Raw genomic sequence first — 144,179 nt, forward strand, 5'->3', positions numbered from 1 at the left:
TACATAAGAACAAACCGCAACATAACCTTAAAATAAAATAATAAAAAAAAATGTTTAATAACTTTGATATATACACAAAAAAAATTGCCAAATTTATACAAGACGATGGGCATCATATCGGGAAACAGAATTGATAAGTGGACACCCATAGCAATCGAATGGCATACTAACTTATTTTAGAAAAACTTAAACGTAGGGGTTAGGCCCATTCAAACTTTGATGCCATGCAAACATTTTTTAAATTGGAAAAAATATTGCCACAATTATATAAAGCCTTGGGCATCACATCTGGGAACAGGCACGATTAGTGGACACCCATAGGAATCGAATGGCATATAAAAAATGTTTGGAAAAACTTGAACGTAGCCCATTCAAACTTTGATCTCATAACCCATTTTCATAAAAAATTTTAAATTAGAAAAAAAAATTGCCACAATTATATAAGGCGTTGAGCATCATATCTGGTAACAGGAACGATCAGTGGACACCCACAGGAATCGAATGGCATATAAAGAATGTTTGGAAAAACTTGAACGTAGGGAGCAGGCCCATTCAAACTTTGATGTCATAACCATTTTTCATGAAAAATTTAAAATTAGAAAAAAAATTGCCACAATTATACAAGGCGTTGGGCATCATATCTGGGAACAGGCACGATCAGTGGACACCCATAGAAATCGAATGGCATATAAAGAATGTTTGAAAAAACTTGAACGTAGGGAGTAGGCCCATTTAAACTTTGATGTCATAACCATTTTTCATAAAAAATTTTAAATTAGAAAAAAAAATTGCCACAATTATACAAGGCGTTCGGCATCATATCTGGGAACAGGCACGATCAGTGGACACCCATAGGAATCGAATGGCATATAAAGAATGTTTGGAAAAACTTGAACGTAGGGAGCAGGCCCATTCAAACTTTGATGTCATAACCATTTTTAATGAAAAATTTAAAATTAGAAAAAATATTTCCACAATTATATAAGGCGTTGAGTCACATCTGGGAACGGGATCGATAAGTCGACACTTGTAAGAACCGAATGGCATAGAAAGAATTTTTGGAAAAACTTGAACGTAGGGAGTAGGCTCATTCAAACTTTGATGTCATAACCATTTTTCATGAAAAATTTTAAATTAGAAAAAAAATTGCCACAATTATACAAGGCGTTGGGCATCATATCTGGGAACGGGAACGATAAGTGGACACTTGTAGGAATCGAATGGCATAGAAATAATTTTTCGAAAAACTTGAACGTAGAGAGTAGGCCCATTCAAACTTTGATGTCATAACCATTTTTCATGAAAAATTTTAAATTAGAAAAAAAATTGCCACAATTATACAAGGCGTTGGGCATCATATCTGGGAACGGGAACGATAAGTGGACACTTGTAGGAATCGAATGGCATAGAAAGAATTTTTGGAAAAACTTGAACGTAGGGAGTAGGCCCATTCAAACTTTGATGTCATAACCATTTTTCATGAAAATTTTTATGAAAAATTTTTGTCACCCATCTAACATTTTTTAGCCACAGCAGAAAAATGGCAATAATATTGGCTTAAACTTGTTTATATACTTTTTGGTTTGAAAAACACTTAAAATTACGAGTGTGACAAGACTAGTCAAATGCCGCTATTTCTTCTTTATTTCAAAAACTGATAAGTATAATTTTAAAAATTTTATTTTCAAATTGTATCAAATGAGTCATTGGTGCACCATTGTTCTTTTTAAGATCAAATTGTACCAAAAAAAAGTAAAATTGTACCAATTTTGCCATCCCCCTACGTTTACGTTTTTCCAACGTGGTACATTATACATTTGATATGTATAATGTACCAAGTACTTACATATGATTACTATTAATCTGAATACTTACTTGATTGTACATCTCTATCTTCATGTTTCTTGTAAAACACACATTGATAATTTTTCTTAAAAGATTGAATTTTAATACATGAATTAATCAAATTAATAAATGAATGCAACAGAAGTTATTATGCCATTCGATTCCTACAAGTGTCCACTTATCGTGCCCGTTCCCATATATGATGCCCAACGCCTTGTATAATTGTGGCAATTTATTTTCTAATTTAAAATTTTTTATGAAAAATGTTTATGACATCAAAGTTTGAATGGACCTACCCCCCACGTTCAAGTTGTTCCAAACATTCTTTATATGCCATTCGATTCCTACGAGTGTCCACTTATCGGGCCCGTTCCCAGATATGATGCCCAACGCCTCGTATAATTGTGGCAATTTTTTTTCTAATTTTAAATTTCTTATGAAATATGTTTATGACATCAAAGTTTGAATGGACCTACTCCCTACGATCAAGTTTTTCTAAACATTCTTTCTATGCTATTCGATTCCTATGAGTGTCCACTTATCGTGCCCGTTCCCAGATATGATGCCCAACGCCTTGTATAATTGTGGCAATATAATGTCTAATTTTAAATTTCTTATGAAATGTGTTTATGACATCAAAGTTTGAATGGACCTACTCCCTACGATCAAGTTTTTCTAAACATTCTTTCTATGCTATTCGATTCCTATGAGTGTCCACTTATCGTGCCCGTTCCCAGATATGATGCCCAACGCCTTGTATAATTGTGGCAATATAATGTCTAATTTTAAATTTTTATGAAAAATGTTTATGACATCAATGTTTGAATGGACCTACCCCCCAAGTTCAAGTTTTTCCAAACATTCTCTGTATGCCATTAGATTCCTACGGGAGTCCACTTATCATGCCCGTTCCCAGATATGATGCCCAACTCCTTGTATAATTGTGGCAATTTATTTTCTAATTTAAAATTTTTTATGAAAAATGTTTATGACATCAATGTTTGAATGGACCTACCCCCCAAGTTCAAGTTTTTCCAAACATTCTCTGTATTCTTACGGGTGTCCACTTATCGTGCCCGTTCCCAGATGTGATGCCCAACGTCTTGTATAATTGTGGCAATTTTTTTTTTTAATTTAAAATTTTTTATGAAAAATGTTTATGACATTGAAGTTTGAGTGGACCTACCCCCCAAGTTCAAGTTTTTCCAAACATTCTCTGTATGCCATTAGATTCCTACGGGTGTCCACTTATCGTGCCCCTTCCCAGATATGATGCCCAACGCCTTGTATAATTGTGGACATTTTTTTTCTAATTTAAAATTTTTTATGAAAAATGTTTATGACATCAAAGTTTCCAAACATTCTTTGTATGCCATTAGATTGCTATGAGTGTCCGCTTATCGTGCCCGTTCCCAGATATGACTTGTATAATTATGGCAATATATTTTCTAATTTTAAATTTTTCATGAAAAATTTGTTCATGACATCAATGTTTGAATGGACCTACCCCCCAAGTTCAAGTTTTTCCAAACATTCTCTGTATGCCATTAGATTCCTACAGGTGTCCACTTATCGTGCCCGTTCCCAGATATGATGCCCAACGCCTTGTATAATTGTGGTAATTTTTTTTCTAATTTAAAATTTTTCATGAAAAATGGTTATGACATCAAAGTTTGAATGGAACTATCCCCTAATTAAACGTTTTTCAAATAGTTAATGGCATTCGATTCCTACGACAGTCTATATCCCGTTTCTGTTTCCCGGTATGATGCCCATTGTCTTATATAAATTTGGCAATTTTTTTCTAAATTAATATTTCCATAGCCCTAAAATCTACTCATGAACATCCTATTTACATTCTTATTTAACGATGTGGTACGTATGTCTTGATTAGGGTTTTTATCCCGGGAATTCCCGGTACAAATTTCCCGGGAATTTTGAAAATTTTTCACTACCCGATTCCCGGGATTTTTAGTCGGGAATCCCGGGAATTAAAAACTGACGAAAATACATAGAAAATAAATTAGAACTCTGTTTTTTCACCAAAAAACAGTGAAAAGTCTTTTGCTTATATCTTGGCAATAATAGACCGCTTATTATTATTTATTATTATTATTTATTTATATGGTCAATTCACAAGGTCTCTTATCATGTCATATTGTCGTAATGTCCTAATATTTCACAATGGTTTTTATTGTTTTTGAAGCAAAAAATGTACTAAAATAATACTACTTTGTATGCTATGTTTATTGTGTTATCGTAGCCAACCAGCAGAGATCTGCGCCGAATGCCTGAGAGTCGGTTAAGCCGAGCTGCCGAGTCGTGAAATATTAGGACATTATGACAATATGACTGATAAGAGACCTTGTGAATTGACCAATAGAATTTATTTCTTATTGAATCATTCTAATTTTTTTAAATTTGTTCTTCAAATCCATAACAAAATAGCTTCAAAAATTTATTAAATGATTAAATTTTTCTTCAATTAAAATCTAGTACAAAAAGGTTTAAGACAATTTTTTCAATTAATATTGGAAATGATTTGATTTAACAAAAATTTAATCATTCGAAGTTTGAATAAATTCTGTTATTACTTTACTTTAAAATTAATTAATGTTTTTACTTTAAAATTAATTCAGTTTAAACAAAGGCTTTGGAATGAATCTAAAAAATTAAATATTAGGAAGGGATTTATGGAATGAAAGGCTGACAATTTTTAATTACGGATTAAGATTTTAGTGAATTAAGCTCAAATTTTATTAATTAATTCGAAGATCTGATATTTAATAATTATAACACTAAGTTTTTATATGAAATTTGGATATAATATTCCTAATTTACAGTAGCATTATATATTTCGGGAATAGCCGGGTACCCGGGAATGTAGAAAAAAAATTCCCGATTCCCGGGAATCAAAAAAGGTCGGGAAATTAAAAACCCTAGTCTTGATATAATTTTTGTAAATGCATTTAAAAATTTTTATTTGTCATTGTTTGTTTTTTTAGTTTATTTTAAGGTTATGTTGCGGTTTGTTAAAAACTTTCAAACCAACAAACTTTTACAATAACAAATATACAGAATTTTTGTAACCACTGCGGTTTGTTAAAAACCAACAAACTTTAACAATAACAAATATACAGAGTTTTATATTCACCACACAACAAATAAAGTTGTTGTGTACAACAACAACATACGTATTATCATCTGTTTCCGGTTTGAATTCTTTTACTTCCAGGTTGTTTTGTTCACGCCGATTAATAAATAAACAGAATTTTTTCTGCACTGCGGATTGTTAAAACCAAAGTAAATTAATAAAGTAGCGACTGTACTACAACATTTACAAAAACCACAAGCAGTTTTGTTTTTGGTTTAAGGTCTGAGCTGTCAAAGTTGCCTGTTGTTGTTTTTGCTTTTGGGCTTGTTGTATTTTTCGCCACAACAACCACAAGTGAAATGACAGTTCAGACCAAAGTAAAAAAAATAGTCAGCTGTTCTACTGAGTCTACTTTATTAATTTACTTTGGTTAAAACCATAGACTAACATAGACCCGAATCAGCTGTTTTTAATAATTAACAAAAGAAAATGCAAGGTGCATTTAATAAGGTGCCATCGGCAGCACAGCTGATTATAGAAATAGTACGCACAAATGTCAAACTACATATATAAAAAATATTCGCCCGTACGCCCGTATGTCAAACTCTATATATAAAAAATTAGTGAATTCGCCTGTATTTATTTCAATTCGCCACTGCTGCCACCTAGTTAAATACGCCTTGAGAAAATGTATAATAAACCACGGTAGATTTAAAAGAGGGATAAACATATAAATTTATCTTTCTATATCTCGTCTTACACACTCATCGATTTTTTACTTTATTTTATTTTTTCTCCCGCTCTAAGATCTGCCTTAATGGCGGAATTGGAAAAAATTTTAAAAAAAAAAATGTAAACAAAACCATACGGTTCGAAATTACTTGTTTGACAGCTGTCAATGGTCTCTTATCTGTAATAATCTGTGGTTAAAACAAACTAACTTTTACAATAACAAATATACTGAGAGTTATATTCACCACACAACATATAAAGTAGTTGTGTACCATGGCGTAATGATTATAAGGTGTATGCGTTACGGCAACAAATACAACAATACAAAAACAAATAACTTTTATAGTGTCAAAAACAACTGACATAATGTATACAAACTACAGCAAAAAAAAATTTTGACAAGATTGAAGTTGTAAACAAACTCGAGCAAAAAAATAATCAGCTGTTTGATTAATGTCACCTTGTATATCATTACACCATGTTGTGTACAATATGAACAACATACGTATAATCAGCTGTTTACGTTTGGTTTCTATTAATTCCAGTTAACTGTAAACAAAACAACCTGGATGTAAAGATAACAAAACGGAGACAACCGTTTATAGGTATGTTGTTGTTGTTTACACAACAACTTTATTGTGTGGTGAATATAATACTCTGTATATTTGTTATTGTAAAAGTTTGTTGGTTTGTAACAAACCCCAGTGGTGACAAAAATTCTTAAAATAAACTAAAAAATTAACAAACAATGACAAATAATATTTTTTAATTGCATTTACAAAAATTATGTCAAGAAATACGTACCATATAAACAATTTTTGGAAAAACAAGCGTAGGGGTCCATTAAAACTTTGTTGAAGTCAAAACCACTTTTCATTAAAAAATTTAATTTAGGAAAAAAATTGCCAAAAATTATATAAGGCAATGGGCATCATATCTGGAAACACGAATGATAAGTGGACAGTCTTAGGAATAGAATAGCATATAAACAATTTTTGGAAAAACTTAAACGTAGGGGATAAGTCCATTAAAACTTTGATGTCATGATTTTTTTTCAATTTAAAATTTTTCATGAAAAATGGTTATGACATCAAAGCTTGAATGGGACTACTCTCTACGTTCAAGTTTTTCCAAATATTATTTATATGCCATTCGATTTCTATGAGTGTCCAATTATCGTGCCCGTTCTCAGATATGATGCCCGACGCCTTGTATAATTGTGGCAATTTTTTTTATAATTTAAAATTTTTCATGACATTAATGTTTGAATGGACCTACCCCCCACGTTCAAGTTTTTCCAAAAATTCTTTCTATGCCATTCGGTTCCTATAAATGTCCACTTATCGATCCCGTTCCCAGATGTGATGCCCAACGCCTTATATAATTGTGGAAATATTTTTTCTAGTTTTAAATTTTTCATGAAAAATGGTTATGACATCAAAGTTTGAATGGGCCTGCTCCCTACGTTCAAGTTTTTCCAAAAATTCTTTCTATGCCATTCGATTCCTACAAGTGTCCGCTTATCGTGCCCGTTCCCAGATATGATGCCCGTCATGCCAGATATGATAACCATTTTTCATGAAAAATTTTAAATTAGAAAAAAAATTGCCACAATTATACAAGGCGTTGGGAATCATATCTGGGAACGGGCACGATAAGTGGACACTTATAGGAATCGAATGGCATATAAAGAATGATTGGAAAGACTTGAACGTAGGGAGTAGGCCTATTTAAACTTTTTTGGAAAAACTTGAACTTAGGGAGTAGGCCCATTCAAACTTTGATGTTATAACAATTTTTCATAAAAAATTTTAAATTAGAAAAAAATTGCCTTTTATAATTGTGGCAATTTTTTTCTAATTTAAAATTTTTTATGAAAAATTGTTATAACATCAAAGTTTGAATGGGCCTACTCCCTAAGTTCAAGTTTTTCCAAAAAAGTTTAAATAGGCCTACTCCCTACGTTTAAGTTTTTCTAAATTAGTATGTCATTCGATTGCTATGGGTGTCCACTTATCAATTCTGTTTCCCGATATGATGCCCATCGTCTTGTATAAATTTGGCAATTTTTTTTGTGTATATATCAAAGTTATTAAAATTTTTTTTTTATTATTTTATTTTAAGGTTATGTTGCGGTTTGTTCATATATAACAAACTTCATTTTGACATTTTAACAAAGTATTACAATAATAAATTTTATTTTTTGTATTCTCTACACCAAAACAAATAATATGGTGTGTACAACATCTACAGCAACAAAAAATAATCAGCTGTTTATGGTTTGTTTTCTCCGTGTTGTTTTGTTCACGGGCGTTACTTCTAGGTTGTTTTGTTCACGCCGATTGAAATAATCATATTACAAATTTCCAGATTGATTAATTTACCAAGAATTACTAAAATAATGTTGAATGACTGTGAAAATCGTTGGAAAAAGGTTAGTTAAAAATATTTTTTGGTAAATTGTGAATTAGTAAAAGGATCAAATGTACCTATGTACCTATTTGTTTTTGAAGTTTTGTACAGGAAGGTGATTTTTGGAACTAAAAATTTAAGCTTGAGAAATTGGTCGAAGTCTTCCCTTGCGAACTGATTCAAATGAGAAAAGCTGGAAAAAGTAATGAAACTAAATTTCAAGAATTTTTAACACATACATATTTTGTACTACTTGGCTTATATCAAGTTAATACTATATTGAGGTATAAATTCCAGAATCTTAGGATACAATTGTAGCTAAGTTTTAGAAAATATATGAACCATCATTGTGACAGTCCAATAATATTAATAGGTACTAATACATTCATATTAATACTAATAGCTCAGATTTTTACAGATAAGAATCAGCTGTTTTTTTTATGAATATGGCAACCAAAATACAACCTATAAATAAATGTCAAAATGGTGGTGATTTGAAAAGAGGGACAAATATATAATAATGTTTGTTTGTCCCTCTTTTCAAAATACATAACTATTTATTTATGTTCAATATTTCAAATTCTTTTGTCAAAAAATAAAATATTAATTTCTGAAAAACAAAATTTAAAAGTTAAAATGCAAAATATTTTTGAAGAAACAGACAAAAATTCAATTAGCTATTTCTGCTGGGAAGAACTTTCTGCAGCATCAAGCCAATAGCAACTTCAGAAAATTTTATGTGTATTTTGAAGTCGGCTCTAGAGCAGATGGATTTACCGCAAATGTTGCAGATTCTAACGAATACAAGTGTTAAATTATTAACACTTACAATTTACCACATTTCTAGCAGGGAAACTTTTTTCCTCTTCTGACAAATGTGTTAATTTGTGAATAAGTAAACTGTAAGCATCTTTAAATGAATTGCCACATTTATCACAACAAGGCTTCCGGGCAACTTCATTAGCCCGATGTTCTCGCATTACGTGCCACATTCAGCACATTTCAAGCACAAAGTATACAGAGGTGTCAAATTTGACAGTTCAAAAACACTAAAATCAGCTTTTTTGAAATTGTTTCGATAGAAAGAGAAAACAAATTTGCGGTTTAATACAGACAGTACGTTAAAACAAACAACTATATAAATAAGCACAAAACCAAACCAGTTGAAATCGTTTCGAGCGAAAGAGACATATATTTTTTTGCCGTGTCGCCTCTGTATACTTTGTGTTTTAAGTGCTGATATTATTTTATTTACGGCCATTTTCACAATGTACGATTATTTCATTTTAACCCGAAAATTAACTAACTGTCGGTTTGTTTAACGGGGACCATTTAACCAACGGTTACCGATTTACGTTTCACCATCATTTGATTACTTAACCAAAGCATTCAGTAGAAAGTATGGCAATAATGCATACATTTGTTTACGAAAAATAGTGTAATGAAAGATTGAAATATAAAAAATTGTCTAAAAGACGGCATAAAAAATAATAATTTGTGTTTTCTTAGTGGTATAATAAAAAATTTACTTTTCTTCGCTTTACACTTTTAAAAATTATAAATATTACAAAAATATAAATGTTTTTCCATGTTCTTTTATTATATTTCTTACAATTAAGATGCTAACCGGCGAAATTTATTCGGTTATATTTAACAGCAACTTTGTTGTTAAATAGTGTCAGTTAAGAATTAATCGTACATTGTGAAATTCATATTAGCCTAACTTGCGGTTAAAGTTCACGTTAACTTTTAATCGTACATTGTGAAAATGGCCGTTACACAAATTATTCTGATATTTGAATTTCAATGTTTATTTTTGTTTTTTTACAATCATATGTGTATGTATATATGTAGATGGTCTTTCACACTCATTACTTATAGAGAAAATGCTATTTTCTTTCTCGCTTTGTAAATCACGACTATAATGAAATTGTTTTAAACATCAAAATAACCATACGGTTCGATATTACTTATTTGGCACCTATCATTAGTTGCATATCTGTATAATCTGTGACTAATAGTAAATATTACAGAGTATAACAAATTATTTATGATTACAAAACATACTTAACCTTTATGTCACAAAGTATACAGAGGCGTCAAATCTGACAGTTCAAAAACACTAAAATCAGCTTTTTTTGAAATTGTTTCGATAGAAAGAGAAAACAAATTTGCGGTTTAATACAGATAGTGCGTTAAAACAAACAACTATATAAATAAGCACAAAACCAAACCAATTGAAATTGTTTCGAGCGAAAGAGACAAATATATTTTTTTTGCCGTGTCGCCTCTGTATACTTTGTGGTTATGTGCTCGGGATTGTAAAATTACGTTGGCGGTCGGAAGTCTACATTTGTAGCAAATATGTATTTGTATGGAAAACTATGTCAACATATGAAAAAAACACTAGTACGCACTACCGAGAGTCATTTCAATAGCCAGAGGAGTTGGAGCATGGCCTAATACCCTTGGATTTTCAGAGTGGTGTTTAATTGGTGGCATAAAGAGCTGTTCTGCAAGGCTTCACTGGTCCTTTCGTCGTTTGTCTGTTTGGTCCTTGTTTTCCAAATATATAACGAACACGTCTGGAGCCCTTATATCTAGCAAGTTAAAACACATTTCCAAAGACCATCACAAAGTTTTGCCATTAGTTGAATACGCGAAAGCATTTTGTCCAACCCATCGAAGCCTCCTTTGGCTGCGTTGTAGTAAAGGATATATTGTAGCTTGTTTTTCTTGGCACAGATTATGGTTCTTCCGCTGTTTTCCCAAAGGTAGACCAGATGTAGGAGAGAGTGTCGTGCAAGACTAGCATTTGAGCTCATTCCTGTATAAATATCGCTGTTGAGAGGATAGAATGGCTTTGCATCGCATGCGAACCAGACTTTTATGGCATACTTTGCTTGAATGGGATATACTGCATAAATCTTGTTCTTCTCGATGGCTGATATTACAGGCGAAGATTGTTGTTCATTAGAGCCCATAATGCAGAAATTGGTGCAGCCTTAACCAGTAGAGCAGCTCTAGTATGCTCATATCGACATTACGGTAATAACAGACTGCTTTCGTATTTCAAAATACGTCTGTATCTTCATCGTTTTATTTATAAACGTCTGCCCAAAATAAAATCCCAATGAATGTTCTCAATTCAATATTTGTCACCTTATTCCACAGCCACTCCTTTACGGTGCGGTTTTTTTCATTCCACTTTTGAAACGTCTTCATTGCTTTTGCAGTCAACATCAAATCAAATGTTGGTTGCACGAGATGGGCCAACAGTACTACGAAACACATTATGAACACCGATTCGAATTGCTTGATTAGGTAGATTGGAAAGCCTGATAGCATTGTATTTTGAACCAACGCGCCTAAATACTAAAAGACATGTTCGATATGCCGAATTCCAAAAAAGTTGAGTTGAGTAAAAGAGTGATGTGAATTTCCATACATTTTATATGGTGTCTACATTTGTAGACTACCGACCAGGAGATGGTAATTTTTAAAAGTAGGGTCTGAGTGGAGCTGTAAATTATTTTTTTAACATGTTAGTGCTCAAAAATACTTAGAATTGATTTTTAGGAAGCTACTGAAAATTTTGGACCCTGTTGTTGTGGAAATTTTTTTTGTATTCAACTTTTTCTGCAAAAATGCTACAAATGTAGACTACCGAGGTTAAACTGAAAACTATGGCCCCCAGCCAAAAAAGATATATAGTAACGGCCGTATTCATAAAAATTAAAATTGTATCCATAAACGTGTTTTACCTTAAAATACCTATTTCAAATGTTGTTTTAAATAAACGAATTTTAAAATAGCTTCGACCCTATTTTAAACCTATTTTAAAGTGTTCTTTTTACATTTTACAGTCAGCGTCTAAAGAAAGTGTACAACTTGTTTTTACATTTAAAACATTTTATTTACATATTAAAAAACAATTGTTTCTCCAGTTCTAGTATATTTAACAAAACATTTAATTGTTCTCTTGCAATATATAAACAAAAAACTAAACTATTTCAACTGCAACAAAAACAGTAACAACAAAACCAAAAATACTCCATTTTTAACGCGTCAGAAAAAAGTGTACACACTTTTCGTCACGTGAAATCTCCTCTATAATAGGAAGAAGCCATAATACTGTAAAAAAAATTATAGACAAAGAAAAAAATTTAGAATTTTAGAAGATCAGCAACGTGCCGGAACACCGGAACACCGGAACACCAAACGTGAGAGCAGTGAAGAAAGTATTCACAGTAAGTGCAGTAAAATTATGCGAAGAATTAACAGATTCGTCTGGAGTGAGAGTTAGTAACAGTACGGTTCGCCGAGCGCTACACCCAATGCTCTATATGGTGGAGTTCCGAGAGAATAACCCCACATTTCCAAACGAAATAAAGAGCGACTTCGAGAATTCGCAAACAGGTATAAAAACCAAGAAAATTGTTTTGGAATAATGTGCTGTTTACGGACGAAAGCAAGTTTGAGATTTTCCGGAGTAAAATTTGGAGAAGCAAAAATCAAGAGTTCGACCAAAAAATGTACTATCCACCGTAAAGCATGGTGGTGGTTAGGTGATGGTGTGGGGGTGTATGGCGGCAAGTGGCATGATAAAACTCATATTTATTGATAGTTGGATGAGCAAAACCGATTACCTAAACATTCTTATAGAAAATATGGAACCCATCATTAGAAAATTAAATCTAGACCGAATCTGGATCTTCCAACAGGACAACGATCCGAAGCATACTTCTTAACTTGTTAAAGAATGGTTGTTGTATCATACACCGAAACAACTGGAACACCCCCACATAGACTTGCCAACCGTCCCGTTTTCGACGGGACAGACCAGTTTTAGAGTCGAATGTCCCGTGTCCCGGCGATACTCTGAAAGGGACGCCATTTGCCCCGTTTAAAAAAAACAACTTTTTCATTAATTACCACAAAAAATATAAAAAAATCAAAAATTGGAAATACCGATAAACAAGGATGCTTTATTTTCTGAAATATAGTATTTTCTAAAAACTGAATATCACTATTTAACAAAATACATAGGTACTTAGTGCATTAACTTCTATGAGTTTCAATAAACTCATTAGTAAACATTATTTAACTTTCATGAAAAATAAATGGCACGATACTCGCTCTAGGATGCTTGTACCTTTAGTTAAAGGTGAGTTGTTGGTCCATTGAAATGGACTGAGTTTGTTGAATTTATTACTTCAAATAGTAATAAAAAAGCTGATAAAAGCGATTAAAAATGTAAAATAGTAAGGGTGATATTAGGGCAAAATTTTAAGACTTCCACAATTATAGTTCTCCAGATATTCGAAAATAACTATTTACTCCTGTATAAAGTTCAAAGACTTTCACAGTAATAGTTCTCCAGATTTCACACAATTAAAATTAATGTGTTATTGTTGATTTTAATAAATAAAATAGGATAATAACACTGCTTCAAAATAACACTTTTTGTCAGAACTTGAAAAGCGACCTAATGGAGGTTGTATGCCTAGGTGAGGAAATGCTAAAACCGTTTTCAAAGATTTTGAACACCCTCAAAATTTTGAGTTATTTTGAAACAAGTGTTTTAGGGTAGGTAGTACTTCAATACCTCTAACTCAGACATTTTAAAACCGATTTCAAAATTTTAAAAAATAATCTAAGAAATTGTTTAAGTTATTAAAAAAGTTAAATTTTGTATTTTATTTTTTTTTCGTAATTTTTCAAATTCAACAATAGTTATTTTAATTTTTTTCTATGAAAATCAAATTTTTTTGCACAGTGCTTTAAAGACTGATTTATATAGACAATTACTTATTAAAATCGGTTTATATATTTGCAAAAGTTATTAAACTTTTTCGAAAAAAGTTATTTTTACATTTATATGCGCTGGGGGAGAAAATACTCAAAAAGGTATTAATGAAAAGTTGAATAACTTTTACAGTTTTCATCCGATTTGAAAAATTAAAACCATGTTTTATTAAGAACTTTTCTTTATACATTGATATAAATTTTTATAAGCTCTCACTTATAACTTACAAATGTATCAATAAATGCATGTCATTTTGAAGTGTAATAAGTTTTCTTTCCCAAAATGTTAAAAAAAATAAAAATTGAACAAAAACTGACTGAGTTACAGATCGATAAGTTGAAAAACATCACTGTAAACGGTTTTTTCAGAATAACTTCTGAATTTGAAGGTGTTTCTGAAATTTGTTGACACAATTTGTAATGTACAGCAAGTCCTATAACCCACGCTAGGTCATTTTCCATGTTTTTTCCATCGTTCTCTGATCATTTAGTGGTGTCCCGTTTTGGAAATTTCAAAAGGTGGCAAGTCTACCCCTACAGTCACCGAACATTAATCCCATTGAACATCTGTGGGAGCATTTTGACAGACAGATCAGAAAATGAAATATTACCAGCAATGACTCTCTACACGAAATCCTGCAGGAAGAGTGGTTCAAAATCCCAACATAGGTGATATCAAAATTGGTAGAAACAATGCCAAGGAGGCTTGAAACTGTTTTAAAACCCAAAAGATGTCAAATAAAATACTAAACACATTTTTCTTCTAATTTCCCTAAACTGTACACTTTCTTTTGACGCGTTAAAAATGGAGTATTTTTGGTTTTGTTGTTACTGTTTTTGTTGCAGTTGAACTAGTTTAGTTTTTTGTTTATATATTGAAAGAGAACAATTAAATGTTTTGTTAAATATACTAGAACTGGAGAAAAAATAGTTTTTTAATATGTAAATAAAATGTTTTAAATGTAAAAACAAGTTGTACACTTTCTTTAGACGCTGACTGTATCTTAAAAAAAAGGAATTTTAAAGATAAATGTTTATAAATTTGCAATAATAGATGATAATATTGCAATTGCTAAGCATGATTTTGACTCCGCTGAGGAATAATTACCATTAATAAAATGTATGATTTTATTAGATATTCCTCCGGCAGTGAGCTACATGAGGTTCACAAGTTAATTTTATAGACATTTTTGTCATTTACTGTTAACCTGTAACGACATGTAGTAATTAAATGTGTAAACATCGTGGAAGAAGGTCCACACAATCTAATATACTCCCTCCGGCATTAAAATTAAGAGTTTTCTCATTGAAAAACATTAGATTTTGTTACAATTTAACAAAATGACAATAAAACTAAATTAATAAAACAAATCATAAAATAGTGATGTTTATTTAACCCATTTTTCGCCGCATCAAGTTCCCGCTGACCGATTTTCCTAAAATTTTATATTGGACCTATTTTTATGCTAATTAAGAAAATTCCAAACTTTGAAGACAGTGGTTATTCCAGTTTTTTAGAAAATGGGTGGTAATTATAATCACCATCGGCGGAATATGTATACAAAATATTTCGAACTTCTTATACATAAATGGAGTGTGAATGCCGTATTGTATCACGTGTGTTTGTTTTTTCTTGGTTCCCCTGTTTTTACTTCCTGCATGTCTGTATTCTCGTTGCGATTTCCCTCTAACTTTTCCAATTCTGCACAAAGGACTGTGCAACTTCCAGACAATTCCAACAGCTGAGTATACAGCATTAGGAAAAGAGGCCAGCAAGTAGTTGGATATTACATTGTCAAAATACGCAAAATATCATATTTGAAGCTTCACAATTTCCAGAAAACTCAGGATCACGCGAGCTTCAATTCCAATTTCTATGCCATACAGTTCCTGAGAACCAGCATAAGGCATGCAGCAAAACATAAATCCATCTAATGAAGGCAGAATCCCACAATTTTAAGCCGAAACAAATGGGCTTATTTCTAATATTCATTTGGCTAGAATGTCTTCCAAAATATGGCACCATTTATTCGTCAATTGACAAATGCTCATTAAAAACTCCTAATTGGACTTATTTTTGCAAAGCAGTCATTTTAGTCCAACCTATTATTAGTACTGATATGCAGAAAATTTTCATCCACCGAAATTCAAAAATTGTCAAGGCTTTTGGCACTATTGGAACACAGATTTAGCAACTAACTCCAATAGTTTTAAATATCAAAAATTCAATGAAACGTTGCAACCATTGAACTGTGCACATACTGTCCAAACCGTTATTTTGTTTTGCTTACTCATTCGTATTCATCAGTATAAGTTCCATAATTTCTTCATCAAAAAATAAGTGAAACAGCTCCAAAGGCTACTATCCATGATCTGTTCAAATAAACCGTTATCATTGCAATAACGTACATAAGTTGATTCTGCTTGGTAACAAAAATATATGTAAACGCATGTTCATAAACCACACTAAAAAGCATACGTTTTTCGCCAATGGTAATTATAATCACCACAATAGGTGTGTTCGCGTACTTTCCAGTAAAAACTATCCAGTAACTTTATTTTTGAGAGTAAAAATAAATTACTCTCAATCTGAAAAGTAACAAAAAAAGTACGCGAACAACAATTTGTAAAAATAAGTTGTATTTTATTATAAACTAGCTGAACCCGGTCCGCGTTGCTGGCCCTTAGAAAACATCTGTTTTATATTGCATCTCGAATTTAATATACAGTTTCGGACAAAGTCGGTGATTCAATGAATTCAAAAATTCAGTAGGATAATCGACGGCTTGTTCTTCGTTCATTACTGTGTCAATCTATTTGTATTTTATTGTTTTGATAGGCAGTTTCAATTGTATTTGCTTATTGATCTTGTTAACATCATTATTTGTTGGTGCCAAAATTGCATGTTCCCACAGACAATCCGAATTGTTGTAGTTCGTTGTAAGACTTGGGAATACTTTGTTGACAACGTCTTGAATATTCATTTGCATTTGGCATAAGTCCGGAAAAGAAATGTCATTTGTGGAGGGATCAATTGGAATTTTTCGTATCGTCATTGGGAATCGTGAGCAATGATCCAAAACTGTGGTACATTTGGCCTTGAACTTTAAAGGTGGGCATGAAGCCGACATCATTTGAAAGCATGTGTTGTACTTTTGGATAATTTGAAGGAAGTGTTTGGAAATAGGATTGGCGCCAGAAATGTAACTTAGTAGCAACTCAGACGGCTCCATAACTGGTGGCAGAATAACTTTACCGTTCGAACAGCACATTCCCAAAGAATTCCTTAAGCCTATAGTACACGGAATGTAAAAAGCCACATGTGCATGTGACTCTGACGTCACGACAATGTTCAACATTTTGGTTACATTTTTTAAATGAGTCGTAGTGGCTACATGCGGTAAAATTTTGATAGTACACGAAATGTATTTTTGTCCCAAAATCCAAATGTTACACATGTTGCCGAAGGAGACACATTTGCATATGTAGCACATGAATAAACATGTGAATGGCTACATGTATGTTACTAGTACACGGCATGTAGCACATGTACGTATTTCACGTGTGAGCATTTGAGAAAGCCACATGTGTATGTGGCTTTCTAGTACACGGCATGTTACCAGTCATCACAATTTTCTGTCTGTGACATTTGATTTTAAAAAATAATTATTAAGTACATATTTATTAAAATGTCGAAGAGAAAGTGGGCTGCTATTGTTATTTTGGCCATGCATATTTTAAACGAAATAGACGATGGCGAATATCGCAAAGACGAAAACACGAAGCGGATGCGTGTTGTGTGGACGAAAAAATGGTTGAAAAAACGCGATACGGATAGGTATTGCGCCAAATTGATGTACGAATTACGTGCTGAAGAACCTCATCTATATCGCGGATTCGTGCATTTGATTATTTGCTGCAATTAGTGACGCCATACATCAGAAAAAAGGACACTAACATGCGATTGAGCATTTCACCAGCAAATCGGTTGACATTGACGCTGCGCTACCTGGCAACAGGCGAAAATTTCACTTCTTTGCAGTACATTTTCCGAAATTTGGTGAGTCCTGGCGAATGGCGATCAGAAGGCCTGATTGAACATACATGGTTTCCTATCCAAAACCACAGATATTGCACAGATGATGCAAAAGAAATTCAAAGAGAATTTGCCACCTATTTCGTCGATGAAGGCGACGTTGCATGGCAATATGATCGCATATGAAATGTAAAACAAATAAAAATTAATAAAACGCTTCATCCTGCAAATTTAACGTTTGTTTTATTTTGGTTTTGTCCATCTCAATTAAATGTTATTATTTTAATAAGTAAAATTAATTAAAAGTCATATTTCTGTTATTGTAGAGCAGTTGTATAGCTCCTTATCGTTATTGCCAATCAATGAAGCTTCTGATGGCCGCAACGGGATAGGCCGAGCTAAGGCGCTTGCATTTTCCTCACTAATAATATTCGCTTGCTCGACAATCAATGTATTGAAACATTCCACGGAAACGTCTCGTCAATTTTGACTAACAAATCGAACCTGAGAGAGTGGTGTTGCTTCCTGACTTGTTTCCATAAAATCCATCATCAAGCGTGATATTTTATAGCGCAAAGTTCGTGCTGTTGTCTCCGAAAGTGTTCGCAATTCTGCCAAGAGATTGTCGCAGAAGGTTGAATTTGTATCAGGTGAATGCAACGCGGCCGCGGCACTGTTAAGAATCGAAAGTGCCAGCGAACTAGAAGAGCCAGCAGATGGTAAAGGTGAGGGCGATGGCGTAGGCGTAGGCGTTATCGATCTTGAACGTTTACGTCGGTTGCCAACTAATGGTGGTGATGGTACCGAGCACTCCTCTACAATCGAATGATTAATAGCATCAGATTCCTGCAATCAACATTCAGTTAAGTTTTTAAATTTGAAAAATAGGATGATTGTATATAAAATATACCAATTGCAGCGTTGAAGTTGAAGTAGTTGAATGTTGTACATTATTGTTATGATAATGGGTTAATGTTTACAATCATTTATAACTCTGTTATTAAATGAACTAAACATAGCTTAAGTGTTATAGCATTTTCCAACATTATACATTAAGTTTAGTACATGAAAATACATACTTCAATTATATGATACACACACATAAAGGATCATTAATAAAGAGACATTGAAATTAACACATGGTGTCAGGTTTTAAAGGTTAGAAACCCTCGTGTTTAATATTGATTAAAAATCAATTAAACCAAAAAAAAAATATATAAGTCAGTGTTTTTATAATGACAAATGAGGCAGATAAAAAAGCTGCAGAAATAAATGAAAAAATGTCAATAGTTACATCAATATCGCCGCTGAACATCAATGCTCCAAATTTAAGCATAGAGTGGAAAAATTGGATCCAGAATTTCAAGATATTTCTGAGAGCATCAGCACTGGATACACAGCCGGACGCACGCAAAGTAGCGTTGCTGTTACATCATTTAGGACCATCAATCATGCAAATTGTAAGTTCTTTTAATGTGGATATAGACGTTATATTGTACAGTGCGTTGTGGGACAAGTTGGACACCTATTTTGTTCCAAAGAAAAACACTGCCATGGAGCGCCACATGTTTTTCACAAGAAAACAGTTGCTTGGAGAAACCATCTTGCAATATGCCACACAATTGCAAAATATGAGCATGACATGCGAATTTGAGTCACTGCGAGAAGGCTTAGTAAAAGATATTTTTATCTGTGGCTTATCACAAAATTATCTTAAAATAAAAGAAAAATTGTTGACCGATGGAAATATTAACTTGGAAAAAGCTCTTCAAATTGCACAGAGCATGGATGCTGCCAGAGAAAATGCTACTGCGATAGAGCAAGTATCTAATACCAACAACAATAATGCAAATATTTGCGCATTAAAAAAATACAACAATAAATCTTCCAAATACAAAAAATCTAACAACAAGATTCAACAACAACAAAAATGTGGACAAATACATCAAAATAAATGTCCAGCTGAAGGAATGAAGTGCCATTTGTGCGGCAAGATCAATCACTTTGCTAAAATGTGCTTTAGCAAAAATCACCACCACCACTACAACAACAAAAAGAACAACAAATATGTAAAGGACGTTGAAAATAATGAGGAGGAAGAAAATCTTTTTATTGATACTGTTAGAAACATCACAGGCGCTACACCTCGTGATTGGAATGTTGACGCCGAAATTAACAAGAAGATGGTAATGTTCCAGGTGGACACCGGGGCGCAAGCCAATCTGCTATCGGAGAGAACATTAACAGCCGTATTTATAAGCAAAATTTAGCATGGATTTAACATACAAGTTATTTATAATGTATTTCTTATCCACTCGCTAAACGCATGTTAACGAACGATCAAAGACTTGCTAAAGGTACGGTCACACACAACTAATCTTTGACGTTTATCGTCAAATATTTCATTGCCTGAATCTGACCACAAATAAAATTTAGAGCAAACAACAAAACAGATGATTTTAGTCAAACAAAATTATTTGTCGGCAAACAAAATATTTTCTTAATGTGAACAAAGTGTGACCACTAGCTACATAAATACCTAAAAAATATATAATTTGATCTTGCAAATATTTTTAAGGTTAAAACACTTATTTCGAATTGTAAAGTAATCATTTTATTAGAGATTTATTGAATTTTGTTATCATATATTGAATTTAATTTTTCACTTTTTGTTTGACCAAACTGCTGCGAAAAAGAATCAGTAAATATATTTGCCGTGTGGTCACACTATATCAAATACTTTCATAAAATAATTGTTTGATCAAATAGAAAAAAACTGAAAATTATTTGCTCAGCATGGCGGAAAAATAAGAGGAGATTATTTAAATATTTTTCGTACTAAATTAAAGACACAAATTCACTATTTTTTTTTAAACATAAATAGATATTCAATATTTCTTGAATATTTGTTATTTAAATTATTTTCACTAAATAATTGCATCAATAAATGAAGTCTTCTTCTTCACATAAAAGTCATTCAGCCTAGGATGACATACTGGGAGAAAAACTAATTGAAGACATGAAGTCTATGTTGCGATTTTTGCAATTTTATGCGATTTATATTTTTATACGTTTAACATAGTCTGTAGTGCGATTCACTAACTTTTAATGAACCGACAATCGTAATGTTTATCGACATAAATAATCGCTTGCAGTAACGATAGTGTGATTCAGTAATTTATTTTTAACGATTGTTTAAGATATGACATCTCTGTCTACAAAATATCAAAATAAGCGAAAAGTAGAAAACCATTATTTGACACAAAATGAAATAATTAACCAGTGGTGTAGTGAGTACAACGTTGACTAGCAATCGGAAGGTTGTTGGTTCGACACTTGGCTGCGACTTACTTTTTTTTATTTATTCTTTTTAGTAAATACATAATTTTATAAATAATTCTACTAGCAAAATAACTTATTTCAGTCCAAAATGTAAAGGATTACTTTTGGGACATCGGGAACAAAAATAAGTACTTCTTCCAGGTGAATAATTAGTAGTATAATCTTCAAATTTCCCTATTTTTCAGCTTATTTTTTATATTTTATTGTAAATATTAATAAGTTAAGTAAATAAAATTGTGTTTCCATTATTTTTACGATAGTTCCAGCTACAAAAGATGAAGATGACGAAGAAAAAATTGCAAATACACTTTATCGATTAAATAAACACAACTTAAATTATTGTCGCTAACATAACGAAAAAAAAAACTGCTTTAAGTAACAGCTGACTTCAACCGACAGCGAATGTCGATAAAAATGTTACTGAATAGCTTATTCGATAAATGTTCGCTATATTTATTTTAACGATACGATTATCGTTATAAAAGTTAGTGAATCGCACTACTGATGTTTGATTATTTTTTATTTATACATGGAGTTTGTCTATTTTCAAAATTTAAAATTGCTCATATGTACATATGGAATATTAACTGAAATTTCATACAGATTGAATTTAAAATCAAAGAAAATTTTTCATACATACATAAATAGTATGAGTTGATTGTAATTAAAAAATAATTTTAAACAGTATGATCTGTTTAATTTTTTTTTACTGCAGAAGAAGAATATGTCTAATAGCATTTTTCACTTTTCTGATTTTAGTATCATACAAAAATTTTTATTATAAATTTTTAGATAATGCGATTGAATTGGAATTAATTAAAAAAATTATGTAAAAAAGGTAAACATTTCCATAAAATTTAACAATATTTGTGAACATGTTCTTATTCTGAATGAAAAAAGTTTGGAAAAAGTCGTGTTCGATTAATAATATGTATTAAAAAACCAATAAGCATTTTTACTGGAATTCAAGTTGATAGCAAGTGTAATTCAAGCCTTGAGTTATAGTCAAGCAATTGAATTACAGTTGTATTACACTTTATTTCAATAGCATTCTCCAGTAAAAAGGAAACATAAATTCAAGCCATATGTTTTTTGTTTGAAAAATATTTAATATTTCAAATATTTTTCAAGTATAAAACATGATTACATTTCCATTCAATTTCAATTATGAATTGTGATAGTAATATAATTTAATAAATAAAGATTTAATAATTATATTATTAAATTGTTCAATCTTGTGTTCTTTTCGCGATTTGTTTTCATTATTTAGCGATTTAATTTAAGATATAGCAACACTACTTTTGCGATAACACATGATGCAACAGCTGTTATTTGACGCTGTTTGATCTTGCAAATGAATTGCAAGATCAAATAAAAAAATACCCAAAATGCAGGAAAATATTTGTTGTTTAGTGGTCACACATTGGTCACATTACAAGAATGTTTTCATATTGGCAAATAAATTTGTTTGACCAAATTCAGCTGTTTTCTTGTTTGCAGTGCAAAAATATTTTGTGTTCAAACTAGAAACATAAAATATTTGACGCTTAAATAAAAGTACTGAAATTTCATAATTCTTTCAAATGTAAAGCAAAATCTGGTAATATTTTACTTTCTAGAAATGTCTTTTTTATTGATGAAAGAAATTAAAGTTGTTTTGCAGCTTTATTTAATAATTATTTAGAACAAATATTACCATAAATGTGACCACAAGTCAAATATATTTTCCCCTTTGTGTGTTTGATAGTATTTCGGTGTAGTTTGATTAAACAAATATGGCAAATAAATATGTACAGTGTGAACACAAAATCAACCCATGAATTATTTGATGTAGTTTTGATCAAACACATGAAACATCTTGTGTCAAATAATTTGCGTAGTCTGACCCTACCTTAAGTCTTTAATCAACAGCTGTTTTGTGTCAAAGTTAATTTGTAAATAAACATATTATAAAAGTTTTGTGTGGGAAAAAATTAAATTATTTAAAAATGATGCAAACTCTTGGCCAATTAGACAATTTAGAGTTCTTAAGAGGTGAAATCCAACGTCCTGGCCCCAATTTGCGGATCGTTTTACAATTTTTGTTTCTTGTTTTTCCATATTTTGTACTTCTTGAAACATTTCAAAATTTGAGGGAAACAAGTTAAATATAAATGTCAAGAAATACATCAGAGTTGATTTTTTTAATTTTTTTTTTAAATAGTTGGCAATACATCACACTTTTCAGAGTTGATTTTCATATAAATTATTGACAGACAAAAGTGCATTATAAATAAACTCTTTGGTAACTTTCTGCCAAGGCGAATTTATACAAGGTGGAGTCAGTCAAACAGCTGATAATTTTTTTTTTCGCTTTTTGGTTCTAACAGTTGTCAAAGCTAGTTTTTATATTTAAATATCTACATATTCTAATCGTATTAACAGAATATTTATTTTTTAAATAAATAAGTAAAGCCCTCACTATAGAATTATCTACACTAAATTAAGTTTTAATACTTATTTGTTTAATTTTTCATTTTTGTTTTTTGACGTTTGTTAAGACCAATTGTTGTATTTGTAGAACTGATAGCACCTTGTATGAATTCGCCTTGCTTTCTGCTAAGCTTAATCGGTCTGCTAGTTAGCAGATCGTTGTGTGCGATGTATACACAGTGGCTAATTTTTCGTTATAGATACGGCCGTAAGTATTTTGAAAATTAACAAAATTGATAATAATAGTTGTAATAATATACTAACCTTTAGTGGAGAAAAACTTCCAGTTATAGGAAAAGTTGATTTAAATATTAATTGTAACGAAACAAATTGTTTAACAACTTTTTACATATTGAATATGGAATGTAGAAACGTAATTGGTTTAGATTTAGCTATAAAATTAAATTTAATCAAAACGGTTAATGCTATAAATATAGATGAGGTTTTTGAAAAGTACGACGAAGTTTTTAATGGTCTTGGTAAATTGAAAAAAGAATGTAGTTTAAAAACAAGTAAGAAAGTATGGTCGGTCAAGCCCGACCATGTAATACCCTACACTAAGTAAAAGAGCAAAAAAAATTTTTCTTTTAAAATTTCAATAATTTATATTTTTGAGTGATTTTCGGAAGTGTGCCTTATATGGGGGCTATGACCAATTATGAACCGATCATCATGAAATTAGGTCGTGTGATTTATGTCTATATTAAAGTTAACTATGTTGAATTTTGTGTGTTTACCAACATTTTTAAGCGATTTATGCACGTTAAAGTGATTTTCGGAAGCGGGTCTATATGGGAGCTATGACTAATTATGGACCGATCGTAACAAAATTTGGCGACATGAATTTTGTGTATATAAAACTTATTTGGAGCGGAATTTGTGGAGATACATATATAAATTAAACATTTGTGACCGATAAAGTCCAATTTCGGGAGGACATTTGTATGGGGGCTAGGTGAAATAGTTGACCGATTTCAGCCAGTTTCAATAGGCTTGGTCCTTGAGCCGAAAAAATAATATGTACCAAATTTGATCGAAATATCTTCAAAATTGCGACCTGTACTCTGCGCACAAGGTTTACATGGACAGCCAGCCAACCAGACGGACGGACGGACTGACGGACGGACATCGCTTAATCGTCTCAGAAAGTGATTCTAAGTCGATCGGTATACTTTAAGGTGGGTGTTAGACTAATATTTTTGGGCGTTACAAATATCTGCACAAACGCATAATACCCTCCCCACTATGGTGGTGTAGGGTATAATAATAGAAAATAGAGAACCTATAGTGGAAGCACCTCGCCGAGTCCCATTGGGTCTTTTAGAGCCTTTAAAAAGGGAATTAACTAGAATGGAAGAATTAAAAGTTATTGTGAAAGAAAATGAACCTACTGAATGGGTAAATTCCATAGTTTTGGTAACTAAGCCCAATGGTAGTCTACGTCTGTGCCTTGATCCAAGGAACTTGAATAAAGTTATAGTTAGACCGAGGTTCAGTTTTCCTAATATTGATGAGTGTAAGTCTCGATTAACAGACTCAAAATTTTTTAGTAGCCTTGATGCTAATTCAGGATTTTGGATGATTCCATTAGATGAAGCATCATCAAAGCTGTGTACTTTTAATACCCCTATGGGTCGATATAGGTTTTTGCGTTTACCATTCGGCATTAACGCTGCCCCAGAAATATTTCACTCGGAAAAGGTGAGATTATTCGGAGATATATAGCCGTTGGTAACTTTATTTGAAAGACCACTTTATAAGATTCCAGCTCGCTTGCAAAGATTTATGCTGCGTCTATTAACATACAACATAAAAATAATTTATAAGCCTGGAAAATATCTCTATATTGCCGACACTCTTTCGAGAGCTCTACTTAAGGAACATACTCTATTAGATATGAATAAAGAAATTGATTTGCATTGTAACTTCATCATGTCTCAAAATAGTTTATCTGACATTGCGGTCGAGAAAGTAAGAAAGGCCACAGAAATGGATGAAGTTTTTCAAAATTTAAGGGAATGTATAAAAACTGGATGGTCTACTGATAAGAAAAAAGTAAATCCAATTTTATTACCATATTTTCATATAAGAAATGAAATATCACAATTAAATGGTATTTTACTAATGAATAATCGAATTCTAATACCTAAAAGTCTTAGAAAGGAAATGTTGTCATACTTGCATGAAGGACACATGGGTATACAACGCTGTCAAAACTTGGCAAGAGAATCTATTTTCTGGCCAAATATAAATCATGATATAAAAGTAATACCATTACCAAATTGTGAAATTTGTAAAAAATATCAAAAATGTAATTCAAAAGAGGAACTGTTACCTCAGGAAATTGCAACAATACCATGGTACAAAATAGGTTGTGATCTCTTTGAATTTAACAAAACTATGTATTTGTTAGTAGTAGATTATTATTCTAAATACGTAGAAATTGAATACTCAAATCTATTTATGCCAGGCATGGAATACCAGCGATTTTTATTTCCGATAATGGACCCCCTTTCAATTCGAAGGAATTTTTGTAAAAATTGGGAAATAGAACACATTACTTCAAGTCCCTATCTGTCTAGGTCGAATGGCTTAGCAGAGAGTACAGTAAATACAGTCAAGAAAATGTTGTGCAAAAGCCTTGAAGATTCGTCTGATCCTTATACGGCTCTATTACAGTATAGAACAACTCGTAAATTAGATTTCCCAAGTCCGTCAGAATTATTAATGGGTAGAGTACTGAGAACTAAATTACCATACCTATTAGAAAACTTAAAACAAAAATTAATAAATACAAAAGACATCACCAGGCAAATAGATAATCGAAAGAAAATAATGATGAAAAATTACAACAAAACGACAAAGAATCTAAAACCGGTAGATGTTGGTCAAAAGGTAATGTTTCAAAGAACACCAACATCATCTATATGGTATAAGGGTACTGTAATACAGCATTGCAAAGAACCTAGATCATTTATAATTCAGGACCAAGAAGGTGCAACCTATTGAAGAAATAGACAACATATTAAAAATGAATTTGAAAATGTTAATGAAAATTTAAACAAAAATGTTAATGAAAATATGTTTAGAAATCTAAATGAAAATGTTAATGAAAATTTAAACAAAACTGTTCATGAAAACTTAAATGAAAATGTTACTAAAAATTTAAATCAAAATGTTACTAATAATTTAAATGAAAATGGAAATGAAAATATTGTAAACAAATATGTAACTAAAAGTGGCAGAGTTAGCAAACTGCCAATAAGATATCAATAATAAATTAAACAAAGGGAGATGTTATGATAATGGGTTAATGTTTACAATCATTTATAACTCTGTTATTAAATGAACTAAACATAGCTTAAGTGTTATAGCATTTTCCAACACTATACATTAAGTTTAGTACATGAAAATACATACTTCAATTATATGATACACACACATAAAGGATCATTAATAAAGAGACATTGAAATTAACACAATTATTGTCTTCCAGAAACATCATTGCCTTGAAAAAACTTCCATGTGACGGTATGCACCTCATTTGCTCCTTGTCCCGATTTTTTTCCTTAATTTTGCCAAATTGACCATGTAAGTAGTGCGCAGCGACGACCATTTCACTTTTGCCTCACTAACATCCACACCATCAACTCCTAGATTATCCACGACACTTCGCCATCCATCTAGTTTCGTCAGTTTGTATTCTGGTGAAGCGAAATCCCAGATGCCACGGTGCTGCTCTACAGACGCAATTAAACGATTGATTTCATCGTCGGTCCATATGTGCCTAATTTTTCTCTCGCCTGCGGTTGATTTTCTTTGTCGACGAGACTTCAATTGCGAAGGCACGCCGTTGGAGTCGGTGTCGTCGACAATAAGAATATCTTCAATCATAATTTTATTAAAACAAATTAAATCAAACAAATTTATTCAATACAAAAATTAATCAAAATTCAAATGTTGATAGCTACATGCGGTGGCAGATGTTATATCAAAAATTCTCGCTTTTACATATTTTGTGACACCTACATGCGCATGTAAAAATATTTAAAATAACAAAATTCACATGTAACAGGGTAGTACACGGCATGTGAATAAGGCACATGTGTGCATGTGGATTATAAGATACATGTGGTACACATGCAAATGTATACTGCATGTGGGTGTCCCAAAAAGTGAAAGTACACGGCATGTAGCTAATGTAGCTTCACGATGACGTCAAAATTACGTCAGAGCCGCATGCACATGTGGCTTTTTACATTCCATGTACTATAGGCTTTAGTGAACTTCAAAATGCTGCAATGTAAGTAATGTTTGTTCATTGCGCCAATCAGTACATCCTTGTTATTCCTGTAGTCATCATACTTTTGTAATAAAATCCCGGCAACTTTCAACGATTCTTTCTCTTGATCGAGCCATTCGGGAGCGAAAAACTATATGCTGTTGAGGTGTTTCTGCAGCACTCGATGAAGATGCACTGCGACGCATTTGCTGAAGCCGTGATTATCGTTCTCTTCCCGTTTCTGCGACTCTAGACATAGATGCCCTTTCGAAAACAAATTTTATTTGAATAAAACCGTTATTTTTTATTAAAAGTGATATGCGGAGAGTTATTCAAAATATTATTTTTTTAATAGATTTCATATGGAAATTTTTTAATCATGCACCTAATTTGCAAGAGTAAACAAAATTGTTTATCATCAATTGATAATATAAAATAACTTCTATAGTACCGGACATGTGTTGAAATGTATTCCTTTTTTCTTTTACACCAAATCATTAATTTTTAGAATGATGTTAAGCAACAAAATGAAAATTGTCATTGTTTGAACGTTGGAAATAAAAAAAATTATTTATGTATATGTGTTACAGTGTTACCCGCTATGCTTTTCTGAAGATTCCGTGTAAATTTTATAAAAATCGGTCCAGCCGTTGAGTCCATATGGAACATACAAACACACATCTGTTTATATATGTATATAATGGCATTAACGGTATAATGTAAAAATTAGATTTGTACACACCTCTCCGCCCACAGACCGTATATCAAAAATCTGACTTTACAGTGTTACCCGACAGGCTATTCTGAAGATTCCCTGAAAATTTCATCAAAATCGGTGGAGCCGTTTTTGAGTTCATTCGGAACATACATACACACATACATACCCACATACAAACATCCATTTTTATATATATAGATAGAAGATAGATGGCATTAACGGTATAATGTAAAAATTAGATTTTTACACACCTCTCCGCCCACAGACCGTATATCAAAAATCTGACTTTACAGTGTTACCCGCCTGGCTATTCTGAAGATTCCCTGAAAAATTCGTCAAAATCTGTGGAGCCGTTTTTGAGTTCATTCGGAACATACATACACACATACAAACATCCATTTTTATATATATAGATAAAAAACTTTTTATTTATCAGTTATGAATAGTAAAAGTGATGGTAATTATAATCACCGGTCGGCGAAAAATGGGTTAATCACAGAATATTCTTCATTCGAATACTTTTAATAATAATTGAAAAAAATATATCGCACTCGTTCAACAATACTGTATTAACTCAAAATTTTAAAATTTTCAGTAGAGGGCAAAAACTGTTTGTGATTACATTTTACGACAATTTGAAAATCCGAATACATCATAGTAAACAAATTTCATTTGAAGATATATTTACATTGTTTTTCTTTAAAATTTTTGCAATTATTGCCAAATAAAAAAATTTTTTGAGTTACTACCATATTTCTGGAATTTCTCGATATTTTTTTGTATTATTTTATCAACAAAATAGTATCAACTCAAAATACAACCTAATTTAAATAAAACAATGTATTTCTGTTTAAATTTTTGTGTTAACTCAATATAATACCTTTTTGTTGATACAAGGTAGTCCCTAATTATCACGAAAATGGTCTCAAATGTGGTTTTCAAGATGAAAGAGTAATCGGAATACGTTGAAATTTTTACAGTAGATAGATATTGATGTTGTTAGTTGATTTCTTGCAAAAAGTGAATTTTTAAAAATTTTGAGTTAATTCAGTATTGTTGAACGAGTACGATATAAAAATGTTTGTATATTAATACATTTTAGCTCAATATAAATAGGAACGGTTTTTATTCGCTGATTGTGCAAGTTTAATCTGTAATTTCAGATTTTATTTACTGAAAAAAAATAGTACGAGCGCTTTATTATTTAATATTCATTGTTTTGCTGCACTATGATATAGTGTTACCATCACAGAATTTTTTTTAAAAAAAAACATTAAAATACTGTTTACTTAAAATGCTGATTATGAATATGAATTTATATCAAAGCTATTTTAGGCCTATAATGTGTTTTAACTAAATTGTATTTTAAACTTTAAAATTGATTTTTTATGAATATGGGGGTAAATATAAGCTATTCAGAAACAAAGGGTCATTGTTAGCGAAAAAAACTGTATAAGTCAATTCAAAAGAAATAATTATTTTATTTATGAAAATAAACATTTTAACCAGAGACATAACTGTTATAAGAAATATCTAAAAAAATTTAGCCATAACTGTTATATTGTAGAAATAAATTTTTGTTTCTTTAAATAATAGTTATTCTCAATGAAAATAAGTTTTGCTTTTCAATAAGTGTTATTCATAATAAATATTTTTTTTCGTTGCTCATAACTTTTATTTCTGATTTTTATGTTTTTACGTTGCCTTATAAGAGTTATTCATAATAAATATTTTTTTACGTTACTCATAACTTTTATTTTCGATTTATATTTTTTTACTTTGCCTAATAAGAGTTATTTATAATGAATATTTTTTTTCGTTACTCATAACTTTTATTTTCGATTTAACTTCACCTGAAGTATCTCCACTTCAACCAATATCCGATTTTCTGATTGACGAATCGACGAATCTAAATACGTCATCGTTGTTCGGAACATCGAGAACTTGAAGTGGATTTATCTTCAGAAGATGACAATACATCGCGAGAGTTATTAGCAGTTATAGCTGAAATAGAGAGCTTTAAACCAATGAGACTGGGCGTAGAAGCCGATTTGTTGCAATATTAGGAAGAGAAAAAGGATACTTTTGCAATTTTTAAATAAATTGGTTCATATTGTCTATGCACTGCCGGCTAAACGGCTTTCTATTGAAAGAGCATTTTCTGCTTTGCGTATTTTGTTGACTGAGAATAGGTGCAACTTGGGGGACAATGCGTTTGCTAAAACATTGATTGTGAAACAAAATTCATCATAATTAAAAAACACACAATAAAAAACATCAATCTCATACCAAGCTTATTTTTTGCGACTTTAAAGGTTAAATTCAATGTATGTACTAATAAAATGCAACCAAGGTGGCGAAAGAAACTTCTTTTGAGTTATGAGCAACGAAAAAAATATATTCTTTAGAATAACTCTTATTAGGCAACTTAAAAACATACAAATTGAAAAAAAAAGTTATGAGCAACGTAAAAAAATATAAATCGAAAATAAAAGTTATGAGCAACTTAAAAAAATATATATTATGAATAACACTTATTAGGCAACGTAAAAAAATATAAATCGAAAATAAAAGTTATGAGCAACGAAAAAAAATATTTATTATGAATAACTCTTATTTGAAAACGTAAAAATTATTCATTGATTTATGCCTAACTCTTTCAGTCTCAAAAAATTTAATAACAGTTATTTTTGGTCTCTGATTTTAACAAATAGTATGCAAAAAAAAGTTTTTTCTAATAACATTACTTGAATCGGCAAAATTTCTTAAATTTCTTGGCAGTCTATTCCAAAGACTCTTACTAGGAATGAACGTTCAAAAAAAGGAGTAGAAATACGATTTTATAGATTTTTGCAGAAAAATAAAAACAACTAAATTTTTTGCGCTCAACACAATCGGACAAAGTAAAATAGATATTCCAAATTGTGCATATCCTTTGTTGTTTAGAATGGCCTGTAATCGCTTTATAATCGATTTTACCAAGTTTTGGCACACTTCCGACTCTGTTGAGATCCATGCTTCAAGTAAGGTCTTTTCTAGCTGAACTAAAGTGTTAAATTTTATTTGATCAATCTCCTAGTTAATTTCTCCCAAAGATGCTCAATTACGTTAAAGTCTGAGCTCTGTGCAGGCGTTTCTATATGTTTGGGATCGTTGTCTTGAAAAAAGTCAAAGTTGTTTGCGATACCCTGAGACCCAACAAAGTATATAGCATATTATTGATCCTTATGAAATTCTAGTCGATTGAGGTATGTCCGTCTATCTGTCTGTGTAAAACACTCTCACCAAAATGTTTATAATTTTTCTAAGCAGTTTGGCATTGAAAATCAAATCGAATTGATAGAACCAGGGTAATGGATCAAAATGTAAGACAACCTCCAAAATTTTTTTTAATTTTTAGATGTTTTTTGTGACTTTGGGTAAATTCATTGCTGATAATACTATTCTCTCACTATTTATATGATAAAACTAGATGACCCGGCAAACTTTGCTCTGCCATACAAATTATTTCTAGTGAATATTTTGGTTGTTAAATAAAAATAACAAAAGTATTCTAAAAGCTAGTTTCTGGGATAAAGATAATCTACATTCTTCGTTTAAACCTAAATTAAACTAAAAATTGTGTTTCTCACTTATTGTTTATATGCTATATAATCTAGGTTTAACTTAGCATCATTGATGAGTTAAACCAAAGTATAAAATACCAAAGCACAAAAAGATGAAAAATAAAATAAACAATTCAGCACAGCAGCTCTTTGTTTTGATTTGCTTTATTAACATCAATATAATTTTTAATATACATTTTATATACTTTAATGTCACTTTTTCTTTTACAAAGTTAAAATTTACAAAAAAAAGCTATGTTGCTTTTTCTTATAAAATTTAAAGTATTGCCATATTTATATGAAACATTTTGAGGAATAAGCATGTGATTTGACTGAAAAGTATAGCAATGCTAACAAAATTAATCCACTAGTGAAAAACACAATCATTGGTTAAATTCCAGCAAAATATGTTTCTGGTTTAATATAACAGCGTGTTAAGCTACGTTTAACTGACAAGTAAGAAACTAGCTCTAAGTGAATTCTAAGTACATATTATATATTTTTGATGACAAATGAAGAAAAATACAAAAAAAAATTTTTGGCAAAAAATATTAAAACAAACAAGTAAGAGAGCTATATTCGGCTGTGCCGAATCTTGTATACCCTTCACCAAATTATACTTCAAAATAAAAATTTTAAATTTTTTTAGGTAAACAAAAGTTGTTTTTTCATTTTTTGGAAAAACAAATTTTTTGAATAGTTTTTTTTTTGTTTTTTTAATTTTTTTTGTTTTTTCAATTTTCAAACGTATGGTAGGCCCAACTTACTATTGTAGGCCCAACTTACTATGGTCTTATATACGACATTGCAAAGGTCTTTGAAATACCTATCATTAGATATCCATATTGTCTATATTAATGACTTAGTAATCCAGATATAGGTAAAAAAAATAGGTCAGGTTTTTTTTATATCTCAGCAATTTTTCTCGATTTTAAATAGCAATCGATCTGGAAGAATTCCGGAGATATTGATGTATGAATCGTGTATGTAAGTTATTTGGGGGCTTCGGAAAGTTGATTTCAACAGACAGACGACATGGCTTAATCGACTCCGCTACTTATAAGGATCCAGAATATACAGCTGTTGACAACTAATTAGAAAAGCTCTTTTTATATTAGTGATTAATGAGAACTATTAAACAAATTGGAAATTCACCGTTATTTTTCTTTTCAATGCAATTGTATTTTATTTATTTCTCTTCTCTTTATTAAGTGCATTCAGTTTTGTTGTTTTTTATTTAAAATTTCGTTATTATTTTTTAAACTTGTTTAATTCATACTTAGTAGAATTCAAACAAAGCGAGACAAGTAATTAGAAACGCGGAATAATTAATTAAAATCTTTTTAGTAATGTTCTATTTCCAAAAAAGTATTTTGTTTTTTGGTATATATTCTTTTAAATTTAATATTTAAAAAACTAAAACTATTATTTTTAAGATTTATGATGGTAAAAGGCAAGACCAGCGCTACTGCTCAACGGAGCTCAATTTTTGAGCTTCGCAAAGCTGGGAAATCATATAAAGGAATAGTAATACAGCTCAAATGTTCCAAAAAAATGGTTTTTAATGCTTTGCAGCATCTTAACAAATATGACACTATATCTAACGTTCCACGAAGTAAGAAGCCCAGAAAAACATCAGCCCTCATCGACCGAATGATAAGGCGAATTTCTAAAGCCGAACCAAAAAAGTCGTCCACTGTGATTCAACTTGAAATTATAGAAAAACTGAAGATCACAATATCTAAACGCACCATTTCACGTCGCACAGTGGTATGAGAAAAAAAAGATGGAAATAAATCTGTAACTTCTAAACCCTTAGTCCGGTTTGAATGAAATTTTACATTCGTATAGAGGAAGTGTAGTCGAGTTTAATTTTTGAACTTGGACCTCATGAGCCCACCAGGAGCTGGACCAGGGGTCCCCAAAGTAGGACACCTCGGGTATGTTCAATTTTAAAAATGATCCTATTTCTTCGTTTGTGTTCCTATTTCAAAAACATTACACATATAGAATCTACTTGCCGAGCACTACATAAAACTTCCTCGTAACTATCAATTATCTCTTATAGCTTAGGAGATATTCGCATTTGAAAATTAAATTTTCAACATTTTTACCCACCCTACTCCAGTTTATTGATGACCGCGGTTTCAAATATTTCCCGATTTTCGATTAACAATAGATGTATATGGGGCATTTCATGTCAAGTGAACCAACTTTTGAAATCGATGTCTTCCGATCGGGATGAAATTTGCACCAAGGTTAGCTCTATTGGATAGTAACTCAGACACAATTTTTCAACAACATCGGTCGAAAGCTCTCTGAGTTATAGGGGGTAAAATTTTGACAATTTGGTCAAACAGGGGTTTTTTCTTATCCATGTAACTTATTACCTATTGTTCTTAGCAAAATGTGTCCCAAATAGTATAGATAGCTATTTCTTCGATCTTTCGAAAAAAAATATTTAAAAAAAAAAATAAAAAATTTTTAATATTTTTTTTCCGAAATCAAAAACTTTTTTGACTTTTTTTTAAAATGGGTCCTTTTTTTTTTTTTTTTTTTTTTTTCTTAAAATAAAGTTTAGATATTTTCCTTGAACACCTACTTGGTCGCTTAGTGGGATGCGAGTGGGATATCTATCAAAATAAATATTTTGTAACTCAAAACATAAAATTTTTGACTTTTTTTGCAAAATCAAAAACTTTGTTGACTTTTTTTTTTCAAAATGGACCCTTTTTAATCTTTTTTTTTAGGTCAAACAAAAGCTTAGATATTATCCTTGAAGACCCTTTTGGTCGCTTAGTGGGATGCGAGTGGGATATCTATCAAAATAAATATTTTTAACTCAAGACTTACAATTTTTGACTTTTTTTTTTGCAAATACGATTTTTTTTCCAAATGGGCCCTTTTTTTAAATTTTTTTTTGTAGTCAAAAGAAAGCTTAGGTCCATTCCTTTAAGATATTTTTAGTCCCTTAGTGGGATGCGAGTGGGATATCTATCAAAATAAATATTTTGTAACGCAAGACATACAATTTTTTAATTTTTTTTTGCAAAATCAAAATTTTTTTCCATTTTTAAAAAAAAGTCCCATATTGGAAAAAAATTTCGATTTTGCAAAAAAAAATTAAAAAATTGTTACAAAATATTTATTTTGATAGATATCCCACTCGCATCCCACTAAGGGACTAAAAATATCTTAAAGGAATGGACCTAGGCTTTCTTTTGAGCAAAAAAAAAAATTAAAAAAGGGCCCATATTGGAAAAAAATTTTGATTTTGCAAAAAAAAATTAAAAAATTGTATGTCTTGCGTTACAAAATATTTATTTTGATAGATATCCCACTCGCATCCCACTAAGGGACTAAAAATATCTTAAAGGAATGGACCTAAGCTTTCTTTTGACTACAAAAAAAATTTTAAAAAAAGAGCCCATTTGGAAAAAAAATCGTATTTGCAAACAAAAAAGTCAAAAATTGTAAGTCTTGAGTTAAAAAATATTTATTTTGATAGATATCCCACTCGCATCCCACTAAGCGACCAAAAGGGTCTTCAAGGATAATATCTAAGCTTTTGTTTGACCTAAAAAAAAAGATTAAAAAAGGGTCCATTTTGAAAAAAAAAAGTCAACAAAGTTTTTGATTTTGCAAAAAAAGTCAAAAATTTTATGTTTTGAGTTACAAAATATTTATTTTGATAGATATCCCACTCGCATCCCACTAAGCGACCAAGTAGGTGTTCAAGGAAAATATCTAAACTTTATTTTAAGAAAAAAAAAAAAAAGGACGCATTTTAAAAAAAAGTCAAAAAAGTTTTTGATTTCGGAAAAAAAATATTAAAAATATTTTATTTTTTTTTTTAAATATTTTTTTTCGAAAGATCGAAGAAATAGCTATCTATACTATTTGGGACACATTTTGCTAAGAACAATAGGTAATAAGTTACATGGATAAGAAAAAACCCCTGTTTGACCAAATTGTCAAAATTTTACCCCCTATAACTCAGAGAGTTCTCGACCGATGTTGTTGAAAAATTGTGTCTGAGTTACTATCCAATAGAGCTAACCTTGGTGCAAATTTCATCCCGATCGGAAGACATCGATTTCAAAAGTTGGTTCACTTGACATGAAATGCCCCATATATCAAATAAAAAAGAATTTTTTAAAAATTATGACTGAATCCAAAGTTACATGCATTTGAATTTAAAAATTTTAAAAAGGCGATTTTTCGCTATTTTTTTTGGGAAAAAAGTACTTTTAATCTTTTTAAGTTATCTAAAAAATTTCTAAGAGGATGTATAATGAATTTGTACTGTTTGAAAAGCTAACTTTACACCAAATATATTAAAAATGAAAAAAAATTCTGATTTTTCATACCTAGGGGACCAGGTCCATTCAAAAAAACGTTTATTTTTTATGTAAAATTCAACTTTAGGGCAAAAATTCTCAAATCGCATAGTCGATATCAAAATATAGTAACCGATTTTAAATGGCCCAATATGTTCCTAATTATTTTGTAAAGGGTTCCGATAACCCCGCCTCTAGTATGGATATTATAGGCAAAAAACTAAAAAATCCCATTTTTGGGATTTTTCAAGACTTTTTTGAAAATTGCGGAATACTTGATAACAAATATCAATATTTTGCCATTTTAAATAGAAAATCTACATAACTGTGTAATTTCATTAAAAAATATTCATAAATAAAAATTTAATTTCAATTTGAAAAATTTTTATCTATGCAAAAACTCAATAAAAAGCATTTTTTGTCATATTTTTCAAAAAATTATTCCATGAATTTTTTAATTGTCAAAAGTTATATAAATTTTTGAAAAGTAGAAAAAATCCTCTATCCATTGATATATAACATGTCTACCTTAAGCTAACTTTACACCAAATATATTAAAAATGAAAAAAAAATTCTGATTTTTCATACCTAGGGGACCAGGTGTTTAGTATCACTGGTGGACAATTTCCTCTTCTAAGTGAAAACGTTACGTGCTTGCTTTTAATTCCGTTCACTTGTATTCTCCAATTTTTTAACCACGTCTCCACGTGCCTGAGATAATTATCAAGGTTTCTAGATGCTACATTTAAGTCCACATGAGAACTAAGAATTGCAGTGTCATCTGCAAAGGTGGAAATGGTTAATTCTTAGGACTCGGGCAAGTCTGAGGTGTATAATAAGTACAGGGTTGGTCCTAGAACATTTTCCTGAGGTACACCAGCATTGATCGCATAGTCACTTGTCACATAATCACCGCATTTTATCCTAAACAAGCGATCCGATAGGTAAGACTCTAGTATTTTGTGAGTACTAGAAGGCAGTAGGCATTTAATCTTGTGTATCAGACCTTTATGCCAAATATTGTCAAAAGCCTGGGCAACATCTAGAAATATTGCCGAACAGTACTTTTTTAGTTCGAAAGATTAACTTGCTCAATTGTTCCGTGATGTTTACGGAATCCGAATTGATGATCTGGGATAATGTTTTGACTATTTAAGTATGTTAAAATTTTCCCTTGGATTATTCTCTCAAATAGTTTAGACAAGCAAGGCAATAAGCTAATAGGTCTGTAGGATGATGCCAATGTCAAATCCTTTCCTGGCTTGGGTATCATTATAATTTGGGAGATTTTCCAATCATTCGGAAATATTCCTAGAAGATCGCATTGAATAATACTGTGAGCACAATAATTGCCACATCTGGTAGGTTTCCAATCACGGAAGGTGTAATTAAATCATAACCTGGAGACTTTCTTAGTTTAAGATTGTCCTTTATGATCCTCTGAACATTTTCTATACTATCATTGATTAGTTCGGAGTCTGTTCCTATCCGAACAGGTAAATCCCCCAATACAAAATTATTTGATGGGGGTTTGGTTGGAGCACATTACTTAAGTGTTCAGCGAAAACTACGGCTTTATCCTTTGCACTACGTGCCTAGGAACCATCAGATTTTCTTATCGGACTTTGACCCTCTACCGGTGACTTAATATTCTTAGCTGCCTTCCAAAGGGAGAAGTTTGTGTGCTTAGTACTGGTTAAACTTTCAATTCACACTGAAGGGCTCTTTTTAATTGCTTGCTTGCAATGGACAGCCTCTGCTTAGCAGCAGGGGATCTGTTGTGTTGCCAATCTCTTCTACATCTTTTCGAGGAGGAGTCTATTAATTTCTGCATTAGAAATACACATTTTAGGATTAGGAGGAATTTGACACTTAGAGTGATCCAAGGCCGAAAAGATTAGAGACTTGAAGTCTCTGATACAATCATTGATATCTTCCTCACACTGTATGTTACATTCAGTGTGGATGTGGCTGATGATGTAGTTTCTATATTTCAACCAATCAGTCTTGAATAATGAAGCTTCCGTATGAGACGATTGATATTGGCCGTAATAGTGTAGTATAACGGGAGAATGATCAGAAGATAGTTCATATGATATTTCTGCAGTAATAGAGTTTCTGTTTATATTCCTTGATATGGCAAAATCTATTAGATCAGGTATTTTCCTAGGATCAGAAGGCCAATAAGTGGGCTGACCCGGTGATATAAAATCTAAGCAATTTTTTCGATCAACTAGAGTCCTGTACAGCTGTCTACCTTTGGGATTCATTAATCTGGAACCCCAATATGTATGCTTAGCGTTGTAGTCACCACAAGGAAACGATCTCCTAGTGTATTAAAAAAATCTTCAAAGTGTTCCTTAATCACAAAAAATCGTGGGGGGCAATATATTGAGCTTAGAGTCAAATCTCCAACTCCACATTCTAAGCAAATGGATGTTGCTTGCAAATAGTTTTTGGAAAATTTTTCTAGGGTATGTTTTATCCTATTTCTAATTAACCACCGTGTGCCTTACCATCAGGATGATTCGTGGGATGAAATATAAAACCTGGAATATGAAATTTATATTTATTTGTTAAATGAGTCTCCGAGATTAACAATACATCTATATTGTTTTCGTTGATAAAGTGTGACACCTCAGCTTTGTGCTGGTTTAATCCATTTGCGTTCCAGAAACAAATTTTTAAAAAACTCATTTTCTTGTTAAGAGTATTTGTATCATTTGGTTGTGGGCTCTCAAAAGCTCTTGTATGGTATTTTGCATGGATGTCATGAAATTAGACATGTTTTGGTTAAGTGAGGTTATGTTACTTGCAAGAGTATTTAATAAATTTTCTAACCCTCCCGAATTTTGGGGGAAACTAGGTTGTTTACTATCAGATTTTAAAATACTTGCATATGAGACGGTTCCAAACTGAACTGGAACCTCTTTATTATTTTTATTTGGAGTGGGAACTCCAGAAATAGGCGGATAGGAACTGCAGTTCAGATTTACTGGTTCAACTATTTCGCCTCTTAATCCCTTTTTTCTATCTCTTAATCTTTTCAACAATACTTTGTAAACTGGGCACCCGCGATAGTTAGCAGAGTTATCGCCGCCACAGTTTCCGCATTTTCTAATGAGTCCTTTTCCGATTTTCGATTAACAATAGATGTATATATCAAATAAAAAAGAATTGTTTTTACATGCATTTGAATTTAAAAAATTTTTAAAAGGCGATTTTTCGCTATTTTTTTTTGGGAAAAAAGTACTTTTAATCTTTTTAAGTTATCTAAAAAATTTCTAAGAGGATGTATAATGAATTTGTACTGTTTGAAAAGCTAACTTTACACCAAATATATTAAAAATGAAAAAAAAATTCTGATTTTTCATACCTAGGGGACCAGGTCCATTCAAAAAAACGTTTATTTTTTATGTAAAATTCAACTTTAGGGCAAAAATTCTCAAATCGCATAGTCGATATCAAAATATAGTAACCGATTTTAAATGGCCCAATATGTTCCTAATTATTTTGTAAAGGGTTCCGATAACCCCGCCTCTAGTATGGATATTATAGGCAAAAAACTAAAAAATCCCATTTTTGGGATTTTTCAAGACTTTTTTGAAAATTGCGGAATACTTGATAACAAATATCAATATTTTGCCATTTTAAATAGAAAATCTACATAACTGTGTAATTTCATTAAAAAATATTCATAAATAAAAATTTAATTTCAATTTGAAAAATTTTTATCTATGCAAAAACTCAATAAAAAGCATTTTTTGTCATATTTTTCAAAAAATTATTCCATGAATTTTTTAATTGTCAAAAGTTATATAAATTTTTGAAAAGTAGAAAAAATCCTCTATCCATTGATATATAACATGTCTACCTTATGTTTTTTATGTGGCAAATAAATTAGAGAAAACTTTACAACTCGCTTGGAATTAACCTAGATTTTCTATTTAAAATGGAAAAATAAAATCAAATTTTGAAATTTGATACAAATTTTTCAAATTGAAATTAAATTTTTATTTTTTTTAATGAAATTACACAGTTATGTAGATTTTTATACCCTTCACCATGAGTGGCAAGGTTATATATAAGTTTGTCATTCCGTTTGTAATTTCTACATTTTTCATTTGCGACCCCATAAAGTATATAAATTCTGGATCGTTATAGATAGCGGAGTCGATATAGCCATGTCCGTCTGCCCGTCTGTGTGTTGAAATCAACTTTCCAAATCCCCTAAATAACTTACAAACATGATTGATACATCAAAATCTCCGGAATTCTATACGTTTATTATAATATTATTCCTGCCTTTAATTTCTATGCCTTACAATATGTAAATAAATCTTAAAACTAAACAATTATTGTTCTCTCAATGGAGAATCATATTTGAAAAATTAGATGAGTGGTAAATCAGCTCTACGCAGCCTTGAACTGTCTTGAGTTACTGTAAGTAGCCTTGCGAGCGGGTTCGGATGATGATGTAATTTTGATAAATAAGCTTCACGATTTTATCTGAATTCATCCTTGACCAATGGTACATCTAAGTCTCTGTGGATGTTCTCGTTTCTTATGTACCATGGAGCTCCCCATGGAGAAGCTTTTAGTTTCATGTGGAGCCGCTTGGCTTCTATGTGCCGACGCCAAGTAAGACGTCTATCTAAATGAATGCCAAGGTATGTAACGTGGTCAGACTGTGGGATGTTCACACTGTTTAGTATCACTGGTGGACAATTTCCTCTTCTAAGTGAAAACGTTACGTGCTTGCTTTTAATTCCGTTCACTTGTATTCTCCAATTTTTTAACCACGTCTCCACGTGCCTGAGATAATTATCAAGGTTTCTAGATGCTACATTTAAGTCCACATGAGAACTAAGAATTGCAGTGTCATCTGCAAAGGTGGAAATGGTTAATTCTTAGGACTCGGGCAAGTCTGAGGTGTATAATAAGTACAGGGTTGGTCCTAGAACATTTTCCTGAGGTACACCAGCATTGATCGCATAGTCACTTGTCACATAATCACCGCATTTTATCCTAAACAAGCGATCCGATAGGTAAGACTCTAGTATTTTGTGAGTACTAGAAGGCAGTAGGCATTTAATCTTGTGTATCAGACCTTTATGCCAAATATTGTCAAAAGCCTGGGCAACATCTAGAAATATTGCCGAACAGTACTTTTTTAGTTCGAAAGATTAACTTGCTCAATTGTTCCGTGATGTTTACGGAATCCGAATTGATGATCTGGGATAATGTTTTGACTATTTAAGTATGTTAAAATTTTCCCTTGGATTATTCTCTCAAATAGTTTAGACAAGCAAGGCAATAAGCTAATAGGTCTGTAGGATGATGCCAATGTCAAATCCTTTCCTGGCTTGGGTATCATTATAATTTGGGAGATTTTCCAATCATTCGGAAATATTCCTAGAAGATCGCATTGAATAATACTGTGAGCACAATAATTGCCACATCTGGTAGGTTTCCAATCACGGAAGGTGTAATTAAATCATAACCTGGAGACTTTCTTAGTTTAAGATTGTCCTTTATGATCCTCTGAACATTTTCTATACTATCATTGATTAGTTCGGAGTCTGTTCCTATCCGAACAGGTAAATCCCCCAATACAAAATTATTTGATGGGGGTTTGGTTGGAGCACATTACTTAAGTGTTCAGCGAAAACTACGGCTTTATCCTTTGCACTACGTGCCTAGGAACCATCAGATTTTCTTATCGGACTTTGACCCTCTACCGGTGACTTAATATTCTTAGCTGCCTTCCAAAGGGAGAAGTTTGTGTGCTTAGTACTGGTTAAACTTTCAATTCACACTGAAGGGCTCTTTTTAATTGCTTGCTTGCAATGGACAGCCTCTGCTTAGCAGCAGGGGATCTGTTGTGTTGCCAATCTCTTCTACATCTTTTCGAGGAGGAGTCTATTAATTTCTGCATTAGAAATACACATTTTAGGATTAGGAGGAATTTGACACTTAGAGTGATCCAAGGCCGAAAAGATTAGAGACTTGAAGTCTCTGATACAATCATTGATATCTTCCTCACACTGTATGTTACATTCAGTGTGGATGTGGCTGATGATGTAGTTTCTATATTTCAACCAATCAGTCTTGAATAATGAAGCTTCCGTATGAGACGATTGATATTGGCCGTAATAGTGTAGTATAACGGGAGAATGATCAGAAGATAGTTCATATGATATTTCTGCAGTAATAGAGTTTCTGTTTATATTCCTTGATATGGCAAAATCTATTAGATCAGGTATTTTCCTAGGATCAGAAGGCCAATAAGTGGGCTGACCCGGTGATATAAAATCTAAGCAATTTTTTCGATCAACTAGAGTCCTGTACAGCTGTCTACCTTTGGGATTCATTAATCTGGAACCCCAATATGTATGCTTAGCGTTGTAGTCACCACAAGGAAACGATCTCCTAGTGTATTAAAAAAATCTTCAAAGTGTTCCTTAATCACAAAAAATCGTGGGGGGCAATATATTGAGCTTAGAGTCAAATCTCCAACTCCACATTCTAAGCAAATGGATGTTGCTTGCAAATAGTTTTTGGAAAATTTTTCTAGGGTATAATGTTTTATCCTATTTCTAATTAACCACCGTGTGCCTTACCATCAGGATGATTCGTGGGATGAAATATAAAACCTGGAATATGAAATTTATATTTATTTGTTAAATGAGTCTCCGAGATTAACAATACATCTATATTGTTTTCGTTGATAAAGTGTGACACCTCAGCTTTGTGCTGGTTTAATCCATTTGCGTTCCAGAAACAAATTTTTAAAAAACTCATTTTCTTGTTAAGAGTATTTGTATCATTTGGTTGTGGGCTCTCAAAAGCTCTTGTATGGTATTTTGCATGGATGTCATGAAATTAGATATGTTTTGGTTAAGTGAGGTTATGTTACTTGCAAGAGTATTTAATAAATTTTCTAACCCTCCCGAATTTTGGGGGAAACTAGGTTGTTTACTATCAGATTTTAAAATACTTGCATATGAGACGGTTCCAAACTGAACTGGAACCTCTTTATTATTTTTATTTGGAGTGGGAACTCCAGAAATAGGCGGATAGGAACTGCAGTTCAGATTTACTGGTTCAACTATTTCGCCTCTTAATCCCTTTTTTCTATCTCTTAATCTTTTCACCAATACTTTGTAAACTGGGCACCCGCGATAGTTAGCAGAGTTATCGCCGCCACAGTTTCCGCATTTTCTAATGAGACCTTTCTTTATAATATCACATTCTGTTGAAGAATGCAGGTCTCCGCATGCAACACATACAGTTCGTAAAGTGCAGTAGTTGTTCGTGTGTCCAAATTCCTGACAATTTCCGCATTGTACAGGATTATTACGTTTGATAGGTTCCTCAACTGTTACCCTGCGATTTAACAAATACCGTAGGGAGTATATTGGATGGACTTCATTACCTTTTAATTTTCTGTCATCAGGCTCCTACTTAACTTAGTGGTTGGGGAATTTTATCTCTATTGAAGATATTGACCACAATTCGTATACTATAGCCTAATTCATCCAAGGCCGCCTTGATTTCGTTTGGCTCTATACTGGACTCTATACCCTTAATTACCACTATCAAGCCTTTACTGCTTTTCAGCTGATAGGTGTAAAATTTTTTCTTGTTATTATTTAGGTATTGAGAGACTTTTCTGTAATCGTCATTAGTGTATATAACGATTTTTGTTTCTTGCACACCTCTTCGTATGGGAACAATGTGGAAATTATTTTTACCAATAAGTTCAATAAGTTTTCTCACTAATTCATTCGAACTTGGTTCGCGAAGGAATATTGGAGGTGGTTTAAATGATTTTCGGCTAGAACCATCATTACGGACCTGATCGTTATTTCCATCTTCACTTAAGAGCGCATAACGATTTTTTAACAAGGGATTGTCGTTGGTCTTTTGTTTCTTTAATGAACTTTCCACCTTTTGAGAGCTTAAATTTATTTTATTTATACTTAAATATCTAAGCATACCTGGTGTTTTTGATTTAACCTTATCGCCTACAATTTTTGGTATAGCACCCTTTGATGTACCATTGTTGCTACTCACGCTTCCCAGAGGGTTAAACACTTTAGAGCTCTCACTAGAATTTATTTCTTGTGGTTTATTTAACGCTTGTGTATGCTTGTTAGTTGTTGTTGTTTTAGGTATGGGCATTGTTGTTGCTTGAGCTGTGATTTTATTTGTGTTTTCTTTTATGCTATTTTCTACACAAATATTGATTGGTGATGTTAGTTGTATATTGTTAGTATTATTTGATGGTAGAGTGGGGGAACAAGAGCGAGCTCTCTCACTAGGTTTAGCGGTTAAATAGTTTTTGTTATAATTTATGTCACTTATATTTGTTTTCATACTCTCCCCGCTGAGAAATATATAGGCATTTCTACCATTCAAACTGAGCCTTGTCTCATCTTGAGAACTCATATGCTCTATTAATTCAAACTGTTATAATATATAACAGAACAATAATAACACAAACAAAAACACTTGTTAATTTCTTTGTTGCAATTTTTATTTTAAATGTTTTATAGTTATTGTTTTATCAATTTTCTATGTTTTATACACAAATAAAAACTTAATCTTTTTAATTAAAGGCGTCCATGCGCAAGTAAATTTGTTTTTTTTTGCGTAAACTAAATGTAATTATTCACAAATCAGAACGGAGCGGATTCAAAACACGTCTGTCTCTCGTGAGATGTTACACTGAATATGAATATGTACATATATAATAGCATAATAAAAAGAAAACAAAAGTTTATGAATTAAACACATTCAAGACAACAGGCTACACGACTACACGAACACAAATTCTGCTGGTTACAGTTGTAGTCGTGTGGCAGCTACTGAATTATTTTAAAGACGACAGCTACAAAGAAAACAGCTGATTTATAATTCAGTGGTGCCACTTTAATAAAAAACAAGAGTGATATATTCGGCTGTGCCGAATCTTATATACCCTTCACCAAATTATACCTTAAAATTTTAAATATTTTTAGGTAAACAAAATTGAATTTTTTAATTTTTTGGAAAAAATTTTTTTTCGATTGTTATTTTAAATTTTAAAATTTTTTTTTTTAAATTTTAAAAAAATTTTTTTTAAAATTTTAAAAATTTTCCAACTTACTATGGTCTTATATACGTTGCAAATGTCTTTGAAATATCTATCATTAGATATCCATATTGTCTATATTAATGCCTTAGTAATCCAGATATAGGTCAAAAATAGGTCAAAAATCGAGGTTGTCTTGGTTTTTTCCTCATATCTCAGCCATTTGTGGACCGATTTTGCTGATTTTAAATAGCAAAATTCTCGAAAGCATGTCTGACAGAATTATTGAAGATTTGGATCCCGAAGTTATCTGGGGTCTTCAGAAAATTGATTTCAACAGACAGACAGACGGACATGGCTTAATCGACTCCGCTATCTATAAGGATCCAGAATATATATACTTTATAGGGTCGGAAATGAAAAATGTAGAAATTACAAACGGAATGACAAACTTATATATAACCTTCTCACGAAGGTGAAGGGTATAATAACCGTACAAAATTCCAAAGTAATTAAGATTGAAACAATTATTTTGAGGAAAAATATATATATGGTTATAATTAATTATGTACCTGTTATTAATTTATTTCAATATGGAAACTTCTCTTAATTAAGTAAAAAAAATATATTTTTTAAGCACTAATTTGATCTACATTTTTTTATTATATTAGCAACACTGTTTTGTAGTTGACAAAAATAGAAATTAGCCTAATTCGGCTACATCGGCATGAGTAGTCGTGTGGCCGTGTAGCTGTGCTGTCGTCAAAATAATCGTCTTCATATAAACGTGTGCATTTTATTTTTGACAGATTGAAGTTGGTAGCCTGCTGTCTTGAATGTGTTTAATGCATTACTTGTGTGTATATTCACCAATCTATTTTGTTTCTTTGTAAATCTTATTCTCTAACAAAATAGAGAGAGTTGTTTATAATGAGTTCTCATATGAGCAACTCTATCATACGTAAACAGCACAAACACCCAACAACAACATTCTACATTGTAGAATGTTGTTGTTGGGTAGAATCTACAATGTGGAATGAAATGAGAATTACAAATCAGACACACGCGTGCATAATTTGTATGTATTTGAGTGCGTTTGGTTTATTACAAGGCGAATTTATACAAGGTGGAGACAGTCAAACAGCTGATAATTTTTTTTTCGCTTTACGTTAAACGGTTGTTGTTCCTGCTAAGTAGGTGATTGGTCTGCTGTAGTGGGTCCAAGGATACATGTAGGATGTTACCATAAGATCCAGCCTATTGTTATTTTTGCCTTGTGGCAGTTTCGTTAATCGGTTGTTGTTCCAACTAAGTAGTTGATTGGTGTGATGTAGCTGGTCTAGGATAATGGTGCAGCCATCTGTCGTTGCCTAGAAACAACGCCCTCTGTGTATTTGGTGTAGTGGTGGTGGGGAACCTTGCTAATTTAATTCTTTGATTCCTACCTGTTTCCCAGGGGGTGGCGGGCTGCCTGATCTTTATCATGATGTTATCCTCTTTTCCAAGGGGAGGGGTGGTTAGGGGTCTTCTTGGTGGATCATGATGAAAATTTTTCGTCCTCTGCCAGGGATCGAACCTGGGGTGCTTGGTTTTGTAGGCAAGTACTTTAACCACTACACCATGCCGCCATTCACATAATTCATTAGTTTCCTTCTAAAGGCATAAGGCGAAAATGAGAAACATCTTAGATCCCTAGGTAGTGTACTCCATATTCTTGATAATCTTATCTGAAATGATCTATCAAATATTGCGGAATGAAGAAGTGGATATAAAAATTGAGGGTTCCTATCAGGATTTATCAAATGAAAGTTGTCTACTATATAATCAGGGAAACCGTTTACCAAAACCTTGTAAAAAAATATTAACCCTTTCAGACATTTTGTCCAATATATTGGACATTTGGATTTTTCCTTTTAAAGTCATGTAGCGTTGACGCAATTAGATATATTTTTACAGTTAATAGCGTTATCAAAAGAGTGTTTTCTAGATTGCATATACAGTTACGAACAAGAAAATATCAGTACCACTAGGAATTTTTTTTGAAACGGCGAACAACGTCTTTAAAAATTTTAAACTTAAAATTTTGTTTATACCCATAATCGGTCAAGCCTGTAAATTTTTTGTGAGGTAATGTTTTAACTTCGGAAATAAAGGCTCTTATATATAACAGTATGTATTTTTTTATTAATATTGAAATACCAGTGCCGGATTATTCAATTAATTTTTAAAAATTTTTTTTAAAGAAGTCAAATATTTTTTAACATTAAAGTACAATTTAGTTAAATTTGTATTTTTATATGTTAAATAAAATTGTAGTTTTAATGTTAAATAGTTCTTTTTATATAATTCCTGTTTTAGTGGGTCGCGTAATACATATCACCATCGCATAGAGAAAATTAATTTTAAAGTTAAAAAAATAATGAAAATCTTTTCCATATATTCAACTTTATATCAAACGCTATTGAATAGAAAGAAAAAAATAGAAAATAGGAACTGCAAACGGAAAACTGCACCTCAGGACGATCGAAATATCGCCAGAATCATCAAATGCAATCCATTTAATCTGTCGAGCAAATAAAATACGAATGAAATTTAGAAGTTATTGATATGACAGTAAGGAGATGATTTCTAGATGCAAACTTCACAGAACGAAGTCCAAGGAAAAAGCCACTATTAACAAAAATACATAGTGATACTCGTTTGGAGTACGCTGAATGCCGACTGGTTTGCAAGCAAATATCGCAATATTTTGTGAACTGGCGCGTCTAAACTGGCTTTATTTGGGAGTTCAGGCTGTAGTCAATATAATCGACGTCTCTTCTGTATGTCAAACACAGTACACTGTGAAAAAAGTTTAAATAATTTAAAATTTCGTGGTACTGCTATTATCTTGTTCGCAACTGTATATCGTATATGTATATATTGAATATTAGTACTATGTGGATTTTTTTGAATTTTTTTTTATTGTTGCAATTTGTTCCTTTACTGGTGCACAAAAGCATTTTTCGATTTCTTAATTGGTTCAGGATTTAATAAAGCACCTATGTGATTTTCATATACTAAATGCTTCAACAAAAAGTCCTATGTGTTTCTTATCATATAGGTTTTTTTTGTTCTAATCACTATAAATACATTTAGTTTGTACTGGTAATTATAACGTCAAAAAGAGTAATTGAACGCGAGTCTCCGAGTGTAATTATAGATCTAATATTATTTTCTTAAGAGATTTAATCCATCTCTAATTTATCAAATTTTAAAATATAACTTTTTGCCGAGGAAATGCTGATTTTAAACGAAAAAATTGGTGATTTTGAAGCAAATCTAGATAATGATGAAAACTATATTAATGAAAAGGAAATAGCCATTATCAAAATGTCCCTAGAAGTGCTGGTTGTAACGATGGATATGCAAAGTGTTTTATTTCTCCAAAACTTTTAGTTTGGGAACAATATTACAAAACAAAGCTTGCAGTTCACAACTTTACTTTCTATGTTAAAAATGCCAAAGATGTTTTTTTGTATGTGTGTTATGAAGGAGATGGAGGCGTAACGGCAAATAAGTTGTATTATACAATTTTTAAAAGATTATTGTTTAAAATTTAAAAATGTAATACTCATATCTGATGGTTGCAGTTACCAAAATAAAAACAAGGTTTTATGCAGCGCCTTAGCAAATATGTATATCTTCATCCACAGGCCTTGAAATTCAACAATTAATTTTAGAAAAAGGCCTTACTATGATGGAAGTGGATAGTGTACATTCAACTTTGGAAAAAGTTTTTCAGTCCCCTATATATTACCCGAGTGACTATCAGGTATGTCACAGAATTCCATTCCGATCGAAAGTGGAATGTATTCCGCATTTTGCTTCTTTAGAAAAAGTAAAACGAACATTTCTTTCGGAATGAAACCACTTTCAGTTTTCAAGGTGGAATTGATATTTTAATGAATTTTAACCGAACAAAATGAAACACAAATTGAACTTTTAAGAAAATAAAATAGTTTTTAATAACCTTACACATTTTTTTAATCACCTTATTGTTCTTTTGTTTAAAATTTTCATATTTTGTCTTCAATAAATAGAAAATAACATTTGAACAAATGTATGTTTTAAACAAAGTTACCACTTAATTTTTCGTGCAAAACCACTTTTTTATTAGAACAAATCTTTTGAGTTTAAAAAAAAATTAGCACATTGGCAACGCTAAGTGAAAATAAAACATAAAAACATATGATATTCAAAATGTAAGTAGTATTATTAAAAATTTGTAATACAAATTTATTTTGATATTATTTATTTATTTTAACAAGGGGAAAACACAGAAATCAACAACAAGAAAAAATTTGTGTAGATTTCATGGAGGCCCACCAAGATATCGCTAGAGGCTTCGTGAAAGGAGATCGTGTGGCTAAAGAAGCATTATGGGCAGATTTGGCGGTGCAATTAAATTCCTGTGGGCCACCATCAAAAGATTTAAATGGTTGGAAGAAAACGTGGGCAGACTGGAAAGTCTACATTAAAACTAAGATGACCCATAATAAAAAAGAGAATCAAAAAACTGGTGGTGGTCAATACAATAAATATGTATTATCTGATGTAGAGGAAACTGTGGTCAGATTGACCGGAATTTATGTAAGTGTTGACGGCTTTGTTGGCTCAAAGGATTTTGCGGAATCCACTTTAAACTCGGTACTCAACAACGACTCCGAAAAAGAAAATTCAGAAAGTGAGCTAGACACAAATCCCTCAACTTCTAAAACTGCTAAAACCCCAAATAGAGTTGAAAAACAATCAACATCAAAGAGACGAATTTGTCGAACTCCATCGCCGGCACCAAAACGGAATAGACCACATACACCCTCAAAGCAGGACTTAAATAGTTTGTTGGTAGAGGAAAATAATCATTTAAAAACGATTACAAACTTGAGGAAAAGCACCTCGAAGAAATAAAAATACAAAATCTAAAATTTGATAGACTTTGTAATATTTTGGAAACGCAATCTAAAGCTAGACAATTAAATGACATTGAAACACAAAAAAAATTACAAGAAAAAAATGAACTTAAATTAAAATTAATAGAAATTGAAACATTGAAGCTTTCAATTGAAAGAGAAAGGGCCAAGCATTTCTAATATATATATATGGGGCATTTCACGTCAAGTGAACCAACTTTTGAAATCGATGTCTTCCGATCGCGATGAAATGTTAGTTCTATTGGATAGTAATTCGGACACCATTTTTCAACAAGATCGGTCAAGAACTCTCTGAGTTATAGGAGGTCAAAATTTGACATTTTGGCCAAACAGGTGTTTTTTTTATCCATATAACTTATTACCTATTGTTCTTAGCAAAATGTGTCCCAAATAGTTTAGATAGCTATTTATGCAATCTTTCGAAAAAAAAATTAAAAAAATTTAATAAAATATTTTTGATTTTTTTTTTTAAATCAAAAATATTTTTGACTTTTTTTTTCAAAATGGGCCCTTTTTATTTTTTTTAAGAAAGCTTAGGTCTTTTCCTATATGGTCGCTTAGTGGGATGCGAGTGGGATATCTATCAAAAAAAATATTTTGTAACTCAAGATTTAAAATTTTTGAATTTTTTTGCAAAATCAAAAACTTTGTTGACTTTTTTTAAAAAAATGGACCCATTTTTTAATTTTTTTTTTGCTCAGAAGAAAGCTTATGTGTTTTCCTTTAACACCCTTTTTGTCGCTTAGTGGGATGCGAGTGGGATATCTATAAAAAAAATGTTTTGTAACTCAAGACATACAATTTTTTACTTTTTTTTGAAAAATCAAAAACCTTTTTGAATTTTTTTTCCAAAATGGACTCTTTTTTTATTAATTTTTTTTTCTCAAAAGAAAGCTTAGGTCTTTTCCTTTAAAACCTTTTTGGTCGCTTAGTGGGATGCGAGTGGGATATCTATCAAAATAAATGTTTTGTAACTCAAGACAAAGGTTTTTAAATTTGCACTATTTTAATTTTTTTCATATTTGTGTGTAAACCTTAAAAATTAAACTTACGCAGAGAAACTAGACACATTAGCCTTTCCGATGGTATGTAACATACCCAACTAAAATTTCATAGCCTCGATACTGTAATACCCATAATATGTTAACCTCAGGAATAAAAATCACTTTTTTTCTATGGTAATGTTGAATAATTTAATTTTGTTATTTATTTGTAATAATAATTAATTTAATATATAATAATAATAATACACCCTCAAAGCAGGACTTAAATAGTTTGTTGGTAGAGGAAAATAATCATTTAAAAACGATTACAAACTTGATGGAAAAGCACCTCGAAGAAATAAAAATACAAAATCTAAAATTTGATAGACTTTGTAATATTTTGGAAACGCAATCTATAGCTAGACAATTAAATGACATTGAAACACAAAAAAAAATACAAGAAAAAATGAACTTAAATTAAAATTAATAGAAATTGAAACATTGAAGCTTTCAATTGAAAGAGAAAGGGCCAAGCATTTCTAATATATATATATGGGGCATTTCACGTCAAGTGAACCAACTTTTGAAATCGATGTCTTCCGATCGCGATGAAATGTTAGTTCTATTGGATAGTAATTCGGACACCATTTTTCAACAAGATCGGTCAAGAACTCTCTGAGTTATAGGAGGTCAAAATTTGACATTTTGGCCAAACAGGTGTTTTTTTATCCATATAACTTATTACCTATTGTTCTTAGCAAAATGTGTCCCAAATAGTTTAGATAGCTATTTATGCAATCTTTCGAAAAAAAAATTAAAAAAATTTAATAAAATATTTTTGATTTTTTTTTTTAAATCAAAAATATTTTTGACTTTTTTTTTCAAAATGGGCCCTTTTTATTTTTTTTAAGAAAGCTTAGGTCTTTTCCTAAGCGACCTATATGGTCGCTTAGTGGGATGCGAGTGGGATATCTATCAAAAAAAATATTTTGTAACTCAAGATTTAAAATTTTTGAATTTTTTTGCAAAATCAAAAACTTTGTTGACTTTTTTTAGAAAAATGGGCCCATTTTTTAATTTTTTTTTTTGCTCAGAAGAAAGCTTATGTGTTTTCCTTTAACACCCTTTTTGTCGCTTAGTGGGATGCGAGTGGGATATCTATAAAAAAAATGTTTTGTAACTCAAGACATACAATTTTTTACTTTTTTTTGAAAAATCAAAATCCTTTTTGAATTTTTTTCCAAAATGGACTCTTTTTTTATTAATTTTTTTTTCTCAAAAGAAAGCTTAGGTCTTTTCCTTTAAAACCTTTTTGGTCGCTTAGTGGGATGCGAGTGGGATATCTATCAAAATAAATGTTTTGTAACTCAAGACAAAGGTTTTTAAATTTGCACTATTTTAATTTTTTTCATATTTGTGTGTAAACCTTAAAAATTAAACGTACGCAGAGAAACTAGACACATTAGCCTTTCCGATGGTATGTAACATACCCAACTAAAATTTCATAGCCTCGATACTGTAATACCCATAATATGTTAACCTCAGGAATAAAAATCACTTTTTTTCTATGGTAATGTTGAATAATTTAATTTTGTTATTTATTTGTAATAATAATTAATTTAATATATAATAATAATAATAATAATAAAAAGATGAATAATTTAGTAAAATTTAATCTTAATCACAATAGATCAATTTATATAATAACTATTTTTACACTTAATTTATGAAGTTTTTAAATTTTCAAATATCCATACTTTTATCCTCCTTATTTGTCACCTTTATTAGCTGCTTTTTTTTGTCAATCCTTTCTTGGCGTTATTAGATTCAGCTACTGATTTCGCTGCTGGCTTCTTTTTTGGCTTTGGAAAGAAATCGCATTGAGTAGATGCAGAAAACTTTTTTAATTTGAGTCTTCCATCGACAAGCGGTATGAAAGCATGGTATTGAGCAGTGCCATCGATTGTTACCGCAGCATCGAATCTGCTCTTTAGTGTTTTCAATGTTTCCTCATGATCCTCTTTGCTACTAAAAACTATTTTAGTTTCTTTACAATAATTCTTTGCCCAATGGAATAAAGCAGTCGAATCTAAGATGCGATCTTGATGAGATCACTGGAGGCTATACTTCGCTGCATTTCTTTTGAGGTTTGCTCCAATACCATCACATGCTCCTTTACCATGAGCAGTAGGATGAAAATGCCACTCAGCTGGCATTCCAAAATCTTTTTCATGAGCTGTAAGAAGCGAAGCTACTTTTGTTTTTAAAATGTTGACGAGCTCCGTCCGAAACGTAGTATACTTTTTCTACTGTAAATTTTGATTTTAGATAATTTAGTATTATCTTCTGGTACTCATAAACTGCAACGGTGTCATGTTTTAAATCGTCGGATATGATTGCCATACTTTTGTGTTCCAGGTTTTCTTCTTTCATGTAGTAAATAACTACTGTGAATATAGTTGCTTGGTCGTTATTGAAGTGGAATGCTTGTATGGAATCCTGAAGAACATATTTATAGTTCTCTGAGAAATCAAATGAAATAATGAATTCACCAGACTTCAAATGTGTTTTCAAGTCCTTGAAGAATGACCACTGCTCTTTGACTAAAAAGTCATGGGTTCTCAAATTTAGCAATCCTCTACACAGTTCTTCCACAAAATCATCCACATTTAAAATTATGGTTTTCAGTGTGCATCTTTCAGTCTGAAACCAAGATTCAAATTTTAACTCCTCAATACATTCTCGATCAAAAGAGTTGATTAAATTTTCTTTGATGGATGTGGTTTCCGGGCAATTCGAACATTCACCTAAGTGGCAAGAAGTTGTAGCATTAGGGCACATAGTCAATTTAAGGCAATCGCGGTAATGGTGTAAATCTTCTGATGAATCATCTTTTAAGTAATTTAAGTTGATTTCCTTCAACATCAATTTAACATTTTCATGGTAAATACAAACACATACTGTGTGAGTTCCGCTGCTTCCTGCCAAAACGCAATGTTTTGGCCTCAGTTGTGTAAATTTTGTGAATCCAATTTTGACATCCTCGTATTCAGATTGAAATGTTGCGAATAATTCATTCAGGTTACAGAGAACCATTCTCTTCTGCATTTGAACTTTCTTGCCATCGATTCGTACAGACATCCAGTCTTTCATCCCTGGCATCAGGCGACTCATATCATCTCGCTGATAAAACTGAGTTATTAGAGATTTAGTATCGCACTCCAAAGTTTTTCCCTTCTTTTTGTTTGGGAGTGTGAGAATCCCATGCTCAGCAACCAATTGTTTAGCAATTCTTGCTTTTCGTTGAGACGTTCCAAACTCAGTCATTGTTTTTGCAGAACTCCATGTTCTTGGAGCAAGCGTGAGAAGTTGAATTCTTTCAGCTTCACTCTGTGACGTTTTGTATTTCTCTTTTATTTGTTCAAGAACTTCTACTGCATCCTTATGGTATTGGTTTCGACACTCATTCGTTGAATTTGAAAAGTTAGAATAACCATCATCATCAACAGTTCTGTCTTCATTCTCGGAATTACTTTTGTCTTCATCTGGAATAACTTCATCGCAAGGCTCATTACTATTCAAATTCGGTAATTCGTTCAACTTTCCGAGCTCTTTCCTGCATGATCCACAAATTTTCAATCGTTTTGACAGCGTAGGGAATTTTTTTAATAAGCCGTCGGAAATATTTCGCATATCTGATGATCTGTGCTTCATTTTGTTAAAGGGATTAAAACAAAAAGACGAATAAATTTCATTTTCAACCTTAGCCTTTTTAGAAGTCGTAGACATTTTGAATTTTGTAAGTATTTTCCGTATGTCTTCAGAATGACAATAAATAGTACGTTTTAATGAATGAGTCTAAAATCTTTTATTAGGGTCAATATTAGGCTTACATACTAAAGTACCTAGTTTAACCAAATGTTACAAATAATAATAAAAATAAACCACCATATAAATAACCTACCTGTCAACTTCTACCTCTCCACCCACTTCTTAAAGTCAAATGTCATAAAATAATAAATAAACTGGTACTTCGGAGAAGGGCCATAAAATATTTCCACTTGATTCCAAAAATTTGTTTCTGGGGCACCTGATATTTTAACAATGAAAATCACGTGCGCTGAAAACTACCTCTAGGATTGACTAAAAAAAAAGCAAGATACAAAACTCAGACAAATTTTGGGGGTGGAAAATTAATAGCGGTCGGCCTCATATTGCACCCCTCCAGTGGCTATTATCGGTCAGTTGTTGTGGTTTTTATTTTTAAGGTTTTACAAACACTTACACACAAATATGAAAAAAATCAATTTAAAAACATTTGTCTTGAGTTACAAAACATTTATTTTGATAGATAATCCCACTCGCATCCCACTAAGCGACCAAAAAGGTTTTAAAGGAAAAGACCTAAGCTTTCTTTTGAGAAAAAAAAATTAATAAAAAAAGAGTCCATTTTGGAAAAAAAAAGTCAAAAAGGTTTTTGATTTTTCAAAAAAAAGTAAAAAATTTTATGTCTTGAGTTACAAAACATCCAAAACATTGTCGCATCCCACTAAGCGACAAAAAGGGTGTTAAAGGAAAACACATAAGCTTTCTTCTGAGCAAAAAAAAAAAAATTAAAAAATGTGTCCATTTTTTTAAAAAAAGTCAACAAAGTTTTTGATTTTGCAAAAAAATTCAAAAATTTTAAATCTTGAGTTACAAAATATTTTTTTTGATAGATATCCCACTCGCATCCCACTAAGCGACCATATAGGTCGCTTAGGAAAAGACCTAAGCTTTCTTAAAAAAAATAAAAAGGGCCCATTTTGAAAAAAAAGTCAAAAATATTTTTGATTTAAAAAAAAAAAAATCAAAAATATTTTATTAAATTTTTTTAATTTTTTTTTTCGAAAGATTGCATAAATAGCTATCTAAACTATTTGGGACACATTTTGCTAAGAACAATAGGTAATAAGTTATATGGATAAAAAAAAACACCTGTTTGGCCAAAATGTCAAATTTTGACCTCCTATAACTCAGAGAGTTCTTGACCGATCTTATTGAAAAATGGTCCAATAGAACTAACATTGGTGCAAATTTCATCGCGATCGGAAGACATCGATTTCAAAAGTTGGTTCACTTGACGTGAAATGCCCCATATATATAACCTATATTTTTATCTGATCTCTAAAGAATTTGTAGTACAAACATGATAATTTTTAATGTTTTATTCAAATTATTATTTATTTAAGCCTTACCAAATGAAGTTCCTTTTTAAGTATAATTTTTTAGATAATGCTATCTATTTTTTATTTTATTTTCATTTAAGTATTTAAAAGTACAAATATTTTAATTAATGTAACCTATTTTTTAATAGAAAATTAAAAAATGAATTATTTATCTTTATGTATTAAATTTATGTAAATTTTGTTTAATAAATTTATTACAAATTTAAAATGTTATTTTGAAATTGAATAAGTTGTGCTGAGATATTGTCCCTTAGGCATTTGGCAATGTTGAACATATTTCTTTGTGAAAAATCTGCTACCTCATCCACATCATTGTAATCAACATTCTCCTCCCACACTAAATCTTCATCGCATTCTACGTTGTACTCCCTGCATATATTATGTAGTGCACAGCAAACATTAATAATTTGTACTACTTTTTGTGGAGTGTATAACAAAGTACCCATCAAACACCTAAATCGACTTTTTAAAACTCCAATTGTACGTTCTACAATGTTGCGACCACTAGCGTGCTTATTATTAAATTTATGTTCTGCCGTTCCAGCTACAACATCTTTATATGGACTGAGTAAAAATGGCTCCAATCCATAGCCTGAATCACCTAGTAGCAATGAATTCGTATCTCCATTTAAATAATTGTATAAAAAGAAGTCCCTTGCTCTACTCAATTTCCAAATAAAAGAGTCATTGCAAGACCCAGGTCTGCGAGCATCCACGGCACGCACTTTCATATTGTAGTCACATATCTAAAATAAAATACGTTCGTGATTAAAAATAAGATATGTCACAAAAACTATCAAATACTTTTACTTACAATCATAGCATTTACACTAAATGTTCCTTTTCTATTAAAGAAAAGAGATTCGTCTTCACAAGGCTTGTTCAGCTTGACGTGAGTACCATCAATACACCCTACTACGCCAGGTATTTGGCATTTTTGGAAAAAATAAGCCTTTGAATTGAGTTTTTCTTCCGTTGTCATTTCTATTTTTATCCATTGCGGGCAAATTATATTTTCTGCTGCATTTATAACCCTCCACATGAACGTAGAAACAGTACTTCTTCCTAAGCTTATGTCCACGTCTTTGGCTATAATTAAATGTTGAACTTGTTAATAATAATACATTGAATTGGTAAATAGAAATAATTACTAAAACCTTACCTATAACGCCTTGAAAAGCTCCGGTGGCTAAAAATCGCAGAGTGGTAGACAGTTGTATTATTGGTGGTACTGTCGAGCTTTTTAGGTGAGGGCTTAGTTTGTCTAGTACCATTATAAAAGCATCCTTATTGATACGGTAATAGCTAACAAAACTAAAATGAGTTTTAAAACAAATTTATGCATCCATACATGTGTTTTTATATTTACTTACACTGCAGATGGATATGACAAAGGATTCGAGGCATCTCAATGTCCGCCGATGTAAGTTTTCAACTGATTGTTGACTTCTTTCCTCCATTACTGCAATTATAGATATACCCGGCATTTCAATCACTATCACTTTATCTGTACTTTTTATTATTATTTTTTGATTTTAATTTAAATTATTTTGCCGGCTAAATATTTGTTTCTTCTTCACTTATAACTTTAAACATATGTTTTTGTTTTGATTTGTATAACGTTGCCATATTAAAAACCGATAAGACAGAGATGTTTAAGCTTTTGGGAATAAACAAAATCGAACGGAATCTGAAGAAGCAAAAACAAAATCGATCGGAATGGTAACTACGGAATTGAAATCATTCCGAACGAAATGTGTGACAGGCCTGTATGTAAGTCGCATGGCACTAGCCAGGTCATCGCAACCATACAAAATAAATTATTTGAATTTTAAATTATTTTAAAATTATGAAGATGTTCCAGGGAATTTCTCTTCAATTAGAGCAGGAAAAAAACCTGGGGAAGCAACAGTAACTGATATTCGCGATCTTCTTTTTAAAGACATGTAGTAAAGTTTAAAATACGTCACTCAAATAAATGGGAAATTTTACAACAAAAGAGAGCAAAGAAAAACAAAGTTGTTGAAGTCAAGCCTTTATATAGTAAACTTTTAAAAATTGATGAATCTAAATATTCTAGTCTACAATCACTTAAAAAATGTATGCATAAGGATTATCATTCATTTATGATAACCTTTCTTACTAGCTTATTTTATTTATCTTATATATTTTGTTTATTGTTATCGTAAACTAATCGTTTAACTGATCATTATAATTTTTAATTAATTTGTTATTGTTATCATAAACTAATCGTTTAATTAATCATTATCTTCGTTGTAAATAATTATAATAAAATCTGATCTTTAAAATTAGTTAATATTTTTTATAAATATCGCTATGTAAAAAATTTGTTACATTGTTATACCAAGCTAAATATACCACAATTTTTATACCAAAACCTTAATATTCTAGCCTACATATGTATGTAGGTAAAAATATTTAAATATTTTTACTTTTTTTGAATAACTCGAATATGCGTTAACATTTTTTATCTTTTTGGATATACACACAAAGTACATTCGCAAATGAGTCCACGGAAAGAATTATTTTTTATAAATAACGCGATATAAAAAAATATATGTAAATTAAACAGTTTTTTTGCTTTTCTGAAAACTTTATTAAAACCCACAGTACTAATATTCAAAACAGGGATATGTGATTTAAACATCTAATTTTTAATTGGTTTTTGTTAAATTCAGTTATTTTCATAAGTACGTTAGCGTTCTATAAGTATGTGTTAGACATAGTAATATTCGGTGCTTTTTTAAAATGATAATTACATTATTTTAAACCAGCGAAATGCAATGAGCTCTCAAATGAGCTCTCTTGTTTTTATTTTCACATGTACGCAAGCACACACATTGTATAAAAACAGTCAGTCTCGCATGAGCATTGATAGAAGCAGGTTGTGTTACGCTTTTATGCTTGTTTATTTCATTATTTCAGCTAGTTGTTTTTGTTTTTGCCAGAGAATAATTCTCAACTCATACAACTACAATATCTAAAAACTGTAGTGGTGTGAGTTTGCATTTCGCTGTTTTAAACTCCAAAAAACGTGTAAGTATTAATTGAGTATTAGTTTAGATATTTGTGTATTAATAGCAATTAATTACATTAATTTTTTAAAATTTATTTTTGAGATATATGGCACGCATGTGTAACGATTTACCTGTAAGTTGACTTCACATTCTTAATTAGCAGCTTCAAATTAGCTTACACTGAAATTTTCAGTTTTCTATCTCAAATAATTCTATTTAATGTCTGAAAGGGTTAATAACCTTATATCTACATAATTATAATGAAATTAACATCGAAGAAATCTGTCCACAAAGGGAGTGACGTATTCCCAAATGAAAAACAAATCTCACGATTCTGTTGAAAATTAGTTTAAATTTAGCAAATTCACGACCGTACCAGAAAATAGTTCTATACAATACAAAATATGTGGCATTAAAAAAGCATTAGCGACACACATTCTAATAGAAAATGGAAAATATATATCAAGTGAATATAACCTTTTCAATACAAAGGATATACTGGAAGAAATACTGTTAATATGAGCTTTAAAATTTAAGTGATCATCAATCAAGACACCGAGACATTTCATACTATTTACAAATTCAATACATGTGCCATCAAGTGTAGTCTCCATATCATCAGTTCGGAAACCAAATCTCATTAATTTAGTCTTTCTTGAATTAAGTTTAAATCCATTTTCAGAAGACTAAGTTAAAACTCTATAAATAATGTAATTAACTCCTTCCTTTAAGACATCAGAAAACTATGTCTGCATAGTAAAGAAATTGAATTGCATAAACAAAAGGCCTACAATTCAGATCATTTCCTATCTTCAGAAGGTCATTCAAGTACAACATAACAAACCCTTGGGGTACAACACTTACTACACGAAGTGTTGTGGAATTGGAGTCTCCAATCGAGACATACTGGCTTCTACCACATAAATAAGAATATATGAGCTTACAAGCCAAAAACGAAAAATCAAAATGCCGCAATAATTTTATAACAAGTCTTGAATGTATAACCCTCTCAAACGCTTTCGATAAATCAAGAGAGATAAGAACAACATTCTTGCCTTTATCTACAAAATTTTGTATTGAATCCGTTAAACCAACAAGAAGTGCACTGGAACTATAGCCACAACAATGAATTACCATCAAGATGAAGCAACATTTGATCCATAAAAATGTGTTCAATATATTTAGACAGATATTGGACGCAAATTATTAAAAGAAACAGAATCACCTTTTCTTAGAGGAACTACTCTAGCCATTTTCCATTCTTCGGGAAATACCGATGTAGTAATGATTGTGTTAACTAAATGAAGTATATGGGAAGAAAGTAATGGAAAATAATTTTTAAGAATTCAATGACCTGAGGACTTAATTTTTCCAAAAGCTATATACAGATCCTCAAGATCCACACAATGAAATGAAAATGCTCCTACAGTGTTATTATTTAAGGAGTCAAGTGAGAAAGCTACATCTTCATTTTGACATGAAACAAAATTAATGAATATTTTGTTTCATGTCACTAGGATTTACGGTAATGAGATTATCTAGAGTCTCGACATTCCCACGACAGCCGGTTCTACGCACCGGAATGACCCGAGTTCATTCGGCCAAGGGCTGTTAACCCAGCAACAACTAAAACTATACAATTTTTAATTTCGGAGCTGCACCTTCCGGCATTGCTGCTCCGTATTTTACTGGTCCATGCCGGAGTTGAAAAAAATCCCGGACCATGGTTCTGCACGGTTTGCCAGAACCGACTGCATCACATGTCAACACAATTAAGGTGTTTGGGCTGGTGTCACCTCAGGAATTGTTCCGGACTTACCCATGAAAGGGAGTGGTCGGAGAATTACGTTGCCCCATGCTGCCAGCGAACTAGTTCATCGGCGTCTTCGGCAACATCGTCATCATCTTACGCCACATCTCCACCCTCCCCATCGCAATCACAAGAAAAGCAGCAAGTACAACAACAGCAGCAGCAACAACCATCGCCGCTCACACCAATGATTGCAGTCCGTAGACATGGGGTGATATCCATATTGCAGTTCAACTGCAATGGCCTCCAAGGGAAGATTTCCGAGATAAGACCGCATCAGAGGCAACGGTGGAGGCATCGCATTTGTCGTACACAATATCGTGCAGTATATAGCTCTTTCTCTCGATCTGAATTCTAGAGACCAATATCTTGAAGTTCAGGGTATTGTGGTCAGATCAGGAGATAAGGAGTTTGAGCTCTATAATGTCTACATTCCGCCAGTAGCCAGTTGTCCAACAGGCTACGACATTAGGACCCTACTAGATGGTGATACACGTTTGGTTCTAGGGGACTTCAACGCTCATCACCAGCTCTGGCACTCAAATCTTGGGGAAGACCAGAGAGGAGCGTTGCTGGCGGAACAGATTGACGAATCCACCTTCTGCACACTAAATGATGACGCCCCCACACGGATTATGGGTAATTGCGCTAGTTCGCACAACCTGGCATGCATTTATTTCTCTAGGTTCAGGCCATTTACCCATAATCGTTTGTCTGAACAGACCCAACGATTTCAACGTCTCTGAACGCCGAACTTACATCAATTAAAATAAAGCAGACTGGCACGGCTTCAGAGATCTACCGATTCCCTCCAACGTACACAAAGACCCCTTTCACACTGAGGACAAGCGAAACAAATGGTTGGATCATTTGAAGAACTGCAACCTAAGTTCTGGAGTTGGCAAGTTGTTGTCTATAGTTCGGTCTCTCTCCAACCCGACAAAGAAGGATGATAGGGTCGCAATTAAGTTTGCAGACATATCCGACCCTAAACGGTGCGCGCGTGCTTTTTGCCGGCAATTTATTGAGCACTACGAGAGAGACAAGGCGAAAAGAAGTATTGTCCGCAAACTACATGATCTTCCAGTTTCGAACACACCACAACTTTACACGCCAACTGAAGTTGCCTTCAAAGACAATTGGACCTGATGGGATATCCATGCTGATGCTAAAACACCTAGGCGAGCGGGGAGTCGAGTACCTGACAATGGTTTTTAACCTGTCGGTGAGGAGCTTAACCATACCCGGTCGAGTGATCCCATTGCTAAAACCTGTGAAATTCGCGAGTGAGGGACAATCGTACAGGCCGATTTCCCTCCTGTCACCTATAGCGAAGACACTCGAAGCTCTTCTCCTCCCCCAGCTGACCCGTCAACTACCAGCAGCTCGTCACCAGCATGAATTCCGTAACATGCACAGCACCACCACAGCATTATCAGCAAAGGCCTTGTGAACGGACTATCCTACTGGCACTTGACCTGTCGAAAGCATTCGACACTGTCAGTCACGCCACACTCTTCCAGGACATCGTGCAGTCCACAATGCCCAACAACACGAAGAGTGGCAGGAGTCCCTAAGGGCGGGTCCTGTTGCCACTCCTGTTTAACTTCTACCTCTCTAAACTCCCAGTTCCACCACAGGGTGTGGAGGTTATCACCTATGTGGACGACTGCACCATCTTGGCGACAGGTCACAACGTTGATGAGCTTTGCGGTTTGGTAAATGGTTATCTCAGCGAAATCCACAATTTCTTTACTGCACTTAACCTGCAGCTATCACCAACGAAGTCATCGGCTACACTCTTCCCCACCTGGACAAAGGAGGTAAAACTCAACTTAGGCATCATGGTCGACGGCGCGCCTGGACCTGATCCCGTCGGTATCAAAAATTATAAATGTTTTTTACATTTAAAATATTTGGCGTAAAGTTAGCTTTTCAAAAAGTACAAATTCATTATACATCCTCTTAGACATTTTTTAGATAACTTAAAAAGAATAAAAGTACTTTTTTACCAAAAAATTGCGAAAAATCGCCTTTTTTAATTTTTTTAAATTCAAATGAATATAACTTTGGATTCAGCCATGATTTTTAAACACTTCTTTCTTTATTTGATATATAGATCTATTGTTAATTCTATAAAAGAAAAATGGATAAAATCGGGGAATATTTGGAACCGCGGTCACCAAAAAACGAATAGGGTGGGTAAAAATGTTGAAAATTAAATTTTCAAATGCGAATATCTCCTAAGCTATAAGAGATAATTGATAGCTGATAGGTTTTATGTAGTGCTCGACGAGGAGATTCTTCATTTTTTTTTTAAATCGTAACAAACGAAGAAATAGGATCATTTTAAAAATTGAACATACCCGAGGTGTCTTACTTTTGGAACCCCTGGTCCCGCTCCTGGTGGGCTCATGAGGTCCAAATTCAAAACTTAAATTCGACTTCACTACCTCTTTGCGCATGTGAAATTTCATTCAAATCGGCGTAAGGGTTTAAAAGTTACAGATTTATTTCCATCTTTTTTTATTCTCATACCACTGTGCGGCGTACAAATTCCGACAGTGAACCACCCGAAAATCTTGGGGGTCACTTTTGACAGGCTTTTTACCTCCTCCGCACACGCCACTGCAATCACGCATATACTGCGAAATAGGCACAAGGTCCTCAAGGCACTAGCCGGCAGCACTTGGGTTATGTACAAAGAAACATTGCTAGCAACCTACATGAAGATGGGGCGGTCAGTGGTCAACTATGCTGCTCCAGTGTGGTCGCCTTCGTTGAGTGATACCCAGTGGAGAAATATTCAAAGCTGTCAAAACGCAGCCTTAAGGACCGTCACAGGCTGCCTTCAAATTACCTCCGAACACCACCTTTACGAGGAAACCAAGGTTCTACCGGTCAAGGAACACAACGTCATGTTGATGCAACAGTTCCTTCATTTATGAAAAAGTTCTACCGCGTAAAACAAGAGTCGTTCTGGCACAACTAAGATCAGGATGGAGCAACAGGCTAATGCCTTCTGGTCCCTCATAGACCGTGCCGTCCTCAACTTATGCCCAGCATGTGGACAGGGTCCCCATGATACCCTCCACATTTTCAACTGTCCAGCCAGCCCTACCCTACCCAGCAGAAGTAGCACAATTCCTTGGACTTGATCTTGCAGAACCCCCAGATTAAATATTGTAAAATTGTTGAAGCTGCTACAACAACAACATCTCGAGTCTCTAAACAACCATTATTGCTTAAGAAATTCCACATTTTCTGCGGACCAAAATTCCGAAACATAGTTGAATAGGCAAACTCCTTAGCTACTTTAATTACTTTCTTAGCTCGATTTCTATATTCACAATATATTGTCCAATTTCCATAATTCCTATTCCGGAGATAATATTTATAGGCTATATCCCGTAACGAGATATGATATAATATATTAAGCGACTTAAACCAATTATCAGTTTTAAAACAAATCTTACGCCGCACAGTGGCTCATTTTCGTTTTTCATCGGCCAAAACTCTGTAACTTTTGAACCGATAGAGAATTTCGAAATTTTTTTTGATGGACAGATATCTTTTTGAATTTTTCTCCAGTTTTAATTTCATTAAAATCGGTTCAGCAGTTGTTGAGAAATTTAAAGCTAAAGTTGAACTTTTAACAACACAAATATCTGTTGAATTTTGTGTTGTTACCAACATTTTTAAGAGATTTATGCTCGTTAAAGTGATTTTTGGAAGCGAGCATTATATGGGAGCTATGACTAATTATGTCATAAAATTAGGAGCAAAATTTATGTAGATACCTACAGTTTGTCAAAAAATTCTTTGCACATAGAGAAAAAATAACAAAATTTCAAAGATAACATTGATTACTAATATAAATAATCAACTTCTTTATTATTTTCAACACATTTTTTATAAACATATGTTTATTAATATAATAGATAACAAAAAAAATCAATTTCAATGAAACCATTCATATTTATAATAAAAAAGGACAAAAAAAATCAATTTTTATACTGTCAAATAAATGTTTGCACATTCGATAAAATATTAAGTTTGTGATACATTTCCAGGGTTTTAGCTGCTAATATATTGTGTGTCCAACTTGATCATCAATTACGGCTGCCCATTGAGTTAATTAGCTTAGGGATATCATATTCCAAGGGTATTTTGTCCCACTCTTCTTTAATTTATTCGTTTTGATTCTTTGGCGATATTTTTCCCACTTTTTTCTTTAAATGTACCCACAAATTTTCGATATGGTTAATATCAGGACTTCGGGCAGGGGTATCAATAACTTTTGTACAGTTATATAGTAACGACGACCAAATAAATAAGAGTTATGTTTGGGATCATTGTCTAGTAATATTTGTATTAAAACTTGTTTGAATTTAACGGGTCAACAAAACCGAAATTTCAGAATGATAGCGGTTAAATCGGTTTTTAAAGCATCAATATAAACTTATTTCGTCAATATTTTATCCAAAATCCTGATTACCCCTACTCCCTTACTGGATATACAACCCCATACCATAACTGAAAGCTTTCCAAACTTAACTCTAGGAATTAAATTTATGTTTTCTAGAGCTGTCAGAGGTTTTCGCCAAACTTTTTGGATTCCATCATGACAGTACAACATTATTTTTGTCTCATCAGAAAAAATTTAGTCGTCCCAGCACTCTGGAGGGAGTGGAATATGCTCTATAGAAAATCTTAATCGTTTCTCAATATTTTTGATTTAGAGCAGGGGTTTTTTCCTAGCCATTCCTGAAGAATAATTGTGTTTTAGTAGCACATTTCGGAGTGTTTCATGTGATACTCTTAGCCCATAATCATTTTCCACTTGCAAATTTTCCATTATAATAATTAAAATACAAAAAGTGTAATCTTTTTCGAAATGCTATTTCCTGCCATTATTTTTATTTAAATATAAAGTCACTTGTAGAACTTAAAAAAAATATTTTTTAACTAAACGCTATGCAACCTCTTTCAAATGCGATAACATTCATAAAAAAGCCTATTTGCTCAAAATTCGAGTATATTTAACCAATTTTTTGTTTTCTTCACTCAGTATGCAAAGATTTTTTTGACACCATTCATATTGAAAAAACATATATTTTTGTTGTTGGTGTTGTAACGCGTTTGTCAATTTTAAATATGTTGGTGGGGTCAGATAGTCGTAAGAGGTCCAATAACGGAATGTGTGAAAAAAACATAAATGTTATGAATTTATTCTTGGAATTCTTAAATGAAAATAAAATTTTAAAAATTTGTTTACTGTGCAAAGATATTTTTGACAAACTGTATATAAATTAACCATTTACGACCGATAAAGTATAATTTCGGGAGAACATTTGTATGGGTGCTAGGTGAAATAATGGACCGATTTCAGTCAGTTTCAGTAGGCTTCGTTCTCGAGCCGAAAAAAATTATGTACCAAATTTTATCGCAATATCTTCAAAATTGCGACTTGTACTTTGCTCCAGTCATATGAACATGTTAAATAAAAATAGAAAACAAATTTGGGAATAATTTCATTCAAATGAAAAAAGTTTTCAACAAACAGGTCAACAAGTATATATGGACTAAAAGAGGACACTTTGGCCTTTCTCCTGGTAGTAAAATTTGTTTAACCCCTTTTGACCCTAAGCACTTTTATTCCACTGAAATTCAAATTTGACTAAATTATAGTACCTGAGAAAAAAATTAATAACACATCCGGTATAAACGGTGCAGTGACAAATCATACCAGTTCTTAAAGACTTTATCCTACCAACATAACAAAAAAAATCATCCAATTGTCGATAATAGTTTGCGAGTAATGATAATTTACTTCTGATCAAAAATCACATTTTTTATAAAATGACATAAAATATTTGACTTTAACAGCATGCCACGCACACAATTGACCATATTTTTATCTAATAATAATATTGTAATGACCAATCTTTAAATGTCCCACAAAGTTTAAAAGTTTAGTACGAAGCATAGAGTTGTTACTACATACTGGACCCCCAAATTAACAAAAGAATCCATAATAAATATATATGTATAAGAAAAATGCTAATAACTATATTTATTCTTAACTAGTTGACCGCCCCGGCTTCGCCCGGTAGCATTTACTAATGTTAGTTCGTCAAGTTTCACCAACCCTGCCTGTTCTTATTTATTTGCAAATAAAATATCTAAATTTGTACTGCATACTTTAGGGTCTTTTTTATTACAGTTGACTGGACTCAAAAAAGCCGGTTTTAGCCGTAATTTCTTAATTTTTTTTGTCTTTACAAACCATCTCCTGAAAATTTCGAATCGAATAAAAAAAAATCAGCCAAATCGCTCCAGCAGTTCTCACGTGATGGCATTACATACATGGACCATTTCATTTTTATATATATAGATGAATTTCATATTTTATCAAAGTTTTATAAAGCAATATTTTCATAAAAAAAGAGAAAAAAATTACACAGGGCGAAAAAATTTAGAAGCTCTACACAATTTTGATGTATTGTGGTTCCAGTAGTACAAATATGGTCCAAATTTTAAATTCTATGGAGATATTTTTTTTAATTTATTTTCAACAACTACTTAAATTTTTTTTTTTTTTTTGGAAAATTATGAATTTTACATAATTAATGATTACTTAAAAACGGTTAATGTCATAAATAATGTGGTGCCAGCCCCACTAAAATTCCGGTTTTCTGCCGTGAGGACGACGGTCAAAGGTCTTAAGGCTGGAAAATCACTTGGTATAGATAAAATTACTACCACGATGATAAGTAATCTTCCCAACTCAGCACTGAGAATTATTTTGTTTATATTTAACTCAATACTACGTATTGGATATTTCCCATCCTCATGGAAAATATCTGATATAGTTATGATACCGAAACCGGGAAGAGATGTCACTCAAGTGACATCATACCGTCCCATTAGCCTATTGTCAATATTCTCAAAACTTTTTGAAAAGTTGCTACTTGAGAGACTTATAGTGCACCTTGACGAAAATTGCATTATTCCTGACCATCAATTTGGTTTCAGAAGGAAACATAGTACTATCGAACAGGTACATCGGATAACTACACTTATTCGGAAAACATTCGAGAGCAAGCAGTATTGTTCCGCATTATTTATTGACACATCTCAAGCCTTCGATAAAGTCTGGCACGATGGAATAATACACAAAATTTCTAGATTACTACCTGCGATGGAATAATACACACAATTTCTAGATTACTACCTGCGAACGTACATAAACTGCTTAAAAATTAAATACAAGAAAGATCTTTCCAAATCAGATCAAAGGATGTGATCTCAACACGTCGAAAAATATCCGCTGGTGTACCACAGGGAGGTATTCTAGGGCTGTTTCTATATATTTTATATACTGCAGATATGCCTACGAGCGCACTAACTCACACATCTACATTTGCGGATGATACCGATTTTTTAAGTACACATGAAAACCCCGTAATCGCTTCTGAACAACTCCAGTCTCACATCGGCGATTTGGAAAAATGGCTGGACAAATGGAAAATTAAGGTCAATGCAACAAAATGTATTCACGTTACATTTACTTTAAGACGAGAAAGTTGCCCTTCCATACAGATAAATAATATCAAAATCCTAGAACAGAGCCATGTGCGATATCTCGATATCCATCTTGATCGCCGTTTAACATGGTCCCACCATATTGAAGCCAAGGTTACGCAAATAAAATTAAAGTCAGTCCAACTGTACTGGTTAATCGGCCCACGGTCTGCTCTAGACTTGGAATACAAAGTGCTTTTGTACAAAACAATTATAAAACCGATATGGCTATACGGCATTCAGCTATGGGGAACAGCCTCCTCATCTAACTTTGAAAAATTGCAAAGAAATCAGTCAGCACTGTTAAGGACAATAACAGGTGCCCCATGGTACATTCGCAATAGTACTATCCATAGGGATCTCAATGTCCCCATAATACGCGAGGAGATCAAACTCTCCAGTCTAAAATACATTTCAAAACTAATGGATCATCCAAACCCCCTCGCCAGGGAATTGCTGTCATTTGAGGGTCATAGACGACTGAGGCGATTGGAAACACTGGATCTGGCCAGATAATCAATAACAACTTTAGTTTAGGTTAAGATTTGAATACTTATTTGGAAATTTCTAAAAAGAAAGATTAAGAATAAGATGCTGGGGGCTACAGCATTCTTCTGCCAATATTGGAATTTATCGGATACTGAGTTAGAAAAAATACTCGAAAGTACAGAAAGTGATGAAAAATTTCAAGATTACAGTTTTGGTGGCTCTGTAAAGGATCATATATAATCCTACTCTAAATCCACGGAAAATGAAGAAGATGAATCTAGCTTTATATACTGCTTTAAAATTTGTAGTTTTTAGTAGTCAGGAATGGTTAATCTATCTTCTATATATATAAAAATGAAGTAGTCCATGTATGTAATGGCATCACGTGAGAACGGCTGGAGTGATTTGGCTGATTTTTTTGGAGAAACTTGAAGAACTAACATTAGTAAATGCTAACTAGTATTAAATAACTATAGATATACAAAAGTGCTAAGTCCATTTTATTTTGTAAAAATTTCAAAATTATTATCTCAGTCAAATGGAATTGAGTATAAATATGTTACTAAATATAAAGTACTTGTTTTGATTATTGGTTTATTCATTAAATTTCAACCTATGAAATGTAAATCAATTTATTAATTAGATATTCAATAATTTTGAAATTTATTATCACCTCGACTTTCTGATATGAAACAGAAAATTTTACAAGTCCCAAAAGAGGACCTATAAGTTGCAAACGCACTTCTTAGCTGTGATTATTTGTCATTATAAATCATACCAAATAATTAATAAAACTCCATTATCAGATTTCAAAAATATTTCAAATCATGGATTTTAGAACGTTTTTGTCTCCTGTAATATTTATGAAAAGGACTTTGAACACTAAACTAACAAAATGATTAATAAAATAAATTTGTAAGAACAAAACACTCTAATGAAGTCAAATTTATTGAAAGAAGGTATGTACATCAAATTCAATTTAACGTTTGGTAAAATCATCACAAAGTTTATAATGAATCATTATTAAGATTTAGCTTAACTTCTATATTTAATTATGTGCATTTTATTCAGAAAATTAATTTCTATCCCTATTTTGTTCAAATATACATTTTTGAATTACCAACAAATATATTAGTAATAAAATAAAAATTCAATACTAAGTCAAAAGTTATGTGGATTTAAATTAAAAATATTTTAAAAAGTAGTTTTTTCACAAATTTTTTCGAAAAAGTACTTACATTAATGTTTAGTTATACAGAAAATAAAAACAAATTAAATAAATAAAATATTTTTCTCAAAGATAACATTTTGGGAAGAACTATAAAATAATATCTAAACTTTTATATTTGAGAGTTCCAGAGTCTTCCGAATTAGACCTATTTTTTGTGTAAATTTCAAGTTTATACCAAATTTACTCTTATCACGGCTTTTAAAAAATGAAAACCATTCTTGTATGACCCAATATGTTCTTAAATATCTTACAATCAAGAAAGTCAAAAATATAAAAATAACATTTTTTGGATTTTTGAAAAGTTTTTTGGGAATTGTGGGATTCTCAATAACAATTCACAAATTTCTTTCACACTTTTGCATTTAGACCAAAAATGTATGTATAAGTTTCAAATTTCTATAAAAACGATTCATAAACAAAACTTTTATTATATTTTAAAAATTAAAATTTTATAAAAAATCCGTGTTCTCCGATTTTTGGTAATGCAGTAATCGGCAATGCAGTGCACAAAAATATATTACAAAACGGCAAGATTCTGTAAATTTTCATGGGCGATATAGCAAATATTCATGGCCTGGGAAAAGCCAAAAAAGGAAGATGGTGATATTCAGTGTCACAGATGTCAACGCTGGCGTCATATCTCACGAATCTGCAATTCTGCATATAAATGCGTAAAATGTGACCAAGACCACGCACCTGGTGATTGCCAACGATCTCGAGAAGACTCCACAGATCCTTACTGTTCAAACTGTGAAAAGGCTGGTCATCCTGCTAATTGGAGAGGTTGCCCAACATACAAAAAATATCAGGCAGCAAGACAAAAAAAGATGGCAAAAGTAGTGGAAGAAAAGCCCATTGCGAAAGATAATGTTAATAGGGCACTGAACACGTCAATGCGTACACCAGGGAAAACATTTGCTAATCTCTTTTTGCGTCAACAAAAACCGTCGGTAATTGAGGACTTTTTAAAGCTAGCCAATTATTTTCTAGATCCAAGAAATGCAAGAAATTAATATCTTCCTAAAGGAATTTAAAAATATGTCAAAGTCTGAGGCCAAATCATAATTTTTGCGTCTCCTTAACAAAGTAAGATCTCAATATGGACCATAGATCCTTAAATATTTTATCATTCAATGTGCGATCTCTGATTAAAAAAAGCAGACAAATTGATTTATGCAATACATTACATCATAATAACATCGACATTGGATTCATTCAGGAAGACATAAATCAATAAAAATTGAGGGTTACAACTTTATTTATGACAATTCTCACATTGGAGTAGCGGTGGTAATTAAAAACTCTATACAACACAACAGATTTTCCATAAATAATATTGGAATAAATAGTTCATTTATACAAATTAACTCCTCATACAATAACACACGTAAAAGATATATACTAGACTCTATTTATATTCCATACGGTTCTTCAAACCTGTTTAGGTTTTGATGGGTTAATCCTTGGTGGTGATCTTAATTCAAAGTGCTCATCATAGGGTGACGTGACAGATAATATCAATGGAAAAGTTCTAAAAAATTGGTTAGAAGATAATTCATTAGAGGTTGTTCGCATCTGCGATTCTAAAATCAAGAAATTGATGTACTAATCAGAGAGCTTAATACTACATTTACCGCAATTCACGAAGTTCACTCTCAGAAAATTATAATTAAGAACGGGAAATCGCCACTCTTGAAGAGAACCAAAAAACTCTTCAAATTAAAATATCAATGGCGAAAAGATTTAAAAAACATATTTCATCGCTATGGAAACAGACTCAGCAGTGAGTACAAAATATTGTCTAAACAAATTCAACTTCTTAAAATAATTATCAAAGAATCTGTTGGAATAGAACAAGCTCAAAAAATTAATAACAAATTGCAATTGGGAGAAGAAAAATACCTTTTTGTCGACAACTACGACATAATGACAATGTCATAACAAACCCAGCTGAGATTGCAGTTAATTTCCAGCAATTCTATTCCTAAATTTTTCGCCAAACAACACCAGAACGGCCGGTGGATGATCTTGACTCTCAACTTGTATGGATGTAATTCCAAATCACATTTTCTCGTTTGATGACAGGTTTGACGCACTTTCAAATCCTGATGCATACCATTTTACTGACACTTAAAATTAGAAACATAATTCAAAATATCAATACCAAAAAATCATGTGGATTAGATGGGATCTCAAACTACATCATTAAAAAGTTTCCCGATAAGACAATTCAATTACTCACCTGTATTATGAATCACTGCATCAACATTGGTTATTTTCCCTCCAATTGGAAGTCAGCGATAATAATTCCAATAAAAAAAGCAATAGTGAGGTTTTATCCGATTTTCGTCCAATATCATTGCTCTCTAATATAGGGAAAATATTTGAACATGTCCTGAAAGATAAAATTGAAAAAGAATTTATCATAAACCCTATATCAAACTTCCAATTTGGGTTTAAAAAATTCCACTCCACACAGCACGCACTTTTAAAGTTTCACAGTGACATATAACTTGAGAAATCAAATTTGCACGGTAGCGATATCCTTGGATATAGAAAAAGGATTTGATTCCGTCTGTCATAGTGGAATTATGTATAAATTAATAGGATTAAGAATTGATCCCTACATGATTAAATTGATCAAGAGTTTCCTGTCTGATCGAAAATTCTCCGTACATATTCAGAGTACATCTTCATCAATGGGAGATGTAAATAGTAGTGTACCCCAAGAAAGTGTCCTTGCACCATACCTGTTCAACCTTTTTCTTAACGATTTCCCGCACAACACTCAAAATTCTACAGCAATTTTATATGCAGATGATTGCTTAATTTATGCCCACAGCGCATCACCATATCAAGCGCTTATAACGCAAAGGCCGACTTCATAAACGCACTAATGCAAAGCAATTTCAAGGCAAAGCAATACTTTCTGACTTTCATGAAAGCATAAATGTTTTGTAAAGAATCTTAAATAAAAACAGTTCACAAATTTGACAGATCCTGCGCATGGACAAGCATTGCCATACAATAATGAACTTGCGACATTGCCAAAACAAAATCTATTGCGTTTATGAACACTATACATTGCAGTGTTGCTTTGCAAAATGCGTTTATGAAGTCAGCCAAAAGCTCACCTCATGTTGATAAATGATTTCTATAAAACATGGGGAATGAAAATCAACGCAAGCAAATCAGGCCATTTGTATTAGGAATCCTTCCGGAAAATGTCATCGCTCAGTGGTACCTCAAAGTAAAATGTTACGGATCGCCCTTGATGGGGTCGAGATTCCATTTAAATCTAGCATCAAGTATCTAGGCATCTCCTTTAACAAGATGTTACAATTTAACACGCATGCACGTTGCACACTACAAAAAGCAAAACAAATAACCGGGATGTTTTCATTCTTATTTAATAACAAACACTTACCTCAAACAACCAAGCTGCTTCTCTACAAGGTGACTATAAGATCAGTCTTGCTATGTGGTTCTCCAATCTGGTTCACTATTTCACCAATAGTGGCAAAGGAACTGGAAATATTTGAAAGAAGAATTTAGCGGAAGTGTATCAATAAACACTATGTAAGTACCACTAGGAAATACTCCAATACTTACATTTATGCCATCTCAAATGTCCGACCCTTCTGTAAAAATGCTCTTCGTCTTCAAAAGCTGTTTGTTGAAAAACTTGCCATACATGAAAACATCCTAATGAATGAAATATATGAATTAGAAAACAATTTATCTTGGTCAGGTTCAGCTTACCTCTCCCCAGTAGGTATTATAAATGAAGACTTTGATAATGACCCTGATCATCAGATGTTGCCACAAATCTACACCAAATCTGCTCTGGTTCTCATAGGGCCTGAAAGAAATTGAAAGAGAAGAAAAAATTATTAATAAATTAAATTACATTTTACTAAGTAGTAAAATTAAGAATGAATTATAGATTATATATGTATGTATATATATTATGTAAATAATATGTTATTATTAAGTTCACTAAATGTACCTGAACTGTCGTTTTTATAGACCAATTTTTATAAAATTTTACAAGTCAGTGATATTTATATACATATATTCATTCCTCATATGTATTCACGCAAAATGAACTCTGTTAGACATATTTTTTTAACGGTTTCTTGTTTGTTAATTTATTTTAAGTGTTATTTATGTATTTTGAAAGACTATCATGCTCTGTCCGTAAACGATTAAGGGCTTGAGCAAACCTTGTTCTTCATTCATTTTATGTTATTTTACATATATATTCTTTAAAAATGTAGCAAGTAGCGTTTTTTCATAAAACATCGTGTAATAGAATAAGACAATAATAGTTCTGTTATTTATATATACATGTTATCATTTAGGTAAGTACAGCACATGTTATCGAAAGAAAAAAAGACTCAATAAATATTTACTTACTGTAAATTTTCAGATTGTTGTTGAATTTGAATCCATAAATAATCCATACGAAAAGTATTGAGAGAGATTTGTCACAAAAATATGAGGGTATATAACGTATTACCTCATCTTGTTTAAAATTATATAATATTAGCGCATTCAAGATATAAGATTTGATGCACAATTTGACTTCATAATTTAAGCTATTAATATTATTTTATATATCTTGTAACATAACTTTAACATTATTACTCGGAATGTAAAAAGCCACATGCGCATGCGGTTCTGACGTAATTTTGACGTCATCATGAAGAAACAATTGCTACATGCCGTGTACTTTCACTGTTTGGGACATTCACATGCAGTATACATTTGCATGTGTACCACATGTAGCTTAGAATCCCCATGCACACATGTGCCTTTTTCACATGCCGTATACTACCTTGTTACATATAAATTTTCACATTTTAAATATTTTTACATACTCATGTAGGTGTCACAAAATATGTAAAAGCAAGAATTTTTGATACAACATTTGCCGCATGTATCGATATATTTTTGTTTGTATTGAATAAATTTGTTTGGCATTTGGTTTGTTTAATTTTTACGTTTATTTTGTTTTTATAAAAATATGAACAAAGAATATTCTTATTGAAAATCTACTGCATTCGAGAGAAAAATTATGCACATATGTATGGGCCGACGATGAAATCAATCGTTTAATTGCGTCTGTAGAGCAGCATCGTGGGCTCTGGGGATTTGCTTCACTAGAATACAAGCTGATGAAACTAGACGGATGGCGAAGTGTCGTGGATGAGCTAGGAGTTGATGGCGCGGATGTAAAGGAGGAAAAAATTATCAACGCTGCGCACCACTTACGTGGTCAATTTGGCAAAATTAAGGGGGGAAAACGGGACAAGGAGCAAATGTATTGCGTTTTTTCATCCAAATTTTCGTCCAAACACCACGCATCAGCTTCGCCTTTGCCATGTTCGCCATCGTCTTCTTCGTCTAAAATATGCATGGCCAAAATAGCAATAGCAGCCCACTTTCTCTTCGACATTTTAATCAATACTACAGAAAATTGTGATGACTGTTAGCATGCCGTGTAATAGAAAGGCACAAACATATGTGGCTTTCTCACATGCCCACACGTGAAGAACGTACATGTGTCACATGCCGTGTACTAGTAACAGACATGTAGCCATTCACATGTTTACTTATGTGCTACATTTGCAAATGTGTCTCCTTCGGCCACATGTACCACATTTGGATTTTGGGACAAAAATACATTTCGTGTACTATCAAAATTTTACCGCATGTAGCCACTACGACTCATTTAAAAAATGTAACCATCATGGTGAACATTCTCCTGACGTCAGAGTCACTTGCACATGTAGCTTTTTACATTCCGTGTTTTACATTTTTACATTCCGTGTACATAAAATTTAAGTAAAAATTGTGAATTTAGACCTATTTTAAAAAGCATTTTTTTCAATTTGTGGCAAAAAGTTGGTACTAATATTTTCACAGCATTTTTAACAACACTATATACTAAGAAAAAACGAAATAAAAAAATTTTCGATTTTATACAATTTTTTAAAATTCCAACAAACTTTTATAATTTTTGAATTTAAAAAAAAATGTATTTTTTTGAGCGATGAAAAATAATAAATTTTAGTCGAAATTTTTAATAAAAATTTTATTACTACCGAATTTTGAAAATACTAAAGATCTCAAAAAACAAAAATATAAACTCGTTTTTAAAAAATTTAATTTTTAAAAATTATTTTCTAAGCAATTCAATTAATTTTTTATTCTTAAATTTGCCTGACTTTAGCGACCTCTGGTAAAGTATATGAGACTCAAATAAAACCAATTCATACAAATTTAGTTGAGTTGTGTTGTTAGCTATCGATCAATTTATATTTTATCAAATTTTGAGACCAAAACTTTTTATTTTGATTTTTGTCTATGAGACAAAGCATCGTGCGCCTGGTGCCCCGCTTGACAGAAAAAAGTGTAAATTTCGTTCAGTGTAATTAGTGAGAGACTCGTTCTGTTTATCGAACAGAGTGTATTTTTATACCCTTCACCTTCGTGAGAAGGGTAGGTTAGGTTCCATGGGTAGCCACTCTTCAAGCAGCTCACTTGCGTCCATTAAGAAAACTGATCCCATTGTGATACCCAAGGGGAACTTTTGGCCAGTTCGTCTGCTATACAATTACCCTGATTTCCATCGTGACCAGGGACCCATATAAGCGTTATCCTAGAATGTCTCGCTATCTTATTAAGGGATACCCGGCATTCCTCGGTTAACCTAGATGTCGTGAAGACACCCGCTATTCCGTTAACGGCAGCCTTGCTGTCAGTAAATATACATATATCACCAGATATTCGATAAAACTTCAGCCAGTTGGATGCACGTTTAATGGCCGTAACTTCCGCTTGGAGAGCCGTACAGAAGTTAGATAGCCTGAAGTAGGATTTAATCCCATAGTTATCAATGAAGAAACCACCACCGACCCTGCAGCCCCTTTTTGAGCCATCAGTGTATATCCTTATGACATTGTCAGGGGGTAAGAGTCCGCGCTGCCATAAATCCCTATTCGGAATCAAAATATGGAACTGCCTATCGATAAAAGGTTTTGCGATGCAGTAATCGACATTACTATGTAAGTGCCCATAATAATTCAGTATCTTAGAGTGCCCATAGTCTTTTCCAGACCACGAACATCCAGCCTTCAGTCTCACAGCAGAGTTGAGAGCCATTTGTATCACCATCAAATCAACTGGTAACCAGTTTAGGATAGTAAAAAGTGCCTTAGAGGGGGTAGTCCTTATAGCGCCTGTAATCAGTATCGCGATAGTCCTAAGAACTCGTTTCACAGCCTTCCGGTGAGTAGCATTATCCAATGCATGCCACCACACCACCACTCCATATAACAAGATGGGTTTAACAACTGCTTTGAAGATCCAATTGATACCCTTCGGCATACTACCCCAGTTTGTACCAATTGCCCTTTTACAGGAATAAATGGCCACATATGCCTTGTTAATCCTGTTTTGAATGTTCAAATTCCAGGATAGCCTTTTATCTAGAATAATGCCAAGGTACTTTGCATTATCTCTGATCTCGAGACTGATTCCATTCAGTCTAGGTGGTCTAAAGTCATCCATCTTATACCTCCTAGTGAAGAGAACCAATTCCGTTTTCTGTGGGTTCACACCAAGTCCACTCCAAATACTCCACTCACTCAGTGTACTTAATGCTGATTCCATACAACTAGATATTGTATCTAGAAATTTACCAGATATAAAAACTGCAACATCATCAGCATATGCGACTGCCTTGATCCTTCTGCTGTCCATCCTGACCAGCAGGGTATTCATAGCCAGGTTCCACAGAAGTGGAAATAATACACCACCCTGCGGGGTTCCACGATTGGCCACTTTTGAAACACTTGTACCACCTAGGGTAGCACATATGACTCTATAACCGAGTATCGTTCCGACTAACCGGCGAACACCAATATCAATCCCCAGTTCTTCCATCGCAGATAGGATGACGTCAGGGCTGACATTGTTAAAAGCTCCTTCAATATCAAGGAAGGCAACAAGTGAATACTCCTTATGTGATAGCGACTCTTCAATGGAGCCAACTAACGAGTGTAGAGCTGTTTCCACAGATCTGCCCTAGGTGTAGGCATGTTGGGATTTAGAGATGAGTTCATTCGGAATGGTCATTCTCAGGTATACATCAATCACCCTTTCTAGGGTTTTCAGCAAAAAGGATGCGAGACTAATTGGTCTGTAGTCCTTTGGTTTAGTATGAGTCGCCTTACCTCCTTTAGGAATGAAGACTACTCAACACCTCGTGCACCATGTAGGGATATAGGTCCATATCATACACGCTGTGAATATATTAGTGAGCCATGGTACAACTATTTCTTCGTTCTTCTGAAGATCTGCAGGAATAATGCCACCCGGCCCAGGAGATTTAAACGGGTCGAAGCTTTTGATTGCCCACTGGATTCTTTCCCTGTTCATCGGAACAGAGTTATCACACGGAGCGACAGAATCGGTAGCCCTAGTCACAGTCGCATCATCGACTGGGAGGCAGCCTGGAAAATGAGTGTCCAGAAGGACCTCAAGTGTTTCCTTACTATTCAGAGTCCATCTACCACAGGGTTTCTGGATAAGATTTTACGTAATCGGTTAGTCTCAGAGGATCCTTCCACGCCGCTACAGAAGTCCCTCCAGGCTTTCCTTTTCGCGTTCCTCGTAAGGTTCTTAAAGTGATTCACAGAGGACTTATATGACGGCCAGTTACCCAGTCTCTTTGCCTCGTTGAACAGTTTACGACACGTCCTTCTGGCGTGTCCAATCTCAGGATTCCACCAGGGAGGTTTATTCCTACCCCTGCGGATGTTCGGCTTGCAGGCCAAATTAGTAGCTGATTGGAACGCTTCTGTAAGTGTCTCAACTGCTACCTCAATATCTTCCCTACTTTCAATGGGGGGCGGGTTTGATAAAGACCGGGAGAGTATATTACACTGTATCTCCCAATTGGTCTTTCTCCTATTTAGAATGATGTTATCACTCCTATACGTTACACTAATATTGAAATCAATATATTGGTGATCAGAAAAAGAGCAGTCTTCAGAGACAGCCCAATTATTAATCATGCTGTGGTGCTCAGCACTCACAAGTGTTAAGTCAAGAACCTCCCTTCTATTCGAAACAATGAAGGTAGGTTCTGAACCTCTATTTACTACTTCCAAACTACTATTAAGTATGAAACTGAAAAGACTCATCTCTTGTGTTGGTGTCGCTGCTACCCCATATAATGTGGTGCGAGTTAGCGTCAGCACAGATGACCAAAGGTATCCTGGACTCATTCGCCTTTTTCACAATACTACGGACAGCATCGTTTGGCGGATGCTCTCCGTGATCATGCGCCATATAGCTGGATATCAACCATAACAAACAGCCTTCATTAGTTTCCCATGAGACTGCTACTGTATCTTCATTGCTGTAATCAGACAAAATGAAGATATTCAAAGAGCTTTTAGCCAGTATACAGGATCTAATTTTACCTGCGCCTTTAGCGTAGTAGAGCTTATAGCCCTTCAAACATAGTCCACGGATACGATCCTGATGGATCCAAGGTTCCTGGACCATGACTAGCTCCTCCCCGTTCTTAGCAATTCGGAGGAGCAGTGCAGCGGATGCTGCTTTAGAGTGGTGAAGGTTTATCTGTGTCACTCTCACCATGCACCATGGTCAGAGTTCAGGAGGTCGTCTTCGTCCACCGCCTCATCCATCCGTTCAAAGAAGGTACCAACTAGTTCGGAAACTGAGTTGGTATCTTCAATGTTGGTTGGATCGACGGCTTCATTGCAATCCATGCTTTCTTCCGAGAGCATGGGCTTAACATCACCTGAGGATGTATCGCTTTTGTTGTCGCTACGGTAGACACGTAGGACGATCGTACCAAATCCATAGTAGACCTTCCCTTGTGCCTTCCTTAGCGGCCCCAAAGAGTCCTTATTCAGGACAACGATCGCCTTTCTTGAAGACCCCTCAGCGTCCGTAACCTTAACAACTTTCCAATCTTGAGTTGGAAGCTGTGGGTTACAGCACTGAAGGATCTCCAAGATCTCCTCCGGGCTAGATGGCTCAGCTGGTATTTTAGCTATGGATCTAGGCTTTCGGGGTATCTCACTCACAGATACCACGTCAAGCCTAGACCCCGGCCAAACCTCACCCAGTGATGCGACGGCAGTCTTTAGTAGCAACGCTGAGCGTTCATCTACGCAAGACATAAGTTTTAAGTGGCCCTGGTACCAACCAGCATCATCGCATTGTGGAGGAGTGCCTGGGTTCTCTTTGAGAACTTTCCAAAACACCCCTACCAGTTTTTGCTTCATCATATCCCAATTCAATTGCACTCCGGTCGATAACCGCCCTGACAAGATTGTCTTTAACAATCTCGCTAAAGGACTTAGCTAACGACCTTTGTGTCGCTTTGGGCTTTTTAGGTCCCGGTTGCTGGCTCTTGGCCGCTGAATCCTCCACTGAACGTTGCCGTTTAGGCCCCGCTGGTAATTCAGCAGAAGGAGGAGCGGTCTAGAGACTAGCAATATGGGCTTTCGCCCAGGAGAGCGAAGCTTGTTGCTCCTTAGTGAGTTCCTCAGCTTTTTTACAGCCGAGTGCCTCAATGAAACGATAAGCGGAACGCCTAGTGGTAGCAGCCCTTCTAGCAGGGTTTTTATGCCTGGGATTCGATTCGGAGCCGAAGTTGGCCAGGGGTGATGCGTCTTCAGGACAAGAGGATTCCTTCACTAGACCTGATCGCACAATTGGCATGTGGGATGCATCTGCAAGGGGCGACTTAGTCGCTTCCCCCTTAGAGGCACCCGAGACAGGGGGTTTAGCCGCCTTGGCGACTTTGGCTTTAGCGGCTTTGGAGGTACTAGGAGAGAAATCCAGAGGTACCTCGCCACTTAGGTCACTACCACCTATTGTATCAAATTTTTTACATTCAGCCAACCTTGGTGTACCAGATCGACCTCCTGCGACACCAGTAGCATGCAGGCTAGTCTGACTCGGTGTGACCACCTGACTAGCCTAGGTTGCAGTAGCATTCGACTCACCACAGCCCGAAACCTTCGCTGTGGGAGAAGGGTCCCCGGAGATTATAAAGCCCCCGACCGGGTACATGGGGCATAATTTGCGACCTTCCATTGTGTCTTATACGACAATTTGTTGGTGCATTTTATACCTGCTGCCAGGTATTGAGACACTGCCGCCCCTCTGGGGAAACAGACTCAGACCACCAGCCGCCCAATATGGGAAACAGACGCTGGTGGATTTCGGACGGACATTAAAAAGAGCCCTAACGGACCAACCGGACCAACCAACAGAACCACCCCTCAGTGAGGGGAAAATGGTTAGATGGAAACGTCTGATAGCCGCCCCAAATGAGAACAGACGCTATCAGGGGAGGGTAGTTCTTACTATCATGCTCAACGCGTGCCCTTCTGGAATGGGAGACCCTACCAGAGACAGCCAACTCTAGTTAAACTGTCCCCTCCAGCATGGCCAGCACGAATCATCGCACTTAAGCCTCTACATCGCGTCAAGATGACTACCCATCGTAGAGGAAGGGTATATATGTATATAAGTTTGTCATTCCGTTTGTAATTTCCACAATATAATTTTTCGACCCTATCTATCTATCTATCTATATATATAAAAATGGATGTTTGTATGTGGGTATGTATGTATGTGTGTATGTATGTTCCGAATGAACTCAAAAACGGCTCCACCGATTTTGATGAAATTTTCAGGGAATCTTCAGAATAGCCTGGTGGGTAACACTGTAAAGTCAGAATTTGGATTTTCGGTCTGTGGGCGGAGGGGCGTGGCATTATCAAATTTTTACATTATACCGCTAATACCATCTATATATATATAAAAAACTGCTGGACCGATTTTGATAAAATTTTCACGGAATCTTCAGAAAAAGTAACACTGCAAAGTCATATACATAAATACTTTTTTTATTTCTAACGTTCAAACAATGACAATTTTAATTTTCTTGCTTAACATCATTCTAAAAATTAATGATTTGGTGTAAGCGAAAAAAGGAATACATTCCATTCTTTTATATTATCAATCGATGATAAACAATTTTGTTTACTCTTGCAAATTAGGTGCATGATTAAAAAATTTCCATATGAAATCTATTAAAAAAATAATATTTTGAATAACTCTCCGCATATCACTTTTAATAAAAAATAAAGGTTTTATTCAAATAAAATTTGTTTTCGAAAGAGCATCTACGTCTAGAGTCGCAGAAACGGGAAGAGAACGAGTATCACAGCTTCAGCAAATGTGTCGCATTACATCTTCATCGAGTGCTGCAGAAACACCTCAACAGCATATAGTTGTTCACTCCCGAATGGCTCGATCAAGAGAAAGAATCGATTTAAAGTTGCCCGGATTTTATTACAATAAGTATGATGACTACAGAAATCAATGAACAAACATTACTTACAATGCAGCATTTTGAAGTTTCCTAAGGAATCCCCGGGAATGTGCTGTTCGAACGGTAAAGTTATTCTGCCACCAGTTATTGAGCCGTCTGAGCTGCTACTAAGTTACATTTCCGGCGCGAATCCTATTTCCAAACACTTCCTTCAAAATATCCAAAAGTACAACACATGCTTTCAAATGACATCGGCTTGATCCCTCCATAAATTAGAATTCACTTCCGGACTTCTGCCAAATGCAAATGAATATTCAAGACGTTGTCAAAGTATTCCAAGGTCTTACAACGAACTACAACAATTCGGATTGTCAGTGGGAACATGCAATTTTGGCACCAACAAATTATGATGTTAACAAGATCAATAAGCAAATATAATTGTAACTGCCTGGCAAAACAATAAAATACAAATAGATTGACACAGTAATGAACGAAGAACAAGCCGTCGATTATCCTACCGAATTTTTGAATTCATTGGATCACCGACTTTGTCCGAAACTGTATATTAAAATCGAGATGCAATATAAAACAGATGTTTTCTAAGGGCCAGCAACGCGGACCGGGTTCAGCTAGTTTTAAATAAATAAAGAGTTGTTACAATTTTCAAATTTCAATTGGTGTCAGAAGTGGGATTGCTAATTAATAAGCATGAAGTTTGAAGAACTGAAAGTTGAACAACTCAAAAAAGAATTGAGTAAGTTGGAGCTACCAACAGCAGGTAACAAGGCATAATTGCAGAAAAGGCTAATAGATGAATTTAAGCGGCGTGATATTGACATTGGAGCTTATGAATTTGAGTATAAAGAAGAAATGGATTTAAGCACAGTGTTTGCTGCTATGATGGAAAAATTTAAGGAAGTTAAAGCTGAAGTTCAGGAAAATTCTAGAGAAGTTCAAGAAACTTCTAGAGTCAACAATGAGAAACTTCTTGCCGACAACGAGAAACTTCGCGCTGAGGTTAAAGCTGAAGTCAAAGAAACTATCAAACACTTAGCTGAAATGGAAGCTAAACTTCAAGAATCCTCTCGAGCTACAGATGAGAAAATTCAGGAAATGTCTGAGGTTATTAACAGCAGAGTGGATATCATTGACAAAAAGGTGTCAGATTTAGAAAATGGTGTTGATCAAAAACTGCATGACCTAGAAACAAAGTTCAATAATCTTCAATGCCAAGATGGACCGGTGCGAGTTATTTCATAAACATCTAGCAGAATAAAGGCCCCTAGTTTTGATGGCACCACACCATTTAATGTGTTCAAGTTCCAGTTTGATACAGTTGCCATTAGAAACATGTGGAACAATGCAGAAAAAGCTATAGAATTGATATTGGTCTTAAAAGGGAATGCAGCAGTAGTTCTTGAAAGCGTGTCAGCAAGCAATAGAAATTGTTATGCTGACATAATGGAGGCGCTACAACGTAAGTACGGTGGCGAACATAAAAAAGAATTATACCGAATGGAATTGCGTGGTAGAGTGCAGAATGCCAATGAGACGCTACAAGATTTTGCGATGGAAATCGAGCGTTTGCTACAGCTTATCTATCCAGGGGAGAACCATCCGATTTTGGAGCATTTGAAGATAGAGGCATTTGTGAATTTGTATTCGCGATCCAGAGATAAAATATGCGGTATGTGCCACACCAAAGTCATCATTCTTTGAAACTGTCTCATTCGCGCTGGTACAAGAAACAGCAAAGATAATTTCAAAGCCCCAGATGTGTAATGTGTGGAAAATCGAGGTTGTCGCTGAAAATGATAGAAGTATGGTCAACGAATTAAAAGAGGCAGTTTTAATGGCTTTAAGGAAGAGACAAACTAAAGCCAAAGTTAAATGTTATAACTGAAATGGGTCACATTCAGCGAAACTGGAGAGCACCATGAAAGCGAATCAGATATGTTTCAGCATCAAGAAATAACCAGCTGGCGAATCATCAAGCATTACAGGAGCCACCTTTAAAGCGAGCTAGCACTGAGGGACAGGATCTGACACCTGATAGCCCTACCATCTCCATATCAGTACTGCAGCAGGAAAATAACAATCTTACTGCTAGTGGGTACATCAACGGTCGGAAGCACATCCTTACTATGGACACGGGAGCGTCGCAGTCTATCATCAGAACAGATTTAGTAAAGAAATCAATGGAACCAATTTGCAATGTAAGTCTACGCACCGCTACTGGAGAGCCTGTCCATGGTAAAGTTAATGTGAAACTAACTATTAGCGTAAAATGTCTTTGTTGTTGCCGATATTGTGGACGAAGTAATCATTGGTAAAGACTTCATGATTAGTCACAGCATTACTTTGGATATGAGACAAAAAGTCAGATATGAGAGCAAGTCTCAAGTAAGAAAGTTAGTTTTTGTTGAGCACAAAAGGTTGCCACCTCAGTCAGATGATTTGGTATGGGCCCGTGAGGAAGTGGAGGATTGTATAGACAATGGTTTGTTGGTGTTGGAACCAGCGGATGTGAGAAGTGGCCATGTAACAAAAGAGGCCCTCGTTGAACAGTGCAACGACAGAATGGTTCCTGTTGGAGAGCTTGGTCTGTCCCGCAGAGAAAAGATCGTCAGGCCGGGTTCCAAGATAAGTGAAGGTGCTTCAGCAGAAAAAAAGAAATGCATGAACTCGTTCGGATACGAATTAAAATGACAAATGACCAAATGAAAACCAGATATAGCTCACAACGTAATAAGGGTCTGTCATCCAAATTAAGGAATCACTGCAAAGGACCACATAGGGTAGTTAAGAAATTGGACGACACGGTTTATAGATTACGGAAATGTGGAAGACCGATATCGGCAATTAAGGTTGAACATCTGAAACGATTAGCTGCCTATGGGAGAAGTGAATCTATGCCTATTCGGGAGGAACCGGCTTAAGCGGGGGGCAGTGTTACGAAATTGTACTTGAATTCAAATATAACGATTTTAACGGCTGATTTAAAGTTGCATAATGCTTTCAAATAGCAGTGCTCAAACTTTAACATAGCTGTGGGCATTATTAACATTGAATAAAAGCTTTCAGTTGACCATTGATCGTAAGTTGGCAACGCTGTTTGCTGCGACCGTATATTCGAATTCGAATATTCAGTTAAAGAACATTGTGGAAAGTACTCCACAGATGGCGTATGTATTAGTAAGATCTAGAATATTCGAGCTTTGACAGTTAAAGAACAATCTAGTGTGCAGATGGCAGTGTTATAAATATTGGCAGAGGTTGCAGTCGTTAGACAGTTTATCAGAGACGCTTTTCGAACAAACATCAACTGAGTGCTGTGTTTTTCAAGTGAATTCGTGTACATTATAAAGTGTGTCTGTATTTCTGCGAATTTATAAACGTGTATAAAAAAAACATTGAGTGACTATTTAATTCTGTTGTTGTACATTTTAAATAAATAAAGAGTTGTTACAATTTTCAAACTACTAAACGGCTTTTATTAGCCGGTTTATTTAAAGGATATAAAATAACGTTTTGAAAAGGTTAAAACGTAACAATATGTATGTAATTATAACAAGCTATTTTACACTGATATGACTTTATTTATAATAAAGCCTTTCTTGTAAATAAATGATTAAAAAATATTTTTTTTGGAGTGGAAGTTCTTTACTTTTGTCAATGAACCTTTTTTTTGTAAAATAACATTTTCACTTTTTTAAACTTCAAATTTGTGACTTCTGAACTCCACAAAATTCAGATAATAACTAAAAATCGTAGCTATCGACTTATTACTACTTTAAATTTACGACGTTAAATTCGATAGAAGTTAAATTAAAATATAAATACTTAAATTATTTTTTAAATATCATGGACATTATGTCCCTCCAAAAGTGTCATTATGTCCATGGACTTTACGACATGGACACTATGACACTTTTGGAGTGTCATTATGTCCATGGACATTATGTCAATGGACACTATGTCATGCCACCAAAGTGCATCCTCCATTTTTTACATTCACCACTTGTAAGTCTATACCGATTTTTTAACGAACTCATGGAATTATCCAGCAGTTGCGTTTTTTGTTTAATGATTGTACATATAGTCGATTTGGATAATCCATATTTATTTGAAATTTCAAACAACGATGTTTTATTTTCGTAGTCTGCTATAATTTTTAATTTATCTTTTAATTTTATACCCTACACCACCATAGTGGGGAGGGTAGAATGCGTTTGTGCAGATGTTTGTAACGCCCAAAAATATTAGTCTAACACCCACCTTAAAGTATACCGATCGACTTAGAATCACTTTATGAGTCGATTAAACGATGTCCGTCCGTCCGTCTGGTCGGCTGGCTGGCTGTCCATGTAAACCTTGTGCGAAGAGTACAGGTCGCAATTTTGAAGATATTTCGATGAAATTTTGTACATATTATTTTTTCGGCTCAAGGTCCTCCCGAAAGTGGACTTTTTCGGTCATAAATGTTTAATTTATATATATATATCTCCACAAATTCCGCTCCAAATAAGTTTTATATACACAAAATTCATGTCACCAAATTTTGTTACGATCGGTCCATAATTAGTAATAGTTCCCATAGGTGGCATGTCACAGTGTCCATGGACATTATGACACCCCATAAAGTGACACTATGTCCATGGACATTATGTCATTTCGGTAGTGTCATAATGTCCATGGACACTATGTCACTTTGCTTATGGATATTATGACACTTTTGAAAGTGTCATAATGTCCAAATTTTGTTTAGAAAAACTAATTTTTATAAAATTTTTGATCCTAGTAACAGTTTATATTTTCATATATTAGAAAACTTCATGTAGCGAAGCCACCTGCCGCGTTCCATGGAGGAGAAAGCCTCTAAAAGCGGCCGCAGGCCGCCAATAAGAAATACCTTTTTCTGCGATACCGAATAGTTGCTCGCCATGCTACTGAGTGCATAAAACTTGTCTTTGTAAATAAAGTTTTTCTGCGTGGCGGCCTACGGCCGCTCTTAGGGACTTTCTCCTCCATAGAACACGGCAAGCGGCTTCGCTAAATAAAGCCTTTCTTGTAAATAAATTAAAAAGTATTTTTTTGAAGTGAAAGTTCTTCAATTTTTTATTGAACTTTCTTTTTTTTGTAAGATTTATTCCTAAATTCATATTTATATTTTACATTACCCATTTTAACACTTTTACTTTTTTAAACGTCTAGTTTAAATGTCTAGTTTCAAAAAACGCGTTGGCAACACCGTCGGAATAAGAAGTAAAAAAAACTTGTTGAAGAAGATAAATTAAATAATAATTGATTGAAGTACAAACTGTTATAAACAATTACAAAAACTGGTTTAAAGTGAAGAGAAAATAACAACTCTCTCAGTAAAAAAAAAACAGTATGTCTGGAAAAACTCGCAAAAGTTTAAACAAAAAAAATAAAATTATTTGTTTGCAATGTAAAACAGAAGTGTTGGAAAGTGAGGATGCTTTCCAGTGTGATTTTTGTAACAAAACTCTTCATACTGTGTGTACGAAAATGGATAAAAAGCAAATTGATAAACTATTAAATGATAGCTCTCTGGAATACAAATGTCATTTTTGTTTACCAGTTGACAATACATCCATGTCAAATGATATTGCACAAATAAAAACAAAACTTAATCAGCTGGATGATATTAGGGAGACTATTCAATTTATGTCCACCCAATACGATACAATTTTGAAAGGAGTTGCAAAAAATTAAAAAGAAATTAATATATTAAAAAAAGAAAACAAATTTCTCCGCAAAGAAGTTACCGAATTAAAATCGTCAGTTAAATTTTTAAATGACATAAGAGTGCAAAATAATTGCATTGTTAATGGAGTAACACTTAAAAGTGAATCTGAAAAGGCATTAGACATTGTATTAGATTTAGCTAAACAAACTGAAGCTAATATTTGTGAAAATGATATTGAAGATTGCTACTTCTTAAACTACAACAATCAAACTAAAAATAATTTAAATAAAAAAAGATCGATTATTGTGAAATTTTTGAATAAAAAATCTAAGCAAGTTTTTATGAATCAAAAAGCCACTTTAAAACAAATTGATAATTTAAAAACAGTATATATAAATGACTTTCTTAGTAAAGAATCTATGGAAATTTTTAATCATGCAAAGACTTTAAAAACAGGCTACAAGTTTGTGTATGCAAGAGGTAGTAATGTATTTGCCAAGAAAGATGAAAAATCACGTCAAATAAAGTTAAAATCAATGGATCAAGTTGATCAAATGTTAATTGGAGCTTCTGGAGGTCATTTTAGACATAAAGCTGATATAGTTCAAAATGAGGCCAGTGATGATGAAACCAATGATGATGATGATAATGATGAAGAAATCTCTTTTAGATCGCCTAATTAAAATTGTATTTTTTTTATTATATAATAATTGTAATAGATTTCCTTAATTCTATGAATTTAAAATACTTTAAAAATATTAAATCTTATAATACAGTCATTAATAAATATCAAATTAAAACATTTAATATATTGTCTGTAAATGTTAGAAGTGTTTCTTCGCTTAACAAATTTAACAAATTTAAAAATGAAATTAGTCGAATTGAAAGACTTCCTGAAATAATTGCTGTTCAGGAAACATGGTTCCAAGATAATTTGACAAATCTGTATTCTATCCCTGGCTATGAGGTGGTTAATTGTTGTAGGAAAGATGGTTTTGGTGGAACATCTATTTTCGTAAAGTCAAGTCTGAATTTTAATGTGAAAATAAATTGTAGTGCTGGTTTTGTTGAAGCTGTGTCGATAGAGATTCCTAATATTAAAATTATGAATAAGTCTTTGATGATTACATCTATATATAGATCCCAGAAATGTATTTTTGCTGATTTTTTGAAAAATATTGAAAAAATGCTCACGACGTTAAATGGTAATATAATTGTCGGTGATTTTAATGTCGATATGTTAAGCAATAATGGAAGTCGTATTCCATTATTAAGTTTATTTGCTGAGTATAATATGCATTCCTGTCATGATTTAATCACAAGACCCCAAAGTAATACTTCAATTGACCTTGTTTTTACTAATATAACACCAGACGTCTTTGTGCACTGTATTGAAAATAATCTAAGTGATCATAATTTTATAAGCTGTGGGTTTGAAACTAATTTAATGGAACGAAATACATCAATAGAAAGGAAAACAAAACTTGATTATGATTGTTTTGGACAATATTTGGATACTAACTTGTCAAATTTGAATCTAATAGACACTTCCTCAAATATATGTGAAAATTTTATAAATATTTTATCTGATGCAGCAAATAATAGCACAATAACAACCAATAGACGTATGAATTTTCGCAAAAAACTTACACCATGGATGACAGATAATCTCGTTTCATTAATTTACTATAAAAATAAATTATTGAAAACCCGAAGGAAAAATCGTACAAATAGTATAGTCATAGAACGCCTTAAAAGAATAAGTAATGTAATAAAAGTATGTAATAACTACCTAATGAATATGTACTATATAAATAAATTAAAATCATTCAATGGCGACACAAAAATAACTTGGCAATTTTTGAACATGGAATTAGGTCGTAATTGTCGTGGTGTAAACAATATTTTAACCGAAAATGGAAATATTTTAACTGAGAATGAAGATAAGGCTGCAACATTTAATACATTTTTCTATAACAACATCCAAAATATTCATTCAAGCAATGTCTTAAATTTTAGTGGCAATATTAATATTTTTCGTACCTTAATTCCGGAGCAAACAACGTTTGTGTTACAAAAAGTTAATACAAGTAACGTAGAAATAATCTTGGATAATTTAAATTGCAATAAGGGACCTGGTTATGATAATATTACACCAAGAATGTTACTAATAAGAAAACACTTTACAGCTCGAATAATAAAAACTATTTTCAATAAGATGATTGATGAGGGTAATTATCCAGATGTTCTTAAAATACATAAGATAATTCCAATACCTAAAATTGCAGGAACTAATAACATACAAAACTTTAGACCAATATCTGTTTTATCGATTGTGGACAAGGTCATTGAAAAACTAATATTTCAACAAATCTCTGATTATATTGATAAGAATGACATTTTGTTTGAAAGACAATTTGGTTTTAAAAAAGGTTCTGGAACCGAGGAAGCCGTTATAAATGTTATTGAATATATTTGTGATCAGCTTGATTTGGGTTATAGTGGTGTGGCAGGAGTTTTCTTTGATTATTCCAAAGCATTTGATCTTGTTGATCATGATATTTTAATAAAGAAACTGAAAAATATCGGCGTTTTGAATAAAACTCTAGACATATTTAGAAGCTATTTGCATAACAGAGCCCAGTATGTACAAATAAGTGAATCCAAAAGTACAAGGTTACCAGTTAATTGTGGAGTTCCACAAGGAAGCGTACTTGGTCCACTTCTTTTTAAAATTTTTATTAATGACGTTAAAAACATTTCCTTTAATGGAAGGCTATTTATGTATGCTGATGATATGTGTTTGTTTTATCCTTATAAGTATAAACAAGTCTTGAGAACCCAAATTGAATATGATGCAGCTATTTTAACGGAATTTTCACAATGTAATAAATTAATTATTAATTCAAATAAAACTAAATTTGTAAGATTTAAACCGTACAATTTGCATACTGATGACTCCATGTCTGTTTATATTGATGGTACTGTTATAACCGAATCGAATATGGTGAAATATTTAGGAGCAACTTTAAATCACAACTTATTATGGGACGAACATATATTATCTTTAAAAGCCAAAATTTCATCTGGTATTGGAATACTTTATAAGTTCAAAAATAAACTCAACTGTAATACAAAGTTACTAATTTATCAAGCCCTTGTGCATTCACATTTCACTTATTTACCTTCGATATATGGGTGTAGAGTAAATAATACTTTAAAATCACTACAATCAGCCCAAAATAAAGCTTTAAAATTGGTGTTTTTATCCTGCCCTTACAATACTCGACGCTGGATTTATTCAAATTGCATGCCAAAAATATACTGCCAATACGAGGAATATATAAACAAAAAGTATTAATATATGTATATAAAGCTTTGAAACAAAGTGGAGATAGATCAATACAATTTTTTGAAAATATATCTCTTAGCAGAAGAGTTACTAGACAAGCTCATAATCTATGTTTTGCAAGGTGTCGACTTGACTTGACAAAACAACGTATAACATTTTCTGGACCTCTTGCATATAATCAACTACCTGTCAGTTTGCGAAATATACAAGCTATTTCAACATTTAAAAATCATATTAAACATTTTTACTACGAAATATTGAAACACTTCTAACATAATCTATATATTTACAAACTATTTTTTTTTGTTTTTTTATTATTATGCATAATTGTATTTTTTATTAATTGGATAATGTTGCCACTAATTGCCTCTAAAAAGCCTTTAAGGCGCTGAGGCATAATTTATAATTTGAATTTTTTATAATGAATAAAGAAAAAAAAACTTCAAAAAAAAAAAAAAAACTTTATTCAGATAACAGATAACTAAAATTCGCAGCTATCGTCTTATTACTATTTTAAATTTACAACGGTAAATTCAATAGAAGTTAAATTAAAACATAAATACTTAAATTATTTTTTAAATATCATGGACATTATGTCACTCCAAAAGTGTCATTATGTCCATGGACTTTACGACACTTTACACATGGACATTATGACACTACCAAAATGACAAAATGTCCATGGACACTGTGACATGCCACCGTTCCCATATAGACCCGCTTCCGAAAATCACTTCAACGTACACAAATCGCTTAAAAATATTGGTATACAAAAAATTCAACATAGTTAACTTTAATATAGACATAAATCACACGACCTAATTTCATGGTGATCGGTCAATAATTGGCCATAGCCCCCATATAAGGCCCACTTCCGAAAGTCACTCAAAAATATAAATTATTCAAATTTTAAATGAAAAATGTTTTTGCTCTTTTACTTAGTGTAGGGTATTATATGGTCGGGCTTGACCGACCATACTTCCTTACTTGTTTTTACATCGTTTTACTTGCAACATTTTGACAGTTAAAAACACAAAACACTTTTAAAAATAAAAAAACTTCACAATAACTTCGCTAAACGTGGATGACCGCGAAAGAATGAAGTAAAAACATAATAAAAACTTCATTCATACGTAAATAAAACAAAAAATCTTATAACAAACCACCATTCGTACTATCGAATAGAAAAAATACCCATCTGTTCGTACTATAGAGTAGTCAAAGCTAAAAATTTTGCCATTCGTATTAATGGAAATTCGTAATAAAGAGCGTTCGTACCAGAGATCAGCATTCATATTTATAACAATGTTGTCGATGCTCATATCCACTCGTAAAGTTTGAGGTAATCATCATACTCATACTTAACAACATTTATGTCGTTTTTGAGTTAAGGCTGGGTTAGCCGACCGTTGATGTAATGTAACCGTAATGTTGACTTAACGTAACACTTTAGTGCGATTATAGAACATTAAAAACGTGTCATATGTTTTTGACATAAACAAACAAATTTAAACAGCTGTTTGAAAGTGTTAATTGTTAATTGTTTTAAATACTGTTCAAGCGATTTTATAATTTTTTTCTGCGATAAAAAAAATGTATTCATCATCATTGTGAAGTGCTTTGAAGTGACTTCATATATGTTTATATTATCCCATTAGGAGACAATTATAAATATTATTTATTACCTTGTCATACAGACTTTATTTATTAAAGGTCCGATAACTTAAAAATGAATTAAGATTGTATTGTACTTTATACTAAGGGCCATTATTACAACTTGCCTTTATGTTCGTAATAGTAATAGTTAACTTTAAGGGTACCTTTTTCTATTGCTTGAAGTTTCACCTTCAATATTACGAACATAAAGGCAAGTTGTAATAATGGCCCTAATTTGTTAATTTAATTTGTCTATACAAAATATTAATTTAATATTTTCAAACTTATTACTTTCGATTATTATTAGTATACATTTTATAAATGCTTGTGTGAACTAATTTGTATAATATGTAAATATTCCCAATTATTGATAAATTCACTGACATTTATTGTTGTGGAATATGCTAGTTCCTTTGTCCCCTTTTACAATGCAGAAATTGAAAGGCAGACATTTTTCTCATTCTCTTTTGAACTAACCTAAACCTGTGTAATACACACTGTACCTCTTCAACACCTCGCCTTCAAACTTCGTCTGTCTACCTTTCAATTTCTGCATTGTAAACGTAGACTATGCGCATTTCACTGGTTGCTTAAGCCAGATCATCAGGAAACCTTTTCCCAAAAGGCTTTAGAAAAACTAAAGATATTATACAAATCAAACTATAGAGTGAATGAGATTTACAGACACTCAAGCTTTATTTGTAAAAATATCAAAGCTTAAACAAAAAATCAACAATAAACAGTGAGTTTATCTTTTCTTACATTTTGTTTTTTATTTATGTATTTATATTATTGAAATATTTAAAACATTTTTAGAGCATTGAAAATATTGTTAAGCGTTCTGAGCATAAGTATTTTTTATACAAGACTTTTAAAATCAACAAGTTGACAACACCGTTAGTAAATGTCACGTTGAAACGTAAAGAAATTCAGTTTTTAACAGGTTCAGACGTTACAGTTACGTTACATTTTGTCACTATAACTGCTTTAACTACTTTACACACAATAGAAACGATCAGCTGTTCCGTTCCGTTAAGGTTACATTACATTACAGTCGGCTAATCCACCCTTTAGACTCTATTAAACTCAATTTGTATAGACGGAGCAAAATAAGTATGATTCGAATACGAACATTAAAATACTCATTATGAGGTTGTGTATTACAGTGTTGCCGAATTACGAACATTAAAATACTCATTATGAGGCAGTGATGGGATTTGAACATTTGTATTTACATAGTGCTAAATTGATGTATAAATTGTGCCAAAATGGGTTCAATAGTTCCAAAACTACTATTCACAAAATAAACCGAATTTAGATATCTTTTTGACACAACTTTTTATACAATTTGTTAAAAAGTAGTGGTAATTCAATTTAAACAGCGTCATTTGATATTAAACTTATTTGCAAATGGCATAATGTAATTATGGTGGCCTCAGGCGGTGTTCTGACTAGAATTATTATTTTTTTTATTTGCTAGTTTAAGTGTCCAATATTTGCGGATTAATATCTGCAGTAAATCGGAAAGTACAAATAGCTGATAAAAATGTGTGTATGAAAACATAAATAAATGGATCATTCCAGTGCACTGGATTGTTTTCAATTTATTTTCTCAGCACACAGATCCAGCTACAGGTTTCTTCTTTTTATTCATATTTTATTCACTTTTTTGAAAACAAAATGTGGCATTTATGACGATTCAGATCGGATGACTGCCGTCCATTATCCATATAAATGTCTTTGTAAGTTTGTTGGTTTGTTTGAGCATCAAGCCTAAACGGCTGAACCGATTTTATTGAAATTTGGAACATAGATAGATCCTTACTTGGAAGCGTCAATAAGCTATATCTTTTTTTAATACTTAGACCAGAAAGAGATTTAAAGGGGGAAAACCGGTCAAATTGGTACCTTTAGTTCTTAAAAAATCAAGAGTAAACGGCTGCACCGATTTGATTGAAATTTGGAACATAGATATTCCTTTACTTGGAAGCTATAGGCTATATAGTTTTTCTTAACTTGGACCATAAGGGACAAAAGAGGGCAAAATTTGTACCACCCATACAAAGTAATTAGTTATTTCTAAATATCTTTAGATCTATAATTACTAGATTCTTCCAACTTCGAATATTTATATATTTTATCTACAATGGTAACAAAATAACTCATTTGATGCATTACTTTAACTATTATAATTCTCAAATATTCTTATTACTGTACGGAGGTTAGGTGAAAATATGAAAAATTGGATTAGTGGGCGTGACACCTACCATACAAAGTAAATAGTATTTCGAATATCTGGAGAACTATAACTATAAAAGTCTTCAAACTTTATATGATTCAGTTTCTTATCAGTGCAGGGAGTAAGTCACCTTCTTCAAACTTTGTAAGAATTAATTTCTCATCACTGTACGGACTTTAGCTAAACATGGCTGGGATAGGAACGGTGGGTGTGGGCCCTTCCATACAAAGTACTTAATCAATTTTATATATCTGGATAACTAAAATGTCAAGACTCTTCAAATTTTGTCCTAAACATCTTTTTATAATTTTACTTAATTTTTTGTCTGAAAACGAGCGGGTTATTAATAGTGGACATGGAACTCAACATACAAAATAATTAGATTTTATCAAATACCTGTTGAACTGAATTAGAGAAGGTCATAAAACTTTTATGGATTTATTTCGTTACCATAGTACGTAGTTGGCTGAAAATGTACTGGATTGTATTAGTTATTTTCGAATATTTGGAGAACAATAATTGTTAAAGTCTCTAAGATTGGTACCACTGTACGAAGGGCGAGATCGAAACAGAGGGTGTAGGACCTATATTACAAAGAAAATTGTAATTTCTTATATTTTTAAGATGTTTGGATAAAATTGGGCGGGATCGGCTTAGTGGGAATGACCTCATACATATACAGCCCAATTATGAATAAAAAATTCCGCGGGAGTTTGTTCCCCGGGAGTTTTTTCCCATTGAATTTGAATAGGAAAAATGAGAAAAGGGAAAAAACTCCCGCGGAATTTTTATTCATAATTGGGCTGATAAAGAAAATAGTTATAATTGAATATCTGGAGAATTATAATAGTTAATGTAATGCTTCAAATGAGTAATTTTGTTACCCTTGTAGATAAAATATATAATATAATTGTAAGAGTCTTTAAACTTTGTGTAAATTACGTTGATGCCAGTGTCCTGTTATGCCAGAAATTAAGAAGGGCGTGCCCCTCCAATAAAAAGTAAATGTTTATTATCGAATGTCTGGAGAACTCTAATATTGCAATTCTCAATACTTTGCATGTGTTAAATAACTGTTATAGCTAGAGTCTTCTAACTTTTTATAAATTGCTTTCATATCATTTTAAGGAGTCTGACTAAAAATAGGCGAATGTCTTAAAAAAAGCTTCAAGATTTTTTAAAATCACAGGATATTTTTTATACCTTCAACGGCATAGTATGCAATTAATCACAAACAAGAAATTCCGGTATTAATTATATTCATTTATTTGCTTATAAAATCTTTTCACATTTTTTTTATTTTACTTCGACAGGGGTAGCGAAGCGCACCGGGTCTAGCTAGTACTTAAATATATGTTTACATGAGCGGCAGCATACAAACCCGTCTAGAATTGTTTCGTCATCCTTTAGAATTTGAGCAAACATTTCCCATATTGCGCTTTTACCCTTACGTTTTTGCACTAATTGAAAAACTCCGCTATTTTTTTTTTCCTCAATCTGACTATTGCTATACATTTCACAACCTGCTCATAAAAATGACCAGGGCAATTATTAGAAAGCATGTATATTCTCAATTATAATTTCCCTAAAATGTCAAACAAAAGAAAATTAAAAATATCAAAATAAAATGTCTAAAAAAAAATTAATTCAAGTTTTGTTGAAAAAAATACATTTGAAAAGTTTATTTCTGAAAAAAAATAATTTTACTAAATAAAAATGTGGAAAATTAAAGTTTAACGCAAAAAATTTCTAAAAACGCGCACAAATCAAATGAAAACATAAACTGATAACATCCTGAGTTTGACGTTGTAGGGGTAAATATTGACAACTCTTCCTAATAATTGTATCTGGTTGGGTCAAAATCGGAAAAAATATTTTTTAACCCGAATTTTATTTTTCACCAAAAGTTTTTTGAGCTAAATATTAAAAAAAGAATTAAAAAACAAAAAAAATTTAGATTTAAAAAATTTAAAAAACAATTCGAAAATTTTTTTTTTCAAAAAATTAAAAAAACGACTTTGGAAAAAAAATAAATTTTGTTTACCTAAAAATATTTAAAATTTTTATTTTGAAGTATAATTTGGTGAAGAGTATATCGTCGTCGAAAATCCAAAAGTACGTATCATCAAAAAAATCAAAATTGTGTTTTTGATTGATTCTGATTCATAAGGTAAAACTACATGCCTCTACAAATTTTTAGGCCTCTGTGTCCAAAAATAACGATTTTATATCCATAATTCAAAAGTACGTAACAACATGTGCTAGATTTTCATAAATCAAAAGGACGTATCATCACACTTGTGTGATAACTGAAACAAAATATTTGGATTTTTTTAATAACCAAGCAGGCATTTATTATTCCTGTTATTTATTAACTTTCATTTGCCATTAAAACGACTTTAGTTTATGTCAAACTAAAAATTGCAATAGAAGTGAAAAGTGTGATAAAAATAAATAAAATGTGTTCTAATATAGAAAATATTTATGTTGAGAATATAGAGTGTTCAAAAAATACAAATAAAAAAAGAAAATAAACAAAAGCGTATGGACAAAAATATGAAGGTTTGTCACAAGGAATTGTTTGTGAAAGAAAGCCAAGGGAGATGAAAGCTGGGTGCACTTCCAAATATTGTGAAAAAAGTTCAACTCGGCATTGCTCACTCTTTTCCGAAAGTGTAAGAAAATAAATATTTTCTCGTTTCTGGCAAATGTCGTGGGACCAAAAAAAATGTATGTTACTAACAGAATTACATGTTCCATCAAGAAGCGGACTTACGTAGAAGATTCTCGCCGAACATTTACAAAATCATATTTTTTGAACAAACAAACTGTTCGTCTGCTAGTATGCAGTAACATGTTTTTTTCAACCTTAGGATTATCAGAATCAGTGGTTAGAAAATGGGTGAACTCCAGTGAATTACATGTTACACAAATGGGTCCGGCAAACCAACAAATTTTGAGAACCGAAGCAAAAAGAAATACCAACCAAGGAAAACGTTACGAAACACGGTTAGATTATTTATATAAATGGCTAGACGAAGTACCAAAGTTAGAGTCTCATTACCGACGTCAACATACAACTAAATTGTACTTTCAGACTGATTTTAAATCTTACAAAAACATATATGAAGTATGAAAATGAAATCTCTCCCATATCTTTTCCAAGATTCATGGACGTTTTAAAAAAACATATTTATTCTATTTTCAAACCCAGAAATGATATGTGTGACACTTGCATATCATATGAATCAAAAAATATTTCACAGGATCAGTATGATAGTCACAGAAATCAAATCAGCAGTATGAGAGAAGAAAAATTGAATGATATAGAAAGTGCTAAGGCTTGTTTATGCCTACTGTTATGTATAGAGATGCAAGCTGTAAAACTTATTCCAGAGTCGAATTCAAATGCTTCATAATTCAAAATGAAATTGCAAGTTCATAACTTTACTATTTATAATATCGTATCTCATGAATCTGACAACTATGTCTGGGATGAAACTGAAGGAAACCTTGTTGCATCGACTTTCACCACTACGCCAAATTTACATCATATTATTATATACTCAGACGGATGCTTTTACCAAAATCGGAATGTGTTGTTAACCAATGCCTTTGTTTCCTTCTGTGTTGAAAAAACGTTACTATTGAACATAAATATTTGATCGTAGGACATACACAAATGGAGTGCGATTCAACTCACTCACTTATTCAACGAAAAATAAATAATAAGAAAATAAATTTACCATCACAACTAGTGGACCTAATAAAAGATTCTCGAAAAAAACCCATTTCCACTTAATGTTCATTAAACATGATTATTTTCTTGATTACGATGCTGTTCCTAAGCGATACTCATCTATTCGACCAGGTAAAGTATACATTATTATATAAATATAGCTTTAAACATTAACCCCTATATGCATAAACAGTTTATAAATTTATCAAAGGTTTATGAAACAGATTTTGTATGGAAATTATGTTTTATAAACCTTTCATAAGTTTATAAACTGTTTATGCATATGGGGGTAAATTTATTTAAAAATTTAGGTAAAAAATCTGGAGACCCTACGGTTAATATGATCCGTGCTTTGGCTTATGAGTCATCGGGAACCATTTATTTTAAAACAGATATTAAAGAACCCCTAACCCCTTGCATTAGAGTTGTGTAGCTCATGAATGGCCTAGTTCAATTGAGCTATTCACTCAACTGAGCGAAGTGAATCATTCATCATACTGAGCGTTTTCAGCTCAGCACTGAGCGTATTCAACTGAGCGGTTTTGTTTTATGCTCATGTTTCTTTCAGTACTCATGAAAGAGCTGCACAAGCACATTCATTTCTCATCTTCAATATTTCACATGTTTCACTTTACTCGTCAATTATGTAACATTCTTTCGCTCACTGACATTGAAAAGTGAGAGTATTGTGTCCTACAAAAATAAAACGATCATTCGAATGTAGGTTTGTTATGTATGTAGAATTATTAGAGTTATTCAAATTGTTTTTGTTTTCATGAAGGAATTTTTATATGTGTGCTATTGAATGAATGAATGTGAATTTATTTATGGTATGGTGATGTAGAATGAAATAAAGAAAGAGTACAGTTTGTAAGTAAATTTCATAAAAAAATAATGAAAAAGGGAAATACATAATTGTTATTGTTAAAATAATAATTGTAATTGAAAGTATGTAATTAGTAAAAAAATACTATTTCAAAAATACATTAGTGGGATTATATCTAACAAAACACATAATTAAAAAAATACAAAGTACTGATATTCTTAATTAAATTAGCAATATTATTTCAATCACTTTTTTTAGAAAACATATATCTTATGCACTTTTTTACTATACTGCTACATCATCAGAACATTTGTCAGCTGCCATGAGCGACCTATCGTGGGTTTTTCGCTGTTTTTTGGAATGACAGTTTAGAATTTCTGAATTTAAAGAATAAGATTTATAAAATCTTATTCCTTAAATTCAGAAATTCTATTTATATATTGTTATATCATAAAATAATTAAGTTAATGTTGAAAATATACAAATTGCATCACAAAACTATTTTTTTTCGCATTTTTAGTATTTTTAGACATTTTGTTGATCATATATACAGTGACGGACATTACAATAGAATCACTACCAATATTTCATTTAAAACCAGGAGCAATCATAAGGATTGGTGTGGGCCAGAAAATATAAAAAAGTGGCAAAATGTGTTGTGGACGGACGAAACGACCATTAATTTAATTGGTAGTGATGATAAGACATGGGTTAGACGTCCAAAAAATGGCAAAAACCAAAAACGTTTAAACATGATTGGGAAAATATTATTATATGGGGATGCTTTTCTAGGTATTGCGTTGGTCCAATTTATTGGATTAAAGAAAATATGGATAAGCACTTGTATGTAAATATTTTGGAGAATGTTATAAAGCCACATGCAGAATGGAATATGCCATTAAAATGGCTCTTCCAGCAAGATGATGACCCAAAGCACACGTCAGGTCTTGCCAAAAAATGGTTTTTATATAACAAAATTCATGTTATGGAATGGCCGTCTCAATAACCAGACTTAAATCCTATGGAAAATAGTAAAAGACAAACTCGGACTTGAAAAATTGAAAAACAAGGAAGAACTTTGGCAGAAAATTCAGGAAATATGGTATGCAATTTCCCGATCTACATGCGAAAGTTTGTTAAATTCAATCCCCAAAAGATTTGATGCTGTTATTAGAAATAATTGATATGCAACAAAATATTAAGAAAACAACGAATTCTTATGATGATTTTTTATTTTTAATCATTTTAAGACTGATTGATTCTATTTGAATGTCGCATATTTTATTTAGTCTTAGATTTGACATCGTTTTTAACATAAGAATGTGTTATTTTTTTATTTTGTTTTTTTCTATTTATTGCTTACGTTATGAGCATTAATATATAATGAACAAATTTTAAATTTTGAAATCAAATTTTGTAGTTTTACCGCTTTAATCGAATTCATATGTAGTGATTCTATTGTATTGTCCGTCACTGTATATAAGTTGTAAAAGTCAGGTAAAAAAAATTGCAACAATATTCATTTTGGTTTAGTTATTGTCACATTTTTATTTTGGATCACAATTATCAGATCATCAAAATATTTTTCCTTTTTCAAATTCTAGTTAATATCTTGAGTTTTTTGGTAATTTTATTATTTTGTGGTAAAAGAATACATTAGTGAATGTTCTGCTTAACAAATATTGTCTAAATATTTGGTTAGCATCGGAAATTAGAAATAAAAAAATTACTCTTTTTTCCGCAAAAATATTAGTTTAAATAAAATACAATTTTATTTTTTAAAATTTTAATCAATTATTTCATGCATACATCTCTAATTGTCAAAAGACTGTGTGTTTTTACAACTAACAACAGAAATAATTGATTTAATTCACTACAAGCAATTCTCAAAATGAGCTAAAAGAGCGACCTAGTTAATTTCAGTGAGCTGAGCTGAAAAGAGCGGTCACTTCACTGAGCTAATAAACCCAACTCTACCTTGCATCCTTCGGACTGTCATTATTTTTATAATATTCCATTTGAGTGAATTGTTTTGTTTTATGTATATTATTTGTTTGATGTATATTATTTGTTTTATTTTTTATTTAATTATTTGTGTTTTGAATTATTTTAATTATAAAATTATTACTTAGTAAAACTTTAAAATTAATTATTTTTTTTGTAACTAATTTTTGTTTAAGATAAATATTTTTCAAAAATAAAGGAGGATAAATACTTTTATGTTTCATTAAAAGTCAAAATTTTAATAATATTTAAAAATTATTTCATATTTGTATCGTCTGTTTCAGTTTTTGTTAAAAAAAAATTATGATGATAAAAAAAAAACGTAACCTACATAACTTCAAAAATATTTCGTAAAATATATTTTTTTCTTCTGAAATAGTTTTGTTTTTGTGTTTTAATCCCATGTTCGATAATTTAATTTTATGACGTTTTTGGCTTCTCCTGTAAAATTATAAAAAGTGATGTTACGTACTTTTGGATTTTCGACGACGATATATAGGATTCGGTACAGCCGAATATAGCTTTCTAACTTGTTTTTTTTTAACATACTGATATGTTTATTAAATTATTTTGTATGTATGTATGTTTTGATTAAACAATTTTTATTTTTTGTAGGCAATGCTTGGGCCTCTTCCTGATAATTTTTTACGATTATCCACACTGTCCGACAGAGTACAAAATATTGATGCCCAAACTGCTATGGCGTTATATAGACAAACTCTGCCTCAGCTTACGGTAAGAATATAAAAATAATATGATAAACTGTTTTTTATTAAGAATAAGTGCAAATTGTAAGTGTGAACCTAGGTTTAATATTCAGCACAGAGCTTGGTTAATTCTCAACAATCTATGTATATCATGTATTAAATCAGACATGCGCAAAAATAAATTTTCTCACCAATACACTTACTCTCGCCAACACATTCAATTCTTTATTTTATTCAGTGCACCTACAAACACAGTGTGTTTGTATTTAATTTTTAAATGCCTATAACTCGGAAATTATAAGAGATAAATAGCACACGCAAGCATATTTTTTCAAGACCTAGGCGAGCGCTTTCTAAACATATAAAACTCTTTGAAATCGAATGGGAAACAAAAAAAATGGCACGTGTTTAAAAATTTTACATGTCGAAGGTACCCTATTTTGAGCCCCCATAGCGCCGCCCCTGGGGCATTTATAGGACCCATTTTAATAATTTAAACTCGAATACTCCTTGATCAGCCGTTTAGAAATGCCAGATTAATTTAAAAAAATTGTTGATTCTGCCCAACTGTACATTGGGTGTGTTTACTGATATGTTGTTATGCACTTATCAAGAACAGCAACTAATAGCATCAATTGAAGAAATCTCAATTGTGCTATAGCACAACCAAAGAAATGTGTATTGTTGCTAGAAAAGTTTGCCAGCACAATAAAATAAAACGAATGGCGTGCAATATTAACACGACAAAAAACTGTGTGTGTACTAAAGCACGAACATATCTTTTGGTGGATATGCAATGGATTGTGTTTGCTACTAAAAATTGCAGACTAGCATTGCAATTTTAATAGTAATACGAACGAACAGTATGAATATTTATATTAGTTGATTGTGATGAAATGAGATAATTTCATATTTATTGCGTAGTCAAATGTAAGAAATACTTATGTTGCTAGAGCTGAATATCGAAACCCTGAAACACACAAAAACTGAAAAAATAAAGAAACAGTCATACACCAGTGTTCATGCGTATTCCTAGTTGTCTCGTTGAGTAAGAGCTAAAATGTAAGAGCGTAAGAATATGTGTAATTTGATTATCCACAATTGTTGTATGGCCTGCGCATGTCTATATTAAATACACTTTATTAGTTTCTAAACACCTACAGCCGTATTTATAACCAAAATTTATCATGTATTTAACATACGAGTTATTTAAAATGTATTTCTTATCCACTCGCTAAACTCATATTAACGAACAATCAAAGTCTTTAAACAACAGTTGTTTTCTGACAAAGTAAATTTGTTAATAAACGTGAAACATATTATTAAACTTTTGTATGGGAATAAAATAAAATAATTAATTAATTCTACATTTTATTCTACTTTTTATGATTTGAAGGAAAAAACATAAATAGAAATGTCAATAAGTACATCAGAGTTGATGTTTTTAAAATAGTTTATAGTTTATTGACTGCGAAAAATATCGGATGTTAATAATTTTAGCGTGATGAAAACTATCCATAAAGAAATGATTTAAATTGAATCCTCGCTGGGACTATCTTCAGATCACTCACCCACTATTGTTACTTTATTGAGCCTCCGAGAAATTGTATCCCCGACTGGTAATTTAGCGATGGCAGGCACAATAATAAATTGGTTCAAATATAAAAAATACCTCAGTACATATTGCTCGGAAAACATACCGCTAAGAACACCAGAAAACATTGATAAATTTCTTATCAATTTCGTGGTGGCAAATCAGTGGTGGCTAGATTTCAAATCTAGTCACAGTTAAAAATTTAAGTTTGTTAAAATAAAAGACTTGATGTTTCTTTTATTAACAATTCAATTTATAGGGGTTTTATAAAGCCTCTTGCTTATTAAGCTTCAAAAAATGTACTAGTTAAAAATTGATGTACAAACTTAAAACTACTCACAATTCATGATGTGAGGAAGAATAAAAAAAAAAACTTAATACTTAAAACTAATTATTGGAAAAACAACAAATTGGAACTTCATGTTCTCTTATACTTATAACTACAATAATAGTGGAATTAAAAAGAAAAACAAAGTAAATATACACTTTTGGCCGTTAAATTCAAAATTCATTATAAACTACAAATTAGAGATCAAGTGGCGCTGAGGGCCTTGGAAAATAGAAAAATTCTTTAAATAAAAATTAATAAAGGGAATCTGTTGAAGCTTGGCCATGGCAAAGGCTGACTGCTGACGCAGTTTAGAAACCATGTTGCGAAACCTTGAGCAGTATTGCAGCGGATGATTACGGCGACATAGTGTGTTATTTATTTGGTAATACACACAATTTGACAACGGGCGCATAATAGTGCCATTTTTCGTACGTACTTCAGCTACTCTTATTTTACTATCGCGACCATATATTACATTATTAACACGACCAAGTAGTCTCTCAGTGGGTGGTACAAAATCTTCTTTGACTATAACAATATCGTTTGTTTTTAGGTTGTTCTTTTTGCCATTTAAACCGGCGTTACATCTCGGTTATATACTTACTCGGTTTTCTACCTACGTTCAAAAATATGTTGTAGTGACTTTAATCTTTCCCAACGTTTTAAATGCACGACCTCCTCAAGTGGAGGTTCTGCTAGTGCTTCTGGTAAAGCAGTGAGCGGAGCTCCTCGGAGTAAATGACCAGGAGTCAGAGGTAAAATCTTATTTGGGGTTTCGGTTATAGGGGACAGTGGCCTCGAGTTTAACACTGCCTCAATACGAACAAGAAGAGTGGTGATTTCTTCAAAGGTAATAGACAAATTACGGTTGAAAGATCCGAACATGTTTCTAAATGGATAGCTCGGCACTTTAGCGTTTCGCAATTTTGATGATTTTATGTTGAAAGGACCAGCGAAGCCCACGCCGGTTTACGTGAAGGGTAAGGAAAAGGTTACTCGTTCTGGTGGGAATGCTGCCATAATCTGATGCTGGAACTTATGTTTGTAGATCGTACATGCCTTGCATTCACGGATACATTTTCGGATTAAATTTCGTACACGGGGAATGTAGAATCCTTGCCGAATCGCTCGTAACATTGTGTGATGCTCAGAGTGGAGCAGAATTCGATGCGTAAAACTGAAGAGAAGTTTTGCAAGTTGAGATCCTTCAGGTACAATAACAGGATGGCGTTCTTCGTAGTTTAAACCTGAGTTGTTGAGCCTGTGACGACCAAAAGTCATGTCTTTGTTTTTGGCTCACATGAGAATTAATTTATATTTTTTGTTTTCAACACTAATTATTATTCACCACTGTCATAGTTTTATTGTATTTTAGTTAAGCGCCATCTATGGTTCAGTAGGGTAATAATACGAGAAATAATACGATAAGATGCAACTCTACCACATGATCATAATTTAAAACAACTATGTATAGTATACGTTACGTGTGTGTGTATGTGTCAAAGTATAACAAGTAGTCCAACTTTTTGACAACAGTACCTAACTCTATACATGTGTTAGTAAAAAAGTACCTAACTCTAAACATGTGTGAGTAACAAAATTACACAATTCTACAGGCAACAGAGTTTTATAAATATGTTCTAAATTTGAGTTTGTATGAATTTTCAATACCAAAAATTGTAACTCTGTCCTATAGTTTAAATTCTACAATAACAAAAAATGTCAGAATTTCCAAAAATATTTTTTTCTTGATTTGTGCAAAATATAAACTTTTTAACAATGAAAGTGTTCTAAAAGTGTTTAAAAAAAATATAAAATTATATGTGTTAAAGTAATAAGTAAAAAAACGGTTTTTTATCAAAAATTAAAAGTTTAAATTTGTTTACATTTCTCTGAGCTCACACGGTACCCGTATATGTGAGAGAGTAATTTGAAAAAAATGAGAGTTGGACTTCTTGTTATACTTTGGTATGTGTATTGTATTATGTTGTCTGCTGCACTATAAAAGGAGGGAACTTGCACAGTATAAGTTAGTTAGCCAGTGGCCGGCTACACGGTAAGACCTTATTTATTTGGGTGTGGAGTTTTACTTCCGTCAGATAAATAAAGTGAGCAAGAAGATAAGAGGTTTTACCCAATCTTTAAGCACCTCCTGTCGTCGAGTCAAGTGGCCAGCGACTAGGTAATACCTTATTTATTTGGGTGTCGAGTTTTACTTCCGTCAAGTAAAAGTGTACAAGAGGATAAGAGGTTTTACCCGATCCTCGAGCATTCCCAGTCGTCGCATATTTATATTAGGCTGGGAGGGCATTTTATTTCCGCCAGCTCTAGTATAAATTGGCCTGTGAATATAAGGGACGTTCTGTGGTTTTACCCAAGCCCCCCATATACTCACCACTATTGCCCTGGTGTAGAGACAAATTGTTGTGAGAGTGTAGTGTGTTACCGTCAGTGTCGCGTGTGGAAACAGTTAGTTTAAGATTTGAATATAAGAATAAAATACGTATTATAACGTTTACCGAAAAAAAACAAACGGTGTTTTATTCACATAAATTTTGTAACGAACCCTGGAAGCCGAGAGCTTTACCCCAGCTAAAGGTGAAAAATCACGTCGTTACAATGGCGACCGAGCAGGGACAATATAAAGTTGTCTCAACTAAGTGAAAAAAAAGAATAAATAACTAACTGAAAAAATTTATAAAAAACAAGTGGACATTCCGTGTCAAATAATAAAAAAGACTTGAAATATAAAATTTAATCGTGATGTTAAAAGCTTCGTGGGCATATACCCTTAAACGGGATGATTAATGTCGTGTTTAAAAAAATTTAACCTCGGTCCGAACGGTAGTGTAGACGAGCTTCGAAGGCGATGGGCCAAATTTATTGGCATGGAACACAACCAAGCGGAATTGAAACGTTTGATGGAGATTCAGACGAAACATGAAGCATCAGTGTCCTCACCAGCTGCAAGTTTAGTTGTACCATCGGAGCCGAGCAAATGTAAATCACCCGTGAAAGAAGAACATAGACGTGAAAATAATTATGTGGCCACTCAAACGTTTGAAATATCACTAGCCGAGACCAGAACCGCTATAATACAAAAGATAAGAAAGTGGGGAGTAAAATATGATGGTGCTCATGACCTTTTGGAATTCATCGAACGCATCGAAGAATTATCTCAAATGTATTGTATAACTTTGGACCAATTACCCCAAATTATGCCTGAATTTTTATGCAGTCGAGCACTTGTATGGTTCCGGAATAATAATAAGGCATGACCGAAATGGGACGAATTTAAATCTGACTTTTGTCAGCTTTTCCTGCCTCGTACAAAAAGGCCGAATGAAAATTTTAAAGATTATGTATTATCCTTGCAGAATCTGATGAGACATTCTAAACTCACCGAATCCCAGAAATTAGAACGAGTTTTTAGAAATAGTCACCCCGATTATCAATGGTATGTCCGAAGGAAAGATTTCTCAACATTGAACGAACTAATAACCTTAGCCGAAGATTTAGAGAGTATAAAAACAACATCCCAACAGAACCACGATAATTCCTATGTGAGAACCAATTCTACGACCTCCAGCGAACACCAACGCCTTAACCGCCAACCACGTGGACCTAGTGGCCGTCGGACTGATAGAGGTATCAACAATTCCAGAAATTTGGAAAACCATTTCGGAGGGCGACAGAATTGTGGATCGCCGACCTCCCTAATAACCAATCCTCAGTAAACCACACATCATTACAATGTGAAGAAACCTGAATAACCGCAACAGTAATAATAGAGAATAAATTAATAACCTCTACAATCGACACTGGAGCTACACGAAATTTTATGAAAGCTGAATTCGTGAATCAATTCAAAGGCGAATTATTGAAAGTTAATGAAAACCTAGAAGTAATATTAGCTGATGGAACGCGAAAACAAATAACGGAGGGAGTTCAGTTCAATGTCACTTTTGGGAATAAAACGAAAAAGTGTACATTTTATTTAATGCCTGATTTCTTCGAAGATATATTATTGGGGTTAGAATTTCTACGAACCTCAATACCACTATTAATTGCGCCGGATTATCCCTTAATTGTGAGATCAAAAATTCATCACAAGATTTGTGTAAAACCAATGAAGAACTAGCGGAATTTTAACTCAACAAGAAAGTGGACATCGAACAATCCCAGAACATAGCCCTGAGGCTCAAAGTTTAATTAAAACGTTTTTGGAAACCGAACTCCCGAAATTCAATAGTATCTCTGGTTTATCAAATATTGCCACACACAAAATAATCATGAAAGATGATCGTCCCATAAAAATTAGATACGCCCAAAGAAACCCAGCCATGCAGGCTATTATTGATGCGGAGGTAAATAAGTTGATCACGCGAGGATTCATAGAACCATCAAAAAGACCTTATAGTTTTCCCATCACCCTAGCGAAATAGAAAAATGGAGATTGGAGAGTAAGTATGGACTACCATCAACTAAACTCAAGGTCAGTACCCGATGCTTATCCGTTACCTAGGATAGACACAATTTTAAACCGTTTAAGAAACGCTAATTATGTAAGTAGTCTCGACCTAAAAGACGGCTATTGGCAGATTCCTATGGAAAGAAACAGTAAAAAGTATACTATCAATGGCGCGTAATGCCATTTGGGCTTCACTCCGCCCCAGCGACATTTCAACGAGCGCTAGATAGTGTCATTGGACCAGATATGGAGCCACTCGCCTTTGCATACCTGGATGACATCATAGTGATTGGTAGAACATTAGAAGAGCACTTATCAAATCTTAAAGAAGTCTTTCGTAGGTTATTATTGGCAAACCTAAGGATTAACTCTGAAAAGTGCGAATTCTTTAAACGCGAAACGAAATACCTCGGCCATGTTGTCAGCGGAAATGTTATTCGAACCGACCCCGAAAAAGTAGCTGCCATAAAAGAAATGAAACCTCCTCGTAACATAAGGGAAATTCGACGTTTCCTGGGAGTAGCATCATGGTACAGGAGATTTGTACCGGATTTTGCAAAAATTTCCCATCCCCTAACACAATTACTAAAGAAAGGAAAACATTGGAAATGGGGAGAAGCACAGCAGTCAGCATTCGAGGAACTTAAAGAAACCTCCTCGTAACATAAGGGAAATTCGACGTTTCCTGGGAGTAGCATCATGGTACAGGAGATTTGTACCGGATTTTGCAAAAATTTCCCATCCCCTAACACAATTACTAAAGAAAGGAAAACATTGGAAATGGGGAGAAGCACAGCAGTCAGCATTCGAGGAACTTAAAGAACGATTAACAACTGCACCAGTGTTGGCCTGTCCTGACTTCAACAAAACTTTTACCTTACAAAATGGAACAGAAAGAGTTATTGCTTATGCTAGTTGGCATCTAAACAACGCAGAAAAGAATTACTCCGCCACTGAAAAAGAATGTCTAGCAATAATATGGGGCATTAGGAAAATGAGACACTATTTAGAAGGATACCAATTCATAATCATCACGGATCACCTGTCTCTTAAGTGGTTGAACTCAATCGACAGCCCTACTGGACGTCTAGCCAGATGGGCATTAGAACTCCAACAATTCAACTTTACCGTTCAGTACAGGAAAGGGAAACAAAACGTTGTAGCTGACGCCCTGTCCCGACAACCTCGTGCAACCCTCAACATTGCTAGTGTTGAAGAAGACCCTAAAACGTGTCCATGGTTAGACAGACGGATGCAAGATGTACGCGAACATCCAGAGAAGCATCCCGAGTATAGCATCTATCGACATTTTCCACGAAATATTAACGATGATGATTCCAATCCCTGGAAAATTTATGTTGCCGGTCCTCTTAGAAACCGTGTATTAAAAGAAAACCACGACATACCGGCGGCTGGTCAGGAATGTTCCGAGACGTGAGTCGTTATGTACGAAGATGTGAATCCTGTCAACGGCATAAAGTGAGTCAACAACGCCTCGCTGGCGAGATGTTAACGCGGATTCCCGAAGAGCCTTGGGCCACAATCTGTGCCGACTTTGTGGGTCCATTACCCAGATCAAAACACGGATGTAAAATGTTGCTGGTATTTGTTGACCGATTTTCAAAATGGAGTGAGCTAGTACCACTCAGAAAGGCGACATCCGAAAGTCTAGTTAAAGCATTTCGAGAAAGAATCATCGCCAGATATGGAGTGCCTAAAATGATAATCACAGCCAACGACACTCAATTCACGTCACGTATTTTCCGGAAATGTCTTACAGACTTTGGCGTCTTACAACAATTCACAGCACCTTACACACCACAAGAAAACCCCACCAAACGCACAAATCGTACAATCAAGACGATGCTCGCACAATTCGCTGATCATCAGCATAATAAATGGGATGAGTTCTTGCCCGAAATCATGTTAGCCATTAATACCAGCGTATCAGAGGCTACGGGATATTCTCCTGCGTTCCTTACTCAAGGACGAGAACCCCGACTGCCAAATGCCTTCTACGATGAAGTCACTGTTGGAACCGGAGCTAATAATCTTCAACCAAATGATCGTGCCCAGGAACTGAAAGAGATTTTCGCCATAATTAGAAAAAACTTGTTGAATACGTCGATCGAACAACAACGCTACTACAATCTACGTCGTCGATCGTGGAAACCAAAAATAGGAGACCTGGTACTGGTTCGACAACAGCCTTTATCAAAGGCTAATGAAAACTTTGCAGCAAAGCTCGCACCAAAATTCGGAGGTCCATATCTCGTAGAAGAATTTGTGTCACCTGTTATAGTAAAACTCAAAGGCTGGCAGAATAACGAACATAGAAGAGCTCACATCAGTGAATTGAAACCATATATAAATTAAATTTATAAATCAATTTTTGTTGTAATATATATTTTTTTTAATTTTTTTTATTTTCTTCTCTTTGTTAAACCAACACCAGAAATAAAAAGAAAAATAAGGTGAGAATGACTGACAAATTTCGTCAATGCAACAAGCAAAAAAAAGGCGGATTATTTTCTTTGATGACGACGGTATATCACCAATCATCCATATCGTCACCCACATCATCTTCAATACCTATATTCATCAATAGCAACGTCTATGCAGTGTCTCTCATCAACGACACCCATAAAATCTACGGTAACAACAGAACATCGTCTGGAGACTAGAGTTGATAGAAGATCCTGATGGTTACATGCCAAGGATTAATAATCGAATACAGTCCGCTGAATCAAACTCTGCACTCTAATAAGCTAATGATAAATATTTGTCATCCGATTTTTATTTAATATTTTATTTTTTCTAAGATAAGAAGGGAGGTAATGTGACGACCAAAAGCCATGTCTTTGTTTTTGGCTCACATGAGAATTAATTTATATTTTTTGTTTTCAACACTAATTATTATTCACCACTGTCATAGTTTTATTGTATTTTAGTTAAGCGCCATCTATGGTTCAGTAGGGTAATAATACGAGAAATAATACGATAAGATACAACTCTACCACATGATCATAATTTAAAACAACTATGTATAGTATACGGTACGTGTGTGTGTGTATGTGTATTGTATTATGTTGTCTGCTGCACTATAAAAGGAGGGAACTTGCACAGTATAAGTTAGTTAGCCAGTGGCCGGCGACAAGGTAAGACCTTATTTATTTGGGTGTGGAGTTTTATTTCCGTCAGATAAATAAAGTGAGCAAGAAGATAAGAGGTTTTACCCAATCTTTAAGCACCTCCTGTCGTCGAATCAAGTGGCCAGCGACTAGGTAATACCTTATCAGTTTTACTTCCGTCAAGTAAAAATGTACAAGAGGTTTTACTCGAGCATTCCCAGTCGTCGCATATTTATATTAGGCTGGGAGGGCATTTTATTTCCGCCAGCTCTAGTATAAATTGGCCTGTGAATATAAGGGACGTTCTGTGGTTTTACCCAAGCCCCCAATATACTAACCACTATTGCCCTGGTGTAGAGACAAATTGTTGTGAGAGTGTAGTGTGTTACCGTCAGTGTCGCGTGTGGAAACAGTTAGTTTAAGATTTGAATATAAGAATAAAATACGTATTATAACGTTTACCGAAAAAAAACAAACGGTGTTTTATTCACATAAATTTTGTAACGAACCCTGGAAGCCGAGAGCTTTACCCCAGCTAAAGGTGAAAAATCACGTCGTTACAAGCCTACCACCAACCCGTAGAAGATCATTCTTATCAAAAAAAGGAGTCAAGGTTAGCAATCTGATTCTAAGATTTAAAGACTTATTTTCCTTTAAGCATTCGTATTCCTTGTTGTAATAGGATTTTTGAGTCAGAATCAGCTCTTCACAGAGCTGATTTATTGAGCCGTAATGAACTTTTCGGTAGAAAACGTTTTTTTAAGTAGACGATTGATGAATCAGACCCGGTAGCTGAGGACTCGTAAAGCGCGTTCAAATGAAGAGAATTCTTCTAGTACATTTTATTTCAATGTGGAAGTTACTAGACTTTTTTTGTTTCCAAGTCTGTGGGTTCAAAAGTCCGCGGAAGCGTCCAAAGTGCTGTGTGTAGTTTCAACCATGTGGGTCCGTGCCACCAAAGATCATTATCTAAAAGTTCCTGTGAGCTGCAGCCTCGTGTGCCCATATCTGCAGGATTTTCTTCGGTTTTCACATGCTTCCAATGTTTAGGACTGGCAATACTAATAATTTGCCTCTCACGATTTGCGACAAATGTTTTCAAAGTGTTTGATGGTTTTTGTAACCAACCGAATACAATTGCCGAATCTGTCCACAAAAACAACTCATAGTTGAACTGACAGTTCGTAACTAAGCTTCGGATAAGTTTAGCAAGCAATAAAGCTCCGTACAATTCGAGTTTCGGAATTGTAGTCCGCTTGATAGGAGCTACTTTAGTTTTGGCAACTAGTAAATTACTATTTAATTGACCTTCGTCACAAAAGAAATGTATCTGAATACTATAGTGTGGTGAGAAGTTTACCCATCTAGGCATTTTTATGTTGGAAATAAATGAAAGATTCCCTAGGAATGAATTCCATTTAGACAATATGAGCTGGGGTACTCCTTCGTCCCAGCCAGATTTTGCATTTTGGCAACTATCACGACTGGGCATAACCAACCTAGGGAATCAAATAATCTTGCTATCATTGACAAAATTCTTATTTTTGTAGTGGAGGGGACAATTTCGATGGGTTCAACCACACAATAGAACAAATCCGATAGCGTTCCATTGGATTTCAATGGAAGCTCACTCTTTGTTTTTCAAAATAGCAGATGCTTTCGAATATATATTTTTGCAATCTTCACAAAATTGTAACACCTCTTTATTTATTAAAATTTACACAACAACAATTTAAATAGTCACTCTGTGATTTAATACAAATACACTTTAAATTCACAGTAATACACACTAGGGTGGGTAAATTTTTTTGGACAAGAAGCGTATAGCAAAAAAGTAAACGTAATTCTAAGAATATTTCACCAAGAAACTACGCCTGCTTAAATTATACACTTTACTAGCTTGACCCGGTGCGCTTCGTTACCCCTGTCGAAGTAAAATAAAAAAATGTGAAAAGATTTTATAAGCAAATAAATAAATACCGGAATTTCTTGTTTGTGATTAATTGCATACTATGCCGTTGAAGGTATAAAAAATATCCTGTGATTTTAAAAAATGTTGAAGCTTTTTTTAAGACATTCGCCTATTTTTAGTCAGACTCCTTACAATGATATGAAAGCTATTTATAAAAAGTTAGAAGACTCTAGCTATAACAGTTGTTTAGATATCAATTTTCAATACGTCGAGGTACCAAAATAACACATGCAAAGTATTGAGAATTGGAATATTAGAGTTCTCCAGATATTCGATAATAAAATTTACTTTTTATTGGAGGGGCACGTCCCTTCATAACTTCTGGCATAACAGGACACTGGCATCAACGTAATTTACACAAAGTTTAAAGACTCTTACAATTACATTCACTTGATATTCATATATTTATATATTTTATCTACAATGGTAACAAAATTACTCATTTGAAGCATTACTTTGACTATTATAATTCTCCAGATATTCAATTATAACTATTTTCTTTATACGTAAGAGGTCATTCCCACTAAGCCGATCCCGCCCAATTTTAGCCAAACATCTTAAAAATATAAGAAATTACAATTTTCTTTGTAATGTAGGTCCTACACCCTCTGTTCCGATCTCGCCCATTTTTTGCTAAACTTCGTACAGTACTAATCTTAGAGACTTTAACAATTATTGTTCTCCAAATATTCGAAAATAACTAATACAATCCAGTACATTTTCAGCCCACTACGTACTAGGTAACGAAATAAATCCATAAAAGTTTTTTCTCTAATACAGTTCAACAGGTATTCGATAAAATGTAATTATATTGTATGTTGAGTTCCATGTCAACTATTAATCGTTTTCAGACAACAAATTAAGTAAAATTATAAAAAGATGTTTAGGACAAAATTTTAAGTTTTATGACCTTCTCTAATACAGTTCAACAGGTATTCGATAAAATCTAATTATGTTGTATGTTGAGTTCCATGTCAACTATTAATCGTTTTCAGACAAAAAATTAAGTAAAATTATAAAAAGATGTTTAGGACAAAATTTGAAGAGTCTTGCAATTTTAGTTATCCAGATATACAAAATTGATTAAGTACTTTGTATGGAAGGGCACCGTTCCTATCCCAGCCATGTTTAGCTAAACTCCGTACTGTAATGAGAAATTAATTCATACAAAGTTTGAAGAAGGTGACTCATCCCCTGTTCGATCACTCCTATTTTTGGTTAAACCTCATGCACTGATAAGAAACTGAATCATGTAAAGTTTGGAAACTTTTATAGTTATAGTTCTCCAGATATTCGAAATACTATTTAGTTTGCATGTGAAGTTCCACGCCCACTTATCCACTCTTGCCCATTTTCAGCTATTCTATATAAAATGATAAGATAGCTATTCGGACAAAGTTGGAAGAATCTAGTAATTATAGATCTCAAGATATTTAGAAATAACTAATTATTTTGTATGGGAGGTGAATCACCCCGAGTTCCGATCCTTCCCATTTTTTATTAACTTCTTGCTTCTTAACTCATATGAAGTTTGAAGCCTTTCACATTTACAATTCTCCAGATATTCGAAAATAACTATTTACTTTGTATGGTAGGTGCCACGCCCACTAATTTAATACAGCCCATTTTCAGCCAAACAATGTAAAATGATAAGGGTGCTATTCGGACTAAATTTCAAGACTTCCACAATTTAGTTCACCATATATTTGAAAATAACTATTTACTTTGTATGGGAGGTGTCATACCCCCTGTTCCGATCCGTCCCAGTTTTAGGCAAATTTCAAACAGTGATACGGAATTGATTCGTATAAAGTGTGAAGATAGTCACAATTTTAGTTCTGCAGATGTTCGAAAATAACTATTGACTTTGTATGGGTGGTACAAATTTTGTTCTCTTTTGTCCCTTAAGAAAAACTATATAGTCTATTATTGCTTCCAAGTAAAGGAATATCTATGTTCCAAATTTCAATCAAATCGGTGCAGCCGTTTACTCTTGATTGTTTAAGAACTAAAGGTACCAATTTTACCGGTTTTCCCCCTTTAAATCTCTTTCTGGTCCAAGTATTAAAAAAAGATATAGCCTATTGACGCTTCCAAGTAAGGATCTATCTATATTACAAATTTCAATAAAATCGGTTCAGCCGCTTAGGCGTGATGCTCAAACAAACCAACAAACAAACTTACAAAGACATTTATATATGGGGCATTTCACGTCAAGTGAACCAACTTTTGAAATCGATGTCTTCCGATCGCGATGAAATGAATGCAGTTGATGTTAACTCTAACAGCGCCTATGATAAACTAAAACTAACTGCATCTATTTATACACAGCGCCATCTTCCTTCAAAGTATTTATTTAATATTGTATGTTCCACAGCTATGTTATTAATATCCACAGATAGGTTAATAATGTTCAAAGTTATGTTAACTGCTGAAATATAAAGATTGAAAAACATGATGTAATTTTAAAACAGTCGTTAAAACCGTTATATTTGAATTCAAATACAATTTCGTAACAATATTTTAAGAACTAAATGCATAATATTAGCATTGGGTGGATCTTATTTTGTCCTTTAGTAACTAAACGTAACTGATGCAAAATTTAAAGAAAATTGGATAACGAGAACATTTTCTGATTTCTTCAAAAATATATAAAATTATCTTTCTAATATGGTATAAAACAAAAATGTCAAACCATATAATATGCAGAAAAAACTAGTTTACGCACATTTTAATAAGTAGTAAACAATACAACAAATGTTTACCTAATTTTGGAAGTTTTAGTCGACTTCCGGCAAGGGTTCTCGTTACACCAGATACTGAAGAACAAAATTAGACTTATCCAAGAAATATTTTTTGAAGGGACATCTAATTTGAAATCATAGTTGTATATACTGAACAACAAAATTATACCTATCCAAGAAATTTTTTTGGGTGATATAATGTATATATTTAAAAAATTGTCTTTAAGTTATGTTTCTAATGAATATGTTTATAAACATTTAGGCTCTGAATCATGTAGGTCGTCTGAGTATAACATGTGCACAAGCAAAACTTGCTAGAAACTACGGCCTAACAAGGATGGATCCATATGTACGAATTCGTGTAGGCCATTATGTTTACGAAACTCAAACTGACCCAAATGGAGGAAAGAATCCTAGATGGAATCGTGTAATTCAAAGTCAATTACCTACTGGAGTAAATTCTATATATGTTGAAATATATGATGAATGTAGCTTCAAAATGGATGAACTAGTTGCTTGGTGTGAAATCAAAATACCTGATAGGGTTTTCACCGGAGAAACGCATGAAGAGTGGTATCCATTAACCGGCAAGCAAGGTGAAGGACTTGAAGGCGCTGTTGACATTGTTTTAAGTTTTTCTAATCAACCTTATATATACCCAACCATTCAAGAACCGGCACAGATGATAATGGTACCACCCGGACGTCCTACGCCCATTTTTATTACACCACATCAACAAGTTCAACATTCACCTGCTCATCCACCTTTAATATCCGAAGCAGATTTAAAACAAGTGCGTATTACTATTTAACACAACAGTGTTTTAATATATTTTTTTTCAGGTACGTGAAATGTTCCCCAATATTGATGCTGAAGTTGTAAAAACATTGTTTGAAGTGAACAGAGGAAATAAAGACTCTACAATTAATTCCTTATTACAGATGAACGAATAGTAGGGGGATGAGTAGCAGAAGTATGTAATTTATTATTATACATACATAAATTTATATATAACTGTCAATATTTAAGTAATGATTATTAAAGCTGTATTTTAAAAATTGTGAAGTATTTTAAATAAGTAAATATGTACCATTTTATGAAATTAATTTTTTTCTTTAAAAATCTGTTCTGCTTTTTAGGAATATATTATTTTTATACCCTTCACCTTCGTATATATAAGTTTGTAATTTCAACAATATAGTTTTCCGACCCTATAAAGTATATATATTCTGAATCTTTATTGAGGAGTCATGAGGATCCTGACCACAAGCTGGGCATAAGTTTAGGACGGCACGGTCTATGTGGGACCAAAAGGCATTAAGTCTGTTGCTCCATCCTGATCTAAGTTGTGCCAGAACGACTCTTGTTTTACGCGGCAGAATCTTCTCAGCGTCTGCTATCGGTGGTGGGCGACCTCCAAGTACGACATTCATACGGTATCCTGCTACCGCGGAATTGATGGCGTCTCTGTGAATGTCCTTCAAAGCTGTCATATACGAGCGGCGATCAAATGGATCCTGCACATACCTCTGTATTTCCGTAGGTCCTGTCTGACATGCCTCGGGGGAGACTCCAACTGTGTGATGTTGAAGTTTGGATGACTTCTCCGGTGACATCCCAGAAGGAACTGTTGCGTTCAACATGACGTTGTGTTCCCTGACCGGTAGAACCTTAGTTTCCTCGTTTACGTGGTTTTCGGAAGTTATTTTAAGGTAGCCTGTGACGGTCCTTAAGACTGCGTTTTGACAGCTTTGAATATTTCTCCACTGGGTATCACTCAACGAAGGCGACCACACTGGAGCAGCATAGTAAACCACTGACCGACCAATCGTCTTGTAGGTAGCAAGCAAGGTTTCTTTGTCCATACCCCAAGTACTGCTGGCTAGTGCTTTGAGGACCTTGTTCCTATTTCGAAGTTTATGCGTGATTGCAGTGGCATTTGCTGAGGAGGTAAAAAGGTTATCAAAAGTGACACCCACTATTTTGGGTGGTTCACTGTCGGAATTTGTACGCCGCACGTTGGGTTCAAATGGTATAAAAGTGACGATTAATTGAAAATTAGAAATAAAGTTTTTATAATAAATTTTGGTATAGGGTAAAAGTAGATAAAATTCTACATAACTAGCTGTAAAAATAAATCAACTAAGTTGTTTACTTTCTTTTCAGTGAGCGGTCAAAGTCAGCAAATTATTGCTGTTTTTAAAAAAAGTGAAAAATAAAAAATAAAAAAATGTGTACATATATAATTTTAATAATTTTTTTAAAAAAGGTCCAAAATTGGGATAATTTCCGAATTTAATGGGCCACAAGTATTAAATTAGTAATAGTTGAAATTAGTTTCATAGATTTTAGAATAGTATAGGATATCAGCTTATATTTAAGAAAAAAAAGTCCAGGCAATGCCCGGCCATTTTTTTTAACAAGACCAGTAAATGATAACGATGAAGATAGTAATGATGATAATGATGAAGAAGATTATAATAATGATGATGAAGATAATGGAGCTTATGATAATTGGGATATTTGTGGTGAATCTGTATATATGAATAATACAAATATTTTAATATATTTTTTATTAAAAAGGTAAAACGAAACCAAAGATTCCCCCAAAACTTTTGAATTTTTTTATTTTTTCAGATTAAAGTTTAAATTTACTAAATATAGTGAAAGAAAAACTGGATACAAAATTTATACTAATAGGAGTACATATTACATATTAACTTATTCTTTAAATTTACTTTGTTTTCAAAGTTACAGCGAAAATTATATTTTTCCGAAAAACAAAAAACGCCTAACAGGTTAAAATTCATTACAAAAATTTATAATATTCTCTTGTGGGCCTTTTTTGAAAAAAATTTTACATTTATAAAATTTTGTGAAAAACAAAAATTTAAATTAAATTGATACTAATATAAATACATATAATAAATTTATTATTTGATATTTTTATAGCACATTAAGTATGCTTTAATTTCCAATTTTATTCATGTTTTTAATAGCACATTAAGTATGCTTTAATTTATTCATTAATTTATCACTTTCGATTCCAAAGTTACAGCATATATTGTGAACTAAGGTATTTTTTCAAAAAAACAATAATGGACTTAACGGGTTAAAAAAAATTATATTTTTCTAAAATGCTGTGTTTTTATGTATTTATAATTATTCATTACTAAAAAATTATAATATTCTCTTTTGTGACTTTTTTGAAAAAAATTGTAGATTTATACAATTTTGTGTAAAACAAAAATTGGATTTTAAATTAAATTTATACTAATAACAATACATACAATACATTTATAATTTGAATTTTTTAATAGCACGTTAAGCATGTTTTAATTTTTAATTCTATTCAATAATTTATCGCTTTCCGTTCCAAAGTAACAGCATAAATTGCGAACAAAGGTCTTTTTTTCCAAAAAACAATAATGCGCTTAAAGGGTTAAAAAAAAAAGTGTTTAACCTTTTTTTTTCTAAAATGTTTGTTTTATAAACCTTTGATAAATTTATAAACTGTTTATGCATATGGGGGTAAAACTACAGCTTCTATAAATTAATCGCCACTTTGGGTACCATCGAACCCACTGTGCGCCGTCGACCATGATGCCTAAGTTGAGTTTTACCTCCTTCGTCCAGGTGCTAAAGAGTGTTGCCGATGACTTCGTTGGTGATATCTGCAGGTTACGTGCAGTGAAGAAATTGTGGATTTCATTTAGATAACCATTTACCAAACCGCAAAGCTCATCAACGTTGTGACCTGTCGCCAAGATGGTGCAGTCGTCCACATAGGTTATAACCTCCACACCCTGTGGGGGCACTGGGAGTTTAGAGAGGTAGAAGTTAAACGCGATTTTCCCAGGTTTTAACAATGGGATCACTCGACCCATTTTCCAGACATCGGGTATTGTTAAGCTCATTACTGACAGGTTAAAAACCGTTGTCAGGTACTCGACTCCTCGCTCGCCTAGGTGTTTTAGCATCAGCATGGATATTCCATCAGGTCCTATTGCCTTTGAAGGCTTAGATGTGTTGATGGATTCTGCAACTTCAGTTGGCGTGTAAAGTTGCGGTGTGTTCGAGACTAGAAGATCATGTAGTTTGCGGACAATACTTCTTTTCGCCTTGTCTTTCTCGTAGTGCTCAATAAATTGCCGGCAAAAAGCACGCGCGCACCGTTTAGGGTCGGATATGGTGGTGTCTGCAAACTTAATCACGACCCTATCATCCTTCTTTGTCGGGTTGGAGAGAGAGACCGAATTGTAGACCACAACTTGACAACTGCAGAACTCAGGATGCAGTTCTTCAAATGATCCAACCATTTGTTTCGCTTGTCCTCATTTACCAACCTGCTTATATCGCGGTTCAGCTGGGCGATCCTAGGGTCGTCAGGGTTGGTACTTCGGATGTCATCACGCTCATCTGCGAGTCCCGCTGCTTCTGCTGGGAAGTGCGGTCGCACTACGGATATTCTTCCAGCGGGAATGAAGCGAGCGGCTGCTGCGGTGACGGTTTCGCGAAACTTCCTCTCTGCTTTGTGTACGTTGGAGGGAATTGGTAGATCATTGAAGATACGATCGGTAAATTCTCTGAAGCCGTGGCAGTCTGCTTTCTTTTGGTTGATGTAAGTTCGGCGTTCAGAGACGAAAAAATCATTGGGTCTATCCAGACAAACAATTATGGGTAAATTATGTGTGTTGGTTTCATTGCTTTGCTTTTTTTTTACAAAAAAGCAACAGTAAGTATGTGTGTTGCTTTCATTGCTTTGCGTTTTTTTTTTTTTTGACAAAACAGCAACAAAACGTACATATGTTTGGATGCGTGTTGGTTTTATTGCTTTGCGTATTTTGTTTTTTTCTTTTTTTTGGTGTTTTGTTTCGTTTGGTGTATATAAGATTGTCATTTCATTTGTAACTTCTACAGTATAATCTGTTCGTCAGCAATTAAATATAAAATTTTTAAAACTTTTCTTGATATATTTAGAATGCTATACGCTGAAAGTGGGCAATATACATATACAGTAAAACTTTTTAATAATTGATTGCAGACCCTAAATCGGATTATCAAATTATCCGAACTACAGAATAAAATTTTAAAAACATTGTTCTTGTAATAAAAATGCTTTTAAAACACATATCTAATGATATATTATATTTATGTATCATTTAAATAAATGATTACATTTAAAAAGAACAAATCTAAAGGTAAGGTCAAATTATTTGATACAAAATATTTCATGTGTTTGATCAAAACTACATCAAATAATTCATTTTGTGGTCACACTGTACACATTTATTTGCCATATTTGTTTAATCAAACTACACAGAAATACTATCAAACACACGAAGGGGAAATACATATATTTGTCTTGTGGTCACATTTATGGTAATATTTTTTATAAATAATTATTAAATAAAGCTGTAAAAAAACTTTAATTTCTTTCATCAATAAAGAAGACATTTCTAGAAATTTAATTGCAAGATCAAATAGCTCACAGTGGTATGAGAAAAAAAGGGAAATAAATCTGTAACTTCTAAACCCTTAGACAGATTTGAATGAAATTTCACATGCGCAAAGAGGAAGTGTTGTCGAGTTTAAGTTTTGAGCCCACCAGGAGCAGGGCCAGGGGTAGGGATGCCAGATTCAGATTCGCAAATAGCTGGGCATTTACCTTTAAAACGCTGAACAAATCAAAACAAAAATGGACATTAAAAAACTTACTGAGAAAATGTTAATTTTAGTTTTGAGCATGACACAACAATATAAGGTACATTCAGTATAAAATAAATTATTATACAATTCTTGTAACGCCAAACAAAAGAAAATATAAAAAATATGAAAAGAATCAAAAGTTTGTCGATATATGGCTAAATATTGAAAACTCTTCCTAGTGATTCTACCTTCTACAATTATTGTATCATGGTTTTGTGTAAATAATTTTTTTCAAATAGTATATTTTTAACTATTGTAATCAAAATATATAAGTATTACACTGTGCGACAGTGAAAAAAAACTTGTAAAACAACCTAGCGTGGTCTTGTTGAGAAGTTATTGGAAAAAGACGTTTTCAGTGATTCGTCAACATAACGAACATTAACTCAGTCAGTTTTTGTCCGATTTTAATTTTTTAATGGGATCAGAAATAAACTGATTACGCTTTAAAATGAATTTTATGCATACATTTTATGAAAGTTTAATTCTTTGCCCTTTCGTAACTGTTTAAAATTGGTTTAAAAATAACTCAAAATTTTGAGTGCGTTTAAATATCTTTGAAAACGGTATTTGTATGTCCACACTTGTTCGCTTTTCAAGTTTAAGGTTTTATTACCTACTAAAAAAACCTTAAGGAATAAAAGTTGAGAAAAATAAAATTTTTTTACTTTTTCTGAAATTTAGGCGCCACGAAAATTATGTTTTTGATATGTCGTAGTGGAAATTTTTTTCTTCATGCCAAATCTATTGAAATATCGATGGCACAATATTGATTGCAAAATCGAAAGAAATTAATAAATCAAATACTAAAAACACTGCCACTTTATTTCGTTTTTGAGCTTACGGATTTGGCCAATTCCAAAACTTTAGAGATTTGTAAACAATTTTGAAAATCTGTACAAGATTCTTCTAAATTTGATCGTATTAATATTTCAGCTCAAACCAGGTCCAATGACATTCGGTTTCTTTCTTTAGTATAGAGATTGTTTAAAATAGGAAAGACTCTTTCACAAAAAGCGTTGCTTACTGGTATTGAAAATACGAAACATACAACTTTTCTAAAATTCTCGAATTCATTATTTTCACATTAGATGAACAAATCAGAACCATATCATTTGACAAATCTCTTGGTATTTGTTTATTAGCTTCACGAAGGAGCAGTAATCGATACATAGTTTATCGTTATCTAGTTCTTAAGATATTTCAAGCTTTTTGTAAATCTTCCCAAAAAAGTATGACATTTTATATATTTGAAAATGCTACTTTTTAAAAAAGAGGAGTCATTACCAAAGTTGTAAAGATTTTCTAAATAGTTAACCACTGTTTTTAAAAACACTTCTAATTCCGTCTTAAAAGTTTTATGTTCATTAAGCGAAATTTTGTTTTTCAAAATGCTTTGGTGGCAAAAAATGTGTTATGTATTCTAAATTTGAGGCATTCATAAGTACGGTCATTATATCGTGCAAATCTAAAACTGTACAAGAGTCATTCTCAAGAGTTGTAAATTCCTGCATTAGGGTTTGCATAAAATATAAAAATGCTTCTGATAATCCTTCACGTTTACATTATTCTTCATTGGCATCATTATCAGAAATTCCATATGAACATATTCCCATAAAACTTTTTGGCATTTGGTTTGTTCCTTTATTCTTAACAACTTGCTGAGAATTTACCTAAATTATAAGTTATCTGCGAGTTTTTAAGTTTTCCCTAATTAATTTGCAACGTAAAAAACATAAGGTGGACATGTTATATATCAATGGATAGAGGATTTTGTCTACTTTTCAATAATGTATATGTCAGGTGCTGGGCCAGGGGTCCCCAACGTAGGACAGCTCGGGTATGGTCAATTTTTAAAATGATCCTATTTCTTCACTTGTGTTCCGATTTCAAAAAAATTACATACTATATACATAATTACATATTACACCTCGTCGTAGCTATCAATTATCTCTTATAGCTTAGGAGATATTCGCATTTGAAAATTTAATTTTCAACATTTTTACTCAGGGTTTAAAATTAGTTAAACGTTTTTTACATTTGACTACCGACTGCGCAATAAATATGAATCGTTTTCATATTAATGTGCACAAATACTGAAAATATACAAACTATAAACCAATGCCATATATGCACAAGCTTCATGGTAGAAATATTTGTCGCAGTTTTTCCAAAAATATTTTGCCTTACACAATATTTTACGTTGCAGCTAGAAGACAAATTGAAAATTTTTCATTTTTAAAACATTTGCTGCCTAAATATATGTATATTTTTGGTTAGCAAAAACAAATGAAATTGCTTGTGTATAATATACAAAAAAATTACTACAAAAACATCATACATGCAAACAAATTGCAGCGTGAAAACCATAAACTGCAAACGATATGCGCAGTGAAAAATTCAAACAATGAAAATATGGAAGATGCTAAAAGTAGACTGCCAAACCATACGAAGTTGAAAAATGTAAAATACGAAATTGTGCAAAGTTAAAAATGTTTAAAGCGAAAATGTTTATTTTTAAAATATTTCGGCCGCATATATGGTTTTGTTTTGCCGCATATAGTCATTGAGTAGAAAAATGTGAAAAAAACTATGAAGTTGATTTGGGTGTACAAAATAAAAAATTGTATTGAAATGTGTGTTAATAAAGAATTTTAGTGCAATAAAATAGAAGTTTTATTTTTTGAGGTATGTAATTGTATGTATTGTGAAAGATAGCAATGCAGTGAAAATTAAATTAAATAAGATTCTGGACAAAGGATAGCTAGCGGAGGATATTATTATTGAATTTATTGATTGATTGGCTTTTTTAATACGAATTCAAATGTATTTATGCTGGTGGTAATAGGAGTCCAGAAAAATTAGTAAGAAAAAAAATAATTTTGTATGTAAAGCGGTTAAAAAAGGATATATAATGCAACAACAAAATGTGACAAAAACAAAATACCATAAATAACAGGATCATTCATTTTATGAATAAAATCTATCATAATAAAGTGTTGTACATTCAAATGTTTCCTTTCGTAAAATTTGTAACAGGAGAACAAACAAAAAAATAAGCAGCATAGAAAATAATTGTGGAAGAACAATTTTATGTGTAAAGGTAGGATCACACGATTGCCGCAATGCACCAATTATTGGTCTATTTTATACGTCAATCGTGTGATTTCACAACTTATTGGCTCATATGTCAAACCACAACAATATTGTGCTTATTTGGCCCAATCAAATGCAACCCTGGTACGGCAATCATGTGAATGCTTGATAGGCAACATGCACCAATAAAAAAGTTAAAAATACACCAATATTTATTGTGTTCTAGTGCGGCAATCAAAGAAGACAATTAGCGCCAATATTAATTTTTGTAAATGAAATATTGTTTTTGTGAGCCACTCTCTGACCCACATACATCTTTTAACATTTCTTTATTAATTTTTTTATATGATAATTAAGGCCGACGCAATTTTCTTTTTTTATTTAACAAATATTTTTTTCAAAAACAGATTGGTTTTACATTTATGTAAACAAAACAAAATTTAACATCTAGCACAACAGCTGTTTCTCTGAGTTGCCGTAAACTAGAACAATCGTGTGACTGAAATGCGACAATTATTGCCACTAAATCGCTTTGCGCCAATTTACGACAATCAAATTTATATAAAATGAAGCAATCATGTGACTGCAGAGAATTTGATTGGGACAATTTCTTTATTGGGCCCCAATTCAGCACAATAAAAATTGTATTAAATTGGTTCATTGCGGCAATCGTGTGATCCTACCTTAAGATATAATGCAAAAAAGGCACAGGTATAAGTACAACAGGAGCAAAACGAAATTAACTGCAACAACATCAACTTATACACACAATTAGGTAATTATGATATAAAATTGCTGTTTGTGTGTACATACAACAACAATTTATGCAAAAATCATAAACAAATACATAAATAGGTTCAATCGTGATCGTGAGTGATTTTGTAGCAGGAGAAAAAAGGATAAAGAGGAATGATAGAAAATGTAAGCATCAACAAAAGAAATGAAAAGAGTTAAAAAGGGATAGAAAATGCAACAACCAGATAATGGAAGGACACATGAATGAAAGCAAGAATAATTTATCACTACAAATGAATACAAAGAGGTTATAAATAACAGGAGATAAGAAATTTAAGAAAGTTCCTGAAAATATAATTCTGCAATGAAGAAAATTTTACTGTATACAAATATCAAGTGAGAGAGTAAATGATCGACTTTGTTTGTGTTTTTAAATGTTCATTCATATGTATCCATTCGTAGTATTTCTAACAGGAGAACAAAAAAACAAATAAGCAACAGAGAACAAATTATGCAACGAAGGCTCAACAAATTTTTTACATAGGCACGAGTGCAGCAGGAGAAAAAGGAAATACAACAACAACTACTTAACTACTACCTCAAGTAATTTTGAAATACAACTGTGGTTTGTGTGTCCTCTAGCTGCATAAAGAAACAACAATACATTCAAAAAATAGGAACAAATACAAAGCAAAGGAATTTCACAATGACAAGTGAACAAATAAAGGAATTACACAATGACAAGTGTACAAATAATAAAAAGCAAATAAGCACAAAAATCCTTTACAAAAAACAACTCAGTGCACATGACAAAAATTTCTCAATCTAAAAATAAACCAAAATGCGTAATAAAAAATGATCTGTAACGGTATTCAACAAAAATCAGTTCTACACAAACAATGCAATAATAATATCATCCGCTATCCTTTGCTCATAACCTTCTTGAATGTACTTTCACTGCATTCCTATCCTTCACAATACATATTTTTTTTTAGCATTCTATACTTTTTTTTATTTTACTCCTGTTACAAACGCTCAGCCAATCATACTCATTTGCATTTCAGATTGCACAAGTTGTTGTTGACTTTTTAATTTTCTACATTAACAGTAAAGAAACAACAAAATGCAATTAATTGCAACGGTACTCCACCACATGTCATTGTGAAATTCCTTTGCTTTGTATTTGTTCCTATTTTTTTAATGTATTGTTGTTGCTTTATGCAGCTAGAGGACACACAAACCACAGTTGTATTTCAAAATTACTTGAGGTAGTAGTTAAGTAGTTGTTGTTGTATTTCCTTTTTCTCCTGCTGCACTCGTGCCTATGTAAAAAATTTGTTGAGCCTTCGTTGCATAATTTGTTCTCTGTTGCTTATTTGTTTTTTTGTTCTCCTGTTAGAAATACTACGAATGGATACATATGAATGAACATTTAAAAACACAAACAAAGTCGATCATTTACGCTCTCACTTGATATTTGTATACAGTAAAATTTTCTTCATTGCAGAATTATATTTTCAGGAACTTTCTTAAATTTCTTATCTCCTGTTATTTATAACCTCTTTGTATTCATTTGTAGTGATAAATTATTCTTGCTTTCATTCATGTGTCCTTCCATAATCTGGTTGTTGCATTTTCTATCCCTTTTTAACTCTTTTCATTTCTTTTGTTGATGCTTACATTTTCTATCATTCCTCTTTATCCTTTTTTCTCCTGCTACAAAATCACTCACGATCACGATTGAACCTATTTATGTATTTGTTTATGATTTTTGCATAAATTGTTGTTGTATGTACACACAAATAGCAATTTTATATCATAATTACCTACTTGTGTGTATAAGTTGATGTTGTTGCAGTTAATTTCGTTTTGCTCCTGTTGTACTTATACCTGTGCCTTTTTTGCATTATATCTTACACATAAAATTGTTCTTCCACAATTATTTTCTATGCTGCTTATTTTTTTTTTGTTCTCCTGTTACAAATTTTACGAAAGGAAACATTTGAATGTACAACACTTTATTATGATAGATTTTATTCATAAAATGAATGATCCTGTTATTTATGGTATTTTGTTTTTGTCACATTTTGTTGTTGCATTATATATCCTTTTTTAACCGCTTTACATACAAAATTATTTTTTTTCTTACTAATTTTTCTGGACTCCTATTACCACCAGCATAAATACATTTGAATTCGTATTAAAAACGCCAATCAATCAAAAAATTCAATAATAATATCCTCCGCTAGCTATCCTTTGTCCAGAATCTTATTTAATTTAATTTTCACTGCATTGCTATCTTTCACAATACATACAATTACATACCTCAAAAAATAAAACTTCTATTTTATTGCACTAAAATTCTTTATTAACACACATTTCAATACAATTTTTTATTTTGTACACCCAAATCAACTTCATAGTTTTTTTCACATTTTTCTACTCAATGACTATATGCGGCAAAACAAAACCATATATGCGGCGGAAATATTTTAAAAATAAACATTTTCGCTTTAAACATTTTTAACTTTGCACAATTTCGTATTTTACATTTTTCAACTTCGTATGGTTTGGCAGTCTACTTTTAGCATCTTCCATATTTTCATTGTTTGAATTTTTCACTGCGCATATCGTTTGCAGTTTATGGTTTTCACGCTGCAATTTGTTTGCATGTATGATGTTTTTGTAGTAATTTTTTTGTATATTATACACAAGCAATTTCATTTGTTTTTGCTAACCAAAAATATACATATATTTAGGCAGCAAATGTTTTAAAAATGAAAAATTTTCATTTTGTCTTCTAGCTGCAACGTAAAATATTGTGTAAGGCAAAATATTTTTGGAAAAACTGCGACAAATATTTCTACCATGAAGCTTGTGCATATATGGAATTCGTAAATAGTATTTATATTTTTAGTATGTATACAATGAAATATTATCTTGTTAAATATTTGTTGCAGTTTTCATGTAAAATTATGAATTTTTTTTTGCAATTTTTTGACTAATATAGTAGTAATTTTAAACTCTGATTTTTACCCACCCCACTCCAGTTTTTTGATGACCGCGGTTCCAAATATTAAGGCCCTAATTTTATAAAACGCAACGCCTCCATTTTCTTTGCGTTGCATTAAATTACAGTTTGCAAATCACTGCGTTCAAGCAAGTGACTGCTCGCGTTGTAACATCTGATTCTTACGTTATTGTGATGGCAGTTGTTTGAAAATATACATTTTATACAACGCAACGCTTACTTTTTTTGTCACTTTGATTGTCAAATTTAACGCTTCAATTTTCTTGGCGTTAGTTTAAAAAGTGGTCAAATATTCTTAAAAAATAACAAATATTTAAACATTTTTAAATATAATTGTTACTTATGTAACTACTTTAGGTTTGGACTAGCATCAAATGTCTGCCCAGTACCGCAATTCTGTAAGTTTTTATATATTCCTACCGATGTCGTTAAGTAACGAAAAATATCGGTTGCTCTAACGAATTTAATATTCAGTATTTGAAGTCAACTATTTCTCTCGGTAATACATATTAACGACGAATATAGTTAAAAATATAAATTTCAATATTTTTAAAATTGAAAAAATCATTTTTATTTATTAAAATGTTCACTGCACGCAGAGAAAAAATATAGTTGGGCATGGTTACTGTAACCATTTCAATATTGTTACAAGTTTTTTAACTATATTATAGTCACAGTAACCATTTATATGATTGTGGTAACCATAATATGGTTAATTTATGATTCCCATGATTGTATCAACCATATATATGGTTACAGTAAACATATATATGTTTGTGACAACCATTTATATGATGAAGGACTTATCATATTATGTTGCTCTCGGCTTAAGGCTTATCATAATCTGAGGACAACATATTATGATAAAATTATTCATCATAAATATGGTTGCCACAAACATATATTTGTTTACTGTAACCATATATATGGTTGATACAATCATGTGAATCATAAATTAACCATATTATGGTTACCACAATCATGTAAATGGTTACTGTGACTATAATATAGTTAAAAAACTTGTAACACTATATAAATGGTTTCAGTAACCATGCCCAATTATATTTTTTCTCTGCGTGTGTATTTTCGTGTTGGTATATAAAATTGTAGTCGTGTGAATAAATAATAGCATTTATATTTAAAAATCAAACACCAGCTCCCCCAAATACATATATTCGCGAAACCTACTAAAAACAGAAGAACAAGAGTTTTTTTTCTAAAAATCAAAGTAACCCAGTGTATGTTATAAGGAATTTCCTTCTAAGAAAACGGTCTTAAAAACGATTTTTTAGCTTTTATATAAGTTTATACTCGTATCACATCGCTAAATAAATTGCTCACTAGGAAATTTGAATATAGGGATAAACATTATACACTCCAGAAATGTGTTAAATAAGGATATTATGCCCCATATAAAAGTTGCTCTTAAAATTCGAATACTATTTTTTAACAGCAAATGATAATTAAGGCAAGTTAATTTGTATATTTAAAACTCAAATCAGTCTGTTTCTAACGAACACAAAAAGGTTGATCAATCGTACTTTCAAAGAACGGCTTATTTCAAATATTTATGCTACAAAACTCACTTCTTAACAATTATCGTTATGGCTTAACTAGAACATTTTATTTGTTGTTAACCTGAAAAATGTCGTTATTTACCGACTATTTTTAACGAAAATAATCCGTATAATTCAATTCGGAGTATCTCTTAACGATAAGTATTGTTAACTTATGAATTTTGATAACTTAACGACAAAATTTTGTCGTTAAAAAGTTACAGAATTCCGATACTGAGCTTCCACAAGTATCGTTCTCTACCCCAGCAGAAAACTTCACTTTTATGTTTTTAATATTTATTTTGTTATATTTTTGTGTCTTCTTTGAACAAATATTTTATGGATTCAAAAGTAAATAAACGCCATACTGTTTGGCTTACAGCATTGCCAACACGATATAAGTACATCTTTTTGTATGTTTTTATTTTAAATTTTAGTATCAACTTATACAATGGCAACCACGGCTACGTAGAGATTTGACAATAGAAGTTACATCGTAATATTTCGGCGTTGACTAAACGCAATGCCGTAGTGATTTATAAAATTTTATATTTTTTGTTACGCGTTCTCAACAGCGTTGGTGAAGCGTTGAGCGCAAGTGATTTACACAATTAGGCCCTAAGTTTTTTTGTTAAGTTTTCCCTAATTAATTTGCCACGTAAAAAAACATAATGTAGACAGACATGTTATATATCAATGGATAGAGGATTTTGTCTACTTTCCAATAATGTATATAACTTTTGACATATAAAAAATTCATGCAATACTTTTTTGAAAAATATGACAAAAATGCTTTTTATTGAGTTTTTGCATAGATACAAATTTTTTAAATTGAAATAAATTTTTTATTTATTTATTTATATTTCTCTATCCGATTTGAAAGATTTGTACATATTTATGTATTTAGAATCTACAAGAAGAGAGCTACAAAACATAATACTATCACTATATTTATCTTTTATAGTTTACGAGATATTCAACATTGAAATATAAAATTTTATGTTTTTTTACCTACCTTGTTCTGTACTTCTGCAAATAGAGGATCCAAATCTCTCCCGATTTTTTTCAAATATATATTTTTTAATTAACAACTAATTTATTAGTATTATAAGGAATTTTTTCAAAATCGATACCAAGTCAAAAGTTATGTGCACTTAAATTAAAACAATTTGAAAAAGTATCTTTTCCCAATTTTTTTTCGAAAAAAAGTACTTACATTCATCTTTATTGATCCAGAAAATAAAAACAAAATAAATAATGCGATTATATTTTTCTCAACGGTAAGATTTTGGGAAGTACTATAGAAGAAAAATAATTTCAATATTTGTATAAGTGCGTGGTCAAGATCCTTCCGAAGTAGACCTATTTTTTATTTAAATTTAAAATTTATGCCAAATTTTCTCTAATCGCATAGCTGCTTTTAAAAAATGAAAACCACTTTTATATGCCTCAATATGTTCTTAAATGTTTTGCAAAAAAAATTTATAGCCCGGATCTAAAGATTAATGTAGGTACATACTTTTTTCGAAAAGCAGCAGAGAGATGACTGACTGTAATAAAAGAGAGAAAATCATAAACATAAAAAAATCCGCAACAAAACCTTGCTTCTACAAATGCTAAACAGCAACTGATTTGATTTTGATCTCTGAGATCGCAACAAAGCAACAAACAAGTGGTCATTTCAGTAAAACACAGACACACTAATACACACAAGCTTATAGTGTAGGTGTGTCAACAAAGCGTCAGCAGAATTTTTTGGCCTATGCACGCGTGCATTAGAATCCCAATTTTGCTCGTGACTGTTTTAGACCCATGGTTTCTTCGGCAAACATTCTTAGAATTCATCGTAGATTACGATTTTGATAACCGCTTCTTGCATTTTTTTGGCTCCATATAAATTGACCCACAGTGATGTTAACTTTTTAATTTCGATTACCGTACAGCCCTAAAAAATTACCGTATGCAAAGTTTTGTACAAAAATAATAATATTTTCTTATTGAAACAGGTTTATTTTTATAATTCAATACATCGAGGGCCTATATTCAAAACTCTATATCTTAAAAAACACAACGTTTCAGGAAAGCCAAAAAATTTTTTTTCGCTTATTACTTGAGTTATTAAAATTCGGTATGCTACAATTATTATTTTAAAGCAACTACTGAATCTCACATATAATTTGTTTTTAAAATTTTGCATTATTTATATTTTCTTCTCAAAATATTCAATTCAAAAGATATGATAAGATAGAGGATTTTGCATTTTAATAGAATTAAATTATTTTGATTTCATTTATGCCATCTGTCAGTTTTTAATGTGATTTATTTAGATAACGGCTAATAATACAACATAATATAAAAAACACTTTAAAAGTAGACACTTTTTAAGCAAACTCCAACTTTAACCATTAATTGTTATGCCATGGAAATTATATTTTCCAAAAACAAAAAGGTAAAATATTTCCATGGTAATTAATTTTTTTAAATGATTGAAAAATGTAAAATTCATGTTCAGCATTCAAAAATTAGTAAGAACACATGAATTGCAAGAAGAAATTATTCCAAAAAAAATATTTGAAAAGATAGAGACTTTTGCATTCGGAAAAAATTAATTGTATAACATAGAGAAATAACAAAAATGCAAATAAAATAGCAAAAAACAATATGCTTGTAAGAAATTCACATCATAGATGAGGGCTGTTTTATTGAACATTTTACCATCAAAAACTAATTTTCATGAATATCAAAGATTAGAGGGTTTTGAATATAGGACCAAGTTTGTAAAACAGCAGAATACAATTTTTATCAACATATTTTATTTGCCTTATAAGCATAAATTCCTTATCAATTTCATTAAATTCATCCATTTGAAAATTTTCTGGGAAATGCAAAACTAAAAGATATTTTAATATTACAGAAATATTGGTATCGAACAAATGGGGGATTTATTACGTCAATGTTTTTAATGATTGCATTTGATTTGATTCAAAAAAATGTTTGCATCAGTTTTTAATACTAATTTCCCAGCAAAAACTTTACTTACAAATAATCCGAAAAATAAGGGGAATTTGACGATTCGACTACTTATTTTTCTACTGAAAGAAGCCATTATTTTTGTTCGCGATGTCCCAAAAGTAATCCTTTATATTTTGGCCGGAAATAAGTTGTTTTGTTAGTAGAGTTATTTATAGAATTTTGTATTTGCAAACAAAAAATAAAAAAAAAATAAGTCGCAGCCAAGAGTCGAACCATCAACCATCCGTTTGCTTGTCTGTTGTTGTACTCACTACACCACTGCTTAGTTATTTTATTGTGCGTCAAATAATGGTTTTCACACAGTAATGCAATATTCTTTTGTGTTTTTCTAAAAATTAACATGCAATAAAAAAATGGGCAAATTGAAAAAAAGTAAGTTTTTTTGTTTTCTTTGTTTATTTTATAGTAAAGTCTAAAAAACAAAAACAGTATACTTAAAAAATAAGTTATTAAAAAAGACATTACTTAATTAGCAATTGTAGCTTTGTAAGCGAAGTTTTTGCTGGGTTGTTTGTATTTATATCCATACCTGAAAGACTTGCGGTAGTTGGTTATCATCATCCTCAAAATTTTATTATTATTTTAATGAGAAATATGTATGTATATCATATGTAGACACATTATGGAAATAAAACTTTTGCGATATAATTCATAAAAATTTAAACTTTTTAAAATTACCGTACAAATGTAGAAATTACCTGCCTACCGTACGGAGGACTAAATTACCGTACAATACGGTAATTACCGTACGGTTAACATCACTGTACTGAAATGACCACTTGTTTGTTGCTTTGTTACGATCTCAGAGATCAAATCAGTTGTTGTTTAGCATTTGTAGAAGCAAGGTTATGTTGCGGATTTTTTTATGTTTATGATTTTCTCTCTTTTATTACATTCAGTGCAGTCATCTCTCTGCTGCTTTTCGAAAAAAGTATGTACCTACATTAATCTTTAGATCCGGGCTATAAATTTTTTTTGCAAAACATTTAAAAACATATTGAGGCATATAAAAGTGGTTTTCATTTTTTAAAAGCAGCTATGCGATTAGAGAAAATTTGACATAAATTTTAAATTTAAATAAAAAAATAGGTCTACTTCGGAAGGATCTTGACCACGCACTTATACAAATATTGAAATTATTTTTCTTCTATAGTACTTCCCAAAATCTTACCGTTGAGAAAAATATAATCGCATTATTTATTTTGTTTTTATTTTCTGGATCAATAAAGATTAATGTAAGTACTTTTTTTCGAAAAAAAAATTGGGAAAAGATACTTTTTCAAATTGTTTTAATTTAAGTGCACATAACTTTTGACTTGGTATCGATTTTGAAAAAATTCCTTATAATACTAATAAATTAGTTGTTAATTAAAAAACATATATTTGAAAAAAATCGGGAGAGATTTGGATCCTCTATTTGCAGAAGTACAGAACAAGGTAGGTAAAAAAACATAAAATTTTATATTTCAATGTTGAATATCTCGTAAACTATAAAAGATAAATATAGTGATAGTAATATGTTTTGTAGCTTTTAAATTTTCCAAAAAAATCAGCTATAATTTTTTATTCGCATATTTTTGAAAAAAGTCTTCAATAATTTTTTTAATTCTTAAAAATTTTGTACATTTTTGAAAAGAGGACATAATTTCCTACACGCTGATATATAATATGTATATCTTTTCTTTTCCGCTAGTCAAATTTATGGAATCGTTTTTAATGAAATTTTACACTTATATAGAAACGTTCGATGCAAATCCAAAAGTGAAAAAGATATTTGTGAATTGTTAATGACAATCCCACAATTCCCAAAAAACTTTCCAAAAATCCCAAAATTGGGATTTTTTTGATTTTTGGATCTATTGAAGGTACCAAGCTCGGGGCTATGAAATCCCTTTGCATGATATTGAAGAACAGATTGGGACATACAAAACTGGTCTTAATTTTTTGAAAGCAGCTATGCGATTTTAGAATATGTTGTCTAAAGTTGAAATTTACATAAAAAATAGGTCTACTTCGGAAGGCTCTGGACCACGCAATAATACGAATTTTGATATTATTTTGCTTTTATAATATTTCCCGAAATATTATCTTTCAGAAAAATATAAACACATTATTTATTTTTTTCTCATTTTCTGTATAATTTAAAATTAATGTAGGTACTTTTTTCGAAAAAAATGGCGAAAAAACGACTTTTTTATTTTTTTTTAAGTTTGAATGCACATAACTTTTGACTCAGTAGATATTTTTTAACAATTCTTTCTTAAGATTATTAAATTTGTTGTTAATTCAAAAAAAGATACTTCAAGAAAATCGGGAAAGAATTGGATCCGTTATTAGCAAAATGGCAGACCAAGGTAGGCAAAAAAAAATAAAATTTTACTTTTCAAATGCGAATAACTCGTAAACTATAAGAGATAATATATGGCGAAAGCAATGTTGTTGTAGATCTCGTCTAGTACATTCCATATATATATAAATCTTTCAAATCGGATCGTAAAAATTTGGCATCATTTTTAATTTTTGATATACCCGAGGTGCCCCACTTTGGGGCATTGTGGCTCGGCCCCCATTGGTTGTTTAAGCCCAAATTCAAAACTTAAACTTATCGACACCTCATCTATAGCTCATCTTAAAATCGGGCTATTCGTTTAGAAGTTACAGATTTATTTCCACTTTTTTTTCAGATCCCCCACTGTGCGCAGTTCTAATGTGCCTTATTGAATTGTGATTGCAATAGTCTTCAAACGCCTTCGAAGTAAAAGCAGTTCCCCGATCACTGACGACACATTTAGGGAGACCAAAGTAGGTTGTCATTTCATTCAAAGCGTTGATGACCGGAGCTGTTTTTGTAGTGCGTACTGGTTTCACAACCAAGTATTTGCTAAATGAATCGGAAATAGCCAAAATGTAGCACTGTCCCCTCTTGCTTCTTGTAAAAGGACCCAGGTGATCGATATGAACCTTCTGGAACGGAATTGGCTGGACGTCACTATAATGTAATTGTGCCTCGGATTTACCACTACGGTTCTTATTGTAACAACAGTCGATACAGCTGGCGATGTAGTCCTTCGTATATTTACGGATTTTGGGAAACCAGAATTTTTGTTGAATTCGCTGAATCGTCTTATCTAATCCAAAATGACCCATGTCGTCGTGAGAGTATTTCAGGATTCTCCATCGGATGTCCTTTGGAATGACTAATTTTAGACCATCTTTGTCCTTGTGATAAAGTCGGTGATTACTTAAGGAGTACTCTGATCTTATATGTTTCTCCTGGTCTGACTTTAGTTCCCCTTTCAACACAGCCATTATATTAATAAGTTTTTCGTCCTTCAGCTGCATAGTAACGACCCAATCGTCCACCTCAACGGTGACCTTCATAATAAACCCAGCTGGTTCGTTTTCGGTTAGTAGGTTATCTGGGGCACGGCTTAAGGCGTCTACGTGTGCCATACGGCTACCTTCACGATGTATCAGAGTGAAATCATATTCCAGGAGCCTCATCCACCATCTAGCAATCTTAGGTTTGAGTTCCTTGTGAGTCTTTACATTGGTAATGGCTGAACAATCAGTTACCAAGCGGAACGGTTTACCCAACAGATAAATCCTAAAACGGTAGAGCGACTCCACCACGGCGAGGACTTCAAGCTCGTAACTGTGATATCGACATTCGGGGTCAGTACAATGGCGGCTATAATAAAAAACTGGTTTCCATTGATTACCATCAACAGACTGTAGTAAAATACCAACGAGACCTAAACTGCTTGCATCCGTGTGGACTTCATGCTGCGCATTACTATCGTAAAGTGCGAGAACTGGTTGATTCGTGAGAACTTCGATAAGTTTCTCAAACGATTTTTGTTGCTCTTCACCCCAAACAAAAACATCATCCTTTCGTAACATCATCGTAATCGGTCTCGAGATTATTGAATAATCCTGTACAAATTTTCTGAAAAACCCCGTTAAGCCTAGGAATCTTCTTACCTCGGTTACGTTCTTCGGTGGACTGAAATTTCTAATTGCACTTGTCTTTTCGTTACCCGGCCGTATACCATTGCCATCAATTATATGTCCCAGGTAGGAAATCCTCGTTGAAAGAAAAGAACATTTGTCGAATCGTATTGTGAGGCCACTTTTGGTCAAGATGTCCAAAAATACATCAAGACGTAATAAACCTTCTTCGATCGATTTACTCGGCAGCACAATATCATCCAAGTATGCTAGAATTTCACCGGGTCTCATTCTGGATATAAGCTTTTTCATGACAGATTGAAAAACGGCTGGGGCATTCACGAGACCAAACGGCATTCGGTTAAATTCAAAATGTCCATCGTGAGTAACAAAAGCGGTGTACTTTTTGGACTCTTCGTCAACTTCTATCTGATGATATCCCATGCGAAGATCTAACGTCGTGAAATATTGATTGTTGGCAAGTTGAGCAAATTGTTCCTCCATAATCGGCATCGGGTAAGGTGTTTTCTCTGTAATAGAGTTTAGCCCACGGTAGTCAACGCACATACGGTGTTCGCCGTTGCTTTTTACAGGTGATGCGTAGGTTGAATCGGATGGACGGATGATTTCGTGTTCAAGCAGATCATTAGTGATGTCCGTCAATATCGAGCGTTTCGCGAATGGAACACGATACGCTTTCGACTGGATGGGTTTATCGGAGGTAAGACGAATCTCAATTTTATCGACGTTGCACTTTCCGAGATCAGAAGTATTTTCCGCAAAGCAACCACGATGTCTCAGAAGTAATTCCTTCAATTTGTCCCGCTCGGACGGCGCTAGCTACTCTGAGGCTTGGTAACTATCGAGTTTCTCCAGACGACAATCATCGTCTTCGATAATTAATCGTTTACCTTTATCACATAAAACATCTCTACCCAATAGAATATTCTCACTCAAAAATTCATCTTCGACGACAAGTAAATCAACACCAAGCGAATTTTCATCAATCACCAAGACAGCATGTACTTTACCTGTACATTTGTATTGTCCACCACCAAAACCTGCTAAAGAAACATTCGTATCATCAACCTTGCCGACTGTATGAGCATATGATCTACGGATCAGCGACCGGTTACTACCAGGATCTACAAAAGAATTCGATTCGTGACCGTTGACATTAACTTTCTTGACAATATCATTTTCATCTGTCGGTACTGATGTTGAGTCAATTTGATTCACGGATGTTCTCTACGTTGATTTTTCAGGGCATTTATCTACCTTGTGTGTAGTACGTTTACAGTTGGTACATCTAGGTTTCTTAGATGGCTCAGGACAATTTACGGAAAAGTGTCCTAGTTGCGAACAGTTGTAACATTTTACCTTGCTCGATGAAAAAGTAGTATTATTGTTTCTTTTAATACCTTTCGTACTGTTTACACTGTTCTCATTTGACGCCGTTGGTTTGCCTTGCCTTTGTACTGTTGTGCTCATGACGTCATTATAGTTGCAATGACTAATAATGTCTTTAAGCAGCTGATTACACGAATCGTATTCATTCGAGATCTTTTTCCTTAAATCCGGTTCGTTAATACCATTTATGACGTGTCTAGCTATCGCAGATTAGGGTAAACCACCTCTAGTACCTAGAGCGTACATCTTGAAATAATATTAATGTGGTGGTTCGTCAGAACGTCGTTTCGTGTGGCACATTTTAATATGAATATCGGCCGAATTATCCTCATAAGGAAAATCTCTCAAAAATTTGTCCACAAACTGTTGCCATGAACCAAAAACGATTTGTAACGAGTCAACCCAATACTTTGCGGGGTCCTGCATCTTCTGCTGTACCGCAAATATTAAATTGTGGTCATTCCACCCGTAAGCTGCCTTTAACACACTTAACGAACTGAAAAGAGTTTACAGATTCCTCTATTGATGGATTGAATTCCGGTAGAATTGCTATCATCTCTCTTACGTCATTATACGGGCTAGAAATAATACAGTTGTTAGGCGGCAAATATTGTTGTTGTTGTTCACAGACGTTAAACATTGGTGTCGGGTACTGTCGTAACACGAAGCTTGTTGTGGCATCTGTATGTTGTTTGCAGCAATCGTATATTGTTGATCAATAACACGCGGCATTGTGGACGAAATACACACTGGCGGCTGGTATGCATTACCACTTTGCGAAACATATTGTGAAGTCGGTAGCTGTCCGGACGAGCTATAATTTATGTGTTGTGTTAATGGAGGCAACATTTGCAATTTGTCCATATTACATTCATTTGCGGCTGTGGCTATTGTATCGACACCACTAAATGAGTTGCCTGACGTAACAACAGGGGGGCTATTTCCGTCTGAAATAGCAACGTTTGTACTGCGCACAGGAGAACCTTCCATTGCAGCAAATGTCTGCATCGGCGAAGACGCTTGCGACGGTTGGAACCGCATTGACGTTGCACGCATATCCGCTAATGTCGCTCCGTCATAGTAGGTAAATTACGCATTTCACCAATATCCTCCAGTCGTTCAATTAATTGTTTCTTATTTCCCGAGCACGACACACCGATTTCTCTACACTTCGCTTGTAGATTCTTAATCGTCATACTATGTAAGTTTTCCATGTTCGTGCGTTTCGTTTAAGTTCGTTTTTCGAATTAGATTCCCAATTAGCGTTCGTATTTAGACTTATTGGATTCACGATCCCACTTCTGAAATAATGTCACTAACGTGGACATCAAAGGTTGGAAATAAAAACAATCGTTTAACGATACTTTAATTTAAACAAAAATAAGAATAGATTTATTAATTCATTTGTTCGTACGAATACGTTTTTAAATATATATCGAATGGTTAAGTAAAATAAAATAGAATGCTTCTACACTTCGTATCGCGCGAGTAATGTTGATTAAACAACTGAGTTGTTTGGTTTATTTTTAAAAACTGAGAAAACTTTATTTAAAATCTTAAAAATAACTTAAAGCTAAGAATTGCAGCTAATCTGCAATTCAGCATAAACTTATGTCTACATTATTATATGTATATTTATGTGTATGTAGAGCATTCCCACAGTACTGATATTGCGACTATCCACAATAACAAAACTATCAGGTTGCTCTGACATACAAACAAATAACAAAGTGTATGGTTGTATATATACAACCAGACAGTCTGTATATTTGGTTATATGTAACTCCTCCAACCTTTGTTTAAAAAAAAAAAAAAAATTCTCCTGAATTTGGAGGCTTAACAGAAGTATGAAAAAACATTACTCATTTTCCCCATACCTCTGCATCACCTCCATTATCTGGGGAGGGGCTTCAATAATTTTAATTAAAATTCTATTTTTCCTTATTACAAATATAAGAAATGATAATGTAATCACAATTAGAACCATCATCGATACACTTATACCATAGGAAATATTTTTGTGCATTTTCAATTCTTTTATTTCATTTAAGTTGTGAAAACTATTATTTTTTAATCTCTTAAAGTTTAAAAATGTGTCTTCAGTAAAATTGTATGTATCATTATTATCGTATATAAACTTATCAACTAGAATTTCATTTTTGTTTATAAATAAATTATAATTTATTTCAATTTGGCAATCATAAAAAGACAGTAAATAATTACCATTCAACACGATTTCCCTGTCATCACAATTTTGAATAATTTTTTTATTTACCGCGTTTTTCACAACAACGGTTTCTTCATCAACGACTACAATGCCAAACACATCATTATGTCTCAGTTTGCAATTTAAATGTAGAGTACAGCTTGAGCTCCTCTCTAGATATTTTAATGATTTATTTTCCTCGAATTTATATGAGACATTATCAATAATTACAAAATATTCACTATTTGAATCTATTTCTAAAAATTTTGAGTTAGGCATAGGTAGTAAACAAATTTCTAGCTTTCTGCTTGGAAATTTGTTGTTTTTTGTTTCTGCTAGTTTCTTTCAACGGGGTTGAAAGAAATAAAAAACCAAAGTTATTTATACTTGTGTGTGTGTGTACATAGATAAATAACTTTGGACACAAAAAAATGCAGGTTGCACTTACTTGGTTTGCTTGGTGATCGTAAGTAGAAAAATATGAATTTATGTTTTCCAAAACGTTATAATATTTATTGAAATTAGGGGTTGGTTTGTTGCTGCTGATGCTGCTGGTGGTTTTTGACAAACTGTTATGGCGCCTAGAAGGATTGACAGGACTTCAATTGGTATCTGTCAATCATCCTAAGCGTCATTCACAGTAGTGACACTAACCACAGGCATGGCCAGCGGGGGGTCACATTATTTATAGGAGGGGCTCCATATCGATGTCGAGGAAGTCGTCGTCCTCCTCCACATCATCGCGGGCCTCAACATGCCGGCCCCCTTGCACTGGTGCAACTAAAATTGCTTCGCTTAGGCGGTTAATTGTGGCGACCATTTGACGAAGCAGCTGGTGGGTCGTGGCCTGTCCAACGGCTTGCTCTTCCAATTGCCGCTGCAACATATTAGGCCTCCTTCGAGAGCGCCTTTGCCGCGAGGTTAGAACCTGAAGGGCCCCCGACTCTCGGCTGCTGTCACGGGTGCGCTGATGAACTTCATCGTCCGCTACTCGTCGTGCAGTGCGTTGCAACCTCTGCAGTGGTTGGGGTGAAGTGACGCGATTGTGGATTTGTAGCCGATCTTGGACATAGCGCCTCTGAGTGGGTGGAACTACATTAGACTCAACACGTCGGTCCTTGTGCAGCAGAGTATTATGCTTCTGCCCACATCGACAACATGCAGTCGTGGAATTGCAGTCATTCACGTGGTGACCTTGTGATAGGCAGTTGGCACAGTACTTGTGAACTCTCACACTGTATAATCGTTGACGGACAGAGAACCCTTTAAATATCCTGCAAGACCCTAGGTTATGGGTTTGGAAGCAAATTAAACAGATTTCTGGGCGTCTAATGGGATCCATTTCTATCTGAAAAAACACAAAAAAAAGGGAAAACCATGGAGAAAGAAGGGAATTAGGTAAACAATATTTGAAAGATTGAGTGATTACATATGATGAAATATAATAGTAAACTGAGAAATAAGCTACTTATCCG

At 32.7% G+C, this 144,179-nt stretch overlaps 1 protein-coding gene and 1 pseudogene across 1 annotated transcript; both read left to right on the forward strand.

Annotated features, from left to right (window-relative positions):
* Positions 1–7,978: 7,978 nt before the first annotated feature.
* On the forward strand, positions 7,979–119,079 carry LOC135951952 (toll-interacting protein-like). Its single transcript, XM_065501710.1, has 4 exons — positions 7,979–8,105; positions 103,643–103,762; positions 118,240–118,770; positions 118,820–119,079. Exons 1-4 carry the CDS (start codon positions 8,073–8,075, stop codon positions 118,928–118,930), a joined length of 795 nt encoding a protein of 264 aa, XP_065357782.1. The 5' UTR covers positions 7,979–8,072; the 3' UTR covers positions 118,931–119,079.
* On the forward strand, positions 49,996–50,897 carry LOC135952605 (uncharacterized; annotated as a pseudogene).
* Positions 119,080–144,179: the final 25,100 nt, after the last annotated feature.

Source organism: Calliphora vicina, chromosome 2 (genome assembly GCF_958450345.1).
Source record: "Calliphora vicina chromosome 2, idCalVici1.1, whole genome shotgun sequence".
Classification (NCBI taxonomy): Eukaryota; Metazoa; Arthropoda; class Insecta; order Diptera; family Calliphoridae; genus Calliphora; species Calliphora vicina.

Bases quoted from the DNA above. Each gene is read 5' to 3' on its own strand.
- LOC135951952 (XM_065501710.1), top strand. From the start codon at position 8,073: ATGTTGAATGACTGTGAAAATCGTTGGAAAAAG. The intron at 8,106-103,642 runs GTTAGTTAAAAA...TATTTTTTGTAG, and splicing joins GTGAAAATCGTTGGAAAAAG to GCAATGCTTGGGCCTCTTCC. The intron at 103,763-118,239 runs GTAAGAATATAA...ATAAACATTTAG, and splicing joins AAACTCTGCCTCAGCTTACG to GCTCTGAATCATGTAGGTCG.